Here is a 144179-nt window from a genome sequence, read left to right on the forward strand (position 1 = left end):
GTTAAAGAAGCAGTAGGAGCTTGAAAGCAGAAATAATGTTTTTGGTTCTAAATATCTCTTTAAGAAGTCAGAAAGCACAGCATTGCTCTGGAGTAGAGGACATATGGGGCTCCCTCTTGGTCACTATGCTGATAGGGGCAGTAGTGACAGTAAGCAGTTTGTTCCTAGTCTTTAGAGGCTGCCCATGTGCATTAGTGTTGCTGCATTTTTTAATGATATGACTATTTCATAATCTTGTGCGTGCACTTAAGATGTTGCTGTTTTGTCTTAACGATGCAGTTGTTCTCAGATAATTACTTCATTAAGTTTAAATTCATGGGATTTAAACCCTGTTTTTAAAAGTAAAAGAGCAGTATAGATTCCAACAGTCCAGAGCTGCTTTGATTTGAGCAAATCCCATCTGCTTGTCAAATCTCTGAGCATAAGCCTTGGCCCTCAACAGGTTTTCAGAACCCACAGGTGAGGGCACATTAGAACAGTCTTGGAAGGCTCTGAATTAATAGGAAAGTGGGGGGAAGCGTTTGTGACTCAAGCCCTTTATAGCCCGAGGACAGTTTAGTCTTTCACACCAGTAAAGCACTCCTGCTGTTCCAGCAAAGGATGTGAGAGAAAAGAGAATTGCCCCCAGCCAGATGACAGCTCACCTAGGTGCGAAAATCTCTGACCTTCGCTAAACCTAAGCAAACTCAGATAATGTGATTTTATTTCTCCTTGTGAGGTGCACACCGTGTGTGTGTGTGTGTGTGTGTGTGTGTGTGTGTGCATCTTTTCTCCAGAGCTTTCAGTCCCCTACTGCACTTTTCAGGATGGAAAAGCGACGGCTGCTGCCGTGCGGCTGGCTGAGGCCTAGGAGCCTCCTAGCTGTAGCTTTGTCCTAGTGTGTCCAACAAGTTTGTTTATCATGTGTTTTAAAGAGAGCAGAATGTAGAGGTTTCTCTGTGGAGGTTTACTGGCTGGGAAATCTGCTGAGGTTAAACACACACATTTACTCTATCTCCATTTGCACCAGGCACATGCAGGCCCACTCACACCTGAGCAGCTCGGGGATCCATTCCAGATGACAGCGCTGTGCATCAGGCAGGGCCTTGGTCATGGAATCATAGAATCATGGAATCATTAAGGTTGGAAAAGACCACTAAGATCACCACGTCCAACTGCCAGGCCATCCTCACCATGCCTGCTGATCGTGTCCCCTCAGTGCCCCATCCACACGGCTCTTGAACAACTCCAGGAACGGTGAACATACCACCTCCGTCAGCAGCCTGTTCCAAGGACTCTCCACTCTTTCTACAGAAGAGATTTTCCTAATATCGAACGCTCTAGGACATAAGAAAATGAGTCCTGAAGTGTCCAATACACTCTGAGTCCATATGTTTATAAGATCAGGTCCCAGACAGTTCACAGAGCATCCAGAACATCACATTAAATAGCAACAATGTCACTGGCCTATAAGGGACACTTCTACAAGATCATTCTTTTGACAGAATAAAATGGCACTCTTTCCATAAAAGCTTGAAAATAATCTTTCCCAGAGAAAAAGCGAAAAGTTTCCATACAAAAATGAAGGAATCAGGTTTGGTTTTGCCTTGAATTACCAATATTCTTGTGTGTTAGAATGTGTACTGTTGGAGTTGATATCTGAACTGCCCAGAGGTCTGAAAATGAACTCTTGGTACCTTAACAATACTGGCAGTTCATTAAACTCTGCAGATACTGTTCCACAACACACCAAAACCAAGCTCCTACTATCTGCAGAGCACTAGTCCCAATGCTTCAAAGCACTCCAGTCGCTTAGCTGTATGTACCTGTGGAAAATACATGGAAATGAAGGCAGAGCAAGGCTGCAGCAGTTTAAATTTGCAACAGGTGTAAATGACAAGTGGAAGCTGCTGACATTCAGGGCCTTTGTGCTTCAGCAGAAGTATTTCCAGTTGGAAATTACTGTCACAGGAAACAATCCAAATAGTGTATTCCCTATGGAAGTCATTGAGACCGTCTTTTTTCATTTTGCTTTTTTTTTTTCATAGCTATAACGTTCCCTGAGTTTCTATAGCTGCTGTTTGCGTAATACTGAAACAGCTCCCAAATGTTAATTTATCCTTACCCTTTGTGAGGCACAAACATAGAATTATCCCAGGCTATGGTTGGACACAAAAAGATGCAATGATTTGCCCACAGTTGGCCAGGCTCTCAGGACAGAGCATCCAATACCCTTTCAGCTTTCATGCAGTTGAGGGTAGCTGAGTGTCTCTGGATCATCCCATGGTTAATTCTTACGACTCTTCCGTATCATGCCGTTCTCCACTGTTGTGTATACCCTACACCTTGTGTCACACATGCTTTCACAGCAATAATTTGAGTAGTAAAACAGGTAAAATGTCTTCATGATGTGTTGGCTCTGTTTCCTTAGAAGGATGTGAATATCACAGTTCAGAGAGCTTTGCTTTCCAAATTCCTCTAGGCTTAATGTATAAGAAAGAGGAAAGGATTCACAGAATTCAGGTCCATACCCAGATTCAAATCCTGTACCTTGCATTCTGAAAGAAAAAGGGAAATGAAGAAGGAATCTGTGGTTTCTCTTCAACCTTTATGGAATTTATTTTGCACTGGCACAGCAGTCACCTGAACTTGGCTGTGTGTCTGTATCTCTAAAGGGGTGTATGTCCCGCATTGGAAAATCAACTTACATGTTTATTAACCCCACTAAATATATGTAAATGACCCTGAAAAATATTGCTCATAATTTGATTTTTTATTTCATTAATATGAAGGGATAAGAAGTGGACTGGAAGGGGCACAGAGAAGTACATTGTTAGAAGAAAAGTTCGCCATCTTTGCATGCTACCAAGACATGGTAAAAAAAAATGCAAGCCCGTATTCCAGCTCCTTCTTCGCACACACCCCTTTTAATTATGATGATTTTGGGAGACAGCTACCCAGCAACCTGCAGAAGGGAATTGCCTGAGAGAGCTTTCTCACATTCACGTCTGGCTGCCCCTCTGTGCAAGCAGGGCAGTGGTCCGGGAGAGGCTGGAATGTGGTGTGGTGCTGGGGCCTGAGCCCAAAGGGCTGGGGTCGCTGGGAGACCTTCGCATCCCGGCCTCTGCTGCCTGCATAGCATGCATACCCACACACACCAGCAAGTCATATGCACTCCTTTTATTTTTTTCTGTTTGCAGCTGGTCTATTTGATCTCTGTGTGCCTGGACTGTTTGCTGTTGTGAGCGTCTTGCTGTGATCAAAACCTTATTATCTTGGGTGATGTTGTAGCGTTATATATTGGAAAAGGGCAGTGGAGTATAACAGCAAGCAGCTGCTATGCTGGGCAGATAACAAAGGCACCAATAACCTCTTTTCTGTGTACTTGCACTGGTTCAGCTGGACTATTGGGTGTCACTTTGCTTGTAATGGGCATGGGCTTTTTCCACAGCTACTCCCTCTGCTGCTATTGAACTTGAATGGTGGTACATCTGCACGTATCCCTGTATAAAGCAGAGATCAGAGAGGACTGCATCCGTCTGTGTGGCTCCTGTATGCCTTCAGTAGCCTAGATGTTGCAGTTTATGCTTCCAGCTTGTGACTGTGCTGCTCAAATTCACCCACTGCTGTGGGTTTGGGCACCAAAGACCTTCAACCGAAGAATCAAGTCACAGACATTTGACTTTCTATGAATTACAGTCAGTGTCTTAGTAGTTTTTTTTTCCTCAGCTTCCATGCTTGATTCATTTGCTTTATTACTTTTGGGCTGTAAGACTGCTGTTTCTGCACTGCCATTTCTGAGGAGTGGGCTGGTGGCATGGTGACAGAAACCCCATGGGAGACCCAGCTCTGTTCTTAGCTGACTGATCTGACATGGTCACTGCAGGCCGACTCCTTGTCCTGCTGGTCCTTGCCACTGACTGACGTTGTAATAGCTCTTGGGTGAAGAAATGTCTGAACAATCCATTATACCCTCTGCTTCTCACCCTGTTTCTGCAGGCTGCAGCTTTGCTCCATGATTTTCTTTAACCATGCATTCCTCAAAGCCCAAAATCCCAGTCTTACCATGCCATCTTTCCAACAGTTTTTTTTTTTTTTTTTTGCTCTCTTAGCTTTTGCACTGATAGCAACTCTTTTTGCCACACACACAGTTGTTGTCCATTACCCTCTCCCTTGTTTCTCTTTCTCTGTTCTACTCCCTTCTCCATCCTCAGGACCAGATGATGGGATTACAGAAATGAGTCTCCTTTGTGGAAGTTTCATTCATGGTAAAAGATAACTAAATAACACACAAACTTTAACCACAGGGCTGAAGTTTGTCTCTTACCTGGTTGATCTTCCTCAGTTGCCTTTATAGTGCCACTGCTTACTTGAATGTGTCACATATAAATGGCGTGAAAATTAACTTTGAGGTGTGATGGCATGAGAGCCAGCTAAGGGAGGAATTTGTAACAGCCTAAGTGGGATTTCTCTCCTACATTGTGATTAGTGTCAGCTCCTGAAACTGGAGGTGCTGCTTTTCTGTGGAGCAGAAGGACGAGTGGAGAGCATGGAAGACCTGAGGACTCTTCAGAGATACTGAGATTCTCAGATTGAGAATATCAAAGGGTGAATTCAATGTTTTATTAACAGAGAGGGAGTATGTGATTGGAGTTTTTATTTTTGAAGAGCAGGACTCAGTGCGATGGGACAATGTAAATGTCCTAGAAAGCCATCAGCCAAGCAGGTCTTGAGAGCAATAATGTCCTGGGGTCTTGCCATAGACTCGCAGCCAGCTGATTCTAGCTTCATGAACATTGAGCCTAAGTTTAGTGGGAAAGTCCAAGAATGAAGGTGGGGAAAGATGTTCAGAAGTCTCTTTGCTATCAATGTCTGCCTTTTGTAGATAACGTGGATCCCAGCCAGGCTCATTCTCATTCTAAAACTCCTATGCTTATACTTTCATATTCATTGCTGACATTTCTGCATGTGCTATTTTGTTCTTCCTTGTCCTGTGTCCTTTCTACCTATTGAAATTGTAAACATTTTCAAACTAAAAATACACATTTTTCTCCTTCTGTCAGATTATGGCACGCATACTCTTGCTGATCCGTTACATGGCACTCTGCCAAACAAAACTGGTAAAAGGAAACGTAACAGAAAATGAGTTTTGAGAAGCAGGGTAAGTGTTTGTTAAGCTTATTTTTATTGTTATTATTGTGGGAAATAGTAGCTTAAGTTAACTTTTTGTGTGAGAATGTTTTAGCTGACTTTGAGTGTAGCATAACTGGCTTACACAAATCTGTTCAACATGTGGCCTCTCTTGTATGAATCATTTTCTACCGGTGGCTGATGTGAAGAAAACTGGCTGTTGTAAGCAAATGACGTGTATTGCTGAATTTTAAAACTTCCCAGCAAAGCACCGCTTAAAATCTGTCAGAACATATATGGACGTAGCTGTACAATCCATAACCTCTATGAGCATGTAGGACAGTAACTTTTCCAGTTGACCTTTAGCATCACAACCATGAAACAAGAGGATGTCTCTTTTCCTTATTTACTCCTGGACTTTTCACTGTGCTCATCACTGCAAGATCTGAGTCCTCTCTGGGGTTGGTGGCCATATCCTCAAAATACCTCTGTGAGCTTGGTGTTACTGCCCTCTTTTCCATCCCATTGCTCTCTGTGGCACCAGATCAGATGCCTTCACCTACATCTAGGGGTGGCAGAGGGGAAATCGATCACAGAGGTTGTGTAAGATCTGTGTGGTCTGTCTGGGCTGTTGAACTGCTGTGGTAGAGGTTCTGAAAGGCTGGTCTAAGCAAGTGGCTTTCCTGACATGGCACACTGTTGAGAACCCATGACATTAACTTGAAGCTTGAGGACAGTACAGCTCGCAGCTGGGCTCCTTTGGTTTGGTTGAGCTCCACGCTGTGCTCCCTTATGGGCCATGTGGGGGGCAGGGCTGAAGCATGGATGTGAAACCCCCATAAATACTCCTCCTTCCTAATGGCCACCACTGGTACTGGCAATGGCTAAAATTTTGTTTTGCGCATTGACAGGCAGAAGGCCCTGAAAACAGTCGAGAGAAAACAGTTTAACTGACAGCTTACTCAGAGTATCCAGTTAAGCACTACCTAACTCCCAGAGAACCCAGGCTGGAGGCACAGGACAACTAGAAACAACTAGTTTCTAACTAGACAACTAGAAACAACTAGTAAACAAACAGTTTTGTTTACTGGGTCAGAGTTTGAAAGGCAAATGGCAAACCACATTATACATAGGTAATGGCCCTACAACATGATGACCAATCAGCCTGCAGGTTACCCACCAAATTCTGTGTTGCCTGAAGATAGTGACAGCAATAGTAATAATGTAATATGTAACTTCTTTCTCCTCAAGGCATTTGGAAAGAAAATTGGCTAAGAAGACAGATATACAGCTAAGAAACATGAAACTTGTAGAGTATATTACCTGCCAACAAATGTGTCAGTCACCTGTCATCAGATACATCTAGAAGATTTGTTTTAGATTTTGACACGATTGTTATTCACTCTCTTTATGCTGCTTAATAACAGGCCTTATAAATTACAATGGGAGCCATTCTTACTCTAAGTTTGGATCATACAAGACATAACTAAGTGTTGGTGCACAATCCTTCCCCAGAAAAATCCATCTGGCACCAAGAAACCTGTGGAGATGGCATAGTACGTTGCATGAATGTTGACTTAATCATTTAATTCCTCTTTGTCCTTCAAGGCTCAGAGCAACTTTATCCTAGTAGTTCATTTTAATTTTACCTGTCTCCTGGCTGTCTTCTCACTTCATTTCATCTTTCTCACAAAAGCTACAGTAACATCAGCATTACAGGAACTAACAGATACCCATTAAAAAACAAAACCAAGCAAAAAAAACCCCACCAACCAACCACCAACAATAAAAAACCCCACAAGCAAATGAAAAAGAGAGAGACTGCTTAGCTTCTTTTGAATGGTTCCTAGTGGGATAGAACTGCTCTAAGAGCATGTGTCTCACAGAGTCAACTTTTGTTCCTGCAGGTGAAAGAGGGAATGGGGCTGGACTCGAAGTCATGTTTGGTGAAACTGCACTATCTCCATAGCTCTCATCAATGAATTTATGATTTTTATGATACGAGCTTATGAAGTTTTTGATATGAGCTTATGATTTTTCTTCTATTTTAAAATATGCTTATGTTTGGAAAAAGAGGTTGTAAGCTGCTTATGCGCTTAGTGGGAACAGATCCCCAGGCAGTTAGCTTAGAAACTTGCCCTGTTTAGTATGTATTTTTTTTTAAGATGTAGAATGAGTAACTTGCAGACTTTGGTATTAATAGTTTCACTACACTAACCTTTGACTGAGACACTGGAACAGGTTGCCCAGCGAGGCTGTGGATGCCCCCTCCATGGAAGCATTCAAGGCCAGGCTGGATACAGCTGTGAGCAACCTGGTCTAGAGAGAGGTGTCTTTGCCTAAGCAGTGGGCTTGGAACTAGATGATCTTAAAGGTCCCTTCCTACCCAAACCATTCTATGATTCCCTCAGTGGAAGAACTGGAAGAAGCTTAGAGCCAAGTCAAGTCTCCTTTCCAAATACATACATCCTGTGAACATTGAGTGTGGTCATCTAAAACCTGTTAGCTGTTACATGCAAGCAGAACAGGTCCCACAGTTCTTACATTTTGACTTTGTTGTGATCCAGTTGGAATACTGAGTGAGTTACTGCATGAAAAACACTGAACTAAAATTTAGTCTCAGTCATTTCCATATAATTTCCTGAGATGCTGGGAGAAAAAATAAAAGAAACTAAGCCCACAGAAAGTCTGATCCCTACTAGAGATTTTGTGATTGTGTTCAGTGCGCACCCTGTCAGAATGATTATGTTGATCCAAATCTCCATGTACATTACTATTGGTCTTAATGGGAATGAAGGATGTGCATATGAGTTGCTGGAATCAGAACAGTAGGATGAGAATGATACATAACGAAAACTCCCTGCCCAGGGAATTCAGACAGTGCCGTGCAGTCACTGCTATGCTATTTGCCACATGCTATATACAGTCACAAAATATTCCACTCAGTCAGAGACACGTCCAGAAAAAGCCCTGCGAACCCCAAAGTCTTACAGTCTTATAATAACCACTGAAGCACACCCTCCACCACAAAAGGAATACAGCAGAGCTCCTGTTGACCCACATGGGACAGCCTGCATGCAGTTAATTCAGTATGTAAAGAACCAGGAAAAATCAGGATGGCCCATTTCGGGCTCCTTGTGTACATCCACAACATTTCAGCCTTGCTGTGGAACTGTGAAGTGCTGGGAAGTAGGAATAGTGTACGTTTCTGGCTACATTAACAGCAGTTCCTAGTGCTCAAATGACATACAGATCAATCTAGAGTTTACAGAATATTCATTTGCTTCCATGAGATAAAAAATAAATGTGGGTAAAAGTATTTGTTTGAAAAAAAAATCCTATCATTTAAAACAGTCCTTTCAAAGTAATTCTGCGTTCTTCTCCCCTCTTCTTTCTCTTTTTGACTTGCAAATTTATGTTTCATGTGGTTGTTGGACCAGCATACAGGGAAACTACTGATCACTTGAGGTTCAAATGCAGAAACTCAGAAAAATAAAAAGCACTGGAGCTTATGTGATTGTTTGTTGCATTGGAAAACAAAGGAACGTAATAATGATGAAATACTTCTTACTGTAAAATGTAATTCCTATTGCCTACAACACTGTAGGCAACAGCAATAATACTTATCAGTCTAATTATTATTTTTCTGACGGAAATTTGTGTAAGACTTCAGTTACAATCAAACCACAAGGAGGACAAACAGCAAACACAATAGATTGCTGACTGACTCGCTCAGGCAGCTGCTAGTTATTGGTAGTTTTTCAAGATGTAATTTCAAATTACTGCAGTCAGGTCTTTTTCCTTTTGTCTTTTTGACCAACACTGATGAAGCAACAGCCTGGGTGAATGATATCTATTTATATGGTGGTTTTGAGAAGGGAAGAGGAAGGGAAGAGGAAGGGAAGAGGAAGGGAAGAGGAAGGGAAGAGGAAGGGAAGAGGAAGGGAAGAGGAAGGGAAGAGGAAGGGANAGGAAGGGAAGAGGAAGGGAAGAGGAAGGGAAGAGGAAGGGAAGAGGAAGGGAAGAGGAAGGGAAGAGGAAGGGAAGAGGAAGGGAAGAGGAAGGCTGTGTCTTCTTCCATCAAAGAGGGGCCACAGAAAGAGGAGAGCTGAAGCTGGTCAAGATGGCATAGGAACTGGAGCACTATGTCACAGCAGAGCCACCCTTGGAAGGATGAGATATGTCGTGTGGATTTTATCAGTCCGGGGGGCACAGAGAAGATAGGTGTTTACTGATGCTGACTCTATCCTATGTAAAGTAGGTAGATCAAAACCTGTCTCAGAAGCCTTTTTTAGTAGTTGAAGAGGTAAGCAGTATCACCTGTACTGAATGTGTTGCAATTGGCAGATATATTACACCTGCAGTCAGACTTCCTCTCATTCTTTTCATCTAAAATTTTACAGTTCTGCCTTGTGTTGACTGAGGAAGGGATTTATCCAGGGCTACTGCAAAGGCAAGGGAAAGTAGGGAGAAGAATCAAGCTGGTAAGTGTTTTTCTGTTAGATTTTTACATAGTTCAGGATGTTTCTCTTTTTTTCTCCTTCACTGAGGCAATTTGTTCAAGCTGCAGCAGGAGAATTATGGAGTGTAAAGAAAAGGAAACTAGCCCTAGGCTTCTGCTTCTAGTAGTTTTGATACAAATGCACTCATAATTCATCGACAAATGTTGTACAGTATTGTACTTTACTATTTAAAAGTAGCAAATTGGTGTTTTTTTTTTTTTTTTAACCAAGCCTGAAGGATGCCTTGCAAGCTATTCTTATGCTTTGTGGAGCCTCCAAGTCAATGTGAACACAGGTTGCAGAGTTAGCCCTCAAATACACAGGAACAGGATTTGATGATGGTGAAAATGTATTTTAGGGAACTTCTCCCTTTTGGAGCTGCAGTGGTTTGTACATAGTGTCCTGCCCTGGTAGTGTTCCTTTAGAGGGCATTTTGCACTCTTCTGTCACAGCGGGTGCTGAGATAGGGCAATGATAAGTTCCTGCAAAAGAGAAAAACTTCTAAAAGTTTTTGTGGTTCATAACACGGTCTGAGATCACATCAGGAAAGAACAGCCAGTCCAGGATGAAGTGGCTAAATAGGAGGTGCATGGAGGCCTGGAAAAGGGATTACCTCAAATTGACGATTTTGCTTTGTGTTATAGTGAGATGGCCTCCATTTGCTTTAGCTTTGGCCAAATCCATATGCATTTATGACAAAGCTACGCATAATTATATATTACTTAAGCTTCTGTGATGACTGCAGATAAAGGAAAGGCAGTTCCATTAGATGTAAGGTGGAATTTAAGCAATGCCTTTGCTCACGGGCTACCTCTATGCTGCTGGAGGACCTGCAATTCTTCAGCAGAAGGCTTGTAAGATACAGGCTAGACATGTTTAACTGCAATTTGGAATCACCAGATACTAGCCAAATATATCTAGCTGTTGTTATACTATAAATATAATTTTTGCTATTATTAGTAGCAGCAATAGTTACTATTAATGGTTATTATTAGTCATAATTTTTACTATGGTACCACTCAGGAATTCCCTTAGCAGACCGGAGTGCCATTGCAATATGCATTGTAACGCTGTTACTATGACAATTTTTCTCTGTTTGCCAGTGTGTTTTGGCTAAAGAGCCAGCTGTTGACGAGCCGTGCTGCAAGTTGCTGAGCAATAAATCCCAAACCAAATTCATGACCAGATTTCTGCTCTAAGTCTCAATCTTGTGACTTGCTGCATTGGCTGCTTTGTGACTCCACCTGACTTCAGCAAGTTGCGCTGTAAAAAACACCTCCCTGTCACTGAAGCAAGTGACTCTGAAGCTGAATTACTGAAAAGTTATCTTGCGTGCTCATTTGTTAGTAAAGGAGATGCTGATGGGGAGAATGACAAAGCTGAATGAGAGCAAGTGAAGATGAGAGGGATTGCTTTGCAATACAAGACAAAGATTTTAGAAGCGCTTTATGTTAACAGAAAGGCATTTAACTAAGCAGGAGGGAACAAACTTTGTGAAATGTCAGTGGTTTCTTACAGATAAGGAGATTTCTCTGATATCTTCAGTCCTGAGAGATCAGCTGTTGGCTTTTAGCTTGAAGATGAATGTATGACCACCTTGGAAGGATTCACAATGGTCATTTAACTGCTTTCATGTGAAATTGGTCATTGTGCACAGCAAATGAATGCCATTGCAGGGTCTTTTCCCAAATGGTGTTTGCTTTAAAATGCATTTTCATTGTCTCCTGTGTGGAGGTAAGTGTCATGCACTGAGCAAAAGGAGTTCATAGAGAGATGTTTGGAGGGAGACCTCAGGGATCTATCTGCCTCAGAACTGCAGAGGTGATGCAGCCCTGCTGTTACCAGTGCTGCAAGCCATTAGCACCTGAGGGCTGCTGGGTAAGCTACGGTCTGTGAGCTAATGGTCCCTTGCCATTACCTGCCGAGCTGAAATCCTTATCGCAAAAGCACTGTGGTTGTGATTCGCATCCCTCCAGTGTGTGGGTTTGGGAACTTTTCCATCTGCCACTACCAGCAATCTTCCTCTGCGATCTTTCTGGTACCTCTGTGTCACTAATATCCCTGCTACAGGTGTTATGTTTTCTGATGGTCCACTTAGCACATTCAGCAGTCTTCCATGTTCTCACAATTGTTTGATTATGTCTTTGAGGGTTAAGATCTGATCAGTGTACATACACTCTCTTCTGAAGCTAAACTGACTTTCCTTAAGCCTGCTATTCAGCTGTGCCTACTTTCTTGTTCACAAGCACTCAAGCAAATGTCTTCTCAAACACAGCAAACAGGCTAATGCCTCTTGAGTTTTATATTCCTTCCTGTCACCTCCTTTTCTTTCTCTTCAGCTGTCTGTAATCGCATCTAAATACCAGAGACAAGTCCTTCCGCAGCTTTGAAGAGCAGTGGGAATACCTGGAGCTGTCCCATGGGTGACACCTTTCCTGCCAGTTTCACCAGAAGAAGGTGATTTTAGAGGCTGTGCCCAAGCAGCAATGGCATCTGCATGGTCTCCATGCAGTCGTGATCCTTGTGCCTGTGCTGGGCACCCCAGTGGTTTATCTTTTAAGTTTCCTCACATAGTTTATCAAGTTTTTTTTTTTCCCCCAATGGTTTTCCACTTCTCCTATCTCATTTCTCACCTGAAGTCCTTTGTTTTCTTGTCTCCCTGTTCAGTCAGATAAACATGGGAGAGCTGAGCTGCTCTGGTAGGTTTCTGACTGTTGATGTGGAGGTGTGGGTTATATGTGGCTTTGACTATGGCATGGCAGTCTTTTTCCAATATGCCTGAGAGGATCTAGGTAGAACTACTGATGAATCAAAAACACATCTGGAACGTGGTACTGGGTCCTAATTTAATGCATACTCAGCCTTTATTCAGGTTCATCACAACACTGATCTGTTATTCCTCACGTTAAACTCTTTCCATGCTAAGGTGTTTTTGTCCTTGATCAGAGTTTATCTGACTAAACACTGATAAAGTTGTATCATGATACAGGTAGGAAAATATTGCAATTAAAAGATGAGCATTCAGAATTGTCTATTGTGACCAAATGGGAATAGGATCCTTTGTTTCTTTCTTTGGGTTGCTGAGTAGTTTCTCAGCTTTTCTCTGTCTCTGGCAAATGGCTCTCAGGCTCACATGCGTAGAGGCCAATCTCTAGAGTGGGGCTGAGATTAATTATGTCTTCTGGAAAACAATGTCTTGTCATATCTTGCCAAATATGCCAGTGATACAGGTACTATGGAAATACAATGAGGAAAATGCATATTGTTTTCTTCTATTACACATGTATGAAGTAGTACCTCTTGTGATAAAAGCAAACCACATTATAAATTAAAAAATCCAAAAGTTACACCAAATAAAAAGTGGTCACAACAGCATTCATGCCTCACCACTTCAAGTGAGCAAATCTGTACTTGTAAAAATAGTTCAACTGATCTTTTCACTAATAAGTGATTGATGTCATATTTAGTCAAAATATCTCATGATCATGAGGAAAATCTGTGATGCTTTATTTCTAGGAACTGGTATAATGACTGGGGCTTCCAGTTCAGATTCCAGGGAGGCATCTTTCTTCCATTGCATTTTTCTCTATTCCTTATGTGCCAACTCTTATAAAACAAGATACCACAGGATTTAATTCTAAAAATCTAATATTACTGCCTTGTGGTGAACTGAATACTACAGATTCCTGCTTGATAATACTGTCTCATGGGATTCCTGCATGGTAACAGAATCTCCTGGGATTCCTGCCTGGTAATCATATCTCACTGGACTTTGGTAGTATTTCTCCCATTGGATAACCCCAGCCCCACCAAATAAGCAGTCATAAACCTTACGCTCTCATTATTTTACATGACATTATTTGACTAATGTCAGATCCTGTACTGGTGGAATCTCTGTTTTTTCTTTTTTTATGCACACTCATTTTCACTGTTAGAATCGGGTCTCTAGGGGGGGAAAAAAAAATATTGAAGGAGTACTTTATTTTTTTTTTGACAATAATAACATTAAAAGCAGCAGTAATAGGCACATTTCATGGCTGCTTTATCCTCATAGTATTATTCAGTTCTTGCAAGACTTTCACTTTGTCTTTAATCATATGCAGACTAGAAAGTTTTTTGTTGTTCTCAAAGTAAGATATTACACCTGGTGTTCCTTGTGCAATGCTAGCTCTGTAGGGTTATAAATCAGAGCACTGATAGTGTAGCTAAAAATCCCTAACACTGTAGACCGGAAAAAAGAATGATGGGCCCAAGGAAGAGTTACCAGTAAGGTTGCATCCTGGGGTCTGGATGTACCACTAGACACCAGTGTAGGTCTCCATGGCAGAGCTCCGTGGCTGCAGCTCTGGCTTGGACAGAGAAAGAGACAGATGCCACTGGGGCTTGAACCATTAGAAGGGCACCCAAAGAATAAATGTTGGAGATGAAAAAGAGAGAAGGAAGAACTCCTTTCTATTAACACACTGTGTCTCCTGCCTAGTGTTAAGACAAATAAATGCACATACACTGTTTTTCCTTTTCACAGCTGTCTTTCTCTCCAAATATAACACCCACAACTCCAGATCTTATGGCTTTTTTTTTTTTTTTTTTTTTTGAGCCCAGGAGCTCTAAGTCTCAGATCTTGCTTCAACACTTATTTTTCTCTGCTTTTCGGCCAAGTCATTAAAGCTCACAGCTCTTGGAGATGTAATCCCTGGCTACTTTATGTTATTTTTGAGAGAATCTATGAAGTTTCTGATGTGCTTTCTGAAGGTGAAAAATGTGACTGAATGCTTGATACTGGGTCTGCCAAGAAAGAAACCCTAGAATTTCCAGGGAGTTCAGCTGCCTGAGTTATCACTGCAATTAGTAGGGAGATACACAAGAGAAAGGCATTCAGGAGCATCGCTGGCTTTGGCTCTGGGTGGCACTTTGGTACCTGCTGTGGTGAATGGCCATATATGCCAACAATTTCTATAGGGGTGATAAAAAGAAGCCAGGAATGTGCTATTGCCTTTTAGGGTACAGTTTGCTCCTTGGACAATGAGTTGAGAAAACTGTGTTCAGGATGTGCAAATATCTGCAGGCAGCCTGGACACCGAAAACAGCAAAAACAAAATGCTTCTTACCAGGGACTTCAGACAGCCTCCTAGGGGGGTGTTCATGACTTTCTTGTGAGTCACCACCTCAAAATACTGGAAGTGCTATTCATTCAGTGGGGCTCACACTGCAAGCTGGAAACAATCTAGGGAACTCTCGTCTTCAGGTTTTCAGGGCTGGCAGTGTGTGCTCCCTCACTGGGAATGAGGGGAGAGCCGAGAAAGAGCACGACTTGGAAATTGCTCTCGTGTGTGCTGTGGCTGGGGAGCAGCACTGCAGAGGGTGGAGATGTGGATCCCCTTTGTGGCTCTCATAGGAGCAGGAATGATTGTTCTGTGCATGGGGGATACTTATGGATAGGCAAAGTCACAAAGACTGGAATATAAAGAAAAGGTGCAGAGGCTGAGGGAGAGGCATGAAAATTCCTGCCATCAACTGCTCAGTCTTCTAATTGGAAGGGTCAGGAAGCAACTTTGGTGTATATTCCATTTATAGCCTGGAGAACCTGAGGCTCTCCTGCTATAAAAATAGGGGAGAATCCATAAAAGCAGCAGCATCTCATATATAGGACAAATCTTCTCTTACAAGATAGCAAGAAGCTATATGCCGTAATTAGAATTTCACTGAGTTATTTTCTGTGTGGTGCAGCTAACGACACAGAACATGGACTCCTGATTGAATACCAAGGCAGTAAATCAATGGAGGGTCTTTGCTACCGTTCATGAAATGCTCCAGCTGTGCTCTGGAGGATTATAATGTCAACAGAACTCTTGATTTGAATTGCAGCCTTGCCTTCACTCAGGGGCCATATATTAGTCTTGAAAAGCAGACAGTGTTTCATCGCTCAAAGAAAAGAGAATTGCTGAGCTGAAAATAAAATGATGATGTAGGGGAGGAACACTCTGACATGGTCAAAGGAGATGCATAGCAAATTTCAGCAAAATTCTCTAGAAAATCACACATTTATTTTTTTCCATTTTACTAGACTTTATTGTAAGTTCCCTAAGTTTAATTCTTCCTGGTACTTTCAGGCAGTGCTGAGCCACCTGATTAAGTGCTTAACTACTGTAAATCTGCATAGTTTCACCAAAGCCAGTATGGGAATGTCAATTGACCTCAGCCAAGATCTGGCCTTAACACAGGCTACAGATCAGTAAACATAGGAAGTAAGATATTGCTCTTTTTAGACACAGGTAAATTTGCCCAGAGGACAAATGTTTCTTCTTTAAAGCATGTACAAATAGTGAAAACCAGTCTGTAGTCCATTGGGCTCAATTCCTGAAGGTGTAGTTTTCCCTTAACAAAACACTTGAAGTTTCCCTGGAATCTTTTGTCATTTAGCAGGTGTTCTCTTGCAATCATTGTAATAAATCTTAGGAACCCATGTGCAACCAGGCAGGAAAAAAAAAAAAAAAGCTGAAGACTCTCCCGATGATGACCTTGAAGCTGTTGACGAGGTCATAGTGGCAGTGTCATACTGCAGTTTGCACATGTTCTTACTTTTTTACTCCTGTAGGAATCAGCTGCTGCCAAAGTACACACGATACAAACTAGAATCTTGATTATCCAAAGCTCAGTCATAATCTCTGTTTCCTATAATACAGTTCTATCTCTGGTATTTATTGCTTACATTGAAAAGTATCTCAGTTATTCAAAACCTTAGTTACTCAGATTCAGTAATTGGACCCATTAAATCAATTTGCAATTAATAAAGCTGGTCCAAAACTATTTCCCCTCTCATAATTATACAAGCTTTTACGTAGCTTTGGTTTTTGATTACTTTGGTACTCAAAAAGGGAAAAACAGCTTTACAATGAATACTTGTGTGGAAAGGAGGAAGAGATATCACAGAGCTACTGTAACTTTGTGGAGGGTTGTGTCTTTATAGGAACAAGAAAACTGGCCATTACTCCTTTCTGAAATGTAGAATTGAAAATCCTGCTTTTCCACAAGCACCAAGTTGGAGCAGCAGCTCAAGTGCAACAGGGTTGGAGAGTTGAGCCAAGTTCCTGAAATGTAATACCAGTTTCTATTGCACATACTCTTGCAAAGTCACGATTCCTGCTGAGGATGACATTAGCCCATTTCCTGGCTTTGCGTGTGGTTTATTTTGGTTTCCCACTGTCTTGCACAAAGCCTGCCCAGGGCTAGGCAGTCCCTGCTCCCTCTGCCGGCTGCAGGGCTGTGCCCAGCATTCGAGCCTTGGGCCACAGTCATGTCTTACTGCTTGGCATCTGGTGCTCCAACAGTCGTCTTGCCTCTCATCTCCTTGTTTTCTGGTGTGCTGTGAAGTTGTCTGCTAATGGGATCTCCAAATATATACACATCACCAAAGTAGAACATACAGTTTTACAACTCTTCAACACTTTGCTGGTTCTTCACCACAGTCTAACCAAATGAAAAAAGTATGATTTTGTTTCAGAATTAAGTGAATCTTCCAGTATTCAAATGCACTTTATAATTTTTTTATTCCACACCTGTTCTTTATTAATTCTATTATTTTACAAGGGTTAATTTTGTTTTATAAGAGTATTTTATAAAATAAATTTGGATTTTTTCCTTTTGCTAAAGACATGATAGGAAAATTATAAAGAATGTAACAAAAGAATTTTTTAACATTATATTTTTTTCTGTTGCATGGAGCGTTTGATCTGTGGCATGGGATAGAATAATGCCTTTGCAAAAACCATAAAGGTTTTCATGTGGAGCTACGATGGAAAAAAAAAAAAGGTTTTTTATTTATTTTTCTTGGTAGAGAAGACAACATTTGTTAGAGTTCAAAACAGGAATCAACATTAAGTTTTACAGTAACATAATCTTACCTTTTATTGAGATGTGGGCCAGGAGTCCATCCCAATCCTTTAGAAAAAGGCATTAAAAGAAAGTTAGATTGGGCTTTCTTTTTCCCAAGGAAGTATTTAACCTGTTATTAAACCTGATCACACTCCATCTCTTTTTTGTCTTGCCCTCACATATTTCTGCATAGTCACAAACCCCAAAGACTACAAAATGAAACCTAGGCCCCAAGTTCATACCCTCCAGCAGCTGAAGCCTTAGATTTGCCCATAGATCAGGTTTCAGAAGCATATGAATAGTGAGTTTGTTGCAGATCCTTGGAGATGCACAATAAGCAGCCATGAGCCTTTATGGAGAACTAAGAGGAAAGGAGTTGACTCTGGCCAGAAACTCACTGTTGAGTTAAGTTGTCCAAGAAAGATATAGAATCACCCTGGCAGCTTGACATTAGGAAACAGCGTTGATTTTGTTGTTGTTTTGTTTTAAAAAGGAAAAACTCAGTTCTGAAGAGACTTGGTTCCCGTCTGGGAAGATCTGAGAGCAGCTCAAATTCCTACTTCTATTTCTGAAATGCATTTGCAGTAAAGCCCTGGAGATGTAACGTGCTCATCATTCAGAACTAGGGAAATAAATGGTTAATCTGATCCAGAGGGTTTTCTTTCTGTGTGCGTGACTGAAAATGGCCAACAGATCCTCTGAGCAGACAGACTATGGGACACAAATAAACTCAGTTTCTGCTGCCGTAGTTTTAGACCCATGTTGCTATGAAAAAATGTCTAAGGATTTATGGATAATTTTCAGTTGGCTGTGGTCTGAACAACACATGCCTGTGAGACTCCATAGTCTGAGCAGTGTAAACCAAGCATACGCTATCATACCGTAACTGTGCTATGTAATGTATATCACCTAACTTCTAGCTCCATTATCTCAGGGATTGCCAGAAGCCTTCTTTCAGACTGCATAATTTCTGGCTGCATAAAGTAACAGTTGTGTGACTTTTCCTAGTAGGGATGCAAAAGGAAGGTGGAGCCTTGTTCTACTGTCTGTTTTTTCCAGGGAGTTCTATTTAATAGGGTATCTGAAAATTTTGAATTCTGGTACTACTTTATGAGTAAGCCCACTTATTTCCTCCAGAAATCTACCCAAGGAATAATTTCGGAAGATAAATATTAATTTAAATCAAATTAGGTTTGTTTTAATTTAAGTAGCTAAACCTTGTGTCAGACGCTTGGCTGAAACATACCTTCCTGTTCTGTTATTTTACTTCTACATTTTCGGGAAGGTGTTAGCTCTCCGTACTGGTTCTCTGAGCAGTGCATGGTCACAGCCACACCAGGCTTCTGGCCACTCTTAACACTAGTGAGCACTGTAGGTGTAACCTTCTGATGTCAGTCCCCTGTTGGAAAGCTGGGCGATTCTCTTTTCTCCCTGCTGGCTGTTTCTTTGAAAAGGGTCTCAGTCAATGGCTTACTTCTTACTTTTTTTTCATTAGCGTCGGGACATCTCTGAATTCTACTCACAGATAAATGATTGTCTTGAAATCCGAATGGTTCAGACTGCAATAAAGATGTTACAGCCTTTAGGATTGTTACTGTAGGGAAGCACAGGATTTTCTTTACTATGTTAAGTGAAGACTTTGAGCTTGTTTTTGTGGTCAGAAAAGGGATGCACCCTGGATTTCAGAAAGTCTTCTGCTATGCAATGGTGGCATCCTAACTATTGCAGAACAAAAACAGGATAGAGTTCTCTTTAACTGTCTAAATTTGGAGGTGGCCTGCAAATGCTCACGAAGGAGGACAGCTACCATCAACTGTGCTTTAATTTTAGATCTGCTTGTTCATCTTCCCAAATCCTTCAAACCTTCCGAAAGGAAACAGGAGACATTTGAACTTGAGCACCACTGCAAACTTCAAAGGCACTATTTATCATAGCTTTAAAAAAAAAGAAATTAGTTCAATACGTTTTCTCCCTATGTACAAAACATTTCATCAGTAAAAATACAAGAAAGAAGAACATAAGTCTTCTTTAACAGGTGAGGAAGCAGATATGTTGAACTAAAGAACCCGCTACCTTGTTCAAGCTATTCAGTTCTGCTGTGCTCTTTAGTTCTCACAGGGGTACGAGTTTCCCAGTTTTCCCTAGGGACTTAGCATGGGTATTCTCTCACTTTTTCCCTTTCTTTTATGTATTCTTGCTGCTGAAATAAACCTTCCCAGCATTAAGGTTATGGGCAGTGCTCTCATCTAAGGAACAGTGCGTCCAAAAACCAAGGCATCTTTTACTTACAAAGAAATAGTAATGTTATTCATGTGGGCCCCAATTTGTTCATCACATGCGTTTACAGAAGACTCAAAACACTCCAAAATCCCTCAGTTGGGAAAAAAAAAAGTCTGCAGCAAAAGCTAAGGATCAATGTTTATTTTTTTTAAATGGCATTACTGGAACACAGGAAAAGTAATCATTCAATCCCTTGTACAGCTGTGGTGATAAGTTCTGGTCTGGAAGACCAGAAGCAACTAGGGGGTGACTGAGGTCATCTTACATCAATTTCTTAATTTCTAGAGGATGCAGTAGTATCTGTCAGGATTCAACAGATGACACAAAATGGTGTCCCTACAGAGGCACTAGGGGCTGCTGAGACTCTTGGTGCCTGCAGCCACATTAGTCCCTGTATCCTGAAGTCAGGAAAACAAAGCGTAGAGGTAGACTCCATTTCATCTCAGACCACCACACTGATTCAAATCACTGGAACAAAACTTGAATCTCAAACTCAAACATCAGACTCTTGTCTGTGGGATCCAAAGGGTTTATATGTCCCTCATTTGGAAATGGTGTTGGATGTAGCTTATGTCAAGTAAGTGCTAAATAGAGTAACTGATATCACAAAGAATATTCTAACATGATAGATTTGTATTGGGAGGAGTTTATGCGTTTCATCCCTCCGTAAGTTTTGTTTTACTTGTGTGTTTCTTGGCTGGAGCATTTCACCAGTAAAAATACTGTGTCGTGACCAGTAGAAAGTAATTCTATGTGTAATAAATATAACTGGGTTGCATTTCAAAAGGAGAAGAGCTAGTGGTAAAGTCTGTTTTTTGCACAGATTATTTGTTTGATAAATAGATCACAGCAACTCTTTTCAAAATCGGTTTGGTAGAGTGGCACACTGAATTCCTTGCAAATATTTAGCTTTTAGAAAACAGTTCTGCATGCAAACTGAGTAAATAGTTGTCCTACTTGAAAGTCTTTTTACAAGGCCGTCAGTACATACTGGTGAATAAAATTAAAGCAGTAATTCCATTTAAATTCCAGGAGTGTAAAAATGCATAGAATATTCTTTTTTCTGGGAACTCAGATGTAACTTACTTGCTGTATGTATATTACATTCAGTAGTTTCATGATTGCTAAACTTAGAAACGTTTGGCTGAATTTGTTTCAATATGTTTTCATAGAGGTACACTGTAAACAACTCTTTTCCAGTACTCTGAGTTTTTGAGGCCAGAGAAAGTATTTCTCACTTTTAATGCAATTGATGATATATTTTTCACAGGAAAACAACAAATAAATATCTAATACATGCACATCCAGATATGAAGAATCTTCTGGATTATATAAAAGAAAAATTATCCCTAAGATTCAAAGTCTTCATTGTCATCATTAACAGCTTTATTTTCTGAGGTCATCATCTGAGAGGGAGATTCTGGACTTCAGTGTTTAGCGGGGTGCACAGGGGAAAGGTTTTAGCTGGAACTCAAATAAGTTTTTTAATGCCACTAATTTGTGATGACTCATATTGCCCTGCCTGGCTGCAATTTTAAATATGTTCACTTGATTTCTTCTCCAAACTCACATTTAATGACGAAGCTGTGAATCAAGTGTTTGATGACTTATATCATTGGCATCTATAATAGTTTTGCCTTCTAGATTATTTTCAACCTGAACTGTTCTGGATGGGAATAAACATTCTGAAAGCTGAGGAAATAACCATATCCTTAATTCAGACAATTACAAGAAACAGTTCAGCCTTGCCAATGAATGGATTGGACTAATACCAGCCCTATTTCCAAACTAGGTCCATGCACCCACTCAAAGCAAAGGCATGTGTAGTCAAAAGGATTTCTTTGCTTCTTGTTGTGCAGAGGGTTGTACAACCGTGAAGAAAAGCAGAAAACAAAGAGGAAGCATCAGGAAGGGAAACAGGAAATCAAAGAGCTCACAAAAAGGAGTGAAGCAAAGAGCTGAACTAGAGAGTTCTTTGGGCGAGGTACTGGCATTAAAAACTCTGAACAAAAAACTCCACGACAGCTTGTGGTGACTGAGGAAAACAAAGTTTATATGTTCCTTGTAAATAAATAAAATTACCTTGAGAAACATCACTAGTCTCTTCTAAGAGTGCAGTGCCAGGAGTACAAGCATAGAGCAATTTCTGAGTAAAAATGGTGTGCTATTTGTGGTGAAGCGAATTGATGATGGTAGCAGGGTTTGTAGAAAAGAGTGCCAGACCTACAGCAAGTGGTGAAACAAAGAATTTCGGAATGACAAAGGAATGACCCTCAATTAGAGGGAAAATCCATGCTAAGAAAGTGGAGAGAAAGGTGTGAATGAGCTAGGAAATACATAGTTATTCAACATGGGATAGTAATTTATGTTTTGTAAAGAACTGCTGCTTTTTATGAACAGACAGCCACAAAAATACTAATATAATCACCAAAGACCAGAACATTTTGTATGAGGTTTTGAGCAATTTGAGAGCTGTGATGGGCTAGAGAAAGGATTAAATGAGCAAAAAAAAAAAAAAAAATGCTTTAGATATAGATTGAAAGCCATGGATCAGAATGTATGTCATCAGAAGGGTGACTGCATTGGACAGGACGCTCGAACGCTTTTCTTCCCTACTTGTTACCTGAACAACTCCAGTGAGGAATCACCATATTATCCCAGCTCAAGCAGTGCCATTCACCTCAGCTGGTGAAACTCTGCATTCTGTCAACTTTCCTGCTGAACTTGAGGCATTTATTACAGCAGTGCACAGGAGAATGAAGCATGTGTATGGAAACTGTTAAGTTATCCCATCAGGTTCTGGTCCAAAGAAATAAAATGAGATACATCATACAACCGAGATAATTATTGTGAGTAGAATTTCACTTGTCTGCGTTGGGAACTGTGGAATTCAAGGTTGCTAAAAGAATATTAAGTAATGAATGTCTGTAATGAAAAGTATTTCAACAAGAGCAGTAATATTTCTCAGAAGATTTAAAAAAAAGTTACATCCCAAAGCCATCCCCTTTGAATTGCTACATGGAGATTGAGCAAAGAAAAATTCCAGGAATGTTTTACAAAAAAGCTTTAAATTGATGTGAAAATCATCGCTTACCACAGTAGTTAAAATACCATTGTGTCTCGCTAGTTAATTATTTTCATTTTTCCACCCTCTCCTTTTTTTCAGTGCCAGCATTTTAGACTTTGTTGGGTTGAAATCTGAAACTGGGATATAGATATAATTTGTGTGTTAAGCTAAACTTCATTGCAGTTCACTTTGGAAGGTGCTCAGAATAGTACTCCTACAACAAGTGTGCAGCGAAGACAGGAGTAAGGAAATTCCTATATCACTGACAGCAATTATTTCCTGTAGCTTTACAACAGGTAGTTTGAGCATCTATAAAAGAGAGGTAGAAGGGGGGGGGAGGGGTTGGGGAAAGGAAAATTTGGTAAAAACAGAGATAGAAAAGTAAGGGAAATGGTCAACACATCATATCCCCTTGATTAAAGCTGGGAGTGAAGACTTAATGCTGGTAGAAAAGGGACTTGGATCTGATATCAAGATGCTGTCTTTGCATCTTCGGACATAGTAGATTGTCTCTTTAGGCAGTCAGGTTTGTATAAAAATATACCTGATGAAGTCACTAACCATTAGTTTTACAGCATCAGTTTTTGCAAGGGAGAAAGCTGAGAACGGATCTTCTTGTACTTGCAGACTGGGGTGAAGCAGGTCTAAAGTGTCCAAACCCAAAAATGCCTTCCTTGTGCATTAGAAATCAGACATGAGGAAAAAAAGTTCTTTTGATCTTCCGACATGGGTTATCTTTCCCTCTGCCATTTGGTGTTGCTAACACTTTCCTGTACTTATGTTTTGTGCTTCAGAGCCATCAGGACTGCCTATGTCCCTATCTCTTTTCTGCCTAGTTGGGTTGCTCATACCTCACCAGTAACCTGAGGGGAAATACAGAGCTGACATAGGATAGCACAGCATGATCTGTGCTGCACTGCCAAAACACCCTTGGCATATAGGATGCAAAATCTAACTTCCTTCACTGATTGAACAAACTCTCAAAGGACATCATGAATCCTGCTATAGTTTGGAGCTTCTGTGGTTCACAGGGGAGTAAACAAAGCAGAAGATCTGAATTCTTTTGTGCCTTTTTCATCCTCTTTTTGTTTCTTTGCACAGATTTTCTACCGGTTCCTGATGTAGAGGACATCGTGATGCTTGATGACTCCTGTGCAGATCCCATGACCATTTTCAGTTATTTTGTAAGGGTAAGAAAATTTGGGAATGTTGTTCTCCATTGCCTGTACTTTTTTTAAGGCATGATCTGTTCTGTGTGCAACATATTACATTATTTAACGTACATTATTTTAGCATCTTTCTACATGCTTTAGATAGGCATATTTTTAGATATAAAAGAGCTTTGACTTTCTTATTCAGACACAGTATCTTTCATTGTTGGTATATAACAAAAAAGGTACAAAGGTGAAAGTAGAACGGAATATAGATTTTGATATCAAGACACCTTTTGGTTTTAATCTTTAGGAATGTAGACAGTGTTGAACCTATGCTTACTAGGCTTCATAAATTCATCTTAGAGATTCATTTTAAAACTCTCTCTCACAAAATTCTCCCCTAAGTCATGGAAGATTCCACTAAATGGTTTTAAAAGATCTTACAGTTACTCAGTAAAAAGCCCTCAAGAAGACCTCCACGGTAATATGTCTTCATATGGGATTTGCAGCCCTCTGTTTCCATTTAATGTCATTTTTAGCTTTCAGATCTTTTGTCCAATTCAGATAGAATGCTTATTTCAGCTTGTTTCTCTATCTCCCAGCTGTGCTGTGTCAGGGGCCAGATCTAGGATGTGAAGAGCACAAGGGCAGATTTCACCGTGATTATCATTATTTGTGTTTGTCAAGCGCATCTAAATCTTTCCATTGTTCTATCATCTCTGGGATGTGAAGAGAAAATCTTAAAGCTTAACTCTTTGCTCAAAATTAACTTTTTGTTGTGGAATCTCCTCAGCACTGTTGAAGTTATTAATCCCTCCTTAATCCCTATCTAGACTTGCAATTTTCCATTTAGGACAACTTCATGAAAATAGCAGTCATTTAAAATGAATGGAAAAATAGAACATAGCAGCTATAGTGACTGTTTTTGTTTGTTTGTTTGTTTGTTTTCCCTAAATCGTTAAAACATATTTAACCTTGAACTAGAACTTATTGTAGAAATCTTAGCTAAATAAAAGTACTTGGTAAAGTCTGTCATCCCCAGTGCTGAATTATTATGTATTGTGTGTTTAGTCAATACCACAAACGCAGCTCTTGCGCCATACTTGAGTACTATTTTAGGAGAGAAATTATCAAATGGTAAACAGATATATGTTGCTAAAGGCAGTGCAAATGCCACTTAACCAAAATTCATTTGAATGATGAGATCAAATGTCTTTTTTTTTTAATTAAATAAATTCAAAAATAGCCTCCTAATTTGTAGGTCTGTTGATATGTTTGAAGTAGACTACAACTTCAAGTTTCCTGAATGCTCATGGAAAAAGTATAATGGATACTGATTGATCACATAATAAAAATAAATATATGTTAGTTACAAAATAGACCAGTTTTTTGATCCCTATATTCCATAAAAAAAGTAGTGTAGGCTTTTATGAGCAGCTGCTAAAAGAGTTGTGAAAGTGCTATACTTTCTTAATAGACACAGAATTGGTATGTGTGCAGTGTTCGTATGATCTGGGAGGACAGGTCACTCAGCACTCTATGGCAAGTTAGAATGAAAATACTAGTAGTTAAAATTACTTTTTTTTAAGAGAAGAAAAATGTGAAAGCTGTTGACATAATTATTACATCAAACTAAATTACACTGTAATGTGCCTCGTCTCATCTCACGTTTCCCTTACCATGGATAATAATTCTAAAATAGCTAAAAGTAAGCGATGCATGTTCAGTTATTTTACACACTGTATAAAAATGCCCATGTTAACACCTGCCATACAATCACCACTGTTAATTTCCTTTAGTAGTATTTTGAAGACTTGCTCACTTCCAGTTCCCACACAAGCTCTCCCTGCTCCCTCAGCGTCCTCTCCGTCTTCGCTGGTTCTTGCTGGGAGGCTTCAGGAGGCTCTCTCGGTATCTCACATTTGTGTGGAACAGTCGGACCATTTCATGGTCTTTGCTATCCAATACTCTGGGCAGAAAGAGGGAGGATTTCTGTGTCCTGCGAGTTTTAAAGCCCCTCCTGGGTCGTCCTTTCCCATTGACTGAGACATACCAGAGTCTCTCTGCACTGGCTTTGCGCTTGGTGCTGGTTCCGCTAGGTACAGTCCGGTACAGACGGGATGCATAGGTGTTGTAGCCCAGTTCATGGATCCTCTCCACGAACTCGCACTCTGTGTTATAGTTCTCCTGGAAAGCAAACACAATGATAATTAGGAAAGACTATTCAGGTTATAGCTCTCTTACCTCTACTGGATTGGACTGAAGTCATAGGCAAGACTGATCGGTTATAGGCAAAGGGTGGGGACACATGCGATATGAAATAGCCTGTAGTTTAATGTAAAGTGTGACTCTTAAATTGGTAAATTAGTAGCTAGATATACCCGCAGTCTGTTAATGCAATTTATTGCAATACTTTGAGCTGTAAACAACATGTTTATGAAAGTTCTTCATTTCAGCATCACAAAATGGAAGTCCCTTGCCCACCTGTGTTCCTCTGAAATGCTAGGCTGCTTCATTATCACAAACTGAGGAGGAGCACATGTCCATCCTGACTGCTCACATTTCACAGGATCTGTCAAAACTTTCCAACTTTCCTCTTATTCTCAGCTGAGAGAAAACAGTGTGAGAGCCCAGCACAAGGAATGCCTTCCCCCTCTGTGGGAGCAGTAGGAGCAGTGCAGATAAAGGACCTCCCACACTGTACATCTTCATTTTGATGACATTCGTCATACAGAACCGCCTCTGCTGCATCTGTGTGATGAAGACCTCAGTGTCTTAACACGTGTAAGGCACAGAGGAGTTGCTGCCATGGTCTCTGTGGAAGTTTTCCTTTAGAAACGACCCTCTGGAGGACAAGCAGAGGGCACAGATGGCTGGGCTGGACCAGAAAAGCCATAGGCTCCATTAGCAGTATGTCTTTAATGCTGTTCACTCCCCAGAAATTCTGATAGGCATTTAACATGACTTTAAAAGGCTCCACATGTCTCAGTTTCACAGCTGTAAAACGGAAGTGCCTTTCCTTGTGAGGACAAGGTTTTCATATGCTGTGGTGCTGGAGCCCATGCAATTGCCATATGTAGGTGGATTCCTGTTGCTATCTGCCTCAGATCTGTCTGTAGAGGGTTTATCACAGAGGATAAACCTTGAGGATTATCACAATCTGCTAAGGACATAAAGGAGTCCTGCAGATTCAACAAGCTCAATTTATTGACATGGGGAAATTTGTGAACCAAGGGATAACTGAGTTATTCCAGTTCCTTTCTGTAGAGGCTCCCTGTCTCATTATCCCCAAACAAGTCAGTATTATTTCAAACAGGGGGCTTGTGCAGGCTCCTGACATAATAACACACATTAAATAGTGGGTCAGCTTTTCTAGGCAAGCAAACCCAAGACGTTTCTCCTGAGCTTAGCCTTCCCCCTTTGCTTCTGCTGTGAAAAAAACCTCAAATGGAAGAACAGTTTCCTAAACTGTCCCCCCAGCTTTGAAACACAGGTCTGAAACAGTCTGTCTCAAACATGAGCTGGAAAAACAAATTATCTTTTTGGGTTGTACAGGAACTTTTCACAGCTGATATTCTTTAGAATACGATGGCTGAACAAACTCCAGGATGGTGTGGTTTTTCACAGGCTGCAGAGAGAAGTCCTAGAAAAAAGACCTCCCTGGCTTTTCTCCACTTTATGAGAGGGTCTGTTTGCTTAGAATTTGTTCAGTTTGATTTTAATTCAGTTTAATTAACCTGGAGGAAAAGAAGAGATAAAGATGAAAAAGAACTTGAGAATTCATCCTTTCCTTTCATTTCTTTGGGGCTGATTCTGGCTGATGGAGGAGATCCATTGAAAAATATGCCCATTTTTAATGAGAATATTAGCTGGAGGCATAGCAGTGGTCAGACTTAGCTCTGTCACAGCAGAAACAATATGCCCCAATTCTACTTCTGATGCACTTTCCTTTGCCAAAATTGTTTGTTGCCTGGTTCTCTGTACCAGCAAAGAACCATCATGTTTACAGAGCCCCTTTAATTAATGGGCATCACATGGGGCACATTACAGAAGCTGGGTTATAATTGCTATCAGGATGACACTCTTGGAAAGGCAGAGTAAAAGACATTAAAACAGGGAAGTGACTGAGTTGACTGTGTTAAGTAGGTTGCATTCGCAAGGAAAAGTCGCATGTGTCTTGAGGATGTATTATGCTGTTCAAATCAACAGAATTACATACAGTGACTATTTGGAGGAAGGAAATTTCACAGAGCTGTGTTTGACCCTCTTCAAATCTGCTTTCCTACCTCGGGGTTCCTGGAGAAACTGCATGGTACGTATGTTACACAGTAGCAGATCACAAGATTGCTGGGGGTGTAATCAAAGATGCTGGAAGAAATTCAAGTAGATAGATAATGTGCATAGTATACACAGTAGCTAGCACACCTTCGTGTGTCCCCGAGTGTAAAGAAGTCTGAGCAGAAGTATTTTATTCACTGAGTGGAAATACTGGCTGGGCTGAAAAGGCAAGACTCCTGTTAATGGCAGCAGAGCTCAGATATTGCTTCAGAGGTCAGGACAAATGTCAAAGGAGTGCGATAAGGTGTTTATTTTCACTTTTATCTTCTTACAACTTCCAACACTCCCTTTCCTTGCTATTGCTCTGCTTTTTAGCTTGTTGATTCTTTCACTGCCCAGCTGCGCTGTGTGGAGGAACTCCCATCAGTAGGTTGGTTTCCTGTAGCAGAGATGCTCAATTGCTTCTGGATAAACTTCATCTGACATTTATATTCCCTGCCAGCAGCCAAGGCCCATGGTGAATACAAATATGACAGCATTCTGGATAGAGAAGCACATCCTGCACTGCAAGGCTGGCTCCAGGGGTTTTTATCAGTGTACATGATTGCCCAGAAATTTGGCCACATTAAATGCATTTGTTGAATACACTCTTCTGCCTTTGGCTGGAAAGGTAGTAAGAAAGTAAGGAGGCAGCTTCTTTCCACTTCTTAACAGTATACTGATTGATTACTGGTAATGATTCCAGAGAGAAATCTGCTATTACATTAAATCTTATCTCTATAAACATCAATTTGTAAGAAATCAGTGTTCCCCATTGGACTTGTTCTCCCCATAGGACATGACAGGCATATGCCAAAGCCTTAACCGAAACTTACTGATGCATAAAGCCTGCCCCTTTTGTTCATGGCCAGGTATCTGCCAGAGAACAAGCCCTTGATAGCGACGATCCCGACATCAACAGCAGTTATTTCAAGGATACCTAGAAACGGAAACAAATGAGACTTGTTGTTGCTCCCCATCACATGCAGTTTGCTGAGATACATTTGAATGGCTGCTTTTCTGCGGAGTATGATTTCACAGCCATCACTAGCCCACCTCAGAACCATACTGCACTATGCAAAACAAGACTCTTATCTGAAGCAATGTAAAACAACAAGGATGTGGGGATTGTTTGAGACAAGCTTGACAATAAACCCTCAGATGTCTGATTGAGATTGAACTCTTTCAAAAATGAAAAAGATCTGACACTGAACTAGAGGTTCACTTAATCCTATATGTATATAGAAAAGTTTAAATCCTCTTTAATGCTTAGGAACACAAGAGCCCTTGACTTATTGAAACCTGTCACAAAGCTTTCCATTTCAGGACAAAGCCCTTGCTGGGGTCTCCGGAGGGTAAAACAGCATTTTAGAGCCACATATATAATCATGAAAGGAACTTGTCCTTTAGGAGGTCGATGTAGCCCTCCAGATAAGGACAATATGTGTGCCTGTGCCAAGTTAAAAGGGAGGAAATGTTTCAGGCTGTCAAAGATGGGGTCTCAAATGCTGGATGGATATCACACGCGAGGGTGGCACACAACCTGCCAAAATGTCTACGCCCAACCAAATGTGCCGCGACACTGAAGGGGGCACAAATGGCTCAGGGGATGCTGTACTGACTGCTCAGAATTCTCTGGCTCCAACTGCTCTCAGTTTGCCTGCTGTGGTCCAGCAGGTCGGTGCTGGCTCTGAGGGTTTGGAGGTGAGAGACGACCCCGGCACTCAGACCCATCACTGCCTGTTGCCAGTGACAGAGCAGAGCCAGGGCCCCGTCCCATCTGCAGAGCTGTGTCTTTGCCCGACAACTATGGTGGTTTCAGTACAGCTGTTTCGAATCAGCCACCGGTTCGCCACTGAAGGATGTCTCCTCCGGGCTTTGATAGCGAGGGGGTTTTCCTCTAGGAAATCGTGGTTTTCCTTTATGGACTTCAGACAGATCCCCGAGGTCCCCCTATCTCTGTGTGCCATCACCAGCCGGGATTTACGCTTCCTGGGGCGGTGGGGCCGGGCTGTGCTCACGGGCGGCTGCGGGGGCTCCCGGAGGCAGCGGTGGGCCCCCTCTTCTCCCTCGCCCAAGCCCCCGCTCCGACATATCCCGTTTCATCTCAGTCGTCGCCGGCACTTAACGGAGGGGACGGATGTGCTTCGGCCCGGGGAGGCAAACCGGGTTGGGGGGTGGGCTGAGGGCTGCACGCAGCCCGATGGGGCGAGGGCAGCTCCGCGGGTCCGAGCCCTCCGAGGGCAGGAGGGTACCGCGGGGCCCCCGGTGAGGCGGCGGCGCCGGGCAGGGGAGGAGCAGCGGGAGAGCCCCGTCCCGTCCCGCTCCGTCCCCGGCATCTCCCGCATCCTCGCAGCGCAGGACGCAATTGGTCCGAGTGAGGAACCCCCTCCCCGCGCGGCCCAGCCCGGGGCGAGCGGGCTGGGGAAAGGTGCGCCCGGTACTCACTGAAGACGCTGTTTTTCTCCAAGGTGCCGTTGATCTTGCCGCCGGGGTGGATCTGCAGGTGGTACTTGGTGGCACAGTAGAGCTTCCTGCGGCGGGGCGCTCCCCCGAGGTGCTCGTAGACGCCGCCGCGCCCCCCCGCATCCCGCGGGGCCCTCGGGGAGGCTGCGGCGCCCGGGGCGCGCGGCTCGGGCAGCAGGGCGAGCAGCAGGAGCCAGATCACGAGCATCGTGGCATGGTGACCGCCGCGCTCAGCCCGCGGGGGAGTGGAGGCTCGAGGCGAGCGGCACCGGGGCTCCCATTAACGGCGTCCGGCTAGCGGCGCGGCGGGGCGGCACGGCGCGCACCGCGTCCAGAGGCGAAGCATCGGCAAGTTTTTATCATCGGCCCCGATCTGGCCCTTTTATCTGTCTCAGATTTACTTAAATCAATAGACATCGGCGAAGGCCGCCGAAGAGTCCCAGCTGTTTGCGTGAGATGGAGCTGCCGCGCTCAGCCTTCTCCTTGGGTTTCCAGCTAGACAGACGGCACGAGAGGCAGGAGGAGGCGGGGGGGGAGAGAGCCCCGCTGAATTTCGGCAGGAGGCTGCGGGGAAATAGCTGACCGGCGGAGCATAGAAATAAAAGCGGCTCCCCGCAACAATAGCCCGATCTGCGACCAATTGATACGAAGCAGAGGAGGCAAAAGGTATCGCTCTCGTGTGAACTCCCAGAGTGCAGCGTGGATAAAATTACACAGCATCCCCGCTGCCCCCACGCACACCTCCCCCCCCCCCGGCGCGGGGGCTGCCCGCGGCCGCCTCCCTACGCTCCGCGTAAAAGCCGCGCAGCCTCCGCCGCCCTCCCGCGCAGCCCCGCGGCCACCGGTGCCCTCAGCGAACACCTCGGTTAGGCGGCTTACAGAAACACAGGAGCATGAGAAAGCCGAGGGGAGAGCGTCTCGGTGGCTTTCACTGGGGGGTCTGCCCCCACCTCGATTTGGTGTTGAAAGCAAACAGCTATCTCTAAATCCACCAACTCCCAGTTACGAATAAGACGTAGGTAGGTCTTTCAAGATGCAGTCGGTTCTAAATTAACTTCGACAAAGTGGGGCCCAGCCGGAAAGCAAATGTTGTTACATCGGTGCTCAATGCATTTGCAAGAGGCTGGGGCTAATCCTTTTTCCTAACTCCGGTGCCTCATTAGCTGTAGCAGCTCCGCACTCGCTACCGCGCAGCTTCACACCGCTGCCCACGCCTAGGAATAAATGGAGGGGAAGGCAAGAGGTCCAACAGCTCGCTGCGTTGCGGCGGCCCTGCGTGCCGCTCAAAGGCGGCTCGTTAATTAGATTTGCATCTGAAATGGGCAGTGGGAGTTTTGGGGAAGTGTTTGGGCGATAATTAGTATTAATGTGCTCGGAGGGCACGCAAATACACCTTTGAAGTGAAGCACGACAGAATTCAACCGTCTGACCTTCACCGATGTAATTTTTTCCCGGTGTCGGTGCACAAGAAGAGGTCTATAAAATATTTTAAAGGACATTCCTACGCAGAGCAAGAGGGTTTTCTTACACGTTAATAAAAGGAACCTTTTACTAGCGGGAAAATAAGCTAAGGGATGCGACCTTCCTCCCTCCTTTAAGCTACGCTCAATATTTAGTGGTTCTCCAAGGCTAAAAGGCTTCTCATTATACGGCCGTCCGAAAGAAAAGGAAACACATAAAAACCCACAAGCGCCCCTCTCCGCCATTGCCACCCCTTCCTCCCTTTTTTCCCCACTCGTTCAGCCCCCGCTTCACGGGGAGAGTCGGATCTGGGGACGAGAAATGTTTGTACAATTAATTCTTTATTGCTGTTTTCTTTTCCCGCAGTACCCCTTCCCGGCACTACACGCGGTTCCAGTATATTTAGGAAAAGTAAATAAGAAATGAAAATGAAATGAAAATAAAGCGCTGTGGCCACTTGAAAAAAAGAACGCAGCCACTCCAGCCCCCTTTCCCGCAGCCTGTGGGGGGGGATGGCTGCACCGGGCCGGGTCCCTCCGCCCCCCTACACCCCTCGGGGACCCGCGGTCCCTGCTGGGCCGTAGGACAGAGGAGGACCCCCCGGGGCTCAAGGAAGTGCGCTCAACGGCACTGCGCGTATCGACTCTCGGTGGTGACAGCGTATCTCCAACAACCTGAAAGTGCGCAGATGGCATTGTGTCATTTTGGATTTGCAGAGCATTTTTCATCAGCGCTCTGAAAAAACAAGCCTGCAAAATCCTCCTCCCACCGCAGTAATAAACCCAAAAGAGCAGTGGGTGGAAGGGTAACGCGTTAATGACTTCTGCTCAAATTGCTTCCATCTTGATCACATTTTCATAATTAGCACCATCATCTACAAATCTTTCCGCCCTGGGCTTCCCAAGTGGTGTGCGCTCTGCTTCTTAGGGAGGGGAGCGCTCACAGGTCTGTCATTAATGGGTCCCTTTCAAATGAAATGAATACGACCTCCACCAAAATATCAAAGGGCTGCAGCTACCTCGTCTCGGCACAGCGCTGAATAGCCAGCAACCTGACGTCGTTCTGCTCTAGGCAGACATCTATACAATAAAACATAAGCCTACCCTTGTATATTTTAAGTTGTCTGGTGACCATTTCGGAAAACAAAAAGAGTCCCTTTGATGTGGTCTGATTCTAGCGGAGGGTGGGATGTCAGATGTGGTCTACCGATTCTTTCTGGAAATATTTTTAATGATGCCCCAAAGCTCCTTGTAGCCCCAAAGTAATAATCGGAGAGCAGTTCGGGTCTGTTACTTAGTGTGGAGGGGAGAATAGGGTCCAGCCCGTATGTGACTACATTAGAGTTACAGGCTGAAACGATCTATTAATTCATTTGAAACTTGTAATTTTAAATGGAACAAACTAGGTATCTGATTCAGTAAGCTTGATCTTGCTAATGGGATATTTCTATGCCTTCTTACAGGTAAGCCACAGAGGCAGCATTTCCCCTAGCAAGTCCGTGGGTAAAAGTGTGCGTATTTGACACAGATGTTTTTATTCTTATCGTGTGCTCTGATTCTAAAGCACACAAAGCACCGGTGTTCCTAGCTGGCTGCCCTCGCAGAGGGGTAGGTGTGTCCAAGAGCTGTGTGACAAAGCAATGCGTATTGCTCTTCAGGTGTCACAGAAAAGTAAACACTGAAAACAAATGAATGCACTTGAAAGTCTCTCTTAAAAAAAAAAGAAAGAAAGAAAGAAAAACAATATTTACTTATTTATTTAGCCCAGATTCAGCTTGGAAGCAGCTGATGTGATTCCCCACTCCTGAGCAGCTGCCCCGTGCGCAGCAGTAATTTACAGCAGCCGCTACTCTAACGAGGAGGAAGTTGCAATTTGTAGAGCAATAAATACCGAGGCGGTGGGAGGAGCCCCAGGCAGAAAAATCGCCCTCCTTCTCCAATTAAAACTCCATCTTGGCTCCACTGCGGACCGTGAGAAGGTCTCAAAGAAAACACGGTGGCCCCGGTGAGGATAAGGTGTTTGTTTGTGGCTGAGCCGTGTCATCTTCTGAACGCGGCTTTTCTGCTCGCTGCAGTTTGCTCGCACCTGCTGCTGGCATTGGGCAGAGGTTCTGAAATTCAATTAATTTCACTCAACTCTATCTTCTTTGCTTTGTGGTCTCCTCGTGGGGTTATTCTGCACCCTGTGAACAATATAATCTTGTTTAAATGACTTTCCAGACCACACAGATCACATTACCCGCTTCTGTGCATGGTAGGCAATATTGTTTATTGGATTGCATGTTCTGAACTCCTGAAAAGCAGGAGAGAGCAGAGGAGGAAGGCTCTGGGCAGGGACTTCATGGTTTCTAAAGTTTAGGATGCTTTCTTGGGCATAGATAGTAAGATTTAGGTAGTTTCCAATTAAAACTAATACAAAGAGCCCTCTAAAAGAGATGCTACATGTGTAACAGGCATGCCGTCAGTTTTCTCTTTATCCATTCGTATGGGATGTTTTTTTTTTTTTTTTCATTTTCATAGTTATTGTGCTTTTATGAACATTCAGTCTGAGGTCTTCAGATTTAGGATAATGCTGTTCATTTTATACTGATGATGTGAGTTGTTGCTATACTGCACTCCAGGCAATAAATTCATTTATAACACTTAAAACTCTGTATTTAAGTTAAAAATGTGTGGTTTACTGCTCCAGTTGAGCTCTGCTAACCCATGTGTAATATGTATACATCTTAAAATACTTGTTATTGTTATTACTATTATTTATGGTCTACAGTTTATTGAGATCAATATACAAATACTCGCTTTCCTTACTCTAGCAAATTTTTGTTACAGTCAGCAAGAGTTTCTTTGGCTGAGGACTGAGGGATTAAGCCTTCACTCAAAGTCCATGAATTCACTAAGAGCCTTTTCTTTAACACATGTGGATTTGGATCAGGCCCAATCTTCTTACTAGAAAAATTATTTTGCCCTGTTCTCACATCATCCCTTAATGGTTTATTGAATGAAAATATTCAAAACGATGAATATGGACATATTAAATAACAATTTAATTCTCTTTCTTTGCTCTGTTGCTCATGCCTTTTCAATACGGGAAAGAAAGGTAATAGTACAAAAAATGTAACACTTATTTCAGTAGTGCCGTGGTACAGTTTAGACAACTGTCATGTGGCTTGTAAAGATTTGTGACAGGCTCAAACAGTACTACAATAGGGATATTCAGACCATACGGAACTGTAAACTGTAGCCACGAAAATAACTAAAAGAAAGGATGTGGGGCTGCCTGGAAGAGGAGAGAGGGAGTGTAAAAACAATAGAAGTGTAATTTGTTAATAACTCAAGGACCAGATCTGTACATTTCCTTCACACCTTTGGTACCTCATTCAACACTTAACAGGCCAAGTTCTTGGATGAACTTTGTTCCTTTTTTTGGTAACTCAGCATGTGTTTCTGAAAGCAGCTTCAAAGCGTTTCTTTAGATTTACAGAGGAGTGTGGTGTAACTGAGAGAAGTATCTGGCCCATATCCATGATGTAATTGTGCTTTGTGCCTGAAGGGCCTGCTATTCAGATAAATCCCTTACTACTTTTAGAATCTATCCCCCTGTTACTTTCACAATCAGAGGCTTGTTATGATCTTGCTCAACCCTGAAGATCTTTGGGAATTGGGTTACCTGAAGATAAAAGATCCCTCTTTCTCCAAGCTGTGGTTGGATCAACACTTGCAAAGTCAGATGACAGGCGCAGAGGTCAGACCCAGGTCTGTTCATGGAGCTGCACAAGCACTGGAGATAAAAACTGAAAGAGGCTGCCTTAGAGAAAATGCCACATACGTTGACATATGTCCCTGAAAGAGAAAATCTAGTGCCAGGAATTAATTATGACTAAGAACTAAAGATTAGTAAACATTGCTTTCAAACTTTCCTAGTTTTAGAGCAGGGGTTTCATCATGGGGCTGGGTTTTCCCAGGAAATCCCATCCATGGTCACAGGTTGTCTAAAGTTGTTCATGATGTAGAGCATCTTGAGGATGTTCCACCTAGATCAAGGGATCAGGAAGAGCACCAAGCAGACAGAAGTACAGGTGAGCGAAGGTTATGCAGGTTATGTATTTAACAACATAGCAAAGAGAACAAGAAAGCACCAATTAAAATTAGTAAGTTAGATGAATTTTAGAGGAATAACTTATTTTCCCTCAAGGGAAGAGCCATAACTAACTCCTGAGAGTCCCAGGCACAGGTGCAAATAGCTGAGTGTCTCTCTAGAGCCGACATCGGTGCTGCCCCTCTGATCACAGGGTGTCAGGCGCTGATGGCACCACCTTTGTCCCACCTCTGCTAGGTCGGTAGGAAGCATGTGGGACACAGAGGACACCCAGCATTATCATGAGGAGCCTCAGGCCACTTGGGCTGAGATCAGCATTATTTTGCTGCCTTCATGTCTCTGCTGTGGTCCTGGTAGGTCTATGGTCAGGGAATATGTGGGACCAGGCCTTAGGGCCTAGTGGAGCCAGCAGCAAAGAGGCCTCCGGTCACGGCTGTGTGAATCACACAACTGAAGCGGTTGGAAGGGACCTCAAGAGGTCATTGAGAGCAGGCCACCTCCCCAGGTCTCTCAGCCAGGATCTGGAACTTGCTAGAGGAAATTATCTGCTGAGAAAAACATACATGTCTGTTCTTTATATTTGTTTCCAATTTTGTGGAAGTCCTACTGCCTAAATCCAGCAGTGCAAACAAGGAGGAATTCATATCTTTTCACTTCTGTGTCCCTCTCTCTTCCTTGGGGAAATCTACATTTTTTGTCTAGGTGCTTTAACATAAATATAACAAGGTAGAGCTTGCAGTATTTCCTGGGCAGCAGCAGGACAGCTCCCACACTGAGCTCTCTTTTTCCATAGCATTCAGCACTGCTCCCTGAGGTGCTTGGTGTGTGGCCATCAAACCCCGCTCTCTGGCTTATCCTGCAGCTCCAGCAGCCAGGTCTGCTCCAGCTCCCCTCCAGCCGCTGCTGTTCTGAGGCAGAGGGCTCAGATCTAGAACCAGTCTTGAATAATTTCAATTTTTGTAGGAACCCTGAAGGGAAATTCAGTTATCGATGGAGGAAAACAGCAGTTTTCTCCTTCTTCAGAGAAACTGATTATTAATTTAACTTTCTCAATTAGATTATTAATTAAATGATTAATACCATGTTCTAGACATCCTATATCTAAGACAGCACATCTAAGAATGTATTAGGTAGATCAAGACTATTTGGCTCTCCTGTTTCAACCCAGTTTGACAAATGGGTGAGGCTGTCAGAGCTGATGGGCCTGAAGGTATATTCTTCACCTGTAACATAAAAAGGGAAGATTAATAATTCAGTAGTATGTTACCTTAGTGCACTTTCTAATCTGAGACAGGCTTCTGCTACTTCTTGTGTCCTCAGTAAAATCTTGTAGAAGGGATGACCCAAATTATCACGGTATTAACCAAGAGAAATAAAAGATATTCCTCAAGAGTTTTAGAAGGAAGCTGTAGATGTAATGCAGGTTGTACAGAGAGGAATGGTCCAAGGACTGCCAGTCGCACAGCTGGTGTTGCAAATCCACAGGGAAAGACCTACATCCACTCCTCACTACTTGCAGTTTCTGGTATAAATTAGGGATTATTAACTCCCATGGAATATTTTCCCATTGAGAAGGGCTTGCTTTGGGAACAAATGGATGTACCATGATCAGTAAAAGATGTTAGGACAACTTTTGTTTCCTATTCTTTGCATGGCACAACTGCAGCACTTCCAAATACCATAACTTAGCTGTAGATAACAGTCACCAACTACAGTTAATACTAGATGTAAGGTCTTGCACGGAAATGGTCGTGTAAGCATCAGGTTTGTGAAATCTTGGTATCACCAGTATCCACAGCCAAGTTCCACATGTGTGAGAAGACACAAATGCGTTTGTAATGGGCATTTCTCTCAGTACTATTTTGGCAGTATATTTGTCACGTATTTTATACATCTGTAACACTGACCACTACTTCTCACCTCACTTCACTGCTTTCTTTCAGATAAGATATTCTTCTCACTGAGAAGTGCTATATGGTCTCCTCTAGATGAGATGTCTGACTAGGAAGGACAGGTAAGTCTCTTTTTCATTATGAATATGCCCAGCTCAGGTGACTTATATCTCATAGATATGGCAACTTAGGTGACTTGACTGAGGTTTTTCTTTTTCAGGCAGGTGTGTATGAACCAGAATTTTTCCTCTGGCTCATTTTCTTGTGCTGATGTATCTTGCAGAAATGGTTCTGTAATGAATCTCATGGAAGCAGAATGCAAGTAGTTGTAGAGTTGTGGTTTTTTGTTTTTTTTTTTTTTTTGCTTTTATCTAAGTTTTGAGTTTTCTAACATAGAATTAAATGAATGACCTGAATAAATATATTTTTTTCTTTAGAAAGAAAGACACCCACCACTGAACAGACACACAGATGCACACATGCACGCACACATACCTGCATCCCCTGGTCAAATGCAATGCCTGAACTTGCAAGCCCTTTGTCATGAAGGTAATCTTTATTCACGTGAGCAAACCCCCAGAACTATTCATGCAATAGAGAATTACTCACATGAGTAAAACTTTGCAGGATCAGGTCCTGGATCTAACAACAGCATTTTAATTACAGACAATCCCCAAGCAATGTGTACAAAAGAGTTTTTTGCTGGACAATAACAAAGGTTATTAGCCTGTTCTTTTTTCCCCTTCTTGCTCTTTGGTTTAAAAGGAGGCACCAATAATCCAAACCAAATAAAACTGACCTTTGAACCTTTTCTGCTGTACTTTTTCTCATGCCATGATTTCTTTAGTGTGTTAGTGATCTGAAGGCTCGTTCTGGGCTACAGCCACTTTCCCAGACAGGACTGCCTTTCGTCCCCTGACAAATCACTGCTGAGCCCCTTTTGTCCTGCACCACTTTGATCTCACCTGCCTGTCAGGAAAAAAAGAACTCCCGTACAGTCAGAATGCATTGCAAACAAATTGGCAACCATTTCATTCCCATACACCATTTCAACAAAGATCAAGATAGAGATAGAGAATTTTTAACCCTTTCCTTGATCCGTAGAACTGAGAAGGAATGCTCAATTCTGGTAGAATGATAAGGTAATTTCTTAAGGAATTGGAGGGTACAAAAAACCCCAAACAAACAAACAAAAAAAAAACAACAAACAGAGAAACAACAAACCTCTGTGGATCCTAATTGCATGGCATATTAGCTGTCAAATACAAAGGAGTTATGGCACAGTGGGTAGTGCTATGTTCAAATACAAGCTTTGTAGGAGATCAATTCCTTTTAATTGGACAGCTGCTTATGCATAAACTAAAGAAACATAATAGGTATTCTCCAATGTGAATGAAATTAATCCTATTGTAAATAACCACTGGAGTAATTAATGGGCTATCTGAAGCTCTTCCAGTACACAAACTTAGATTTAGCCATAGGTGAGTTTTTTTCCTAGTTTAATCTCTGGAACATACAGATCTATAATATATACACATACGTATCTCTTTGTCTCTCTATGTATACACACCTAGGTTGCTCTGAAAGTAATGCTTCCTATGTATTTGCATGGAAACTATGACAGATACAAAAAGTACAACAACACTATTTGATAGATTAAATCCTCAGATATAAAACGCTATTTCTCAGTGTAGTCTCCCCCACTAGCTATGCATTTTCACCAATAATGAACAAGAGCCTGCATGCCGTGCTCATAAAGAACTGCACCAGTGGAATCGACCCACTGTCACCACTGCTGAAAAACACCATCCACTGACTCACTGTGTTCATACCCACTGTGTGGTGTCCATAAATGTTCAGCAAGTGTTGATGAATGTCAGTGGGTGCCAACTTTTCTGCCTGGAGGAAATCAATGGCACACCTTTGCTCCATATACACTTCCATGTCAGATGCCATTTTGCCAGACTGTCCATCTGCTGCCATCCGCCACACAGCAACAAGATGTAACTGAGTACTGGTGGGAAGGTTCAACCTCTACTGTCATATCGCCAGCATCCACCTCCGATGTTGTGGGTCAAAGTAATATAATAGGAGGCATTACTTTTAGAGTAAGCCTTGTACATTCAAACCTACTGTCAAACGTATTAATGAAACAAAGGCTTACTGCGCTAAAGAAATATATTAAGTACATTTTAAAACTAAAATCTTCTGTCTTCCTGCCGCACTTACCTCATACAAATAATGGTTTCACCTCTCTTCAGTTCTTACCTCCAAATTTCAAATAACTTCAGAAAACATTTTCTGACGCTGATGTTCTTGGGAGGAGTTGTAAGGAAAAGTCCCATATTCATGGCTGCAGTTCTGAAACCACTGTCAAAAACTGGGAGCTAGTCTGAAGGACAGGAGCCTTCTTCACTCCCAGAAAGGAGCAGGTGCTCCTTTTCAATAGGATATCTGCCCACTTGCTTTTGTAGGTCTACTTCATGATTCTCCTGGTTTTCTTTCTATTTTTTTTGTATTTTTTGGAGATGCTCAGTATCTCCTGGCCCAAGACAAGACTTTAAAAGAGTGAAGAGAATCTTTAAGGCTTCTTCCCTAGTTGTGTAAAGCATAATTTTGTTCTAACAGCTGTTCATCAATTAATCCCAAATCACATATTTTATAACAAAATAGTGTCTGTAATGAAAATCAGTAAGTTTGGAGTAGGGTTATTTGTCAGAGAATTTTATGAGGTTCTTTGTCCTGATGTATGAATGGAGCAGGTGATCTAAGGACCTGCGGGATTAGATCTAATAAAAGAGGTGATGATGTTATATGTGGTGATGCCAGTAGTGCTAACCTAAATGCAAGTGCTTGTTAGCTCCAAGTTACCTTTGCATATTCATTGCTTTGACCAATGTTCTTCTCCTTGTAATTCTACATACTACAAGGGCTACCCCAAAAGCAGTGCCTCTTATGATATTATGTTGACCCTCAATATGGGAGGCAGATGTTGGTGGCACATCAGCAGAGGTTGAACCTTCAAGCCTATATTCTGTTCCATTTTGTTGCCATGCAACTGATGGCAGCAGAGGAGGAGTCTGACAAAATGGTGTCAGATGTGGACATGGGTCATCTCCGCTGGTGCAGATTTTTATGAGTGTAGCATGCAGGCTCTTGTTCATTACTGGTGAAAATGCATAGATCATGGTGGTGACTATGTTGAAAAAGAGTGTTTTGCTGCGTGTTTGCTGTATCAAATAGTATTATTGTGCTCTTTGTATCTGTTGTAGTTCCCATGCAAATAAATAGGAAGCATTACTTTCAGAGCGACCTACATACTTTCAAGCTAGTTCTTTTTTTTTTTTTTTTTTTTTTTGCCTGTTCCCATCAGCTATTTAGGGTGTATTCACTGTTTCTTTTTCTTTTTCTTTTTTTTTATCCTGATTATTTATAATTAGCATTTTCTACCCCCATGTAATTGTGCTCTAAACTCTTTCACATTGGGTTAATTCAGTGACTTTAAAATCTATTAATTGACATCTAGAGGGAAAAAAGTAAACATGTCTTTAAAGATGGCATGAATGGTTGAATCAAGATTAGGTCTGCACTCTTTTACTCCCTGAGTTTAAGGCAAGATTGCAGTCTTCAAAAATCAATTGTCTTCAAAGCTCCAAAAAGAAATGGAATGAGCAGGGGTCAGACTCAAGAGCATCCCTTGTGTGTGGAGTTAACATTACCTAAGTACTTTAAACGATCACTAATTAGTGCTTTCAATGGGCACTCTGAAGACCATAGGATTGAAATATCTTATTTGGGAATAAACAATTGCGTAAAGCAGACTAGATCAACTCTCTTAACAGGGGCTGCAAAGCAACTCTTCCATTACAGCCTGTAACCAGAGAGAGGTCCTCAAGGACCTGCTAAACCATTCACAATTGCCCTCTTCCATTATTCCCAGGTTAGGACGGTCACAGGACTCTTGACTATACAGGCAAGCGTGCTTCCCTCTGAATTTCAGTTTTTAATACAGCTCTGATTGTCTTCAATGAGAAACAACAAAAAAGCCCGTATCCTCACTGGCTGTGTTAGACGTAGTTTAGAAATATTCTTGAAGTCAGTAAAAAGAATAAATCATAAATATTTCATAGTTGAATTGGATTCAGTGGAGTTAAGAGCTTACTGTCTACACCTGCATTTGAGCAAAACAGGATTATCTAATAGATCAGCAAATTATTGCTAAATACTGTCTCCTCCTTGAGTTTCAAATCAACTGCTATAAGTATTTTCTAGGAGTAACAGGTATAAGAAAAAAAATCCTAATAAGAACAAGAAAAATACTATTTGATGTATATAGTCAATCATTTTTTAGGAGTGTAATTACAAATACTGAGTATTCTTTATAAGAAACTTGCAAATCAAATATGTTTTTTCATTAAAAATGTGAATAATGGATTTACACAAATTGAGAGATCTACTGTAGAAAAAAAATGGAAACTTGCAGTAAGAAAGCCACTTGTGAAAGTAATGCTATATTATTTTTTCTTTTTTAATTTACTCATTTGTGTAAACTAGAGCGAGTATACATTACAGGGAGTCAATAGAGATTCCAAGACAGAAGGATGAAGCTTCAACTTAGATTTTTACCCAGCACCTGCCATATTGCACAAGTGAAGTTTTCCTTCCTGGAAAATGGGCAGCTATCACCTACACATTTATAAATTTTCACCTTCCTGCAGTGCGACTAAAACCATCTGTGATCATCAAGTGAGCAAAAATGATATATGGAGTAGGATAGCAAGAAAGACTGATAAAATCCTCTTTATCCGCAAGAAGACGTAATTTCTAGTTTTAAAAAGAGTAGTTTTATGTAAGACAAAATGTTTCTGATTTCATAGAGGTTTAATGCTTTGTCTGAAAAAAAAAATAATTTTTGGAAGTTTTTTTTTTTTTTTCAAAAAGAAATAGCGGTTTTCTTTCTTTTGCCCCCAAATACAGAAACTCCAGTTTTTGTTTGTCAATAAAGATGTCCTGGGAAAACGGATGAGCAAGACTGCAAGGCATAATGTTCAGCTGTGGTTCCTGATAGCTGTTATTTCTTCTCTAGAGTCTGTGTCAGCAATTCATTTACAATTTATAGCTTATTTGTGTGAAGAAGCTGTTGTTAAAACTCAAAGATAAATTAAAAAAAACTTCATAACTGATTTCTTTTATCAGGATTTTGTTTCAGGCTATAAATCTTAAACTACAGCTGTAGTAATACTGACTTATGGTGTTTCAAGCTTTAAAGATGCTGATAATCTCCCTTGTAGGTAGCAAATGAGACTCATAAACATCTAATTATACTTCAGGAAAAGAATCCTATAGAAATATCAACCCTAAGGTTCACACAGTGTGCAATAGTAAACTATGAATTTCTCAGATCTGATGACATTATGCTGTCTTGGTATTTTCAAAGAAAAGGTAATTTAGAAAAATAGTAGGCAAATTTACACCCGATTCTAGTCATCACCACTGTCAAACAGAAGAGTCAGTTGCTCCTTGAGGTGCTACCTGAGAAATCCATTGCTAGCTTTTATCTGTCTCCAGAGCTAACTGATGGGCAGACGGAAATGAAGTTGCCTTACTTCGGAGGCTTTGCTTGCAGTTACTTTTCAGGACATTGTGTTCTATCAGGCCACTTTCACGGATGAATAGTAGTAGGGCTGTTTGTCAACCCCAGCGTGACCAGGTGCTCACACACAGGGCTCAGACTTTGCAGGGCTCACCTTCCCAGTTACTGCTGGAAGCCTTCTATTACGTCCCATTCTGTAGCCTGGCCACAAGAAAAAAAGCAGTCTCAAAAGTTAAAGCAGGGGTCATCTCTAATTGAATCACGCCAGTGCATAGGTCAGCGTGGAAGGATTTTTAATGTGAGAGATCATGAAATAGCAAGCTTTAAGCAATTGTTGAAACACATGTAATTTCAAAAGCCAAGCACACAAAGGGAGATGCAAGATGGCCACTTTGTGGAAAGCCAAGGCGCAGTTCAAGGCTGATGAGTATTGTCCTCTCATTTCAGCAGTGATCCCATCCACGTCTTACTTTGTCAAAATGCATCTTCTGTTTTTATGGTTTGGTTACTACAGTTTAAGGCACAGTTACAAAACTCTAAAGTTCAGTGGAGAGTTAAGTGGATCAAATTATTTAGATGAATAATTGCATCCTGGATCAAGCTTTCTGTATTCATCTATGGGTATTTGTAACTAAATCTATCTAGACTGAGTGCATTGGGATGTCATCTTGGAAATGAGTTTGTCTATTGTTTGTTTGTTGGAAGGCACAATGCCACACGTTTTTTCTTCCTAGGAATTAGATTCTGCAAATCTAATTTAAACAGAAATGTTTACCTTCCATTATTGAATTAATAGCTGCTGATTTTAGAAATGTGATGTAGAAACTCCTCTGCAATGCAATCCAATTCTGGAATAGGGGACCAGAAATTAAAAATTATTCATCAGAAATGGAGAGTAATGGAATTATTTTCATTGCCCATTTGAGAAAGTAGGAATGGAGTAAAGTCAAGTCTGTATTTGTTTTATCTGTGCAAGGGTCAGGACAGTTAGGATTGTAACAATTTAAGGTATGATCCTGTAAGAAAATAGCCCTTTCCCTAAACATCCATTCCCATCAGTCCCAGTGTGATCAAAATGCTTGAAGATTCTCAGTGTCTCTGTGTGTTGTGGTTATTGCTAGAGTCCAAAGATGGCATGACGAAAAATATTCTACCGCTCTGCTGTGGTCTGTCACACAGCAACAAAATGGAACAGAGTGTTGGTGAGTAGGTTCAACCTCTGCCCTCTGACCGCTCTTCATCCCAGGCAGATGAGACTTGTGCAGGATGACACTGTGAGACAAGAGGCCCTCCTGGTGCAGACCAGGGCAGGGCTACAGGATTTGCGTCCTCACTACTGCCAGCCCTCTCCCTAACTGCAACATGGGCAGGGGAAGGTTTTGCATCTGTAACTCTCAGGATCTCCTTGCTTTTTTTCCAGTGGGGTCCAGGAGAATACCAGCTGGGTTATGGATGGGGAACCAAGAAGCTAATTGACTTGTCTATTTTATCATAAAAGAAACATATGGCAGAAGATAGATCAGATTTGGGGTCTCTCATGACCCCAAACGATAATGTAAAAGCCAGATCACTCTCTGCTTTTTTAGACTCCCATATGTTGCACAGCTAAATTCTCCTAAACAGATTTTTAATCTGCTTCATATATCACACTTAATCATTTCAAGTGTGGAAGCAGGGTCATTGCTTGCAGCTCCTGCGAGGAATTATTTAATAAATTATTCTCATCACTCATTTGTTTTTGCCCTGCTGTTGCAGGAAAAAATTGGGACTGTATTCTGGTTTTCTGCATTTTCTAATGTGTTAGCAGGAGCACAAATGAAGAAACAGATAATCCAGAATCTCCCTACTATAGACTTTTAACAGAAGGATTTTTAAAATGGAAGTGGATGTCACTGTGCAGCTAGTAGTTGCATTGCTTAAATGTGCTCTTTAGGGTTTAAATTCATCTGGAAACCCTCTCAGAGAAATTAAATAGTACTCATGGGAAAGGATCCTTCTTTCAGCAAGTTTTCTTGGGACTTTCAGGGGCATTAACAGGCCTAGTACACTGCATTACCTTTCCAGTCACTTCTTTTCCCTTTGTTGTGATACCTACTTAAAATATCAAAGCTGTGAGAAGTTCAATGAGATATTGAAAACTGAGTAACACAGGTTTTATATGACAATCTCAAATCCCTCCGTCTTTTTTTTTTTTTTTTTTTTAAGAATTCTTGCCAGTATCACTAGATGAAAAAGAAATAAAAAGTCTATGGGTGGGACATGAAGAACTGACAAGGTACAGCCAGATCAAAAAGAAGCCAGAACAGAAAAAAGGTATTTTGAATCCTGTGGCCTAGATATAAACTGTCCTAACTCAGCATTATTTAGAACTCAAGGATAAATTCCTAGCCATTCCAGCCTGAAGAAGAGGGATAGGGAGAAGCAGTATTCCTCTGGTGCTAGGTTAGGAATCAGTTGACAGAATAAACATTCCTTTCCTGGAGGTAAAAAGATAGAAAAAATAGCAGTTGATGTTTCAGATTACCCACTAACATTTGCAGGTTTTCAGTGTGCACAACTATTGGTCTAATAAGGCTAAAGAAAGAAACAGGAAAAGTAAGAGCAGGTGAATTCTGTAGCTCTGAAAGTGCACCAAGACAATCTGCTAACTATTGCTGGACAGACATAAAACCTATCAGCTAAAGGTGATAGGCCAATCATGTGTCATTTAATGTGGAGGTGGTTCTACATTTTCAGAATTAACTTTCCATCAGATATTTTCCCTTCTAACTATGTTGATGATCAGTGTGGTTAGGTATGAGAAGCAACTGATAAGGCTGCAAGAACTTCAAAGCACAGAGGCAGCTAGTAAAACAGAACCGGTAATAATGTTTGGAAGAACACTTTATGAGGCTATGATGATATCCAGCAAATATTCCATTCTATGCATAGGTTTATGACCCAACCAGTCAATTAGCTCTCACAGTCCGGGGCCAACAAGTTCCTTTTTGAGGTTTACAACATGTCATGAGTTCATATCATACCTTGACATCCTGTTCAAGGATGTCTCACCCTGAATCAGACTTTATCCTGAGGTTTTCAGAATCCAACATGACAGAATCCTACAAAATCCAGAGATCCTGCCAAGAATGCAGGATAAAATGCATAAAATTCCCCCAAATCAAAATGGAATTGCATAAACATATAACAAACCTGCATGACTTGTGGTATATAAATATTAACTACTCATGACTTCAGGCTTTAGACTATATCAAGTAAAAAATGAATAGATTTCCACCTGGAATACGTATTCGGTAGAATTGCAGAAATGTATTTCCTTACAATGTATTTAAAAAAAAAAAAAAAGCAAAGAAAAACAAAAGAAAGAGGAAGTCTGCTCTCAAAGGCAAGCTTAGATCCAATCTATATAGTCCCATCAAATGAAAACACAGAAATGAAGATTTGGTAGTCCAAATCCAAGCATCCTTGGTCTAACTTCTAGAATTGACTTAAAGTGACTGGTGGCTGTGAAGAGAGGTCTGAACCTGCTGGTATTATGTCTGAAGATACAGGTCTAAGCCTTTGCAAATACCTTTTGCTTTACTGAAACATTCTGTATTCTGACTGATGTCAATTTGAAATTGAAGGCAAATCTTTTCTTTTTCATCAATAATCTGCTACATTTTTTTTTTAATATAAATAGTTTTATCATATGAGACATCCACTGAGATTCTTTAATAACGAAACCAAATATTTTAATCAGACACTTTAAGGTAGACTTGATAACCTAATCCTCAACTGCTCCATAATCTTTTCTTGTTTTGTAAGTTGCCTTTAAGAAAGTAGCCTAGACATGTCTTTGATGTGGGTTTGTCCTTTATTTATTACAGCTTCTGAAAACCTTTGATAAATTAAGCTCACCAATAGAAAACCAACATGTAATTCATATTTTGATGCCTGCTACTGAAGGAACTGCAAGTCATTGCTGCTGCTGGGTGGATTAGAGGTTCAGGATAAAATACATAGAAGGCATCCTCATTTAAGTGGTTTCATATACCCAGATGAGGAAGACTTTGTGTGGTTGAGAGGCAAACCATTTCTTCCATAACTTCATATATTACATAGGGCTGCTTCCTTCACTTCTGCATCTGTGTGTATGTGATCCACTATGACTCAGCTTTCAGAAACAGTGGTTCCTGTGACATATTTTATATAAATGAAAATAGCTGAAAATAGGCATTTATATAAATAAATACAGGTGTGTGCATACATGTATGCACATACATACTCCACTCGCATTCAGTGGGACTGTTGCTGGACATCTTCCTGCAGTACTTCAAGATGAGCCATTGTATACTATTCATTCTCTGTGAACTGGTACATTTCAGATTAATATGGTATTTAGCTCCACAAAAACCAAATCTAATTCATGTGATGTATAACACACAGGCAGATTTTAATGTGTGGAACCAGATGTACTTGCCTGAATCAGAAGCAGGTGATTCTTCAGCACCCAACAGGCTGTATTTGTCTGAGTTACATCAGCACTGGAGTTGTATCAGCACTGCCCTGGCAAATTGTCACTGTGAAAAACAGTAGCTATATGCACACAGCAAGTGCGCTCTGCCAAATCATCTCTGCATTTAATAGCCCCACATTCTGGATTAGCTTGGCTCAAACGTGACATTGATGACTGCAGACCATACCTTTGCTTGCAGTATATTTGAGACTGAAATGATTGGAAGAATCAAGGCTTTCAGCATCCTGTACGATTGAATCTTTAGGCACTCTTGAAACTGAAATTGAGTTTCAGTTGAAAACACAAATGCGCTGCTGTGCTGTTGTTGCCATCAGTTTATGTAAAGTGATATGCCAAAAAGTCTCTTAATAGTTTGGGTTTGTTTTTAACTGTAGTATAATGGCTTAAAATTATGGTTTAAATGCTTAGGATTTTGTTCCAGAATGAGCAGCATTCAAAAAATGTTTAACACTAAAAATGGACATAAACAACATTATAATTAGGCAAAGTCTATTTGGGGAATGTCAGAAAGAATGTCAAGAGTTTGTTGGGCCAGTGCCCAATATCATCATTTGGTATAGTGACTCTATTCATCCCATTTAAATCCAAGATCACAACACTTCTTAATTGTAGGGCGAAAGACTGGAGGCCCTTTCTCACTCTTTTCTCCCAACAGTTTGTAATGATCTTCACTTTTAGGATGCGCTCTATCTTTACCTTTGAGTTCTGCTTTCACCTCTTTACTCACACAGAGAAAATCTGCAGGCTTTTCCAAAAATTGCAGACACAAACATGAGTGTGTAAGTCCAGGCCTAAAGATGCTGTCATGTCAGTTTACTTTATGGAAAGAAAGAGTAGAACAGAGAAGAAAAAAGAGGAGAGAATAAAAATGACAATAAAGAGGAAAAGACACTACTTTCCTTGCTTAGAAAAAGTGCTGGCTGTATCAGACAGTGTATTTAAGGTGATTCTCATTTGTATTGTAATAAATGGCAACTAAATCAATTAGAACATTTTTTGTCTTCCCCTGTGATGGATGACTTTGGACACTGTATTGTAGAATTCATACTTAGGACTTCAGATCATCTGACCTTTTAATCCAGAGTCTCTTGCCTTTAAGAGGAAATCTTTCCTACTGTGAAGGTGGCCAAATGTTGGTCCAGATTACCTGGAAACGTCTTGAAGTATCTACTCTTGGAGATACTCAGAACTTTACCATATCTTAGCAGGGGTTGGGCTGCACGACCTCTGAAATGGTCTTCCGATCCAAATTCTTCTATGAATCTGTACTGCTGATGTATAAGAAGATGAATAGAAGGACATAGTATTTCTCCTTCAAATGGCTGTGAAACATGGGAAAAACCCAATGTGTTCTCTGTAAATCCTTGCTTAAATCTTCGCCATAAGTATAAGTATTATATTAGAAATTAGATTGCACATTGCTTGGTTCGCTTTTTGAATTGTAAGGATATTGCCTATCAGCCTAGATTTTAGAAGTTAATGCCTCCAAATTCTTATTATTCTTCTTCTTTACCTTATTCTTTTTTCTGTGTTTTAGTTATTCAGATTCAGGGTTATCTTTTTTTTGATCATGGATAGAAATTTAATGGCATGGTGAGTTGAATAGTCAATCACTGGTATACATTTTTTTTTCTTTTTCACATAAAATAAGGAAACAATAAAAGTTTACAGTACGAATTTCTCAAGAACTAGTCCAGCTGATAGGCAAATATGTTGGACAACTCCCAGCTACCATGATGACATTTATGTGTCTACTAATTAACATACCGAAGTCCAAGAGAACAGGAAGATGATAGCATATATAAATAGATTAGATTGTTCAGAGATATTAGGTCTGGCTAAGTGTTTGTGGGTTTTTTTTTTTTTTTAACCAAAGAAGAGGATACTTCAGTATGATCACAAATTTAAAAGACTAGTAAATGGCAACTAACTTATTGACTAAAGATGCTGCTGGAAGAAAAAAAATTCCCCAAAAACATTTGGGAACATACTCATTTATTTATTTTTCTTATATTTTCCCTATAGAAAAGAGAAAAAACAGAACGTTTAGATCAAAGGCTAAATTTTGCCATCATTTATGATGATATAAAACCAAAGTTAATTCATCCAGTTCTAACTTCAGCCACAGGTTGCATCCATGACAAGCTTAGTGCAAAATAAATTAGCTAATACAGTCTTGTGCTGTGCAAGGATTCTTGTCCTCCAAGTTTACATGGTTCAGTGAAGATTTCTACTTCAGAGTAGAAATTCTCTTTATTAGTACTGGAGAGAAATTAGCAGTTTCTGATGAAATCTAATTCTGAAGTTAGTAATTTGAGGTGTAAGAGGAATGCCTATTTTCCTCAAGCCCATTAAAAAAAAAAAGTATTCATATGCACAAGTTTATATTGTAGACATCTGAAGCGAGGTGAAATGAACCTTGCCTTCTGCCTGTCAATCAATGCTCTCCCACAGAGCAGTTCTGGAAATAAGAGGGCGATCCTTCACGTCTTCAGGGCACTTTGGCTGGGTCTGTACTTCTGGATATGAACCCCTGTTCTTGGCTGCAAGCCTTGGCTGTGTCCTTGTTCCCTAAAAGGGTAAGATCTAGACTTGACATGAGCTGACCTGTTCTTCCTAGTCCCAACCTGCTTTCACGGAAAGGAACCCTAAAAAAGCAGGGAGCATGCAGCGTATGGTATGCTCTGAACAAGGAGAGGGCCAAGGCCTCATGGCATAGGGTCATAGAATCATTAAGATTGGAAAGACCTCTAAAATCATCTAGTCCAGCCATCCACCTACCACCAATATTGCCCACTAAACCATGTCCCTAAGTACTACATCTATCCTTTCCTTAAACACCTCCCGGTACGGTGACTCCATGATTTCCCTAGGCAGCCTGTTCCAATGCCTCACCACTCTTTCTGAGAAAAAACTCTTTCTAATATCTGGTCTGAACGTCCCCTAGTGCAACTTGAGTCCTACTGCTCATTACCAGGGAGCAGAGGCTGACCCCCACCTTGCCACAACCTCCTTTCAGATCAGTGTAGAGTACTATAAGGTCTCCCCTGAGCCTCCTCTTCTCCAGATTGAACAATCCCAGTTCCCTCAGCCACTCCACATCAGACTTGTGCTCCAGACCCCTCACCAGCTTTGTTGCCCTTCTCTGGACACACTCCAGGGCCTCAACATCTTTCTTGTAGTGAGGGGCCCAGAACTGAACACAGCACTTGAGGTGCAGCCCCACCAGAGTGGAGTACGGGAGGATGACCTCCTCCCTGCTCCTGCTGGCTGCACTATTTCTGATACAAGCCAGGATGCCATTGGCCTTCTTGGCAACGTGGGCACACTACTGCCTTGTGTTCAGCTGAGTGTTGACCACCACCCCCAGATCCTTTTCCTCCACACAGCTTTCTGGCTCCTCTGCTCTAGGTCTGCAGCATCGCGTGAGGTTGTTGTGATCAAAGTGCAGGACCCGACACTCAGTCTTGTTGAGTGCATGTGCCATTAGGTGCTACCTCCATCTAGAGAGAACACTTTATGAGGCAGCTGTTGGACTGTCAACATGTACACCAAGCCTCTCGGAACCAGGATCTCCATTCTGGTGACTCTTTATGCTCTTGAAAACCAAGCCTGCTACTTCACATGATCCTTTCTGGTATATCAGCTCAATCAATACATCTACTGACACAGATGGAGTATCTCAGTCTTGCATCAAAATAAGCCAAGGGGAATTTGGCCCTAGGCAGCTCCACTATAGGGCTCTCAGAGGGACTGCTATTTGAAGTAACAGTATGAGTTGTGAATTTCCTGGTCTGCAGACACAGACAAATGAAATGGAACAACATTCTCTGAGCAAGGAGCCCTTTGTGAAAGGGAATTGGAGAAGTGGAAAGTCTGTGCTCAATTACATTAATGAGATAAATCATTTATGCATCTTGAATAGAGTTTGTTGCATGATTTAAGAACACCATCGCTGTATACAGTGCTGTCATTCCTTGTTAGTCGTTATTTCCTCATTATTGATTCTATTTTTTTTTGCCTCTCAACTGTCCACATTCATAAAGAGAAGTACATGGTTTTTTTGTATTCTGTTGCTATGTAATGTGATATAAAACAAGTTTGGAGTGTCTCTCTGAATGCATGCCACCAAAACTAGGCCAGAAATCCCTTCCGCTGCAGCTGTTAATCATTAAATCATGGACCTGTTCAAGAAGCCCTATATCCTTATGCTAATCTGCATGAGAACCTGTGTGAAGGTATTTATATGACAACTAAGAAATCCCTTGCAATATAGGATATGTGCATCCTCTTTGTACTTTTGGATAGAAAAGTCTTTTGGTTTTAATAGAACCACTATAAAATTATGAATGGGATTTACACATGTTTATATTTGAATGTACTAAGAGGGAGAGAGTTGATGTTATTTTAGTAGAGCTGGCCAGAAAACTGTAGAAATTAGAATTCTAGAAGAATTGAGGGGGGAAACAAAATTTCACAGTCTAAGGTTTCTAAAAACAAAGCAAAAATATGTCATGTTATGTTGAATTTTTTAGAACAAATGGAGGAAAGATAATTTTGGACATCACATTTTCAGTTTTAGGCAGTGTAATTTTAGGCACACTATTTATATGATTGAAATTTATACTTTAGTCAATATGTTTTTCCTGAGGTATTAACTACAGTGATGAGCAAAAACACTAATTTAAAAGACAGAAAAAAAAAAAGACAAAATGCCAAAATCGGCAATGATACCAGGCTCTGTGTTAATTTGTTAAGATTTTAGGATGTTTTCACCAGGCCTCATTTCCCAAGTACAGAATTCAAGTTTTCAAGATTTGGGTGCTTATTCAAACACAAATTTATTGAAATAATTATGAAATCAGGATTGTTTTATATTTCCTCTTAATAGAGAAGTCACAAATACTCAGTATTTTTCTTAAAGAATGATTTTTTTATCAGTATTCTTCTTATTATAAAACTCCATGTGTTAAAAACCCCTTAAACCAATTAAAAAATACTGAAGGTAAATAATAAATTCTATAGTATTTTATGGATATGTTCGCAAAACAAAATGAATCTTCTGCTTGGCAGTAAGGAATATGATCTCTATTGTTTCTTGAAATTTTGAAAGAATGAAACACTTAAGAGAAGTAAATAAATACTATATCCTTAAAAACACAATTTGCACTTGGTAAGTAGTTGGACAAATAGTTGGACATAGTTATCATCCTGGTTTTTTACATCCAGGTGTTTTGGACTCCTTATGGCCCATTGCTGGAGCCAGGAGCAGGGCAGAAAGCTGGGCTGTAGTGGCAGGCATGGGAGCTGTAGCTTTGCTAAGCACAAGAGTGCTGTGCTGCAGGGATGAAGGCGTCTGATGCTGGTGTCTGTGTGAGACCATCATAGCAGCAGGAGTGTTCATCTCTCCTGTGCAGGGCACTGCCACACAGGTCAGATGGACACATGCAAAGAGCACACTTAGGGCCTCTGTTTTGATTAGGATTCTCTCTTTTTTTTTTCCCAACTTGGTGGAGGTGTGATTTTTGGCAGACACATCAGTAATGCTAGTCTACTTCACATGAGTGTTGCAAGACACTCTTTAGATGTGGCACCGAGGGACATGGTTTAGTGGGCATGGTGGTAATGGATTGATAGCTGGACTAGATGATCTCAGAGGTCTTTTCCAACACTTGTAATGCTATGAAGACTCAGTTAACTAATGTATGCTGCCTTGGAGATGATCAGGAGTTTCTCTGCGACTGAATTTCAAACTCTGTCATCATCTGTAGGATTTTTGCCTCTGGCTTCAGCAGGGAGAACATTTGGTTGTACAACAAAAAACGGAGAATGGGTTTTTGTGAGACTCCAAGCGTATAGTAAAAGTAGGACAACCTCAAGTGCCTTCTAACATGTAACAATATCGATCTGCTATCACTGACCTCCCACTGCTGCAAGCAGAATGATTAAGCAAAGGCTATTTATTTCCCTATAGATCAAACAGAAGCAACAAAAGACATCGTCCCAAAAGGTGGTTTGCTGCAGAAGTCAGCGCTCTTGTTTCCCTATCTGATCAGCAGATTCCTTCAGCTTGCATTGCTAAGCTCTGCCACAGCTCAGTCAGACTCAGCTCTGTCATCTGTCTTGTTGGACAAGATGCCTGACTCTTCCCAGGCTGCCTGAGAGAATAAGTGTTGCTCTGGCATAGCTAAAATACAATAGATGGGAGCTGGAATATAAAGTGGGGAATTCCTCACATACCTTCCCATTTTCATGGACTAATGGCAGCAAAGAAGGGGGGTGTGGGGGGGAAAAGAGTACTCTGGCATTCAGCCAGAAATTTCATTCGTTTTTCTTTTAATTGCCTTAAGTCACTCCACATTGTGCGAGGGTCCCCCCTCCCCAACCTCGCTTTTCTCTGTGTCCTCTCACTCCCTCCCTGCCCTGGCAGCCGCCCCCAGCCCTGTGCACTGTGATGAGGATGGGCCCTGCCTCTCATGCAGCCTCCTTGGAGAGTAGCACCTGGGCACTGGCACCAAGTGCTCGGCTTGCCCACAGTCAGCCTTAGCGCAGGGTGCAGGACTGCATCACTACCATGGGCGAACTGTTATAGGCTGTGGAAATCAGTGTGATAGCAACATTATGCATCAGCTGGGGGTCTTTTCCTCGTTCTCAGCCTATACGCATCTGAGATGTTATCTCTAAGGCTTTAATGAAATTCCAAATCCCCACTGCAGTTTGCTTACTTACATCCCCACTGTACAGTCATTGGGGTAGAACAGCCCCCTCTCTCAGCCCTGCACTGTCAGGCAGTGCTGTTGGGTTGTGTTACACGGAGTTGTTTTATTCCACTTATGTGCAGCATGTTATTGGGAATACAGTGGGTCTTGCAGTGTCTCTGTCCTGAAGAAGCTTATTTAAAAACAGAGGCAGAAGGTGGGAGAACAAGTGCTTTTTTCCTTCAAAGAACACAGAGAGTGTTTTTTTAATTATGCTGAAGAGCAAAGCTCTCAGAGACTTTTGATATGTTTGAATAAACTTTTATTTAGTGAAAATGCATTTTAAAGAGCTTTAATACAATCTTTATCTTCAAATCTTTATATGAAGTGTTGGATTTGTTTTTGTAACAGTCATTTCAGTAAAGTGGATTAGAATTCATCTGCTGTTGGTTAGGGATCAGGTTCCTGAATATCTTACAGATTGAGATCTCTTTCCCGAACAGTAGTCAATATAAAATGTATACTACTAAACAGACAATGTTGAAAGCAGGTATGGTATTAATTTACTACGGAAGAATTCTAGTCTAATGGAATATTCCGTAGAATTCAGAAAGAAATTAATCTACTAGATTTTGCATTTTATGGTGATGTTCTGGGTCATAGGACTTAGCCTTTAGTCTAACATCTGCATTCAATCTGTATTTACCCCCAATTCTCAGCTGACAGTGAGATGTTTTAGGGAAATGGTTCAGTGGACATGGTGGTGATTTGTTGACTGTTGGACTACATGATCTTAGTGGTCTTTTCCAATCTTAATTATCCTATGACTACATGATTTTATGATAACACGGTGATCTCCCCTGTTGGAAAGGTAACAGTATAAGGTAATAAGAGAAAATAAAGGAAATCTGATGGATGGAGAGAAAAGAGTAAGACTCAAGTCTTCTTTGGAAATAAAAATATAGAAACTAAGAAAATGGAATTAATGGAATTCATACTCTTTGGAAAACTTAAATACTTGCAAATCTAGATTTGGGAAAGCCTTTTTTTCTTAGATTATTGCTCAGGTTCTTTCTGTGTCTAATGTCTCAGCCCAGTGCTAAATGAGACGAACTTGGAAGCTCATGTGAACACCAGCACAGTGCATAGGAGCACTCTTGGCTCCAAGCAGGAGCTAAACTCCAGTTGCTATAACTGCATTACCCAGTTGGAGAGCAGAGCACAGCCACTATCCTCTACCATCCTCTTTGCCTTCAAGCTAGCAACAAGAAAGTAGAGGGGCATACTTCTCAGGTGTCTCCAAATAGTGGGCAGCCATCCTGCCTGCAACAGGAGCCAGTGAGAGTGATGGCCAACAGCAAGACTTGACATCAAAAGACTTTGGTTGCTATTTATGTTTGGCTTTCGGTACGATCTCTAGCTCATTTCTGAAGCACAAAGATGGCCTGTTGATTCATAACTTAATGTTATCTGTAGAAACACTTTCTTAAATCAGGACTATATCAAGATGAGTAAGTATAAAAAGCTGGGAAGCAGCAATAAGGGAAAGATGTGGCTGTCTAACCCTGGTGAAGAGGAGTAGAGATGGGTAAGACAGAGGCAGTCTCTTGTTTTGGAGCTGTGATTTCAGAGCTGTGATTTCAAAGCTGTGTCACAAGACAGGGTGCATCATGGATCCACAGAGCTCACAACTGCATGTGGCAGATGAGGATGGCACTGCTGCACTGAACAGTAATTTGTGTCCAACCAAATTTCCACTGAGCTGCAGCCAGGAAGACACAGCAATAGTCGATTTTGTTCTGTGTGCTCTTGCTAGGCTAGTGAGGGGAAAGCTTGCTTGGCTTCCCAGCATGCTGCAAACTCACCTTCCTGTAACAGAACTGACAGCACCTGCAAAAGCAGGGCTAACATAGGAAGGAAAAATGGAACAATTCAAAGTATGGTATGCTTAGCTTTTATACAAAGAAGAGCTGTAAAAAGCATAACAGAGAGAGAATGGAAACACAACAAGTAGCTAAAGAGGGAGAAATTATGCAAATTTCAAAAGCACTGTAGTGATGTAGTGTTCAGTGGGCTCATAGGGTTGGTATTTATGCACTGATTACATCTCTAATTTACAAAGAACTTCGTTCAGAGATCTACAAGTGCCTAACGCACTTTAGTGTCAAAGTCACTGCATTTGCCAGTAGAGCAAGCCAATTCTGGAATGCCATTAAAAGCAAAAGCTGTCTAATGTTCTACTTTTTAAACACAAATATCAAAGAGAGAGAAAAAAGGGTGAATTGGAGAGATGGGGAGGAGGGAGGGAAGAGTCAATTGCTTTTGCAGAAACTGCAGTTTCTTTCAAAAAACCTGTCATTGACATCTTTCCCTAGAAAACATTTTGTCATGCACATCAGTGTATGTCTTTAAGGAGATCAATCTAGAGGAGTCAAACCAACAATCATCACGTGACAGATTTTCAGATGGTGTTCTCATCAATCACACTGATAATGAGGTGGCAAATTGCTGTCTTATAGCGAAACTAGAAAGACAACTACCCCAGTAGGTGTCAATGAATATGTCAAAGGATTGTCCCTAGGGGAGTCTGAGAAGGTTCTCAGAAACCTTTTTGTGAAGCTTGAATGCAGAATACTTTATTGATCACTAAAGAATTTGCACTGACATACTATTTCCCCATGACATTTGAACCACCAATTTCCTAGCTCATGGTGAGTACCTATTTGGTGAACACTTTTGGGAGTTTTCTTTCATCTTTAGATATACTGAGAAATCTTGTTTTAATATTATCTTAGCCTTTCATCTCCTAAAGAATATCAAAAGAAGATTTTACAAGTTATATATAGGCAAAATGTCTGAAAATGTTTAATGACTGTGATCCAACAGTGATAATTCAGAATTTATTTATTTAGATTTAGATTATATTCTGATCTATTTTCACATGTTGAATAGCATTTTATACTCGCTGTCTTTTTAGTGGGGTAGTCCTGTTTATGGAGCAATCTGCTATTAATCTGAAGAGCCCGGTTATCAGTATACTGACCTTTGAAGATAAAATGGTCCTTTTGTTCTCCATTTCCTAATTTTCTTAACATCTGAATTGGAGCCCAGTACACTCCTGCAGCCAGAGATCATATAGCAGTGAACTGACATTCTGTCCAGGTTATTTCCCCGAGAGTTTTGGAGACAGATAGGCTGCTTTTCACCGGGTCTGGAGTACTGCAAGCTTTGTTTTCCCAATATTCAAGAAACAATAGTAAATATTTTTTTTCTCTCGTTTTTTTCCTCACACTTAGTACTGTGAAAACAGTGTGGGCCATCCTTTTCAGTTCTTTGGCAAATAATATTGCAAAAGGTGTAACAGGAAAAATGTTATGCTTACTGCGTTGATTGCTCTCAGCTTAATTGTGAACCCAATTTCACAAGATTTCACTTAATATTTACGTGGAACAATGTGTCTAAACTGCTTTTGAAATCATTTAAACAGTGGTTAAATTTAACATTCCTCAGTTTTGGTATTAAAAATGAATATGAACAGAAAAAATTTGTTCCAATTTGTCTTGAAAGGCACTTGGATAAAAATATTGAGTTAAAATCTGTTACAAAAAAAATCCATCCAATTAATAATATTGCACAAAAAGATTTTATGTGAGAAAAATCCATGTTTCAAAAACAAGCATCTTAATACAAATATTTCAGTCAGATATTGACTTTATGTGATGACTAATACAACTGCTTCCAGTCTTGGGATTACTATTGTGATTCATAATTGGAATAAGAGTATTCTAATATCCATTGATTTGCGTGATTGAGGTCAAATGTATAGGGGACACAGCCTTGCTGGTGTATACAAATGTAAGTGCATACTTGATAAATCTCAGTGGAGATGGTAATTAAACACTGTTATTTAGTATACTTTTCCCTCACAATTACATTAAAACTTTTGACATAAAACCACACATATTTTTCATGTGCAGCCATACCCCGTGCATACTGGGAGTTGTTCCATCTTTGAGGATACTTAAGTATCAAAGCCACCAGACATATTTAGTTTTACTTTCAGATTTTGTCATATCAAACTAAGAACATGCAAAGCACACTGAATGATAATTAACTAACTGCAAACAATAACCATGCAACGGCAAAGAAGACCCACACCCAACACGTTCTCTGTGTACCACCTATGCTCACTTGCTGATGAGTTTTTCTCAGATAAAATGTGGCATCAGCCTACCTTCACATCATCTTCTGCCAGAAGATGGTTATGAAAGTCTGAGAAAAGCAGTCCATAAGATTTGCAGAATGTCAAAAGCTAGAGACTGGAACAATGTCTAGGATCGTTCCTGCTTCTGACCTTTGACATTCCATGAAAAAATATATTGAAGCACATCTCTACATCAGCATTATGAGTAATACATTTCAAAGCATTTATCAGCCTTATCTAATTCCAGTTAAAGTTAATGGAAAAAATTCCCACTGAACAATACTAATAGTAAATGTAATCTTGTTGGATTGCCAAGGGGCCAGCTGTGAAAGGACTGCTATTGTGCTAAACACGAGCAGTAGCAAGCTCAAGTCCCTAAGAACTTATGATCTAAATGGACAAGACTACCCCATGGGGAGAGAACAAAATAGCCCAGGAACTGAATGACATCCTATTATACCATGCGTAATTGAGTCATATCAGTGTTTAGTATCTTGGATTCATCTCCCAATTAATCCAATTGGCATTAGAGACTTGAACTAGAGAAAATACAATTGCCCCTTAATCTTTTGGTTTGGATTTCCATTGTCTTTGGGTCTCAGTTCATATTCCTTCAGTTTATTACCTGGGCATTTAAAAAATGAGTAATGTGGGACAGCAAGTGAGGTAGCAAGTGTAATTTTTGAAGGGAAGGGAATATCAGAGCCCATGTGAGCATCACAAGAATGCCCGTAGAGCGTACCTTAGCATATGGAGTAGCCCTCCACATATTTATTATGCCTCTTGGACATCTGCTGTGATAAGTGCTGCTGAGAAAGGCCTGCCCTGGGATTTAGGATTTTTGTTTTTTCACAGGTGCCAAACCAGAGCAGCAGAAGCAGACAGTGTGAAACTCAGTGATGCTACTGCCATCTCCAGCTGTCTTCCTCTCATGCTCCCCCACATGCAGCTAGCTTGGATAGTGGTGAGTGTTAGCAATAGATGCTTGTAGACCATTTAGACTCAGGAGGACTCACCATGTTTTTCCTTCTTTCGCTAATTTAAGTACTGGATCTTTCTTTGGCTATATATGTATACCATATGTGCTTCTGTACTGAACAGTGTCAGCACCCTGGAAAAGACTGGGTCACTTAGCAACAAAATCTGGATCCTTTTGCCTTGACCAATGAGAGAGACATTTCCAAGTGACATTTGAAAGAAATGTTTGCAGACTGGTCAAAGGAGATGATCTGCTTTATCACTGTAAAAACTGTGATGAAAAATGCAATTAGGTGAAGCATGAGACTTCTTCGACCATTGTTTTCCTTAAAGACATCGAGAGGGGGAAGAGGAAGGCAAGGAGGCATTAAGGAGGCTGCTATTCTGAGCCTGCATTAAAGCCCCTACAAATTCTCAGTTGTGTTGTCCCAGTATGAAGATTTGTAAGAATTCTGATGTACTATATGCAGTGAAAACCCGCAGCTGCTATTCACATCCTGAAATTAGTCTCTACCCAAAAGACTCTCTTGGAGGATTATGTGATCCTTTCTTGCCACCCACTCACTCTGTCATTTCCTAAACTCTGATGTTTTTTACAGCATCTCTGGCAGTTAAAAGAACATATGTACATGTATATCCCCAGAGCAGACTGCAAACATGTTTTTAGAAGTACACAAGAAGACATCTATTTCATAGGTCAAACCAAAGGAATCTGGCTTTTATTGTTAAAGGACTCAAGGGAACACATGTACTGCTGTCAGCTTCTCTCCACACCCACTCCGTGAGATGACTACAGAATCATTTTAATCAGGAATGGAGACTACATAATTCAAGCAACAGGGTCAAAAGTCTTATGTCTACAGGGAAAGTGCATTGGTTTAACTTCAGTCAGATTTTAAATCATGGCTTTAAAGCTTGGCTAAATAATTAGGTAAGAAGATTAATTTAATTTAATTTAAAACTAAGCTAATTTAAGACAAACTAATAGCTGCTCTTTTTACGCTAAAATGAATATATTCCCACAAGAGTTTGCACTGATTTATCTAAATCAATTAAATTCATATCCTAGGTCAAACCACTGCAACATTCCCATGCAACTAAGGCCTTAAAAAGGATTTTAAAGATAAATATCTCAGTTAAATACTTAAGCTGCAGCCTGAACCCTATTGAAGTCATTGAGACAGGAGAGCATGCTGCCAGTAAGATACACTCTGAAGTGTCTTTGTGAATCAGTAGCTTCATTCTGCTGTAAGGAACAAGCCTCCATTTCAGTGAGAGTCATCTTGGATCATGGTGAGTTAATATTTTTACTTCTTCCATATTGGCAGATGGAGATTAATAATAAGTTGCTCTTGCATGAATGGGTCAAAGTTATTTGTACCACTGCAGCAACAGCCTAGCTTAAGACAGACTAAAACCACAGAGATATCTACATAAATATTCAGATAACTGTCATGAGCTGTGTGGTCATGGCTGCTCCACTATCCCCAAGTATTCTAACTAGTACAATGCTGTGAGATGTTATCATGTTTTCCAGCAGGATAGATGGGTAATGGGTTGTAAGCATGGGCCCAGTTGACATAGTGGGTTTCCCCAGATCTTTCTGAGCCCCAAAGCTGAGTTCCAATGTCTTTAATATTTATGTGTTGTTCTTATTTATGTTTATTTGCTCCTTATACAATCTCATTTGGGAAGAGCTGTTCTCTTTCACCTTCAATCCTATGCTTGTGCTACATCCTTATCTTTCTACATGCTCCTATGAATTGTACTTAAGTGCAAGACTTTGTCTGCTTTCAGCAATCCAGTTTGGAATTTGCATCTCTTTCCTGTGAAAGCAGGTCAACTATTGCTAGGTGCTTCGGAATTTCTTTGACAAATGAGAGGGACTCTGCTCTCCCACAAAGAACTGACAAAGCATTTTCATGTGCTGCAGGCCTCTTACTCATGCATTCAGTAGCATTTGTATTCACAGCAGTAGGAAATGATGGATGCTTTAAAGATGGTTCATCTTTCATACAGACCACATAGTTTGTGTGTCATGATCAGGCCTTGGCAGTACAAAGATGAAAACTCTTTGAGGATCAGAGCACTGTTTTGTTCCCGCCTCATTTCTTCTAAGGAACAGCATGCCAAAGAGCATCTGGGATTGTCAAAAGGCAGATGGGTCCATAGTGCCTTCACACCTGACACTCTTTATACTGACTTGCAGAGTGAAGCCACTGCATGAAAGGGACAAATATATTCCTTCACTGATTGGATGCTTGTCCCTCTGATACAAACTCCTGGCAGATAGCCCCACCTGACTCCCATGTAGGGGTGCTGGGTGTGGTGTGTGGAAAAGTCAAATGTACAAGTGATGTTAAACCATGCTTGGATAGTTGGTTCAAATTATAGCTGCTCTTTGGGTTTTACTGGTGAGAGTGAAGCTGTGAAGATTTAACCCTCCTATCCTTCAGCCCATTGTCCACTTTCGCAAACTGTTCTCAGCCCTGACCTCCACACTGAGATGAAGGCTGTGTCCATTTGTGATTTCTGATAGGACCACTTACACCTTCCCTGGAGTTTTTCCTGCCATGAGAGCTACCTGAATGATTTCTGTCTACCATAGTTCAGTAACAATAATTGCATAAGCAGTCATTCCCAGGGAGTAAAATACAAAAGAAAGGAAAGGCAAGAAATCAAGATGTCCTCTGATCAGAGTTAGTAGGACATATCTATAGCATATGGACACAAGTCAGCATATGTCTGGGATGTAAGCACCTGGCAGAATAAGGTATGTGGAGTGAAATGAAGAAGAGAAGGGCACTGACCAAGGCTTTGAATGGAGAAGTGGACTCAAATCAACCTACCCCATGCATGGCTAAGAGGCAGATAGTTGGATGCAGAATGTGCTTACCTCCTCTTCTCATCTATCAGCTACCTCCAAACTCACAACATTTTACCCAGCTTTATCGAAGATTTCCTTTTGGGCCCAAGGATACAACCTGACATTTTTGTTCTGCTGCTCTGAAATCTCTTCCCTTCTGTGCTTTTTCTACGCAAAAGCATTTGAAGCACTTCACTGGTTCCCCAGGTTAATACTTGATGGGTAGCATACATCTCCTAATGTCTGTCAGGCATGTAAGAAAATGCCAGCTGTTCCTGTGTGTTTAGCCACTATATGTTTGCCCTGTGCCTTGCTGGGTCTGTTGCTGCTTTCCTGGACTGAGGTACATGTCATCTGGATTACTCTTTACTGTGCAAAAACCAAGCATGTGATGCAGCACATTTCTGTAAATATTTATTTGAATGTGGATACAAAAGTAAATCAACTGTGTTCCAGTTCCTTTGGATTGCTCTGAGTGTTCATTGGCAGAAATATTTACAGTTTTTAAGTAAATAATGAAAATTGCCTCAAGCTGTGGTATCTGAATTGATAAATGTGAGTTCTTGCACAAAAAAGATGATCATAAGCCATCTAGGTGGTGTACAGAAAGTTCCTAGCAACTCAGCTTAAATTATGGCTCTCAGCTATTAGCAGTTATGGCTTGTAGTCAATTTACTGGCTGCCCATCAAATCATACAGGCAACAAAACTGATCCACAAAAGCAAGATGGAACTTGGTGAAAAAATAATGATGTGCAATTTAATCATCCAGCTCCAGATAATACAAATAATCCATTACTTTTCTTGAGTATATTTTGTACTCAAGTAAAAGGTTTGTAGGAAAGCTCATCATTAATGAAATAAAACATTTTGTGACTCAGTCAGAGGAGTGGAGCTATGACATACAGTCTGTAACATGTATGTTTACGTCATTTCTTGGAAGTGGAAAAACAAGTTAATTTTGTATAATGAAAATGCCAACTGGAAGACCAACTACCAGTGAAGTTGATAAGCTTATTCACTCTGTCTTTCTGGAAAAATAATTAAAAAAAAAAGCATATTGAATCTGATTCTGATCTCCTTTGCACTCAGTTTAAGTGAGAACATAATTAGGCCCACTCATTCTGCCTTTAAAAAATGATTTCTTTCATTAGGACTAAATGCTGATAACAGCATGCTGGATGAGTTAGGGATTTTTTATAGTGTGGGTGAAAAGTTAAATATGTGTAGCAACAGCATATGTCTGCACAACTAGACCTAACCCCTTTCTTTAGAGAGCAAACTGAATGCAGAAGACAACACATTTACAAAGGAATGTTTCAGTGTAAAAAGTAATTTCATCAGTTAATATGACTGAAAAATAAGTTCAAAAGAAAGTAGAACCATTCTGATTAAATCCCAGACAAATCATCACATCTCTAATTTCCTGCAAAGGAAACTGCACTGCTAGTGAAAGAGTCTCCAGTTTCATGTATAGATGCCTCAATAAACTAAAGAATAAAATAAACAGATAGCTGTTAAAAATCTAAACATAGACCGAAATATCTGTTTTTATTAATTCTTTGTCAAATATTTTTGCTTGTATCTATAACACTACATATTTGCTCATCTACAAAGAAAGGCAGGATAAGAATCAAGAAGTAAGTAAATTCCTCTAACTAAAAATCTCATGGGTTTCACTTAAATATTCAAAATAGTGCAAGAGAACCAACGGGTTCTGACATCAGTTTACACTGTGCATCTTAGAGAGCTATCTCCAAGACTTAATTCCCTCACTTACAAACTGTCTACTTGTAACTGGGAAGTTATGATGTGAATGAAGGCAGTTACTGTATTTCATATGCAGCTTTTCCAGCACGGATTATACTGACTGTGGAGGAATCAAACTCTTCTATCTTGCATAAAATTATTGATGGAGAGTATGTGAGTTCTTAAGCATGTTAAGTAAGAAATCTCACTTTATCTTTCCGTGTTTGGCTCTGATGGGAAGAAAACAAGGTCTTACGTATGGTGCTAACACTTTCCCCCTTCACGTTGCTAATATTTCATAAAGAGTTTTAAAAGCAAATAAGAATTAAAAAATGCTACAGGATCAAAGCAAACAGATTGCATTAGAAACCTAGATAGAAATGTAGATAGTCTAGAGACAATATGGGGAAATTTAGGTTTATAATTTCAAGGATTTTTCTCATGGGAAAAGTAACACTTTGCTTTAATAAAAGAAAATAAGTAGCTAGAAGCACAACCCGTTTGCTGTTTGATGTAACAATGTTATCTGCTCCTTGGGCTTTTTTTGTTTCTGTTCAAGGCATAAAATAATTATTGGAGAGGGCTGTTTCATCTCCTTGGAGTACAAAAGTCCTCTTGCTAATTGCCACATCAAATGACTAGAGAACCCCAATGGAAACCTTCAAATGACTGTGAAAAAATTCAGGCCGTCACTAAATGCTGGGCACTTTTTTGTGTGTGTGATTTCCCATTGCAGATTAGGTTACTTGGGTGTGGGCTTATCACACAGGAAAGGCCTGGCTGCAGATTAGTTCTGCACCATTGCAGGTCTGTTATGCCAGTTTCATCCTTGACCAAATCGATGGCTAGCACCTTTATTGTATTTTTGTGATACGAAAGAACACTGGACTGTCCAGGCAACAAAAGAAGCAGCAGAAGGCCTACTGTGTTTCTAAAGTGTTACTTCTCTACTTTTTGTCATGCACCAGTGACATGAGTGCCAGGTCCCAGACTTAAACCTCACACAGAGTCAGAAAAAAGCTGTCAGTCTCGGCTTGTTCAAAGACAACTCCTTTGTGAAGATCAGACTAAAGTGGTATGGTCCATATACTCCCTAAAGCATGCCAAGGAGTCAGAAAGTCATAATCTGCCTTTGTACTTATTGCCATTCACATTTTCCTCCATAGCTGGTGCCCAATTACCAGTGCTGTAATTTTTCTCTATTGTTAGAAAGCCATAAGAGTTAGCTACCACTTATCCAATCGGGGTCATGACCCGATGTATTTAGGCTTTGCAAATATAAGTAACAGTTCCCTTATCAGTGTCACCAGGACTCTTTAACACTTAGCAAGCAGAAAGATAAATATACTTGGCAGATACAATTTGATCCATTGCTAAGCCTTCCATTTTACCAATGACCCATGGTGCTCTGCCATTGAAGGGTATGTTAACTATTATAACCTTATACCCTTCAGTGTTGGCTCAGAAACTGACCAACTTATGCTCACAGGAAAGACTCCTATGACAGCCTGTAAACCTGATCTGTAACACTAGGGTTTGCTTTGGGAAGCCAGTGGTGATTCTGAGCTTGCTTACACAAGTCATTATCTAGACATTTTCCTCATGATTTACAAAAGAGCAAGAACTGGGCTCTGTCTCAGGCCTACTTGCTTCTGGGAAGAGGAAGCCAAAATGCAATTGAGTTCTGTATTGCAATCAGAAGCATCTCTTCTTACCTATTGCGTTTCTTTGATTACTGGCAAAATTATATTTTGCTACAATGCCACTTTACAACTCAGATCTATCTTGAAAAGTTCTGACAGCGTTCCTCTCCTCTTTCAGGTGCCTTCTTATAGATCTCTGCCAGCTACAAAGCCTCCAAGGGAGAGCACAGTGCTATAAAGGCCTGGCTGTAGGAGAGTGCTGCAGGAAGCTGGAGAGGGCAGATTCTCATCTATACATTCAATTACAAAGGTAATATGTGTGCTTATATGTACCCATACACAACACCTAAAATTGAAAGTATGTGGGTATCATTTCTTCTTTTTGTGATCATCTAATTTATCTGTAGCCTCTAAATGATATTCATTCTTAGTGGTAAAATATTTTCAAGAGATGGTATCTGTTTCCATAGTTCCAGTGACAAGGGGGTCTTTAATGCTGCTAATAGCTCTGAAAAAAAAAATAATAATTGAGTTTCTTCTGCATTTATATTTCCTAATAATAAGGTCCAAAATAAACTTAAAGAATTGCAGTAATTCAAGATGTTGAGAGAGCATAATGTTCCAAAACGTATATGTCCCTTGTAATGTCCAAACCACCGTACAGCAGTTCTGAATCTGAAATTTATGATATACAGTTTAAAACAGAGCAAAGTGAGCAATGTCACTTGAGACACTCTAGAGTTTCACCCAAACTCTAGCAGTTTAACAGCATAGTACTGTTACAGAGTGGCAGAAGAGCTTGAACCAAAACCAGCAAATGCTGTAAAATTTGTATTACTTTATTTGTTTACCTTAAGCCCTTTTAAATTTAAGTCTATCTATCCTTCTGGCAGGTACTGAAATAAGTGTTTTTAGCAGAATTATATTTAGAAGGAACTTTTTAGAAGAATGGCTGAAGATGCAGCATCAGATCTCAAGAAGCACCTTTTGTAATGAAACTATCAAGGTAGACTGGAGCTTTTGGCTATCATGAAAATGGATCTTGATTGACTAGAGGTCTGAATCTTTGAGTCATTAAGTTATTGCCTCTTCAACAGCTTCTCGAGAAACATATTCCTCATTTATCACAATGAAAGTACTGAATGCTATTTTGAAATCTAAACAAAAAGCAACTGAAAAGCAGTTCATACTAAAACAAGTAGGCATTGACTTGTCACACTCCCTAGATTGCTGTGCATATCTCTTATTCATTCTCACTGTACAGTTTCTTTGACCCTAACATTCAGATCTTACTAATGTCACCATACATTTCCTGGATGACAAACTGGAAAAATGAGAAAGGTACTGTTCTGTCAATTCCTGGTCTTATGAGACATTTGGCAATGAGGCAGTGTTTTGGCCCTTAAGCAATAAGAACTCTGTCACTACATGAGAGCTGACTAGTTCAGAGGCCACCATTAAGAATCTCTTTCCAGTTAGAGCAATACACACTAGAAGAAACAACACTGAAGATTTTATAGCAGCATGAGGAGAAAAGAGCTTTGCAGAAAGAAGGAGCAGAAAATGAATTTTGTATGCTAACACTTATCTCCACATTGTTTTATACCACTGACTGCTAATACAATGAAATTCAGTAGAATCCCATTGTCAACCACATGTGATTAGACAAAAGGCAACACCAACAAATAACAGAGCACTAACTGTGGAGACTTTACACCTTCAGATATCTTTTCTTTTTTTTAATTACAAGGAACTTACAGTCTGTTTTTAGTTATTTTTATTGTGTCAGCAATTTTTATGAGCATGGAAAACATCTTCTCGCAAAACATTCTCCTTCAATGAATGCTTATATGCTTTAGTTCTCTAAGGTACTGCTGCTTAGCTGGTAAAAGAAAGAAGACAACATCTTTTGGCAAAATTTGAAGCAACCTAGGTCTTACAGAGGAACCTTAACAAATCTGAAAGGATAGCCAGGACTCCTCATCCTTGTAAAATGATATAGCCAGAATTAATGGCTGAATAGCAGTAGCAATTCACTCATTTATGCAGCTGGGTCATGACTGAGTCAGCATTTTACTCAAGATTAAAGCGCACAATCAACCTTTCCACTTGAACATATATCTGTGCACATAAAGAATTGTTTGGTCTTCTGTCCCATGTCGGGAACTCAGAGGTGAATTTATGCACTTTAACATGACAAGCTTCCCCATCCCCTCTCCCACATAAAAGTTAAAAGCTTTACATGAATGAAAAGTACTTGGTCAGTTTTATACTCTGAATAACAAGGAATTATTGTGTTGCAACCAGTGCTTTCAGGTTTATGAATCCAATATTTTACTACTAATAATGCAGCATCAGCACTATTAATACTAAAGTTAAAGGCCAGAGAGGTCTTGTTTCTTTTTAGTTGTTGAGAATTTCCTAGAAAAAATGAAGAGAGAGGAAAAAATTTTACTTTGTGTTTGCACAGCAACGTCAGTTCATGCTGATGAGACTTTCATCATCATTAAGCATCATTTCATCTCCCTTACCAGTTTTAAAGGGACTTGTTAAAAATCCTGTATATTCCTGGAGAAAGACACTACAGTAACAAGGTGCCCTTCCTCCTTGGAAAAACTTCATTGAGTCGCGTGGTTAGCACTCCTAGTTAAAATCAGCAGGTAGAAGAGCACGCCCACTGATTACATGGCTTCTCTAAGTCCACATGGTTTCTCCCTCCTGCTACTTTTTTCCTCTTTCTTTTTTTAATCTCCAAGGATAGCAAAGTCTGTGCCTTGATAATACAGTACAGGCTCTGCAAGCGTGGCTTTACTGTAGCAAGCTGAACTTCTAGGTCCAGACTCTGCAAGTCTTAGCCCCAAATTATAATAATATTATTGTTCAACTAAATCTCTAGTCCAATTTTCTTAGAGTTCATATCCTTCGGAAGTGGTTTACGGAAGTTTTCTTTTTAAGTGGCAGCTACATGGGACTTAAAGCAGATGATATATTTTAGGCTATCACTCTTATCTGGAGTTGAGATGCTCAGGAGAATTAGGAATTCTTTTTTGCTTTTTAATGATGTGTTAGGGCATGGAGTTTCCTGAACATTTAGCAAAGGGATGTCAGGGTGAAACAGCTGCACATATTAAACTAGCAGTGAAATCCAACTCCTTTTCATCTCCTCAGTTATACAGCTTTTTGTGAAATTATTCCACTGGGCAATGTGTGAATAACCGTTAACTAATATATGATCAATTCAATTTTAAGGTGGTACAAATGGGACTGCCCACGTAGTGCTGACATAGGTGATGGAGCCAGAACTGAGAAAACAAAGTGTTATAAATTGATTCAAGTTAAATGACCCGATTCTTAGCTAATTATTTTATAGTTCATTGACATTCAGAAAATGTGAGAACTGCAAACCTTGTAGCAACCAGGTGCCATGAGATAGCTGTAAATAGAAAGTCTTTGATGCAACAAATGGTGTGTAGGGGCAGCTCCATACAGGCATTTTAACACAAAGGCTCACTTCCAGAGTTATTGCCAAAATAAAAAATAAATCAAGCCATAATAGCTATTTTGATCCTGCCTGGAAAACCCTTAGGTGAAAGAATCTGGTGCACTGACCTTACCTTTCCTCATCAGTTCCTCATTCCTACTCTAGTTACAGTGTAAAAGACATTTACAGAAAGTATAAAGAGAAGTCACCTAATTATTAATGTCAGTGTAAAAGAAAAGCACTTGTGGAAATAGACATTGGATTCAAATATCACTTTGTAATTTATAATAGAGATTAGAAATCTTCAAAAGTATTGTAGAAGCACAAATACAGCTAAAATAACACAACATGTTTACAAATACCCTTCACTCTCCTCTGGAAGCAGGCAGGGTGACATAATTGATAGTACACTTAAGTAGGGTGGAAATGGAGTACTGATGGAAATGGCCAATTTTAATCAAGTTTTTAATCAACAAGTAAGATACATTGATTTAGAAGACTGGCTCTAATTTTGATTGATATTTGTTTTTCATTGTTTTCCCATTAAAAAAAGATTGTTTCTTCTACAAGTGACAAAGCTCACTTCTCCTTTTGGCTTACCGGAAAGTTTTTCTGTGTCTCTTCATATTTATTTCAGAGTTTGCTTTGCCTCGTATGTATCACTCAAGCATTACTCAGATCTTTCAGGCTGCACTTAGATGAGAATTTGGAACTAAACTAAATATACAAAACAATATTTTACCAAAAATAAGCTAAATACAGAAAAAGCAAGACATGGTTTTACCAAGATAGGACACTGGTAGATTTCTTAGATAAAGGAGTATGATTTGTATGTATTAAACTAAATTAATTGGCTTTTTGATCGCTACAGATTAGGATTTGAGAATTGCTATATATTATCTCTTCTAGTCTAACTTATTTCATGGATTAGAAGTGGGAGACCAACTTCTTTGCCTTCAAATCCTGAGGAGTTTCAGAAGTTAGAGTCAACTTTTCACTGTACCAAACTAAGTGAACAGACATAAATGAAAAACTTCAATAGCGCAACAAGCTCTGCTCAAAGAAGCTCACCCAGCAAAGAATTCAGTGCTTTGGCTTTTGTTAAAAGGTAAGCAGAATTAATTCACTGTTGCCAGAGAAGATGACAAATTATCATGATGCTGATCACTTTTAGAGGATCTGACAACAGAGATTTAAAACAAACAAACAAAATCTCAGGGTCCGTGCACACACAGTTCTTGTTTTTATCCAAGTACATGACAGCCCCAAGAATGTTATATCCTTCCCTTTCCTTCCTCTCACAAGCTGGAACAGTTTGAGATGGTTTTGTGATGTAGTTTAGGATATCCCTGAGATCAAGCATCTAGTACAAAAAAATCACAGATTATAGGCAGTTAAAAAACCTTCAAACATTAGTTTATTGATTCATAGTGGTTTCAAAATGTCAATCAGTTGGGGTTTTTCTAGGATCAGTGGGGCTCTGTAACCAGGGCTGTTCTTGCTCTGTTAAGCACAGATGATCTCCCAGAAATATTAGATTTTTATTTCTTATTTCTCCTTTTTCCCCCCCTCCTATACTGTTTTCCAAGATGGAAAATATTGAAGTATGAGAAGGAAGGGAAAATTGCTTGCAAAGACCAAAAATGTGTGAAAAACTGAAATCACAAAACCCTCTAGAACAGTGAAAGAAAGTTAGAAAGCATAGAAAGAAACTTCTCTGCTCCTTGTTTCAGCTTCTTCATTTGTTTTGTGGAAAATCTACTCAAAATGAACAGTGTTTCAAAATGAAGCATATTTGTCTTGTAATTTTATTTGTTCAACTAATTAATTTAAAAATATTTTTATTTAAGTTGGTAAATTATATTTCCCAAGCAATAAAATAAGATCAGCTGCAGTGGAAATGTGTTGGCTGATTGCACTCCTAACTTTGCCCACGGATGCATATTTCCAAGGCTTTTCTGTTCAGATGCTTTGTTTAACTGAACCTTCTAGGCTCTTAGATGGTATCAACACAGAGGGTCAATTCAAATCATATTTAATTTCAGTTTCAAAATATTCATCATACTAGAAAGCACTCCTTGTAATTGTTCAGTTTAATATCACCACGCATCTGACAGCATAATTTCTGTCAATAGGGAAAATCACTCTTTTTAAGATTTCCACCTTTCCAGTGCTGCTGCAGAATTTTACTTTCAACTTCCTGTCTGACGAATTAACCTTACTTCACTTACAAGTCCTATTAATGAGAAATATATGCATTTATTCTTAATTTCTGTGCAGCATCTTTTTGACCTTCATTATATTTTGCGGAGGGAAAAAAGAAAAGATGTAATACTGTTTCTAGACTTATTTATTAAGAAATAATCTTTATTATTTTTTGCTTCCTTTTAAAGAAATAATACCCTCAGTAGCAATAAGCAGGTTTCTGTCAATCATAGATAAATGTTACTTGCTACTCCTACGCCTGTTGGCCACAAAATCTAAGGATAGCATTTGAAGCAGAAAAATAAGCCCTAAAAGTGAATAAATTAGTGTTTAATACAGATTTGGTAACATTCATGCAAAAGGAATATTCATTCTCAAAGTTCATGAGTCACTAGAAAATAGGTTTCAAACTGTTATACTGACATAATAGTTTGAAACTATATAATAGAGTGAAGTTTAAGCAGGGTTTAAGAAAAGACAGCGAAGACTGGGAATTCAGTCCTGCTCCTGGTCCCTTCAGTGATGTACAGGTTTCAGCAAATTTATTTTGTCAGTCTGTTGGTAAGTAGTTGGCATAGGAGTCCAGCTATCAGTCACTAGAGCTTCTTTAGTTTAGACATAAATTGCGTAGGTGAAGGTTTAGGGTTGTTTATAAAGAATCCACACAATCTTTTTTTAATCTGTTACTGACAGATGGAAATACCACAGCATTTTTTCAGGGCAAATTCAATGCCTGTTGCTTGAGACAGCTTAGAGTATGAAGTGCTAGCTAACTGGTCAAAATGCAAGAAAACAGCATTTTTTCATTAAATCCTTCAGTTCTGATATGAGAAGAAAGGTAGGTGGTAGCCTACAGTGCCATCCTTGAGTGTCAAGGTGTTGACCTGGGTCTCTTCTCCCTTAACAGGTGCCTCATGTAACTCTTCAAAACATACAATGCTTCTGTACCTTAACTTCAAAGTTTTTTTTCTAAAATTTCACATCTTTGTCTGTTGTCAGCCTCATTATTGTAGTTTTCAGGGAAGTTATTCAGAGCAAGAGGCTCTATTACGTGTCTACATGTGGGGAGATGACCTTGGCCAGTGGCTGGCCGCCCACTCAGCCGCTCTCTCACTGCCCTTCCTTATGGGGGCTCGCAGGGGGGAAATATGTTGAAAAAGCTTGTGGGTAGAGACAAAGTCAGGGAAACTGCTTACTAGTTACTGTCAAACTGTTACTTACCAGTTTGTTAAACCAAACTTCACTTGGAGAAAATTAATTTTTCACCAATTGAAAGAGCTTTGGCTTTTTTGAGAAACAAAATCAAAAAGACAGGTCTTCCCCCCACACCCTTTCCCACTTCACTCCTGAGTCCTCTTTCAAGGAATGGGAGCTGTGATGGGTCCACCACACTTCCTCTCTGCTTCTCCTTCCTCCTCACACTGTTCCCTTACTCTACCATGGGCCTCTTCAATGGGCTGCAGGCCCTTGCTCTGCCATGGAGCACTCACCACCTTCCTCTTTCTCTGACCTTGGCCTTTACCCTATTGCTTTTTCCCTTTTTTCCCCTCCTCTCCTTGCCTAGTGCTTTTGCCCTTTCTTTCATACATTTTCCCTGAGATGCCACCAAAAACTCATCTGAGCTCCTAGAGCTAAACAATGTCTGCTAGGATGGCCACTGGTCCATCATTGGTCCACAAAGAGTACCACATGATCCCTTTTTGTATGTTTCTGGTCCTAATGCAAGGGAGTAGGTTGATACCACTATTTCTAACCTCAGATATTCAGCAAATATTTTTTTTCCCCAAATACTTTTCAAGGGCAAATATAGATACCTTTTTGTTTGCATTCTGACTTCCAAGCCTTGAATCTTTCTCCAAACACAGAGTCCAGAAACTCATTTTTCAAAAGTCCTAAGAGTTGAGTTTCTTACGAGTGTCTGGTCCACTCCAAGGAGAGAAATCTCAATTTATGAAAAGTAGTATTACAACTGTCATGCTGGCTGATGTCCTCTACTTTTACAACAGAACAATAGAAAATCAATTACGCTGACAACCCCCCTTGTGGGGTGAAACTATGTAGGCTTTCTCAACAGACAACAGATGTTTCTTGAAGGCTGATTTCTGAAGCCTAATTCCTTAGGTAAGGAAATTAGGCATCTTTTCACAAATATTATATCTTCATTTCTGCAGCTACATATTGCAATCCTTCTGCATTTCCAGGAGTGGTAGGCTTTATCACAGAGACAGCTGCTCTATGTTGGACTAGAACCACTACTTTTTTGCTTATGGACTACCAAGCAGTGTGCAGATGGTGACACTTGCCAAAAATCTCAGCAAACTGACATTGCATTAGGTGAAAAATATTTGTTCCGTTCCTTTCCCCACCATACCACCCTTCTCTGACTCATATTTGTACGTCTAGAAAAAGATACAATATTTGGTATTAAAACTTACATTGGTAAAGGGTTGTAGCAACACAAGTTTTTAGAGAAGTATTCTGCCAGGTCAGGCAAGGATTTATTTTCTGAATGCCTAATACATATTTAAAAGCTGATAATAGCACATGATAGCTCCAAAAACATTATATAACTTCTTAAGTGTCTATTAAAAAAGTAGAGCCTTTGCCATTAAAAAAAAAAATAGAAGCCTGTGAGATTCCCACCATCTGGATGGAGTCTTTTTTCTTCCCAGATGAATTAGTTGTCAAGGGAGGAATTATTTTAGGCATCAAGTAACCCCTGATTGTGAGTGACAGACTAACACAAGAGCAGATGCAAGGTTACTGCTGCCTATCCATTATGTGGAAAGGAGACCCATGCATGTCCTACTTACTGTGCATACTGACTTGGGTTATTAAAAGAGTAACTAGAGGTGGGTTAGACCCAGAAGATAGCTCATACCACTCACAACAGATGTTCTTTCACAAGAGAGAAAACAAACACTGGATACTTTCTGGGGATACTGTAGAAGGAGGGATCTTCACTACTTTCAGCAAGTCACTAGTTCAGATTCTCAACACAAACCCAACTTTTTTCACTCAAACAACAGTTATTTGGTAAGCTTTCTTAGAGCCTGAATTCTGCAGAAATCATGCTTTGGGATAACAAACTTACTTGCAAATCTCCCATGCATAACAACGTCATGATTAATTCATGTAAATAGAATAACTGGTAACATTTTGAATGCATACTAAGATAGAAATCATTTTTTATCACCACCTATTTCAGCTAATGAAAGTCTCTTAATTTACATAAACATGGATATCTGTAAATCCCCCTGTCCTTGTAGGCACTACAAGTCTTTTATGGGAACATTTGGGAGCATCTACCCAATAACATTATATATATATATAACATTATATTTACAGATTTATTTAATACAAGCTATTTCCAGATTTACAATGAAAATTCACTGTTATAGTAGAACTGTATGAAATGCTGTCTAGAATTTTTCTGCCACTTACCTTATTTCTCTATGAATTGAAAACTCAAATCCTGTCCATCCAAATCTTTACCATGATTTTAGGAGAATGTTTGGATTGGTCTCACATCTGAAACAATTCTTTGATTTAGTGGACCCAAGTTAGCTAAATCTGAAAATTCAAAAGTGATCTGGCTGTCTGTGAAGCATCTTACAATCTGAAAGGAAAATAATGTCTGCAAGCAGTAAACACTGCAAGCCACTACCCTACATTTTTCAGATCTAATATAAAGAGAGCAGGGGGTCCAAACAAACAGATATATGAAATAAATGTGTGCTAAATACTATTGATATCTGATCATTTTCTCTTTAGAGAGCATGATGAAACACAAGAGGACTGTGGACAGTGCTAGCTAAGAATAAAGAAATAAAAAACAGTGCCATCTTGTGGTAAGTAAAATACTATGATGAGGGAAAATCGATTTTTAACACATAGTCAAAAGTGTTAGAATAAGGCTTTTTAGAACTGGAGTTGGTGTCTTTTTCCTCCCGTCTTGGCTTCTTTGATGAGCCTATTAGTTCTGCTGTTAGATGTGGAATACCAATAACAAAAAATCATAAACCCATGACATAAGGAAAAACAGAAACATCTAGTTCTGCCAGCAAGGCACAATTAGTAGCCACAGCATGCTGACTTTAAGTAAAAGTATTTGCATCTAACTCCTGATTGTATTATCCTATTTTATATCCATCAGTATTCTATATGTATGAACTACTGAAGGAGAACTTGATCAGTGCTTATGCTCAGTATCTCACTGCTGAAATGCCATGAAGCTGAAACTGCAGCTCAGGATTGCTGTGCAGCTCAAAGTATCACTCTTGGGAAAATCATTTTGAAGAAACAAGGTGTATTTTCTGTAAACATACTCTCTGAAATTATGCAGTCTACCCAGGAAGGTATGAACTGATGGGAATGATACCAGCAGTACCAGAAAGCAGCAGTGCCTTGCTCTAATTACTGATACCACAGTATTACTGGAAATAAACCTGAAGCCTTATCAGGCACAGTGACTTTAGCAAAATATTTCTAAGGCCTGAGTAAGACTGTTGAAATCAGCAGGATCTTTTGTCTTTGACCTAAATGGAACAAAACCTAGCGTATGCATACTTCTAACATTATCCAATATTTTCTGGTTTATTCCGTGGGATTTTTTCTTAAATCATGTGATCTGCTTACCAGTTCAGTTGGTGGCAATAACATAATAAAAGCTTGATAAGTATTTTAGGAGCCATGAACTGTCTGGTACAGTATCTTCCAGTGAGTAATACATACTCAGAAGTTACTCCATTAATTTGTTCTACTTGATTACTTTAGAGATAAGAAAAGAATTCTACAGTTTTTGTTATTAAAAATTCCTTTTGAGTACCCATACAGAAAACCTTGGATTTCTTGAGATTTATCAACAGTATTTATTGGGGGAAAAAAGAGTTGAAAAGAAAGATAAGTTCTGTGGAATTTTCCAAAGTCCTAATTAAGATTTTTTTTTTTAATTATCCTTGAGGTTGACATAATTAATTCCTGGTCCTTAGCCAAAGGTATTAGAATTAAAAGATTTGCATGTCTTTATCTGAAGCATGTTATTCATCCTAAGCAATAAACATAACTCTTTGCCATAAATGTTAGGCCTACAGTATTCTGAATGTTGCCAAGAGGAAAGAGGAAAACCTTTTACACAAAGAAAAAAAAAATACAGGTAAGTTCTGCCCAAACAGTGAGTAACCTTATTTCAATTCAGATTCATGTCTTGAATATGTAGACTTTGGTTTTATCATATGACTGAAGTAAATACCTCTTCCTTTTGTAACAGCACATGTTTTTAAATAGTGGTCTATCATTTTTATTTGACTAATTCTCACTCCACTACTCCTGAAGGGCTTCAAGAGCTCATATATTCATCATCTGTCAAAATAATCTCCATGGTATCTTTGATTCAGACAAACAAAGTGTCCAAAATGAGAATTTCTTCCTGAAAAATGAAGATCAAATCATTTATCATCTTTCATTGTTATTTTACATACAGAAACGAATATATACTTCTATCTAATTTTATAACTGTAGATGGTGGGAAAATAAAAGAGCAGTTCAGTGTCACAGAATGTACAGCACTCATATGTTTTCCTGCAGTGAGCTTTCTAAAGTGTAATTTTTAATACTTACTGTAGTGCATTAAAAGCAACAGGTTGCACTTACCTCTAAATCATTGAGCTCTAATGGTTCAACACATGGTCTGCGAAAGTCCTACTGAGACTCACAAGCAACAATGTAGTGTATATGAAGAAAGAGGTGATGACTTTATCGCATTAGGTGTGTTGAAATCTATTAGCATCTAAAACAGCACCTCATCACTTTTGGTAGGAGTGCTCAGATTATCACAGTAACCGTTCAAGCCAGGAAAAGAAGTCTATAAGTCCCCCTATTATCTCTTTATACATACTGTCTCATCTGATTGACAAACACCTATCTACTTGCTGGAGGAAGTTCAGGGGCTATACTCCTAATCAGTGCCAGAGCAATCCCAATGTATTCCCATGCGACCTCAGAGCGTACAACACGAGTAATGCAAAGGAAGTGAAGAATATGTTGAGCTATGATAGCACTCAGTAGCTATCCATCTTTAGTCAGCAGCATTTTCCCAAGCACCTTAAAGTGTTTCTGGGAGGTAAAAAGCAAATAGTCTGGTTACCTTTTTTGTTAGAAACAGGTGGTGTTTTCCAAAGGCCATACATACAAAACCATACTTTTCTCCTAAATATTTCCCAATGGCTGAAGTAAGGAGAAGCCATGAGTCTAGCTGATGGGAATAAAATCATACACTAAAACACAGGGCTTAGCTGAAAGAGCATCAGGCTGCTGCTTTTTTTAAATATCAGAAATGAATCATTATTTTGTTATTTTCTACCTTTGTGCTGAAAATATTCCCCAGGCCTAAATCGCAAGAGAAGAATATATTCTGGACTCTGACAGGTATTTATTCACTGACACTAAAAAATAACTGATCATAACATCACCGGAGGAACTGATGTTAGATTGTGACCAAAGCAAGTGCGTATATGGATATGTTAACCATGTACATTGGCCAATGAACCGACTAAGAGCATTTTTAGTCACATTTTGGTCATAATTGTCCAGTAGGTGGTGTTATGAGTCACAGGAACTCGAAGTTTCTCAGGAAAACCGAAGTGACTTGAATGCTAGAAGAAGCTCAGGGCTTTGGGGAATAAGGAGGAGAAATAGTTTGTTGAACTCTACAGTGCAGAACTATGTGATTAACAATTAAAATTTGCTTATACATGCGCAAGATGCCCAGTTAATAATATGGGTGGAGTGAACTACATGTTGACAAAAGCTTGTCATCTGCTAATTTCTATTTGCTTTTAAAACGGATTATTGGCCACAAATCCATATAAAAGGCATGAACTGGACCTTTGCCATCTCCAGACTACTTAGTATTACTTTGTTTCTAAAAGTGGAAAACAATCCTGAATTAAATGCCAAAAATTAAGGTTATTCAAATCTAAGCATGCATTCTGTAAGTCTCTTGTAAGAAACGCTAGGATCTGCAAATATGATGCAAAACCAGTAGACACTGTTGGATTTTTACCTTTTTGATGTATGAGGATCTAGGAAGAAAGAGATGCATGGGAAGAAAGGGAACAAATGGGCTTCAATCACAAGTGAAAACAGGCTTAGGTTTCTCTAACCTCCTTTGGGAAGCCAACACTCCATAGGGCGCCATCCTGCTGGATAGAGTTGCCTGATCACATCACTCTTTGGCCCCAATCCCATTTTATAGCTGTAACAGCCATTCGTCAGGTCACTGGCTGCCTCCCTCAAGGTTTGCATTTCACTGTTATATTAAATATGTGCAAAGAGTCTGAGATCAGTTGCAAAGGCTGTTGGAAGAACCATTCTCACTGTAGCACAGTAACAGTTTCAGACAGAAAGAAATTTAAGTGAATAAAAAACCTGGATTATATAAATATTTTTCATTTCTTCTTTTTTTCTTCTTTTATTTTTTTCTGAGTGCTGCCCTAACATCTGTAATTTTCTCTGTGAGCTCTCTATTTTTTGCTGACATGGTTCTATACTGCTAAAAAGACCTTAGCAATTGCCAGGCTAGGGAGATTGCATTTGCATTGTTGCTTTTTCTGGAATGTAGATGTAGAAAAGTAGAGCCTTAGAGCCTTGAAACCTGTCTCTTCCTTTGCCTATTTTACATTAACAAGGCACTGTGTTAAAATACATGGGAGAGTGTACACCAAAACCCAAATTACTCACACTCTGGTTAAGATTCTGAATCATTATTTGACATCAGAAGATGCAAGTTCTCACTCTGTGAATTTTGAATTCTTCCCTGAATTGTGCTGCAGTTTCACCTTTTGGTCTCGATAGCTAGGGTACCTTAAATGGAAGTCAGAGATGTATGTGTTCAGGAGTGCTCAAACCCACAAAAGCTAAAGCTAGGCTTCATGCATCCAGGATATGTGTCCTAATCCCATGTTTATGATGATGTGTGTCTTTTTCTTCTTTTCAGAAGGCAGGGAAAAGTTCTGTTTTTTTCCAAAAGAACCCTCACAGCCAATTATTTAGAATTCCTTAACTGTTCTGGAACACAGCAAACATCCCAAAGGGATTTGTAGCTGCTACTAACAAGCTCAGTTCATCAATACAGGCTCTTTAGATAGCACGTACTGACTTCTGCAAACAAATCCTAACATGAAGAACGTGGGCTGTTCTTCAGGTCCAACAGTTAGATAAACTGGAAATATTAAACCAATCACATTTAAACACTGACTATTTTTGAGCACAAGGCAACAGCCTAAAGAGCACTAACCATCTAGTGACGTGTGGCAGAAGTTGCACGTCTGGAAAGAACCTTGTGTCCAAGGTTGGAAAACTACTATAGGAAAAGTGAACAAAAGAGATGACCTTTTGTGTAGGTAAGGAGTTCAGAGTTACATGATTGTTATTTGTTAATTGCTGTAGCTGGTACATGAATTACCCAGTATGCTCTCTTAGGCATGCCTCTTTTCCTTGTTAAAGAGTAGCAGTCATATTGCTAGTCACCTGCACACTGAAACAGAAATTACAACAGATAAGTCAGTAATAGAAAGAAAGTAAATTTGTTATAAACAAAATCATTGAAAAAAAAACAACTATTCATCAATTATAAACTTCAGGTTGTAGGATTTATCTTGCATTTGCCTTTCACCACCTGTCACTGATTCGATAGCTTATCATAATTATCTTGTTTATTACTGATAACCCAGGTGAGTAATATGTCAGAGGGCGAATTCTGGGAGTACAATACAGAGAGATTGTGTGAGCAACCATTTATTGGGATCAATGAGTGAAGGGATATAATACTTACAAGGGAATGCTGCAGCACTGTTGAAAATAGTCATGAAGAGAAGGACAGCAGAGATGATTAAATTTGTTTTAAAATTAATTATTGATCATTTGTAAATATGCATCCATGGATTTAGATAAACTTGCCATGCCTCTTAGCCCCTTCACATGCATATTTGTGTGCCCATGCACAGGCATGGTATATGTGCTTTGTGTTTTCTAAAATCAGTATCAAGCTCAGTGCAATAGAATTTCCATTTCTGCAGATTTACCTGAAATGTAGCAATTAATAGCTAGGAAAAAAAAAAATCCAAACTCTATAAAGTTAGCAGTTAAGTCAGTCCAAGTAGTGAGGCTTCCAAAGAAAGCTAGTATGTTTTGGTCTTGCAGGTATTTCTTTGAGGAACACCAACTACCATGAACACATCTCTACAGCTGGAAGAAGAGATGTTAAGTTTCAACTTGGAGAAAACCTGTTAAAAACTGCTGATGAACACAGCATTGTGTGTGAGAGTATGTGTGTGCCGGCATGTGAAAACCAGCACAGAATTTCCTTTTCATCCTTGTGTACGACTCAACTAGCCTGAGTCTTTATTAAGCAAATCACGAGTCCTACGCTAAATCACAAATGTCTCATGTCTTGAATTAGCTGATTACAGTCTGACCTAAGTAACATCTGTTTCAGTAATGCTGACTTTTGTTTAAGAAAAGTAAATCACCCTTTATGTGTGTTGCCTAGTATGTGATATTTTTTATGATCAAACATTATTTCTTTTCTTCTTTTGTAAGTTCTTATATAATTCTGTAGAATTAGTCAGAGGCAGCTGTCTGATTACAGATGTGTAGAGCTTATATTATAGGACTTTAAACTGTAAGTGATGTCTGATGGAAACTAGTCACTTCGTTCCATGAAGGCATCTTTGAAAATTCTAGTTTTTGTCTGCAAAAACATGATTTCCAATATTTTTCAAAGATACATAGTTAACACATACAACTTTTCTTTAAAAAAAAAAGAAGTGAAAAAACATGATCTGACATACTTGCCACAGGATATTTCTGAAGAAGTTTTGAAAAGAAAAAACAAGCTGGCATTTGAGACATAACATTCATTCCTAGCTCAGATTGCTGTTCATTCTGGGTGTGTGGATAGTGGAGGAATACCTGTTTTTATTGTCTATCAGCCAGACTTTCAGGCTGAGAAGTTCTCAGGGATTTTTGAACCAATTCAGGGTGGATATGCATGAAAGTGTATTTAGAGGAGCTGATGTCTTGGCGCAACACCCATGTCAAGCACCAGTATGGCACAATCTGTGGAACAGACTCAAAAATGTTAGCATTTTCTTACTGCAATTGTTTCTTTCTCTTTTGCTCTAGGCACCTTTCTTTGCAGTCTAAACAAAACTGCCAGGGATTAGGTTGAATCAACTAGCTGCTAATATTTTAATCCTTTTGCAGCTCATTGACCATAGCTGAACTAAGCGCTGGTCAAGTGCCATTTCACTAGTTCAGTGGAATTCAGACTTTGGCACTCTGAAAAAGGCAACAGATGTGCTTTAATGATTATCTAATAACTTGTATTTTTTTCAGTTTGCTGTGCTAATGAAATCTAATCTCATTGACCCAACAGAGAAAACCATAACATAAGAACATTAATGGCAAGACAAAGGACCTGAACAATACCACACTTTGGCCAGAGTACAGAAAAAGCCCTACAAAATGTACTGGGTGCAACAGGCAGGTTGATTTCCTTTCCATGAGCAATACCTGGCTTAGATGAGAAATGGTATTGCACATATGTCATTAGATTGCTAGACAAGGTGACAAAATGTTTTCTTCAGCCTTACGTGGCTAAATGACTTAAATGTTTTGTTCTAGATTGCATTAAGCAATAACCTGAGCATCAAATCTAAGCAGGTATATCTGGGCTTAAAGATTGGAAGTCCTACCTGAATCAAAAAAATCTTTGTGAATATTTATCTTCAGGGCTTGTGTTCTGTATGTGTACTTCTGTGGAAAGTCATTTTACTAGCAATTCCTCCTTCCCAGCTGTATTTCTTCTGCCTTATCCAGAGTGAAATAGATCTAGTTACCCCTTTCTGGAAACCGCTCTATTGTACACTTTGTGATATGCTATTTATATCACTGGTGACATTAATGGCAAATGGGACCCATTAGTAAGCATCACAAGTGAGTTGTCAGATGTTGAGGCCATGACTTCTCCCTATCTCTCCAGATGACAGCGAGTAAATATTTTGAGGTAGGGGATTTAGATAGGAGTCTTTGATCTTCCTGTGTGCACTGCAGAAGCTTCTGGACTCAGAGACGGGCAGACATCAGTCATGCTAACAGACAGCTGTCACAAGAAGCAATGCCTCCTATAATTGGCAGTACAATTCTACTTCAAGTGCTGAAACTTGGCTAAGAAGATGAAAATTTTCTTTCTGTCTTTTGCCGAGCTTCAAGGGAACAGGAAAAGGGAGTTAAACTTAGTGGCATCATCCCCAAGCAATTTTATTGACTGCCTGGCTGTCAAAGGGGACTGACTGAAAGTTCAGAGATGACCTGATTGACCGGATGTAGGTTGTTGTTTTAGTTTTAGCTTCTGTGAATCCTGTGTGCTTTTGGAGTCACCAGAGATAAGAGAAGGAAAAATACACAGGAGGGAAATGACCTACCTTGTTGGACATAACAATCACTCCAGCAGGAAGTTTTGCTGATGTGAAGTCAGAGACTTTTAACCTCATTCAGCAAGGCTTTTGGCCTATGGAATTTAATGGAAATTCTGTGTTGCTAACCAAAGAGATATGAAACCTCTGTAATAACTACGGCAAATGAAGATACATTTTCCTCTTTCTGTATTTCCAAGAGAACAATCAAGCTTGCTAGGTACTTCGTAGTAAGTCAGTGAGATTCAGTGACCAATCTCTGAGTTCCGGGAAAGTCTCTGACCCAAAGGCCTGTGAGCACATCCACACTATTAGAAATCCACAACAGTTCTGCTGGCCAAGGATGAATCGAGCAATGGGATTCAGCTCCCACTTAGGTCTGGGAATGCCTCATTTGGGACTTGGCATTATTACTGGCCCACAGTGGGTGTGAACTTTGGCAAATAATTTCGCCTCTGAAAGTATACATTCCTCAAGCTGTGAAATTGAAGTGTTGCTTTGCTTTGTAAAGTCCCTTGCTGAACCTTATTCAGGTAAGCATGTGTGCTGTCCAGAATTTTCTATCAAAATAGATATAAATGAGCATAGCCAGCTTTTAAAACTAGCTCCATACTTCCTGTGTGAACAGATATTAGCAGCACTCTAGTTCAGCTTCTGTGATCAGCAGGGCGGTGGGTAGGCAGCTCTAGTCACTAGAGCAGGCACAAGGCTTTTTATATTTCTCTGTGGAGAAAATGTATTTATTTATTATGCTAAAACCATCATGGTCTTGCTCTAAGTTTGGACCTTGAATGTATCACAGGCTCTTGGAGTGTTGGGTTTAACAGACTCTCTTCATGTTTTCCTGTCAACTTGTATTTTTTCTGTCAAACTCTGATTTCCCATCTCTGTGGCTTTGAAGCTTATCCCTGATAAAAGACAGCACTTATGTCAAAATACACTAATGTCATTTTGACACAGAAGTGCACAGCCTGGAAGCCATTTCGCTTGGCAGAATTATCTCCTTTGGCAGCCTCACCACAGCTGAGCTGAGCTGCTGGGCACTCATGTGTGTTTGTCCCACTCTTTTTGTCAGAGGTAAACCCTTGGGACTTTCATCAGCTCACATGAGATAAACAGTAATGCAAATAATGCTGAAAAAAACTTGCTAGTCTGAGACTGTTTTCTGGGAAACAGTTTCTTGTTTGTTTTGGGTGTTTAATTCAGTGCACTAGGATAATCGAGGGAAATGAGTAACAATGCGAGACACAGTGTTTGCTCCTTCTCCTCCTGCTGCTTACTCTACTACTCTACTCCTGCTACTTACTCTAGATTGTAGTCATATATTAATACCAGCTTTTTACTTTTAAGGGAAGAATGACTTTGTGACTTAGGTGTTGGATTTTGTGTCTGAGTTCTTTCTTCTACATCTGACCAAAGAAGACAAAAATCTTCTTACTGTCACATATGTCAGATGTAGCTCACAGGCACTACAATTCAATGTGAGTGCAAATCAAACAACGTTTTTGCATGGTCCTTGCCTATCTCTTCTTACTCAGTTTTTTTGGAAACATCACTTCCAAGAAGTAGTTTGGCTTTTGTATGCACCTATGAATTGACAGCATCTCCACTTCAGCTGTTCTCAAAGCAAGCTTGTGCTTACACCCTATACTTAGGGCAGTTTGATCATTGCCTGCTGTACCTACATTTCACACAGATTTCCTGAGTGATCATAGCTAAGTAATGCACAGTATGTGCTTTTGAAAAATTCCTTTATTTGCCTATGATTTTGTTTTAATCTCTGCTAAATTAAAAAAAAAAAAAAAAAGGGAAATGTTCTTTCCCTCTAGCACTGTCTACATTTACTTTTTAGACCATAGGTCTCTGGACATGATGCCCCTCAGTGAAACTGGAAGTTCAATACCTGGCACTGCCCTGATCTCCCTAGGTAAGGCCGGCCAGCTATTTTCATCTTATTTTTCTCATGTAGTGCTAAAACTTATATTTCTCATTATCTTACGTCAGACTTGTGTTATTGAGTGCTGTGGAAAAACAAAGCACACACAGGAGTAATTAAGATAACTGACATTTCACTTGAAAATACATGTGCTGCGTAGTACTTATTCTCTACAAAATCAGATCTTAAGAGTTTCAAGCTGATACCTACAGTCAGTGAGTATTATTGGTATTGACCTCCCTGTCACAGCTCTAAGGTGTAAAATGTTAATATAACATGATAAGCTCGTAAAGATGTTGTGACTATATACATATTCATGTTTGTGTTGCACACAGCTGTTGTAATGATAAACACCATAAAAATGCATGAGGATTATGCATCAGACTTTGAATAATGATGCAGTTAAGTAAGGCCTCAGTGAAAACTGCAAGGAAAACACTGTCCTACAGAGTTGGTTTTAAAGTCAACGATCTTTTTGCACATTGAATGAAGTAGATGTAGGGGAAATTGTTATGCATGACAAATTTTTAATAGGAGAGGATGAATATTTTTAATTTTTCAGATCTCGAGTTAGTCTCAGAATTGTGGAGAGTTCTCTGATGCTCCAAGCACAAATATCTACTGAAGTGCTAGATGTTGTGTGTTTTAACCTGCTTAATATCATACAAATGAATTGTTCATTAAAAAAAAATTGCTTTCTGCTAGGATTAGACCTAGGTTTAAAGTTGAATTCAATTCCTTTTTTGAATTCAGTGTGAATTGCAGACTCAAGATGAAGCACCTTTTTGTGTCTGCATCAAGATATGAGGAATGCAAAAAAGGGCAAAGCAACTGAAGTAAATTTTGATCTGTTAAAGTAAATAGAAAAGCTGCTGTAATTTCACTAGAGTCAGAATTCCCTAGCACTTGTTAAAAACAATGCAACGTGTAACAAAGTGGCATGTTTTAATATTTGTGCTAAACAATGACAACCAACGTATCAGGTCTTCTTTATGAGAATACAGCGTGGCTGAGAAGGCCATTAAAATGAAATCAAGGCTTAAAATTATCACTGAATAGCTTCCCACTGAAAGGTGAAAGTACTACAACAATTAAGACAAAATTAGTAATAATCAGTAATGTTACAAAGCGTCATATTACTCAGAATTTATTAATTCAGAGTAATTAAGAGAACAAATCTGTCAACGCCTCATGCATTTGTGGTGGAGTTCTTTATAAGAAGTCTCTTTTCTTTTTGAGTTAAATCTGTATGTTTTGTTCAGTGATTCCTGGCACTGTGCATCATTACAAATCTCTCTGAAATGAGGAAGGAAGATCCTTGTCTCGATGAGAGCTGAAAGCAAATAGCTGAAACAAGAAAACAGTTGCAACATCTCAATACAGCATTGTTATTGTGGCAATTTATTTGAAAACATCACTTAGAGAACCACAAAGGCCTCATCATATTCCAAAACTGCCTTGTACCTGGCTGTCTGCCTTGCCTTCATCTGCATCAAATAATGGGCAATGTTTTACTACAAAACCTTTAGAGCAATGGATCAACACATCTGTAACAGAAAACAGAAATAAAAGATTTCCCACATATTACGAGAAGTTTTTGCACAGTAGAAATTGGCTAAGAAGTCTTTTTCTGGCTTTAACTGCTAACATGATTTTGGAAAATAGGACTGCATGCTGAATGGTAGATACATACTTATACCTACCACAGGTAAATTAAAGAGAAATAGAGTTTATAATTGTATTAACATATTGGCAAATAACAAAGTTAACAAAGTTTTCTTTCTCTTGAAGACTTTATACTACAGCCCAATCATATACGTGTGCCAGTATCCTTTACAACTCTACTGCAAAGTTGACTGTTAAAGAGTATCAAAGTATTGGGGTTATTGCAATGCGATGATTTAAAACAAGGGAGAGAGAATGGAGCTTTTAAATCTTCTTCAGGTTATATCTAGTAAATTTGATTGCAAATAGAAGGAACAAGGAAGAAAGTTTTAACCAGACTTCTGGGACTGAGAACGCATTTCTTAAAAAAAAAAAGAATACATGAACTCTTTATTTTCTTCAAAAGGGTCAAAGAAAATAAATACTTTGAATTCTTCACAACAACCTTTTTCTATTGGATTAACTTCAAGTAATCCTTCATCTTCTAAATTGCATTGGCACAAAAATCTTATGTTTTTATTTTCAGAGGCACATTGCAAAAGTCTATCATGCATCCTTGAGCAAAGATCTTGAAAGATCTCATATACACAGAGTGAGAGTGTCAAAACCAACTTCCACGAGTTATGTAGGGTTTTTGCTCTACAAGCGTGGTCACTCCTCAGAATTTTCCAGTGTTACTTTCTCCATGATTCTCACTGAGCCTGGCTGTATTAGTCCAGCAACAAGTTTACTCATCGGAGCAAACTAATCACATAACCCACTGCTTTCTTTGCAAAAATGAACTCTGAATGTACATCACTATCGAATCTTTGTTGTGTATGAAGCAGGCTGTGTAAACAAAATCCCAGTGATTATATTTCACCTCCCCAACTTTTTAAAATAAAGAAGAGCATAAACTTGAGCAGTCAATTAAGAGTGAAACAACAGGGTGAGGAGAGCTATCTTCCTTCTTCAGTTAGAATGTTTGGTTTAGTTCAGACTCAGCAGACTGAAAGACAAGAAAGGTGTTTCTGCCTAGGGGGAGTCCGACATAAGAAGCGAGATGATATAGCCATATGCTTCAGCAGCAGCACAAAGCCTCATGGTTGAGTGGGATCTTGCAGGGGAACTTGTATAAAATGCACCCAACTCGTTAAAGCCGAGTGCAGGGAGGTCTGTTTCTTGTGTTGTGCTGGTTGTTACAACAGCTGGCTAAATTCAACTGCAATTGTAGTGGACAGCAGCAGTTGGGGGCCTAGCTTGTTGTCTGGCCATGAGGGACCCCTACTATAACCTGTCATCACTCATCTAATGAGCCTGAAACAAGAGCAAAGACTCCTTGGCCATGCTTGCTATCTTTAGAAGAGGTGGCATGAACCCACAACTGCTGTGTGTGGCAAGACCAGTTGTAGCTGAGCATTGGGTACTGATGACAGAGGGTCGGGATCAATTCGCACACTTAATCCCAGGCTCAAGTGGGCAGGCGCTGTGGGTTCCCAGAGTATAGGCGCATGTGCACTTTTTCTGATTTAAGCTTTAAAAGCACTTGGAACTCTCTGAAGCCCTGGTATCCAAACCAGATTAAAGCATCCAGCAGCTTGATTTTTAGAAGTCTGCCCTTTGTGTGACCATTTTTCTTATTTTATTTATCAATTGTTCACTTTTATGCTGAGATAAAACCTAAGACTAAACAAAGAATGTTTATAAATGCCATGGGTTGACCTCAGCTATGTATGATCAACTGAGAATAAACATTGCAGTATCAAGAAGTGCATAATGATTTAAGAATACCAAGTCCTCAGCAATAAAATCTACTAAACAACATCCATATCTGTATCTCCACTCATAGCCTTCTGACATATCAGCTAGATTTTTCTTGCGAGATTTTACATCGCACAGAAATTGCGGTTTGGTTGTTTTGATCAATGTCTGGCTTTGCTGTTTGTCTGTGTGCCATGGTGCCTGTGTGATAAGCCAGGTTTCAGGGTTACCTGAGTTTTTTTGCAAACAGGCTCCTGACTATAAGAGCTTGTTGCAGAAACAGGGAACTAAGGGATTTTAAGGAATGTTTTGAGGAAGAAGGACATAATAATTCTAAATCAAAGGAATTATGATAGCCTTAAAATTTCCTTGTTCAGAGTTATTCCTAGTTCATCTGATAAGAAATCCGAGCCCTGGTTATTGGAGACTCACAAAATGGGGAAAAAAAAAATCTTTGGAAACCCTTTTATGTTCCTAAGATTTCAGCAGTGAGAGTTCTGCATACTCTTTAGGTGGCTTATGTCTAGAGCTGGTTTCCATGCCAACTAATGAGCCCTCTTCATTAATTGTGGACAGCTGGCTGCAAACTCCAATTAGAGCCCCAGCTTTGCAACCATGTGTGCCTATGAATGACTTAAAATGCAGAAATGTGCTATTTGCATGCTTACAACATGTACAAGATTGGAGGATTGGTCTCCCTTCTGGACATGGCAGCTCCTTCAGGGGCTGTGCGAGCTCTGATGAGAACTGCCACTGCTGTGAAGCCCATCCTAACTGGGTAACGTTGTGGGATGACCTCAGGCTTGCGGAGGTGGACAGGGGGGGAAAGCATTTTCCTTGTCAGAAGGCAATGTTGTTGGCTTCACGTGTGCTGAGTTGTCTTGCGCATTTTGAACAAATCAAAACACGCAACACTACAAGTGGCAGGGGGGAAATAACTGTATTATTCATATCTAAGTGTATTTAGCTTTAGGCTCTCAATGAACCTCAGCATGAATTATTACCCGCTGAACCAAGCCTTAGGCTAGTTTAATTTTAGGAACATCTTATTAAAAGGGAAGGAAATGAGAAAGAAAATTGAGTCAGTATTTGTGGAGTACCATCTGTGTGAGTATCTGGAGATCATTACAGGCTTCAGATCTTACAATTAGCTATCCCAAATACAGCACCCCTAAGTGCCTAGGAATAATCTTTAACTCAGAAGATGTTAATTTGGATTGATTCACCAGAACCAGGATCTAAGATCTGCAAGGGCTTGTTTGGTATGTTTAAGGTAAAAGAGACTAGCATTTGAAATTGATTTGTGCATATATTTTTGGACTAGAAAAAGTATGCTTGGCTACATAGAGTTCATCAGGATGAAGTTTTAGAATGAAGATCCTGCAGGCACATCCTGGATCTTCATGAACCAAAGGTGTTTTGACAAAGTTGACTGCTTAGCTAGGGATTTACTAATACTTCTCAACTCACACTCTTTTGCTGTGTGCCACGAGCCATGTGCTTCTGTCTGATAATCGAAAGAGTTAGAGGGATTGGAGTAGAGTAAATATCTTCCCTTAAATACTTGATACCAGTGAATGAAAGGTGGATCAAATACCCTGGTTTGTGGTGCCAGAAAACCACAGCATTTTGATATGTTGTTTGGTGTTCTGACAAGGGGATAGATTTTTCTCAGTGTTGTGACTGGCTTGAAAAATTGGTGATTCTTACTTCTTCCAGAAAGTTTGTCACTGTTTGAGTGCCTGATTTCATTTTAGACCTATCTCATTCCCTTTTGGGAAGAAATATGACGATAGTGGCATGGAAGCGCTGCTGCAGTACCTAACATTTTCTTTGATTTATTTATATAGTAGGGACAAGATCTCTTAACCCAGGTATTAAACTAATGAATTTTTAAGGAAATGAATTTTTAAAGTTTTTCAGTGATTACAAGAAAGCTACTGGATACTTCTCTTTTGAAATGTAAGCCATTAAGTAAATGCTTAACACTATATTGTTTTGAATATAGTAGCATGTTTGTGTATAACTGGGGAAAACTGCTCCAGAAGGAGACAGCTAAGAGTGCTGTCTTGCAATCCTTGCATGTGTGACTATCATTTACAAGCGATGATGAAGTCATCCTACAGTGTGGGCACGTTAGCAAGGCACTCAGTTCCTACCCCCTGCTACACTTCCCCTGCCCATGGGCTGGCTGCTCCTGTTCCCAAAATGAAAAGTAGGCCTATCACAGACAAAGTGCGACCTCGGCTCTGCTCACTGTGATCATCTTTGTACGTTATGCTCAGAGGACAATCCTGACCCTCATGTAATTATTTTCTCCAACTTTTACCTTTTTGCTTTTTTTTTTTAATTGTTGTTATCATTTATGTACTAGATGTGGTATAACACACTGGCAGAGTTAAATCCTACATTTTCTGAATGCATCACGCTAATCATTTCACTGTGCTGTCACTGCTTGGCTTTGAATTACCAACAAACCCTGATTTCCCAGTGCTGTTTTGTAGCTTATGTACATCTCAATGGGAAGCGTAATGCACCATGTCTTAGAATCATAGAATGGCTTGGGTTGGAAGGGACCTCGAGGATCATCAAGTTCCAAAGTCTTGTCTTTCCTCATGATGTGCCAGGCAACAAAAGATAAGACGATCCAATAAAGGGAATCTGGGATGCTGCTGCTTGCTGGACTTCTGTGTGCCAAATCTTTGTTTATTTACTCAGACACATGTGAGCACAGAAGGTGCAGATTCCCAAGTAAGTTTTCCAGGATTTATGTAGTAAATTTTATGTCCTTGGTCTTTACTTGGACCAAAGAAATACATTCAGTCATGCCCACTTGCAACTTAGGCATCAGTGGTAGACATGTCCATTTAAAACACTGCAGGCAAAGGAAGAAGTTGACCTGAAGATGGCCATGTGTATACTGGCTTGGGCTAGAGATGACTGCAGACCACTGAGATGGAGAAATTATCAGGAGGATATATAGCAAAAAAAAAATTATCTCGAAAAGCAAATGTTCACAAGGGCTGACCTTAACTTCACATTACAAAGCTACGTTCCACTGAAACATGTCGAGGCTGCCATCTGGTGACAGTAGGAGGAATCTGAATACCCAGAATAATGGAATTGCTGATAACTGAGTTTGCAGTGACAAGGCAGGCGGTGACTTTTGTCTAGGTGATAATGTTTAGATATCCATTTTCTGTGTGCAGAAAACAAGGCAAGTTGGGGAGAAGGGTTTTAACTGAAGAGTGAACAGAAACACATACTGCAGTCGTTGGAAACATTGTCACCAAAATAGCCGATTTTTTTAACAAGTTAGAAAGCATTAAGTTAATTTATTATTTTAACATATCTTTTACCATGCTTTTATGAATAACTTTCAGAGAAAGGTAATTTCATCTCATAAAAATGCCTTTCTTTAAAAACTGAATTTTTATGTAGCATAAACCAAAAATTTATCTCAGAAATGAAGAAATTATTTATTTAAGTATTTTTCATCTGTTGTGTTGAACCAACACTTCAACATAATTTTTTTCTATTTAAAAAAAAAATAAAATGACACAGAAATGATCTCTCACTTCAAAATATTAACTTGGAATGAAAATGTTTCTTGTTAGAAAATTAGCATTTGGCATTTTTAACATTTCATTTTGAAAAAAAAATTCTGCAAAAAATCATCTGAACAAAAAACTTGTATTTATTAAAATTAGTGGAGCTCGTTAGTTACAGGAAGCTGATTTCCCTTCTGGATATTCATTTCTCCCAAATAATCTTCTTTACCCCCCCCCAGTATGGATGCAGCTCAGGATTTGATTTCATAATAAGTAATTGAGGATGGACAGGTGCAAAAAATCCACTAGAATTTTTGGGAGATTGAAGCGGGATGGGATTGTAGAACTTAAACATGACCCATGTTATGAATGGTTTTCTGTTTGTGTTGCCATCGGTCTCGATTTGAAATCTTGCATGCATCTGTATAAACACACTGCTACTTGCACTCAATCACCGTTACAGGTTAGCAAAATTGTTTTTTATGAATACACAAAGGATATTTTGCAGGTACACTTGACACAGTTTTTCAGCTGCAGAAATACATTTCTGCAGCTCATTGTGTCATCTACTGCAACATGTACACACGCCTTTTCACATTCTAATTGTAGAGGGGTGTGCAATGGCGCTTTTAGAAGAGAAAATAAGTGGGATACGACCACAAGCTGTCAGTGTGTGCCTTACTTGTAATTGTGACTGTTACAACCAGCTACATAGTAGGTCTTCAGGCAGCACCTGGTCATGATTTGACCAAATACAGAATATTTGTGTTTGAGGTTTAGAATCTACTCAGAATGATGCACCCCACAAAACCATGTTCTGATACTTGCAATTGAATGTGCATGAAAATAATCTTGTTTCTCATTGTCTGAAAGATTTTGCAATTTCATCATTAGGTTTAGGTCTGTCTGCACTAGAATGACTGAGATTTGAAAATGAAGTAAGTTTGCAGTGGAGTCTGATATCATGGGTTGATTAAAAGTCAGCAGTGATTAGAGTTGATGTTTTGGAACAGTTTCAGCTGAGTGCATTTCCATCAAAGTATGTTTTCTTAACTGGAGTCAAACATTTCATATCAGAATTTAAAAAAATGCTAGTAAAATTTCCCAGGGAATCTTTGGTCAGAAAAAGTGGGGGGAAAAAAAAAAAGAGAGAGAAAATGCTTAAACATAATGTAGTTCATTCCAGTACAGAAGAAAAAGAAGTTTTTAGTCTCAAAATGTCCACAAGGTTGCCTTTGCCCACTTGTACCTCAAAGGTGAAAAGGGATCAGCTAGGTGATATTCTGACAGGGTTTGAAGGTGAAGGTAAAGAGCCCCCCCTTTTTTTTTTTTTTTTTTTTTTTTTTTTTTTTTGTCTGATATAGTGGAGAGATGGAATTCTTCCAAGATAAGAGGGTCATGATCAAAATGATGGGCCTGGAAAAATCTTGAAAAAGCTCAGGGTGTCATGAAAAGGGAAAGATGTCAGGATAAAAGAGAAAATTGTTGAGGCAACTGCAGAGTAAAGTTACATATGCTGAATTATACCTAAAGGAACACTCTGTAAATTTAAAATACTCATCACCAACTAGCACAGCGAAATGTATGGTACAACATAAACAAAACCCTCTTTCTATTCAAACCTGTTTCGTATGACTGTATTAAGTATTGATGCCAAACTCTTTTGTTTTTCAAGGGAAAGAATTACAATAGGGACAAACAGGTAAAAGAATAAGAACAAAGTGTTTCGAGTATTCTTGCATCTTTTTTCTCTCATCACACTATATTTACTTTGAGCTGTCAGGGTTCGTCAAAATACTCTTGGAGCCTGTATACAGCCTAGAGGTCTGCTTATGCAAATGGCAGTAGTGAAGACAAAGATTACGTACTATTCCTCCCGTGCCTTGAGTTGCATAAGAGCAGTGAGTTTTTCCCAACTATGTGTCATCTTCCAGCTCAGAAGTAATGAGAAGCTAACCCTGATCTTATGGAGGCAGAGGTCTGCTTCCTTATCAGATAACTTTAGGCCTAGATTCTCCAAATATTTATTCCTCTATCTCATCCAGATTGTTCTGAAGAAAAATGTCTGCTCGTGACAAGTTGGCAAGACAAAGAGCATGATGTTGTTTGGGTACTAGAGTACTGTTGCTCCCCAAATATGACTTGTGAGATTTCTTCTTTTGAAATTATCAGTGTCTTAGGCTGCTCCAGGAAATACTAAAGGAGAATTTTGCTCTTAGCAAAGACAAATTATGTGATTGGAAATACCAGCATTTTCCAGTGAACACTCTGAGAAAAATGACTGGAATACTGTTCCGATATTATCATCCTACCAAGACATGTTCAGTTTATTTAGCTTATTTCATGTTCTGACTATTTAAGGATCTCAGTATTAAACTGAAAAGCTTCAGTTAGCTAGTCTCATTTTCCTGCTTGAGATTATCTTCAAATCTACAATATCTCCATCCATGGAGTTGTTCAAGGCTGTGTTGGATGGGGCCCTGTGCAGATTGCTCTAGAGGGTGGTCATCCTGCCCAAGCCAGGGAGGTTGGAACAGGGTGATCTTTGAGGTCACTTCCAACCTAAGCCATTCTGTGATTGAATAAATGCTCACATTTATTCTAGGATCCCTAAGACAGTCAGAGTCTCTAATAGGTAAATTCCTTATACCTCAGATATTTCTGTGACATCAGTGAAGACGGATAATAGAATCATTGAATCATAGGTTGGACCTCCTACCGCTGAGTATAACCTCGTATGGATGAGGTTATACTCAGCAGTGGAAGACAAAAAGAACTAAAGGCCTGGAATTTAAAACCAATGAAGAAAGATATATCATATTGAGTCTTTTTTTCGTCTTAGTAGCTTTGTAAGACTTAAAACTATGATGAAATTAATTACTTTTCTATATTTGCATCTAATGCCAAATTTTTCCCAAGCTTTTACCTGCAATCTGCTCTGTAGATGTCTGAAAGTTTCCAAATTCTATTTGTTTAGTTATTTTGTGCCATTTTTCCTTCAGAATAAAATTTTGTTTGTTGTGATTCAGGGATCTGGGACAGGAAAGGTGTATAGCTTGAGACAGACCATTTATTTTACGTTTTTCTATTTCTCATGTGAATTGCTGGAAAGATTTCCCCCTTTCACGGTCTTTAATAACAAGTGCTTACTTCAATAGTTAAATGCAGTAAAAGATGGAACAAAAAGGGTTATGGCAAGGACATGATTGAAGAATGTATTTGTCAAATAACAATTACAATGTTATGGAAAACCTAATCACAGTTCACGTTCCTTGTCTAATGTTTTATGGCCTAGGATGGTACCAGAGAAAGGGATATATGTGAAAATTTCCTCACAGGAGTAAGGAAAAATGGGTAAAAATTGAAATGAAAAAAAAAAAGGAACAATTGTATTTCTGACGTTGAAGGGAATCTTTAAAACATAACTCTCAGCTAGTAGGAGAAAAGTTGACATGCTAAGTAAGAAGCTCTGGTGTCACTTCAGAGACAAAGATTTTGAGCTAGACTGAATGAGGAGGAAGAGTAATGATATGAAGGGAGTTGCATGAGCAAGTCTGTATGCAGACACATGACTGCCAGCAGATAAAGAGTGACAGGATGTCATCTGCCAAGAGCGGAGTTTGCCAGAATATGTTTAATCATTACTGAGCTTTTGCTAGGTAGGTGTTTAAAACAAAAGAAAATAGAAATACAGCAGAAACAAAATTCTTGTGAAGTTTTCACAGTATTTTCAATTTATACTTTTATTAATTTTCCCACTAAGTGTATTATAAAACTAATAAAATTTTCTTTTGTAAGTACAGTGGTGAAAAGGGCTGACAAATATTTTTACTGTTGCTTTGACTGCTAGAATTTTATTACTTTAAAAAAAAGAAATAAAAAGTCCACTTCAAATCCAAAAATTACAGAAGAATATCAGAACTTGAAATGACTGAAATTTCAAAATATGTATAGATGATTCAACGCAGTTCAGACAGATTTCAGAGTTAAGAACTTGCTCCGGAAATTTCATCTACCAAGGACCTGGCTTGCTTTCTGGAAGTAACTTTTTGGCTTCTTAGATTGGGAACTGAAGGTGAACAGGTTCTAGATGCAACTCTCAGATAAAGGTTTCTGGTTTCTGAACTTCATACAAGTCATCAGTATGGGGCTATTAGATTCTATGACAAGTTCTAAGTGAAAAATTATTCTACAACAGTTCTCTGCAGTGACAAAAAATACAGTGCTATTGTTCTTGAAGACTGAGAAAAGGAAATAGGGTAGATATTGAAATGGAGGAAGTTTTTTAGGAGTTTTAGGAAGTTTGGTTTTTTTTTTGGGGGGGGGAGGGGAAGGAGGTTGGTGACACACTGGAACAGGTTGCCCGAGGAGGCTGTGGATGCCCCATTGCTGGAGGCATTCAAGGCCAGGCTGGATGTGGCTGTAGGCAGCCTGGTCTAGTGGTTGGCAACCCTGCACTCAGCAGGTGGGTTGAAACTAGATAACCATTATGTCATTACCGGCATTTTTCAAATGTGCTAACTAACTTGGAAGCATTTCTATTAACTAATCATATTGTGTTGCATGAATATAGAGAGGTAAAAGATGGATCAAGAGCTGATTTTAGGCTCACAATGACACTTGCATCAGGAAGGAGAGAGGGTGCATTTAATAAGGAGGGAGACTAGCCAGGAGAGGGCAGAATCATAAAAGCTAAGGGAGGAGATAGCTGACAGACGAAGAGCATGGTCAGTAGTGCAAACCACGGGAAAATGGGGAAGGGATTTAGGTCTTTAGCTTTGTGCAGGATGATATTTGCAAAGTACTGGAACAGAAAGTGAACAAGGCAGCGCCGTGGAGAGGAGCAGGGAGGAAGCTCCAGTTGCAACTGGAGCTTGCACATTCACTTAGCTGACACATGATGCAGATTAATGGGACTCTGTCGACCTACTTTCTTAATCTCTGTGAATGTAAGACTTCATCATAGCAGCTTTTGTTGAAACAGGATGCAATTTAAGGCAAGAATGTTCCCTCAAAAGTAAATAAACATGAAACGGATGGGATGTTATTTCTATTAACACTGATTGCAGCCTTTTCTGATTGTTGAATTTTCTGAACGCCAGATTCTTGGCAGGGCTGTTACTGCTCTTTCCCTATTTTTTCTGCGTTTTTCTTTTCTTTCTGTCTTGGTATTTACTGTGCATTATTCAGGAGAAATAAACTTCAAACCTTGCATATCTTCAGTATCTTGAAGGTAATTTGAAAGAAGCACAAAGCCTATTACACGAATATTGCTGTTCTCTTTTATTCAGTTGAATTATTTTATCATAAATACAGCTGAAATGGTGCCCATTTTGTTGTTATGACCTTAGCTTGACATACTACTAACCTTTTATTTTACTAATGTCCTATCTGACATAACAACTGAAAGTACGAGTAGCCCTCATGTTTCTTCAAAATCACCAGTGAACTTATTTCCAAACCGTAAGTGAGATTTAATGTTTGAAAACAGGAAGAATGTATATGAAAGAGCATACAGAATTTCCGGGTTTTAGGGTGGAAGACCTACTCCCTTTGTCTACTTGGTCAAAGGATGAGACTGTCTATTCATGAAGGCAACATTTCCTCAACTGCTGCTGCTATTCTGTCCTCCCTCATACTATGGCTGCTGAAGGGAAATGACTTCTCCCCATGTAGTAACTTAGGTGAGGTATTAGTACCTTTTGTCCTCCCTTGATACTGCTGAAGAGTGTTTTGAATAACTTAATTAAGTATGACCAAGGCAAGTCAAAGCCAAGTGGAAAATACGACTCTGTGAATGAGTGCAAAAGCAAACAGAGCACAAGAATCTTTTCTCAGTTTTAGCAGTGTGGAGAATGTTATTTATGCATAGTATAACATCTCATGTATTAGGTATGGAAGTCTGTTCTCCTCTGCTCACATATCTCAGCAAATGGCAGCACAAATTAATGTAATAGTTTGAAAAGATATCAAATATTTAAACAAGGGAGATTAACATAACTGAAATTCTACAAAGACAATGAATCTATTTGTTTATGTAAATGGACCCCAAACTCAGTATACTGAGTTATAAGTTCATTTTAATAGCCAGTAGATGGGGCTTGACACCTCTTGGCAAGATTCACTCACTTTACTACAGCATGCGAATACTAATTTGAATCAGAAAAGTAATTTTTTCTTCTTTTTGTTTTGGTTCAAATTGTTATTGTGGATAAGATTTGCAATGGAAAAAAAAAAAGACAAAACATTCCTTAGCTGTTGAATGGTAAATTCAGATTCTATGGCATTGTAGAAAGGCAGCGGGGAAGCTTATTAATACTTCATAACAAGCTTATTGCTTGTAAGTTGTTCTGAGCTATGTATATCTTGGCATAACTTTCATAGAGAGAGTAATCAAACACATGTGAAACTGAATGCAATAATATTTGGTGTGAGGCTAAAGAAGGCCAGTAAATCGAGCATGAATGTTTCTATCTTGTTAATATAGAAAATGCAGTTCTTAGTCTCTAGATTTTAAATAAATTCTAATCAAAAGAGGGAGGGTTGCCCGTCTCAATTTTCCATCCTCAGGAAGTCTTTACAAAATTTGTATCTGCAAATTAATAATACTCTCCACTAGTAGGGTACTATGCAGACTATTACCTTGGTTTTACAAGCATGGTAAACTGTTTTCAGTATTTCGTGTAGGTTTGTTATATATTTTATATATATATATATATAATATATATATATATATATATATATATAATATATATATATTTTAACAACAGCTAGTACCTAACAAATATTTAGCAGAAGGGGCTTTAGAGTGTACTGCAGGAAAAAAAGTGGCTAGTGGAAAAATAATCATACACTAGAGAAAAATTCATAACAGTAAACATCTAGAAACTATAAATAATTAAAAAATTGGCTCCCTCCAGGTCCTGATTTTGAACATTTCTGGATGAGACCAACATGCCCATTTTCAGTTATCAGACCACAGATAATCATCTTGAATAACATGGGGAGGGGACTAATGCCAGAGCAAAAATCTTCAATAAAACATGCATAAGAAATTATGAGAACTGAAGGATATTGTGGGAAGCTGAGAGCTAGAATGGAAGCTGTATTTCATCTTTAACTAGAGCAAATGCCATTGCAATTACAGTAATAGCAACAGAAACAAAGCTGAACTAGGAAGATGACAGATGATCGGCGGTAGGAGGGGGTGTCCACATTCAGTATGAGTCACAGTGAGTTTGCAGATAAAATAAAGTAAAATAGTTTGGCCAGGACAGTGTGAACAGACACTAAGAGAGATAAAGGCAAGTGATTCTTTGAAGGTGGTCTGATCTTTAAATATGCTGCAGATTAAAGGGGTTGTGAGAGGATTGAGGCCTTGCTGAGTAGGGGCTGGATAGTTATTCCCAACCTTTTCTCAGCATGAGGAAATAAAGAAGTCATGTTCCTACAGATAATGCAGCAGTGCTGCCCTTGCCCTTCTGCCAAGGCTATGCAGTCTTGACTAGTGTCAGTCATCTGCAGAGATAATGCACAGGAACAATTCTGACCTCAAACAATCTGATTGCAGGAGGACAAGTTTGTTGAACTGGGAATATTGATGTTTTTTTTTTTTTAAAGTAAAATTCTTTAAATAGGAAGAAAACAATGTGAAGAAATCCCACTTCCTATTAAATTTCATTCAAATGATCTTACATAGGGTACTCAGCAACTGGCAATAGTAATGGTAACAGTTCTCTTCTGTTTCATTTGAAAGAAACTCTGCTCTTTCTCATGCTTCATTCTTCCCAACTGGAAAATTTATTTTGAGCTAAGCTATATCATTTACCACTTTCAGAACTCTTCAAAGAGTTATTTCCTGCCTTGGTGAGCAGGTAAGAAATAATGCTAGTGGTACAGACAAATATTTAGAATTACGTTTTTTTCTGAATAAATCAATGAGAAATGAAACGGAATATCTGCTTATCTAGATAGCTTCAGTGATGGTGGATCATGGCCTTGCTCAGAAACGAAATTATCCCACAGTTGGTTTTCTCATGCTTCCATGTTTCATTCTTCTCTGTATTTGCTATTGCTTACCTATTCTATGCTGTTACGTAGCCTTTAATTTGGTGGTGGTAGATTATATGTTCTCTGGCAAGGGAGTTGTTGCTTCTTGGCAGTTAGCGCAACTTCACACTCTGAAGTAATAGTAAATACTGGATACTTTTTTGATACAGAGGAATGTTACAACATAGTCCATTATCAGTTGATTAGAGGAGCAGAAATAAACCTTGAGCATGAAGCAGTAGTTCCCTACTCAAATAACACAAACCTATTTATAGATACAGAATAGGCAGAAAGTAAATGAGGAACCAAAACATTAAGGAAATAATTTTCTCAGTCACTACCAGGCAATGACAGAATTATCTTACTAGTATTTAGCTTTTGATACTACAGAACAGAAAGTGTGTGAAGGGCTCTGGAACAGCTGCATCAGCTTCCCCGTGCTCCAGGCAAGAGCTCTCAGTGGCAGAGAGAAGTGACCATGGAAAGGCTGAGTGGTCTGAGGTGGACAAATGTCTGAACAGAATGTGCACTGTCTGCGTTTCCAGGGAAGTGTCTGAAATTAATGACATCCTTCATGATATTTTTAGACACTCTCTAACCCCTTACTCTTGAGGACTGAATGATGAGTATAGTAGAAATGATCCTGATGGGAGAGCGCCAGCAATCAAAGCTGGCAGAAGCTATATTTGGAAGCATTGAAATGTTGATGGATGGTGCAAGATTTTAAAAGATTTGAAATTTTTTGGATGAATGTATTGGAAGAATGACACACTGAAGGGATAGCAAATGATTTTATTTTCTGCCTCCATTCAAGTGACACAATTGCATAAAACATTATCTTTGAAGCAGAAAAAAGACACACTTCTACCGTATTTGCAGAGTTGCAGAATAGGAACAATCAAAAATTTATGGATTTTTACCAAAAATAAAGTTGGACAGAGAATACTTTGCTCAAAAAATTACATTTAGGCCTCAGACCGACTGGTATTTGTAATACACTGCCATCAGATTCTTTATCAGAAAGAGAGGTCAAGAAATATATAAAAGGTTTTGGTACTGTATAACTCTGAGCCAGTCTTCTAGCAATATTAAAGAAGGATTAAAAAGCAGAAAAACATTACATTTGAATATAGTCACAGACAAGGTCACATTACATGAACTTCTATTTTCCATGAAATACAGCACATATGTAGTACTGCATATTGCTGTAGCCTTGCAAAGGCTGCTGGTACGTCCCAACAGGTTGTAAATGCTGCCTATAACTATAAAATCTTTAATAATAAAGATGAAGCTGGCTTACTGTGCTCTAACTCTGCAAGTTTGATGCTGTTTTGCACTCCAACTGTTGAGCACTGAAAAGGGGAGGAAGAATTCAACCGTTCCCCATTGTCTCCCTGTCTGGCTAGTGGTAAGCTGTCCATCTTAAACAAAGGTCTTCGGAGACTGTCACTCCAAGGCTACAACAGTATGCAATCCTGCATTAATTTGGTGAACTCCTCACTTCAGCCAGGCTAAGGTCAGTGTAGAAGAGAAAAATGAGGCATTCACTTGCAGGTGAGAAGTCATTTCCAAGCTAATTTGAAAAGTATCACAAGCTGTGAGCTCTGCAGATTGTAGAGGTGGTAAACTCAGATCTTATCATGGTTGTGATGAGCAAATACATGCTGTGGAAAAAAGACTTAATAAAAGGGGAAGAGAGAGAAAGGTAAATGTGGATGCTTTTCTTTTTCTGCTTTATTCATTTATTTTTAAGGAGGGTACTTGTATGAAGTGATTCCATAGGAATATTTTGTGTCTACTGCACAAGAAAACAAGTATCTCCAAGCAACCCATTTCTCTTTTATATTTTATTTTGCTTCTCTTTTTCTTCTTTTTTTCATAGATAATGGTGTCTTCTGGTATCCCTACAACTCTTACTCCTGCTTTCTTGCCTGGACTCCATATCAGGGCCCATTTTTCAATTTTTTTTTTCCATGTTATTGTTCTAAGGGAATCACCACAGCTTCCAATACTGGGCACCTCAAGCCATGCCTGAGTGTGCAGACTGTACTCGTGTGCAGGTATGAGGAGTGACCTCCCTCTGACCTCTTTTTCTGTTATTCTCTTATCCCTTCTACAGCCACTCAATTTTCAGCAGATGAAGCTGGAAAAAAATGGAAATATCCTATAAGACACCAAATTTCATACTTGCCTTTTTGTTATACCCTTGTGGATTGGAAGCTCAGGCCTGCACTTTCATCAGTCTGCTCCTTTTCCATATTAAAGCTTATAACTGTATCAAGACTTAGTAAATTTCCCTTCTTTCTCCTCTAGCTTCTTGGTGAAGTCTGCCCTATGGAGCTGTCTTTTCCCAGATCTTTCTTGTTTACTTTCTGAGCCATCCCCACTACTACTATAAGTCATCATAATTTCTTGCTGTTCTCAATTTCTTATTCAGATTCCTTCTTGGATTTCCAAGCCCTTACAAATCAATTTAAAATCTCTTTCTTTTCCTCAAAGGACTAATACATCTACTATTTCATGTGTTCTGGCTCTCATTTCTCCTCAGAGCTTTTTTTTTGTTTTGTTTGTTTGTTTGTTTGCTCCATTCTGTACTTCCCATCAAACCTATTCCCATTCTGTTCTTGCTTTTGTCAATATGCCTTTCTTCAGTTTCTCTCTTTGCTCGCTTAAAAAACCTCTTAAAGCACACTTCTTCCAGTAGAGCTTTCAATGACAATCCCACCCAAATGCTAATCTCCACCAGAGCCATTGTGAGACTGTTTCTGTAGCTAGTTACTGAATCTTTAGGAAGCCCAGTCTGTGGCCTGAAAAGCAAGTTGCACTCAAGGACTGATATACTGACCCTCCTGCTCTGTGTAGCACCAACACGAGTTCTTATTTACTTGTTCTGAAAAAAAAACAAATAAATAAAAAAAACCCCACTATTAGTACTTTGAATGTACTATGTAGTGCTCTTGCTGAATGCACAGCCTGCTTCTTGGGCAAGCATCGTGAGAGTACCCACAGGCACTATTTGCAGCTGTGAAAGTAGAGGCTGTTAGCAGTAATTTGTTCGCAGTGGGATGATGAACTTCTTGATCTATTGTACTGATCTGTTCTCAAGCAGCCTGAGAAGTACCTGTTGCTCCTGCTTTAGTTCACAGTTAGTTGCATCCCTTTCCGCTCCAAAGTTGTTTTTGCCAAAGAAACTGGTAAGCCTGCAAGTAAGTAGAATATCACTGTTCACACTACTCTGTTTCTTATTGCTTCCAAAACTAGTGAATGATTTTTGGGGTTAGCAATTTGTTTTTGCAAGAATGGAAGTCAAGAAGTGACATTTTAGTTGTTAAGACTGTCATGACAATGACTATAGGAATGACTAAGAAGTGTCTTCTTGACTTCTATTTAGATAATCATAGCAATGATAAGGCCGTAAGGAAAGCCAGTTAAAGTCCATGGGAAGAATTTAATGGACTGTGCATCAGGCACTAAGCATGGTAGCCCCCATAGCTGCTTTGTGTTATGGTCTGCAGAATAGACTTCAAGAAGATTTAGTGAATTCAACTTAGCTTTCTTCCTGGTATCTAAATTTTTTGATATGTTTAAAATACACCGGCTATTTTATTCAATGTAACGGGATGTATTTGTAAATTTAATCTGAAAAGGAATAAATCCTGGATAATCTTCAAACCCAGAGATTGTCTAAATAAGGAAAGGATTGAAAAGAAAGGAAAACACCAGGAAGGTAATGAATTGAGAGCTTCCTGGAGACAAGAAGCAGGTATAGCCAAATGCTGCAGTCGAGGATTATTTAAAATTCCTTTGACCAGTGTACTTCTTTGTGAAATGGATCAAATACTGTTTCTATTAGATGACAGGAGTTCATTTCCTTTCCTTAGATAAACACTTTAAGGTGCCAGACTCCTCTGTGAGATGATAAATGACTTCCTAGACGTCATCATAAAGGAAGTTGTTCCTTATAACTGTTCTAAATCTGTTACATATCAAATTTCCTGTGCATGGCCACCACTCTGCAATGCTTTCCAAACTGTATTTCACAGATTCTCAGTGTGTCTTATAACATCAAGACACTCATTTTCCAGCTCCGTCTTTGGCACTGTTTGCAAAACACAGGAGGTCATGGGTCAGATTTTTAAGTTAGTATAACACATCCTGCCTACCTTGAATTACAAAAAATACACAATTTGGATGAGTGATTTATGAATTTGTAATTACAGATGGGACTGTTCTATTTCAGTTCAGCCTGATGAAGATGAGAACAGCTGAAATCTGCTTATTTCAGTGATAGGAAATTCAAGAGGAGGGTTATTGCCCTCCTTGTTTTGGAAAATTTTAATTGTCATATTGGAAATAACAATACAATCTGAGATTGTGCCTGTACTCATGTACTTTTAGATCACCTCATAGGCCAGCAAATATCATGTCAAGCCTTTTGGGTTTTCACCAATTTTCTATGCAAATAAATTGTTAAAACAAAGTTTGTTCTCTTTTCTCAAATGTCAAGTACCATAAAGTGTTCAGTATCAAGCATTTGCTGCAGCCTGATTAGTCTGCCATTAAATTTATGCCTTCATTGTTGTATGAAAATGCTGCAGTCATAGAAAAATAGAGAAATTTTTTTGCAGGATCACTGACTTCCTTATCAAGTGACAATAAGCAGAATGTAAAATACCTGATGTCAGTCTCTGTGATTTTTCATCACTCGATCTTCTTTATCTTAAGATTTGAGGCATATGCCTCCATTTGTTTGTTTGTTTTCAATGAATTCCTAGTCTCGATGTAGATGAGAGACATTTGCTTTGTGTGAGCCCCAGTCTGCTTTTTTCTGTCACTAAAGCTGTATGCCTGCTGATGTTCCCTAGTGTTCCTTGGGCCTAATTGCATGTACATTTCAGGAGTCTTAAATCTCCACCACTAAAATAGTCCTTTAAGAGTATATAGGTGATGTGTTTCTATGTGACCCCTTTCTTTTATCTAGGAAAATAGTCCAGTTTTCTGCCCTTCATCTGATTCTGTAGGACCATCGTTAGAAACCATACATCTATCTTTGGATCTTTTTTTTGGATTTATGTGTTCACCTGCAAATAATTCAAAGCACTAAGAGATAAGCATGTGGTAAGTAGAGGCACAGAAGCTGTCCCATCAAAGTTAGAAACTGTAATTTCTCAATTTGCATAAATGTTGGGAGAACGTTTCAGAGGACCATAACTGGGATAAAAAGAAATGTTTGTGGGAGGGATAAAGGAAAAGTTAAACACGTGTCCTTGACATGTGTGTTTGTGTTATTATTTCTGTTTTCACTTCAAAGCTGTTTGAGGTATGGCCATTCTATTGCTTTGTCTTTCAGTGATAAACTGGAAGATATTCAAAAATAATAGTTGTTCTGGGCTGGTGTTTGTAAGCAACATTTTCAATCACTAGATAAATTAAAGCCCAAGCTGGTACAGCCAGGAAAAAAAAGAGATCAAAGTAATATGTGGATTATTATCAGAAAAAAATCTAGCAGTGAGATGTTCCTCCCTAAGCAATTACAAAGTCATTGTTAAAAAAGAGGTGTGAAAATCACCACTCTTAAAACAGTACAAAGCACTACTTTTTGCACTGTAGTGCACTGTAGTACACTGTATCTTGATGTAAGATGCACAGTTTGGATATATGCAGGCCTTCAATTTATTTATGTTCAGATTCTGCAGCATTTTGAAGCATACTCAGAAGCTGTTCCTCAAATTCTACATTTATTGGCCTTGTTTCCAAAAGCAATGAGTAGGGAAGTAAAAAGGAAAGCCATTTTTAATCTACTCATATTGTACCTGGCAGCACTAGCAGCCTCATCTTTCTTTTCTTTTACTTCTTTTCACATAAGGCCACACTCCAAAATTTCCAAAGCTAACTACTATATGATCTTATTTAGAAAAAGAAATGCAGACATTTGCCAGTAGTATTATTCTGAAGCTAGGCACTGTGCAAGGATTTGGATAGCTGAAATCTTGATCTGAGCAGAGGTTGTACACCATAGCCACTCCTTGTTTGATACACAAGGGAGAACCTTGCCCAGCAATCATAGAATCCTTAGAGTTGTAAGGCACCGTTAAAGGTCACCTAGTCCAACTCCTCTGCAGTGTCTGTGGGGAGGCAAAAGCTTCTGCTTTGTCTTCAGCTCAATATAGATGAAACCAGCTCCAGCACTTTCACAGATATTCCATCTCAAGAAGATGATGAAAGGGCTGGAGCACCTCTCTTATGACGATAGGCTGGAGGAACAGGGCTTGTTCAGCTGGGAACAGAGAAGGCTGTGGGGAGACCTCATTGCTGCCTTCCAGTATACGAAAGGAGTTTATAATCATGAAGGAAATCAACTTTTTACAAGGGTAGATAGTGACAGGATGAGAGGGAATGATTTTAAACTAAAGGAGGGAGATTTGTATTAGATGTCGGGAAAGCTTTTTACTGAGAGAGTGGTGAGGTTGCCTGAAGAGGTTGTGGATACCCTGTCCATTGAGGTGTTCAAGGTCAGGTTGGATGGGGCCCTGGGCATCCTGGTCTAGTACTCGATTTAGTGATTGGCAACTTTGCTTGCGGCAGGGAGGATGGAACCTGATGATCCGTGAGGTCCTTTCCAACCCAAGCCATTCTATGATCCTAAGATGTAGTTATCTTCTTCACTGCCTCTGTTCTTGATACCATGTACATCTTCAAGAACTATTTGTTATTCTTATTTTTCACATTACTCACAAAGCCTAAAAATGTTGAGGTGTCTGAAAGATGGGACACAATGACTGATACTGACCTATTTCCTCTATTTTTATAGTAAATGGTTTATATTTGAGTATGCTCTTGTAGTTTATACTTGGGCTATATGCACCTTGAGTCAGGGACCAGCTTTCTGGACTGTGTGGTATAACAGGTTAGTGACTGAAGGTCTGTGGTAATGAAATCTTACATGAGAGTGTAAATAATAGCAGTGGTCACCTCTCTGAGAGATTGTTTCTTAAGGGAAGTATGCGTGCTATTCTACTTCAAATGTAGTGGTAGAAGAAAAAAAATACAAAAATAAAAAAAATCACAAACCAATGAATTGCTTTTCAAGAGGATGATAAAAAGGTTTGTTCTGCTGCTTTTTTCTTTTGAGTAGAAGAGCGGCTTCCTACTTCTCTGGGTCCCGATAGGGGAAAGTATGAGATGAGTGCCCAGCATCAAATGATAATTTGCCCCAGGATCCAAGTTATTCATTTTTCTTTGCATGCTTGTAACTTCTAGTAGCCCCCATCAAAGATTCCTCTAATCAGGAATTATATCCCAGGGCTATAATACAGAAAATGCAAAAAAAATCTTACATTTTCTCCAAGAATCTACCGAAGAAATCTCTTCCCTAATGTGACCTCACTTATCAGACTGGATGTATTCCAGCACAGGGGAGACCTTTGAATATAAAATGTATATAAATAGAAGCACACAAATCCAGTAGCGATACAGATCTTAAAAAACATCAGGACATTGTCTTTACAAGAACCATGCAAGAGCAGGACAGTTTGTTGTGGTTGCCCTGCCTAATATGGGAAGCCGTGAGCAGCAGTAGCTCTTGCTAGGAGGCAGCACGACTTTCTGGAGCCTTGGTTTGTGTGATAGAGCACTGCGTGCACTGACACCCATGGTGCTAAAAGTCTGCCTCTAAATGCATCCCATCTGATAGAACATATTTGAAAATATAGGTAATTTTCAGTGTAGGAGTTATGGCCTTTTATGATAATAAAAACTCTTCTGCCTGAAAGGTATCTACGTATCTCTCAATGCCTTGAGTGGGACTAAATATAAGCATCTGCTGACATGTTGTCTGCCATGAGAAATCCAGCTGGGCGTGTACCTTGAGTTCTTTTGTTTCCCCAAAAGAAAATCTCCCTAGGCCTCAAGGAGTATATTTATGCAGTGCAAAATAGGACGTAAAAATATAACACTTAGCACTAAGAATAAACTCCACATTTTTAGGTGACTTTATTAACTGGTGAATCTCCTGTAACGTAAAATGTGTTACAGGCTCTACATTTGAAAAAATGATGTAGACAGTAGGCCAATGCTAGCTCTAACTGTACCTTGGTATGTTTGGGAAAACTAGGAAATGACTGAAAGAACAGCCAAGAAATGCTGAGAAATCACTACCACAATTGATTTAATGATCTGATAAGGCATATATAAAACTGCTTGCAACTAGAAGACACCTCTCATGATTTTGACCCACTGCCAAAAGGAATAAAAGATACAACAACTAAGGAAATACAGAAGCAATGAAGAATGTAATTTATCTTTCTAATGATCACTTTCCTGAAATAAAACAACCTGTGATATAAAGATGTACAAACTTCAAAGCAAGAAGAAACTCATACATTCATTCCAATATTACTGCATGGAAAAAAGGGAATGGAAATGATATTTCCATATATGTTAGGGTTATAAATCACATAATTTTAAATAGTTTGATTAAAATCCTATAATGAAAAATAAAAATCATTACAAAATTTGAGTAACAGAGACTAAACACTGAGAACATGAGCAGAAATTGATTTCACCATGGCAGAGATGAATAACCCCTTGAATTCTGGCACTAATTCTTCTACTTCAGCTCTACCAGTTTCAATATTTACAATGTGTTTATATATATATGTGTGTATATATATATAGTTTTTTCTGGATAGGATTGTTCTGTTCTGATTTTGTGGTGAGCGCCCTTTTGATAGAATATTCCTTGTATTCTTCTTGTATTCTTGTCTCTTTAGCTTATTGCCCTGGGAACATAAAAGATATGAAGAAATGATTACATTATTACAAATGATACTCCTGGAAATAATTTTTTGAAATTTATGTTGTGCCTGAACAGCCACACCTAATATATTTTTATGCATCTTCATTTGCTTCTTTTCATACCATGTAGTACAATCTCACAAGTTTTTTTTTTTTTTTTTTTTTTAAGTTTTCACTCCATATCATGCATTGTTGCAACATGGTTTGGGGTGTAATGCTGCTGTTGTAAATACACAGGTGAACAGCTGCTGTCCTTTTCACAAACTGGCGCAAATCTGGACTTCTGCTTTTTGTTTGCAAACTAAGGCTCTACTGCTACAGTTACACAATGTCCACATCCCCTATTGAACTATAACATGATATCAGGCTATCTGGGTGGTAGGCTGGCTGTCATCAGGCTTGCTGGTCTTATTTTCCAGGTCATCTTTCCATAAGCGTGGGATTTAGTGTGGGTTTTGATAAATCAAATTATCTTTTGCTGCAAAGATGGTTCAAAATATTTTTTGAAGTCTCTGAGCTATGCTCATTGTAAGGACTGGATGAAGGGCGAGGAGAGCATGTCAGGTGTATTTCTTGTGCCTAATAAGGATCAGAACTGTGTCCAGGATCAGACTGAGTGCTGATCAAAAGCAGCTGGGCTATCGGGCCATACTGTGTGGTCAGTGTGACAGACACTTGCTAGGGAACTGGGCCCAGACTGTGGCATCTCCAGGCTAAAAGGATTTTAAGAGCTCAGGGCCTATGTGCTGCATGCAGTCCATACGCAGGAACACAGTGTATGCTCATGGGAGGGAGCTTCAAAGGGCTATTCATGTGTCATATGGGGAAAAATTTGTGTATCTCTGTGCATACTTATCAGTACTTTTTAAAAAAGTTCAAGTGTGCTTTTCCGAAACATTCATCAGTTGATTCACTCAAGTCCTCATCTAAAATTTCCATATTAAATGTAATTCTAGCGATTGCCTCAAACACTGCACACTGAAAGGATATTAAATAGCAATAATGGGAAAAAGAAGATTGTCCACTCTTCTTCCTCTTCCAAAGTTCTCTATTGATTTACTGCTTTCTGTAGTCCTCAATGTAAATAATGTCACAGCAAATAAGTGTTTAGCATCTGTGGAGTTTATTCTATTGGTCCATTTAAGATCTTAAGTCTGAGTTATAATGAATATAAATTAGTAGCCAGTGAGTGTTGTTTAATTATCTAGAAGCCTTGTCATTGACAAAGTGACCTGTGCTGACTTTCTTGACAGAAAAAATTGAAGTTGTTATGCTAAACTCTGGACAACTTGGTGTAAATATTTACCCACCCAATAAAGAGGTGCTAAAAGTAATTCAGCCTCAGGATGTTAACTCCTGGAGATCACACAAGTTCCCATAGGAAGCCAAGCTCATGTTACAGAGGGAAACCTCAGATCTCACTACAGCAAATGAACAGTTGCTGTAACAAGGTGATGATAAAGAGAAGTTTGGATTTGATTATAAGCATGCCTGAGGAAAATTATATACATACGGAGAAGGATCCACCTCCCATATGGTGCCTGTCACTGTGCTGTCTGACAGGGTGAGGGTTTTTTTCAGTTCTGAGAGTGAGGGTCAATGCAAAGACATAGATCTTGGTGCCTACAGTCATCGAGTGCCATCTGAGATGTTCCAAACCATCCTGCCTGGCTTTCACTTGGAGCTCCAGGGGAGTCCTGTATACCTTCCATCATGTGGGTATCTTCTCTGGTGTGGGTCAATGGGACAAGACACTAGTGAACCACAGAATAAAGCCCATATCTTCATTAAGTCAGAATGACAAGTGTCTGCTCAAGGCCTCCAGTTTTGGTCACAGTTTTTGTCAAGACTGAAGTAGCAGGTATCTGGTGATTTCTGTATTAGCGGTTCCTTTCCATGTTCCTTCTGTGAGAAACACACTGCCACAGTATTTGATGAGACGAGTGATTTGTGGTATCTGCTTTTTTCTTCCAAGACGTAAAGAGGGTTAGGTGCTTAGGCCAGTGTAAGACTCTGTGGCTGTACATTGATGCCAAAGAGCTCAAACCACTCTCCTCTGGATCTCCATCTGTAGTGATGACAAAGTAATCAAGCTGTCTCCCAAATGCAATAGCCACTGTTTGGACAGCACACACTTGGACAGGAAAGGCTAACTTCACGGCCTGTGGACTCTAGGACGTTTAGTTTTAAGCTCTCCTTCCACTTAGTTCTGACCCAAGAGTGTGAAGGCTTTGCCCTTCAAAGCTGCATCGGGCTGGTTTCTGGGCTCTGCAATGCAGCACACAGCAGCTGAGCATTCACAGGCCCCAAGGGCTGCCTCAGGACTAGGCTCTTTGAACTTACACACCAGGCACTTGACTCATAGGCCTCCATCTGCGATGTCTCAAGCAACTCCGTTCCCTTTGAGACAGAAGCACTGCAAAGTCAGGGTCATCTGTGTCCCTCAGGAAAGGAGACAGCAGCAACATTTGGTTTCCATCTTCTTCTTGGCCCCTCTGGCCAGAAAATTCTGCAGAGATGTAGCTATTTATGTGTGGCCTTTCCAAATTTTTCCCACATAGTGTAAATGATTGCTGCTTGCTTCATGTTGCATCCCCCCCTGCTGCCTCCCAGGGCAGGCCACACGCTGCTGGCTCGTGATCCTGAACATCGTATGAAAAATAAGAGGACCACAGAGCTTGCTGGTGCTTTAATTTCAGAAGAGGTGTGGTAGGAAAATCAGTACATCTCATGTGATGTATCCTTCTAGAGTATTTTGGAAAGCCTCAGTGTCCAATGAGGGTTGAGTTGCCCATACTGACTGGGGCATCTTTATGAAGATAAAGACTGCAGAGCCCCATCTGTTCAGGATGCTGGTGACAATCAGAATAGCCTATTGGCAGGATGGAATGGCATCAAAGGCTTTCATCTCCATAGCTGTCACCAGAAAGATTAAGAAGACAGTGGAGAGACAAGCATCCATGTCATTAGTCAGTGAGCAGAGACTGCTGGTGGTGTCAACTGTTTTGTAGATAACTAAAAGAGAGTGATGATTGTCTCTGCTGCTCTGGATAGGCAGGCCTGCTATTCTTCGTGCCACCTTTGGTGCTCCCGAACAGGATAGTGGAGCCAGGATAATTCAGGCTAGAAGGGACCCTAAGTGTTCTCCAGTCCAAGCTTCTGCTCAAAACAGGGTCAGGCTATGAGATTGAACCTAGTTTCTCAAGGCTTTGACTGGGTTGTTAAAACTTTTCTGGGTAATGCTAGTCTTCCCATCTACCCAATATCATCCAAGCCAGACAGATTAAATCCAGTGTGCGTGTACTGAATCATAGGCATTGGAAAGGACCTCTGGAGGTCAAGTCCAAACTACTGCTAAAGCAAGTTCCTTAAAGTAGGTTACATAAGGAAGCATCCTGGTGGGTTTTAAATATCTCTAGAAAAAGAGACTCCACAACCTCTCTAGGCAGCCTGGAGCTGGAATGTCCTCTGTAACACTCAAAGTAAAGAAGTTTATCCTTGAGTTCAGATGGAACTTCCTATGTTCCAGTCTGTGCCTATTGCCCCTTGTTCTGTTCCTGAGTGCCATTAAAAATAGCCCAGCCCCATCCACTTGACTCCCATCCTTTAGGTATTTATAAGCATTGATAAGATCCCTTCTCAGTCTTCTCTTCTCTAGGCTGAACAGCCCCAGGTCTCTCAGCCATTCCATGTGAGGGAGATGCTGCAGCCCCCAGACATCTTTGTAGCCCTCCACTGGACTCCTTCTGGAAGTTCGCTGTCTTTCTTGAACTGAGAAGCCCAGAATTGGACACAGTGCTTCAGATGTGGCCTCATCAGGGCAGAGTAGAAGGGGAGGATCCCCTGTGACCTACTGGTCACACTCTTTTTAATGCACCCCAGGATACCATGGGCCTTCTTGGCCACAAGGGCACACTGCTGGCTTATGGTCAACTTTTTGTCTGCCAGGACACTCAGGTCCTTCTCTGCAGAGCTCCTTTCCGGGAGGTCACTCACACCTTCCTTTAGAAGCACAAACTTGTCCTTAAAGGATTTTTTTTTTCTGCTAAAGAAACAAGAGAACAGAATTTTACTTTGCCTCCAATGAATTGCAGTTTTTCTCTGTAAATTTTTCGTCCCCTGCAAACCAAGCACCAGCTTTGTTAAGATTATAAGAGTACATTATCTCTTCTCTTTAAAAAAAAAGTAATATGTATATATATATACTGTTGACAGAATTGAGGTGAATCTGCTGGGCTTAGCATTGCCAACTTCTTTCAAGAGATGAAGATTCTAGTGTCTAATTTCATCTTTCCAAACAGGAACATTTGCAGAGAATTATAGCAAGCCCTTTTCTTGGATTTTTGTTCAAAGCCGTTACAAATCTGAAAAAGAAATGGTCTGACAATGAGTGTGTATACACATATTTGGAATACCAGAAACTGTTTTGCATATATTTAAAAACACTTGGGTAGGAAGATTACTGTCTCTGTATGTCCCAGCACAGCTGCCTTCTGATCATAAAAAGCATAAGTGTCTGTTTGAATTTCAGATAAATACAACAAAAAATAATAGAAAAGGAGCAGGGATGGATTTTTAACCTTTGTTGGGAATATATACTAATGCTTTTCTCAATTTATTTTTCACTTGTCCTAATGCAGAAGTATAAGAATGAAGAGTGTACTCATTGGTAATTTGCTTCCAGGGGTTAATTTTGATCCTTCATTCTTCATGACATAAAAATGTACTTTTACAAGACATCGAAATCATAAATTGACATCACCAGAGACAAGTTCATTTATATCCCCATAGAATCTGGCTCCACATGTCTCAGATTAGAACTTCCATTCTGTGACTCTCTCTCCCTCTTTTGTCTTGCTGCTATCTCCCTTGCTGTCTCTTGTCGGTTGAAGAGAAAGCAATGGCTCCGACCACACACAGTGTGTACTTAGCAGCTGGAAAACTTAGGTGCCAAGAACCAAAATGCTTTTCTTCAGAAGTGGCATCTCCCACGACTGGTCCTTTGGTTGGCATTAGGAACCATGTCAGATGGCAGCCAGGAAATTCCTTTTAAAATGCAGAAGGATAACATCCTTGTAACATTTCCCTCAGTCTGAATGTTTCCACTGGGGAATTTGCTACTCTGTTGTATGTATGAAAAGAGGATCTTATCGGGGTGTTTTGGGGGGATGTTCTGTGTTCAAGGCCCTAATGGCTCAGATTGAGCATTCTCAGCACTTTATGGGAAAACAGCCATGGCCCACCTTGGCTTTTATGGAAGAAGAGGAATGTGAATCAAAAATTAAATTCACATAACTTTGTGGGTGGCCTTCTCTGCTATGTGGAATATCTTCGTGTATGCCACGACTTTGAGAAAAGAGCCTTTTACTTATATAGCAACAAACTGTCTTAAGTCAGAGTGTTTATGTTCCTAAGTACTATATCATGTTTCCTGATGATGTTAATGAAACAAATTAGACAAAACTCTGCACAGATTCCTGTATTCACAGTGAACTTTCCAAATTCTAACAGATCCAGGTTGTAGTGGTAGTTAAGCGTGCTGAGCTTTATTTTCCATTTGCTAAAAACTGTAAGCCAGCATACTTGCTCTTGATTTCTGTATCTCAAGGAAAGAAGGATTAGGTTATAACACTCTCCACAACTACATCCAACTTCTTTTAGTTGTTCAAAAGTTACAGTTTTCAAAGTGACTTAATGGATTGGTCAACTGACATGTGTTTACGGTTAAGAAAATGATGGATACTCTGGATACAGGATACTTTGAACACACATTTTCCTGACTTGAGTCATTAAGCAAATGAATGCTTTAATTCATTCAATGAGAAAGCTATAAAAACATCACTATATAAGCATTTGCTGTGCTGGATACTTAATGTGGTGCTCTCCGAAGGGATATCATCAGATCTTAGAAATACTCTATTTATAGTTGGTGAAATATGTGAGAACATTTATAGTAAACGAGGCTGACTTCTTCATTTACGTTTTTCTGATCCATTTTGAAACACAAGAAAAGTGATGAAATACCCATATCTACACCTTAATAAAAGTGATCTCATGAAATACATGTGGATATTGAATTTCAATCTGGTTTTGCATACCTAATTAATACGCCCTTAAAAAACAACTTCAAACTGGTTACATATTCACTTTCTGTGGCAAGACATTATGGGAGATATTGAGCATAAATATGAGCAAATGTTACTCAGGAGATACCTAAGCATTTACCTAACCATGCTCCTACAGAAAATAGTTTCTTCAGGAAGAGACCTCAGGAAGTTCCTCACCCATGCAGTCTCGTGGGCTCCGGTGGAACAGGTCATAGGAGTAACTACCTCAGAAGATAAAGGTGGTTCAGAAACCAGCCTTTTGCTATCTCACTTCTTTAATTGTCCATTTCAGAGCTTTGCATTCATGTCAGTTTTCTACAGTTAGTCTTAATTTATGTACTGACTCAAATTTGAAATTTGCTATCTAATAAATTGTACACATAGACTATGAATAATAAGTGATGCTATTCTTAAAAAAATCCTTAAATAAATCAGGCTTGGGATAATTGGAATTTGAATGTTTAGATGTTAAAGACTTTTTTTCATTTTCTGACTGTCATCTTGATGTCTTATGACAGCTTTTTGCTGATGTTATATTTTTGAATATATTGATGACATAATTTACTTGATAGAAATTGAACTTTGCCACATTGCTAGTCCTATTCTAACCTCTCTAAGCAACTTCTAACAGATACTTACAGTACTACTGAAAATATATTGAATGTATTGACCAACATATAATGGCAGGAACTATCACATCTCTTAAAAATATTCCTCCAGATTCACACTGCTTCTAACAAAAAGAAACAATTGGATTCTAAACTGCATATTTTTAAGGGTTTACTCTTAGTATCCATTTTTAGAAATACAGAACAATTCCTTCAGCTTTTTTAATAGCTGAGACTTAACGTGCCATAAAAACATACTGTAAATATTTCTGTTGCTGTAATGGTGTCTCAGTTACCACAAAGAGTTGCTAGGATATTATCTGTGTCAGGAAGTTTGTTGTGCCTTCAAGAAGGAAAACCAGCAGTCATTTTGATACATTATGCAAATAATATCCTGCTTTCTCAGTAGATTTCTTTGGAGATTGCTCCCAGCTCTGAGCAATGTTCATTTAGATTGATGTATTTTGATGTTAGCATCCATGCAACTAACACTTTCCCTCTTTTCTTAAATGTTTACAGTAATAAATAAATGTGTACTTGTTGAATTTAGTGCTAGAGATCATAGTGCAAACATACATATACAAAGCATTTTCCAATTCCGAAACAGGGGGGAACATTTTAAATGCTATAAAGAAACTGTGGTTGCTATCAAAATAGTATTTGGAAAGGACACTTTTAAACTAAGGTCTCTGTTTAGCAGCATTGGTTATCAAGCATGTTAAATTTGATGGATATGAACATACACTATAAAGTGATGAAGTTAATAACTATAAAAGATAAAGATGGTTGTGAATCTTTTTCCGATCCCTATGAATATGATACTGCTTGGTGTCAGCCAGAAGCAATGGCTGTAAGTAGCACAAGAACATTTAGTGCAGTGTTTCTGACCCGGTCTGATGAGGAAATGTCAATATGATGGGAAAGTCTCATGAGACCTGCAGTGTGAATTCCAGGGAAAAGTTATTCAGACAAGTATGAAGTGAATAATGCTAGATCTATTTAAGTTACTCATTACTGATGTGTTTTATGTTGGTAATTTGCGTGTAGATTCAAAAAATGAAAAGGATGAAGGAAATATTTTTTCTGAAATAATCAAAATAGAAACTGTGTGTAAATCTTTTTTTATCCAGTACTGCATTTAAGTTTGAGAAATATTACAACAGACTCCTTCTATTTATTCATTATACAGAGAGAATTATGAATAGGAATTAGACATCTTTGGAGGGTTTTAGTAGCTTACATTTTCTTGGAATTATTGAGTAGTAAGCTAGGAAAAAAAATCACAACTCTATGTCCCAAATATATATCATAAATGCTGTTCAATTTAATAATGGTGTAGAAAATGATTCCCATCTGTTGGTATCACATGACTAATACTGACTTGTCAATTAGAATTAGCTGTTTTAAAACTATAGCACAGGAGATGCTTCAGCAATGAAAACAGTGCAGAGTAACTAGGTAGTTTTGCCTGATCTTGAGGATCAACCAACCAACCAACCATCCTCTCCTTAGCTGTAATAAAATCAGTAGTATGTTCTGAGGAAAATAAGGCAAGTCCTGTGGGCATTCTGGAATTTGGTCAGATTTGAATGAAATCTGTGCCCAGCTAGCCTGCAGACACAGCATCAAGTTATGTACAAACCTACCTTCTCTCTTTAACACGCATGCATTGCTGTGCCATAAGGGAATGCCAGTAAGGAGCTCCATTTGCTGGAGCCACCTAGGAGGTGGTGCTAAAATGAGGTGGGTATGGCCATCCTGAAGGAAGAAAGATTATTTCATCTAAGAAAAACTACTTTAAGAGTATTTAAGCTGGGAACTTTTGAGTACCTAGAAGTGCCAATGCAGGAACATTTAGAAATGTATGTGCTGCACAAGTTCAAAAAGATGGCCTTTGATTCAATGTACTAGCTGAGCCCACAGAAAGCTTTGAAAGGAAACAGTTTACTGGTGTTTATTTTATCTTTTAGATAAACATTTGCCTTCAATTTGCATCTTTCTGTGATACTACATGCCACAGGAGCAGTTCTGCATGATTTTTGATATACTTACCAGTAATCATGACTGAATGCAATTTGGATTGTGATAGTGTCAAGAGACAGCTTGAATTACAGAGTAAGGTTTCCAGAAATGTCGATATCTTATGGCAAATATCTTATGCTAAAAAGAACCTTAAGTGGACAAGGTATGCTGTAAATATTCTTTATCAGTACTGAATATATTTTATTAAGAATGAATAACATGCTGCCTGTATGCTTAGTGCTCATACCAGTAGATTTTATTATAAAAAAATTATTTAGGAATAATTTAATTTAAAAAGTATAGGAGAAAAGATAACCTGTGATGTGCCCAAAGGTATACAAACATTTTTATCTACCCACATTATCCAAAATAGTAGTGGGGTGAGTGGAAGGGTGGGATAAAATATACATGTTACTGTCCTTAAGCAGAAAGGAGATATCACAGATAGTGAAATCAAGTATAAAAAGTATGTCTGTATAATAATTCAAATGGAGAAGCATTTAACATTTGTGAGGGAGTTTGGATAATGCACATGACAACAGTGTACTTTGCTATTGTAGCTTAGTTCACACACTGTAACATTTAATTTAGCTTAGGATATAAAAGGACTATCATTTTCTAAGCCTAATAGTCTCTAATAAAACTATTACATTTGAAAAGTATGAGAATAATGCATTTTGAATGATTAAAGTGAAACAATAATAACATCACATTGAACAGTATTTCCAGGGAGTCTAAATATTTCATTATTGTTAATTCCCACATAATCTCTCATTTATTTTAAATAAATGGCAAATTTTCCATTGCGTAAGAAAACAGAGAAATAACTAAATATTCTTCAGCTCTCCTCATTTCTAATTCAGAAAAATTCCCTCTCTTCTCATAAATACACAAATGGTAATAACTTCTACTCATGTTGCCTAATGAAATTTCCTTGTCCAGCAGTCAGCAGATGATATAGATGCATATTGTTACCAATATATAGATGCATATTGTTACCAATATATAGATAGGGAAAACTGAGACATGGGGTATACCTTGCTTCACAAATAATCATGTCTTGCCCAGAAAGTGAACCCAGATTCTGCTGATTCTCATTTCTGCTGATTCCTATTTCTGCTGTTCTATGCTTCTTGGCCAGCTACCTGATTAGTAGTACGATGTCAGCTTGAACGCTCGGCTTTCAGAAAGTCTTTCCAAGGATTATTGGCTTAAAACACTTCCAAACATATCAGCAAAGGGAACCCTTTGGATTATTTGACAGACTGGATGAAACTTTTCCAGTAGCAAGCTTAGCCATGTGTATGGTTTTTATCAATTCAGTATCTTTAATAGAGATTTTTTTTGCATTTTTATCCACATCTCCTCATCAAATCATCACATGAAGTTTAGAGAATGGTAATATAAAAGTGATTTTTAGGAGATTTCATAATTGTCAATGATTGACCCAATATCTGTGTTTCACTTCATAATATTGAAGATAAACCTTTTCTCACTAGATCAGCTACGATGCAGCCAAGAATCAGATCCTTCTCCCTGTTGGTCATGCTCTGTCTTTTATTTGAAGGTAAAATACCTCATTGTATTCAGTGAACTAAGATTAGCATCATGGCAGGTGTATCTCTGCTGTTTACCACGTATCTATTGTCAAAAACCATCATATACCAGTCTTCTGTATCCAACATCCCCCTTCTAACAAAATGCCTTATATCTTCATTTTGGTTTAAAATGTATGAAGTCTTCATTCTGCTGAAGCAGAGAACTAACTTCCCTATTACTTTACAAGACTGAAATAGGTGTCCAGATTTTTGGTGACACCGGTTTACATTATAATGAAATGAGGCTCATCTGTCTGCTGAGCAGTATAAAGACTTGATAACAACTTTTCTCTTAAAGTGAAGATAAGCTGATCTTTTCTGAAAATGACTTTGTCTGGTGAAAGTGGGCGTATTCTTTGCCACACTACAATTTTGTCTTTATTCTAGTAGAAAGTTTATTCCATTTTAATAGCAAAGCTTCTTAAAAAAATAAAATAAAAATTCCTTAGTTTCCTTTAGAACCTGAAGACAGCTGCAATTCACAGTAGCAAGGCAGAAGATATGATGTTAGGCTGAGATTAAGGATGGCTATCTGAAAATACAAATTTCTTTTTCTTTCTTTCTCTACTGTCACTACCTATCAAGAGTGAAAATGATAATGCTGAGCTATTTATATGTGAAATAAGTAAAACTAATGTCTCCAAGTGCCAGCCTGCAGGTACCTAGTATTGTCTTGCAAGGTTTTGAAAGAATAGTTACTGAGCAGTTCTAGGTAGTAACTGAGATGCCCCCAGAAAGAAAAGGAATGCAGCTTGTCCTTGTACATTTATTCCTGCTGTGACTCAGCTGAAATCTGTAGACTCTCACCTAAGGAGTCTGTAGCCTCTGTTTATGCCTTCCGATGTTTATACATCCCTCCTCTGAAGAGTCCAAATCCACTTGGAGAGCAAAGAGTGTTAGCAAATACTTTGTTTGTTTTGGTATGGTGTCTGCAGCATAGTAAGAAGGACTGTGGCTCATCATCAGATTAAAAAATTTCCAAAACACAGTTATGTTCAGTCTTTTTAAATTATGTAGATACACATTCTCATTTCCTTAGGGAAATGCTCTTAAAAGGAGACTTTGCAGTGGGAAGAGAAGGGTAATTTCTAAAGCAGAATAAATACAGAGAAGTGGGAACAATAACTGCCACCTAAACTTCAACTTAATGTTCTTATACAGCAGTTTGTTACTAGATTTGTTAAACCCCAAGTTGTGAATATGAGCAATAGGATTAACTGGTGTAAATACTTCTTATTTACAGGATTATTTCTGAAAAGACACCATGCTAGCATCTCATTCTGGCGACGCTGGTATGTGTGTAATAATGATGCTTCTAACTTTAAGATTGAAAGAGAACTAAGCAGAGGAATCTGTACTTAGGCAACAGTTCTGCCAAAACTAATGCATTTTAACTTCATAAGATTTAGGCTTAGGGAATTATCCACCTAAAATAAAGGAGACTTCTAGCTGTATTTGGTTTAAAGTACAAATCCCAGCTGTGTGAAGTTCTTATAGCAAAATATGAAAATAGATTGAGTTCATCTAGTTCTAGAGTTTATCACTATCAAAAGATGCAAACTTACCAAAAAGTTTAGAAGAGTTACTGAAATTCACAAATCTGAATTCAGTTTAGAATTCTAAAGCTGATTTGTCTGCCAGGCTTGGAAGGTACAATCTGGGCAGACCAGGAATAGAAAAAGATACAGACACAGAGAGATACTGAAGGTCATATATTACGTGATTAACAGAAACTGGGTCCTCTGAGTACTACACTCTTTCCTTTTTCCTGCAAATTTTGCTGTACTCTTAAGATCCCTTTGAGACTCAAGATGTGGAAACTCCCATGAACTAGCACTCTGAGACAAGAATAAGAATCTCGATTAATCTGTGAACAAAAAAGGCCAGGTTTCTTATCCTCATTCTAAATAATGATCACATTTTAGAACTATTTCATATAAATTCGATTGCTTTAATTCTGGCCTAGTTAAGCTGTAATGCAAGATTTTCATATACTGTTTCCTGCAACCTAGATGTGGCCAAAGTATGACACATCTGAAGTTGACAGAACTCATGAAAATGAGCAAGCAATGTTTTAATCCCCCTGGTTAAAAGTCTTACCTTAACCTGTAGTTTGTGTTGACAAGGGATATTCCTAGACTCTGAAGAGTAACTCCTACATGGCCGTTCTGTGTCCAACATACAGTAACATCCTGACCTAGGGTGTTGCAGACGGTTTTCCTTGGAGTGCCACTGTGATGGTAAAATTGACCTATGCGGTCAGCAAAGATTCTTCATACATCACCCCAGTTCATGAAATTACCAAAGAGCTGGTGGCCATCCTAAATGTCATGATCTTCCAAACAAAGTGCAGGAAACACTACCTTGGATGTCAATCTTGCTCTAATTTGCATATATAGCTCTGTATGCTTCTATATGAATGTCTCTGTATGTGTGCATACTATACAGTCTACTCTGTTGTACATTGTTATCCCACTGGGAGGAAGATAAGGGAACAAGCATATGGCAGATGTTAATCAAGTTGCTTAATTGCTGCAGAAAGGTATTCAGCTAAAGCAGTAATGAATGGGGTATAATAGCCTATGGAAAAGATACATTTCTGTATGTTAGACCAGTCCATTGTGTGCTGAATGACACTCTTGCCACTGATTAACACTCCCAAGCAGAAGGAAAATGAGAAAGAAGAGACCTCAGAAGGAAATGTCAGGGTAGTAATTTTCTCATAGGACTCTTCTTGGCAGCCGGAGACAGTGACTGTAATAACATATTAGTTTTGAAGGGGGATTCCTCCAGAACGGAAATGTCCTTAGAAGGACCATTGCACTAACTATATTCAAGCCTGTGGGAAACTGTTACCCTATGACGAGTTCTTCTAAACTAGATAGGATTTATATTTATTCTTAAATCGTTTTATTTTTGGCAACTCCCCCACTGCGACTTGACATCCCAGAAACAAGACCCTTCAGATTCTCAGAAGCCAGAAGCACTGCTGACAAAACTCATTCAGAGTTCTTTCTTAGCTCTTCTCATTTGATAACTTTCCATTCTACCATTACCTTCCCTACTAGTTCTGAAACAGTTCTTACATACATAAAAAAAATTAAAAACATAATGTTGGAGAAATGTAATCCAAAGCAAGGGAAAGAGCTATCTGCTTAATCTGATTAGATTTCTATTTTGAGGTTTGAGTTTTGCACACTGAGACAGGTGCTGTGTAAATGTATCTTGGAAAACAGCCCCAGATTGTGGATGTAGTTGAGAGTATGATGTGAGTTTTGGGAGTGCCTGAGTTTTGTCTAAAAGATTTTATTCACTCCCCTGAATTTCAGCTGTAGTTTTCCTCAGCAGTGTGACTATAACTGCCCACAGGGAGTGGGTTGCTATGGGTAGTTTCCTTCCTCCGCAGGTCTTACAGTCTCAGTCTGAGATCTAGGAATGAGACTGCATTAATTACTAATTGCCCACCCTCACAAGAAAAAACAAATTTGCCAGTCTACCTTTGTTGATATTTCTTGATTTCATTAACCCCTGGAACCCTATTAATGTGAAGCATACTCATGTAATGGACCACTCTGCTGATTATGTGCAGGCACAAACAGATGCTAGCTCAATATTTCAGTTTTACTGGATGTTCAGATTTGGCAAAAATAATGAATGGTAAAATCTGCTGCTATTAGATGAAGAGTGATTCCAAGCACACAGTGAGAAACTGACACTTTTCCAGACATTCAAACTGAAGCTGAATTTAATACTGTGTTCAGTTCTTGCCGTGTTACTCTTCCAGTTTTCACACAAGGGTAAAAATTTGGTGCCTCCCAGTGTTAGGTTTCCCATTGGATTCATGTGCTGCATATGCTGACACCTCTTAGAAAAGCTGACAAACGAACAATAACTCAGGAGCCTCTTTTTCATTTAACTGATGAAGAGAAATTCTATCCCATTGGAGGGACATGCTAGGTTAGGTACCTTTTCATACCTTCTTCAAGAGCTAAGTAGGAACCAAAGTGCTCCTTTGCCAGCCATCAGCTGACCAAAGGGAAGCTCTCCATGGAGGTACTCCATAAACAATGTGCTCTGATGCCTGTCCCATTGTGCAAGCCAGAGGTTGTAAGAGCCTTAGACAAGCAATTTGGATAAAATTGTGTGATAGGCACCCATCCCAGAAGAATATGCTTCCACACTGCAGGTTGGTGTCTGAATTCAAATATTCCTGCTGTCCACCACATCAAGTTATTATTACAAACCTGAAAATCTATCTGAAATAAACCTGGCTTTAATCATAGGGTTTAGCTCAGAATTTACTATTCAAATTGATATCAGTAGTCAGGTAATCTGGAGGTTTATTTGTCAGAGACTTGCTTGCTCACAGTCATGCTACAAGAACAACTAAAGCAAGTTAACGCTGAACTCCCTTCGGTTTTGGAATTGAACTTGGCAAAACAATGATGAATTGGAAATTTGCAGAGCTAAGGTTGTTGCTTTTTTCTTAACAGTCTTGAATTACTTGCCTGAAAATAATACAGAAATTTACAAAGACAGATAACATCTAGCATTAACAACACATCGGCAAATGTGATTGTGTATCCAAATACTTACACAGAGGTTTCTGGGGGAGATACTGAGTGTTTTACTTGATCCAAGTGCCAGAGTGACTATAGTCTAGATGGTCTTTGGCATGATCCCAAATCTTCTGTGAGGGAGAAATGCAAAGGAGTAAAGCTCAGATGCCAGTGCCCTTGTGCAGGGATCTTAAGGTGGTTGTGTACTTTCATGGTGTATTTGTACAGGTAGAGTCCCATTTTGAAACAAGATACCTTATTGTGCTATAAAACCCAGAGAGTTTCATAGTAGTGGATTGTTTTTATTGCCCCTTATACTTTCTTTGCTGTGTAAGAATCTTGGGTGAGCAAGAGCTTATTGGTGCTTTTTTCCCTCAAGCTTCCACAATTGTTTTTCATTCCATTTAAAACAGTTACGATACATTCATATAGAAATATTCATATACTTTGTAATTGAGCGCCCCTAGAAACCAAACGTGACACCCAGCACGGCAAGCACTGACATGTGAGATCAGCTTCTTCCTCTTGAATAAATACCATTAAACTGCTGGGAAAGTATGTGGTGATTCCTGTCTGAACAGTGTGGAGCAGGACAAAACTTCTAAATGCTTAGGCACAGATTGCAACAGGTAACTAACCTGGGTGCAAATAGTGTCAGCATTCTTACGCAGAATAGCCTTCCAGTCACTGAATGTTGCCTAATATAAGATAAATAGAAATCTTGGTTGCAAAGCTTAAAAACCTCAGGAGGGAATGCTTGTTGGATATAATAATGTCTAACTAATTTCTACCTTTTCAGCTGTAAAATTCACCTCATTTAAAAAAAAGATCAAACAGAAGCTTATGAAATACTGGTATTTAACAGTTTTTCTGTTCATTTTCGGATGACTTTGGAGACACAGTTTGTTATAACATCACTTCCATCAAACATTGGAAGCTCGACTTTTTGCAAAAAAAATTCACACAAGCATACTGCTCCTAATCCAAACAGAGGGGTTATGAACTGAACCTTCAAACAGAAAGTTTCAATATTTGGCTTCTCAGCTCAGTAGCATCAATGTGGTATGCCAACTATCATGCACTGTAATTAATAATTGTTGTAAAAAAGGTCTTTAAGGCAGAATACCAGCTGCATATAGCTTGTCTGCTTTTTTAACCAAATAAGGCAATAGGGCATTTCACTGTTTATAATAGCAACATGAAATACGATGTTTCAAACTGTTAAAGAAAACACATTTAAACTTTTCCTGCCCATTTCCAAGTTTCTTTAACTTCTTAAAAAAAAACTGGCTGTGATTCTCTGGCAGATTTATAGAAACCTCAGTTTTTCACTTTTCAAAACACTTTAACAAAGCTTCTGAGATGAACAACACATCACCCAAGTTCTGGCATTTATGCAAAGATTGTACAGACAGTTCAGAAAGAGTAAACATACAAAAATCAATTCCAGAAACTGACAGAAAGCGGAACTAATTAAAGAGGCCCAGGCAAAAGAGATCATTTTCAAAGACAAACAAGTCAATATTTATCACATAAATAAAGTTGGTGCTGTAGTGAATCCGGTGATATTTATAAATATACATCTGGCACAATAGCATTTTGTTGATTATAAAATTACTGCTAATAAAATGTGTAAATTTTTGAGCCCTACAGTAGATGACTCTCAAACTACTGCTGTAGACTTCTATCAAAACTTAAGCATTGTGTCCTCCGACATCCTCCCAAAGTTCATTAATGACCAAACATTTTTACTATTCCCACTTACCACTGTAACTTTATTGATTTAACAGGAATTAATTTTGTTACATCAGTGAAAGGAGACAGATTCAGGCCATGGAGTCCTAATTAAACATGTTATTTCCTATGTTTTTCTTATTCTGCAAGTTCTCTAACAGTATAGCAGAGCTACCTCGGGTTCTCCTGGTTTTGATGCCAGTGCTATCTGGTGCTGATTATCCCTTAATTTTGCTGGAAGTGTTCTTGGCATCAGACTCATGCCAAACCCTCAGGATTTTATTCCTTGCTACTAGTTCATATTATGTCTGTACAGAAAACTTGTCTGCGGTTTTTTGCTTTCCCCAAACAAGGGAAATGATATGCTCATGGGGTGAAAAGATGTTGTCTTCAATCCTGGCAAAAATCAGAGGTAATATAATGTTTAAATCTTTGCATCACTGAGTATGATGTTTGTATAGTTCTGCCTGTACAGGTTCAGCTGAGTGTGTGATAATAGCAATGCTATGAATCCTCAGAATGATGAAACTACCCCTGGCACCTCCTTTTTTTCACAACCAGGTTTGTTTAAGGCAAGGAGTGCAAGTTTATTACTATTTTGTTTTGTTTCTAGCATGATGTGCCACCAAAACAGAGGCACTTGAAGAGAAGGCAAATATTGCCTCTGTTGTGGCGATGGACTTACACATCTTGGTGCCAAATAGAAATATATGGGAGTGGAGGGGGGTGACTGTACACATGTGTGCCACTTGCATGAGCTTTGTGCATCTCTGTATTCAGTTTTATTATTTTCTTTTGTTCCCTGGTATATTTTAGAATACAGTTTATCTGAGTTTTGCACATACCAACTGCCTTGAAGAAACACTAATTCCTTTTAAACTACCTCTGTAGAACTTGTGAATAAAATTCAGCTCTGCAGGTCAAGGTTCCTTTTGCCATCAATACAAATTCAATATGCAAGTTGGGAGATCTGCAGCAAATCTGTACAGAACATGGTTGGCAAAGTGAAGGTACCTTAGTTTGACAGTATTATCTTTATCACATCAGCAGCTTATTTCCATTTGTTCAGTTGTCTTGGGTGGAAATACAAACATAACTGAAAGAAAACCGTTTTGCTGTCATCATTTATATTTATTTCTACTTGGTTAGTAATAGAGTTTTCCATCTGAGGAAAGCCCCATGCTATGGAAAGAACACTTTATTTCATTCAGGTTGATTACAATGTTACGTGCCATAGCTGACATAGCAAATAAAACAAAGTTTAGAAAGTTTGCATCTGTCTGAACTGAAATTTTATCAAACCTGACATCCAAGATGTTAGAAACTTCAGTATTCACAGTAGGGCATTTTGTAACTTATCCATGACAGAATGCTGTTCAGGCTCTACTGCCATGCTTAGCAGCGTGGCTAGGACAGGTAGTGCTGCTTCTCCTTCCAGACCATGCGTCCTGTTTGATGTGAAATGGTTTGAGGAACTCATTCAAATGAGAGTGAAAAAAAACTTCTTTCTTTTTCATCCAGCTCATTTGCCTGAGTTGTTTCTCAAATGCCTGTAGAACCATAGCACAGGAGAAGTGAGTCAGCAGTGTACAGTCAGGAGGAGGGCTGGCCTAAGCTGGTATTGCCATTGAAAATTATCCACGTGGAACCATAATCATGATACAATTTCCTTATCATATATGGACTAACTTGCTTCCCTGAAACAATGTGTTCAGATTCCCAAAGGGTTGCTTCATGTATCTGAGGAATATGTATGAAGTACCATGCGTGGATGAGAAACAGATGTTTCATGTGAATGTTAAAAATTCCAGGACACTTTTTGCTCTGGTGTCCTTGGCTAGCTTCCCTGGTGTTGTCACATGTATTGTATATTGTTTGGATACACTGCAGAGATGGATGCTTCGATAATGTTTAATGTGAGGTATCTATCGGCAGGATCTGAGAAGTCTAGGATACACATATGTAAAATATCTGTAGATAAAAGAGGGAAAACACAAAGGAAAAGAAAGAAAAAAGAATCAAATGTATTTATCTACTGGAAGAAGAGGTAAATATGAAAACAACTAAAAATGATGACTCAGAACATGAGGATGTCCATGAATATCGATTACTGAAGCCCTGAATGAAAGCACCAGATGATGATCAGTTGGTGTTGTGGTGAGTGAGCTGACTGCCAAATATCCCAGCAGCATAACACAGAAACAGTTCTGCTTGAAGAGATCTTGTGCAGTTCAGCACAAGAAAAAGTTGAGTTTTTGCAAGTTCAGGAGTTAACACTGCTTCTAGCAGTCACAAAAAAAGCAACCCTATTATAAACACATTTGGAGACAGGTAGCATAATGGAAGCAAAACCATGGATGTTTTCAGAATTGAGTTTTAAAACGGGAGAAAAATATGGCTAAGGCAACAGTTGGATGCTCCTAAACTGACCTGCTCTTCTCATTCTCTCTATCCCGCCAACAGGCTCAGATTAAGCGACTGATGAAAAAGCCCCTCTCGCTCACCTACAAAGTCTATTGAACCTGAATCTTCCCAGATTTAAGGAGCTGCTGAGAGCAGCTGGAAACCACTGTTGCTGAAGTTAGAAAAGCAAGGCTTCAGTCTCAAGTTTGCTGGAGTGATGGTCTTATTTGCCTAGTAACTGGGCCTGTTGTCAGTAATGTCCGAAGTAAACATTTATACATGAGAATTGAAGCACAAGTTAGCTGAGTCAGATGCACAAGAAATGGTGTGAAGAGAACTCCCATCTCTTGACTCCCTCTTCTGCGTTTTATCCACAAAAACACCTTTAAGTCAGAGGATACTTCCGAGTTTATGACGAATTTAAAGAATACATTACATCTTCTTTTCTGAAGATCTACGTTTACAAAGCTAAAAGAGCTTTCTCAGTCTGGAATAACTAATTAGCAGTTCTACCTACAGGAAGCAGGTGAGAAATAAGAAAAAATAATTTTGTGTCTACAAAGTGGAGGTTATCTGGGCAAAGAAACCTAACATCTCTGATTACACTGCATCAAGGTTATACGTGCATGCAGTTAATGCAGAGGGAATTCTGGTGTAGTCTCATGTCCAGCAGTGCCCTGGTTTGGGGGTAGATAATTTGAAAGTGCAGGTTGTTCTATCTGCAGATCTCCTGAGTTGCAATCCACTAATAAAGCCTTCCAAAATGTGGCAGGCAGCTGAACACAAGAGTGAACAGGTAGTTTGCAAGCTATCTGAACAGCATGAATGGGGAAAACAATTCTATGCAGGTACAAATATGGTAAATTATCAGGAAAATCTTAACAGTTAGAACCATTTTCTCAGGCAGAATAACAGAAGTTGAAGATTTTCATGATTGGATCATCATCATTTGAATTGTATGATAGTCCTAGGTATGGTATGACTACACTACTAACCCGTTTTAACTCTATGAAGGATTGTGCAGGGCTCAGCTGTGATTTAAAATGAATGAAAACAGGTTATCTCTTGCAAAAACATATTTCCCCCTTGTGACTGTTACCTGCTGAATTGAGAGTCCTGTCTGAATGAGCTGCTAGTTAAGGGAGCCTGCTCTGAGACCTCAAGTTCACCTAGAAAGAAGAAATTTCTTTGATAACTAGTTCTGCTTCTGTTTGGGCTGGGAAGACGGAAAGGCTAGTTGGTTGATTACCTTGAGAATGAGAAGAACATACAGATTCATTCCAGGAAGAATGAGTGTGCACCTAAAGCAGGAAATACCTAGGGAGGAAACCCTCAACGTCTGAAGTCGGGGCAGAGATCAACGAAAAAGAAAGAAAGGTGCTCTGTCAGAACCATTCACTGAACTCTCATTCATTGCACTGAAACGTCATGTTCCTTTGAATTTAGCTATCTTTTATGGGCAACAGTTGAAAAATGAGTAGCAACAGATCTTTCACATATGTAACCTTACGACCTCACATGGGACCTTTCAGTGGGGCTGGAAAGCAGGGCAGAAATTCAGCAATTAGAAATGTGAGTGCTTGGTTCTTAGATTTCCCTTTTGTCATGTCACAGCTCTGCTCTCAGGATTTGCACTGCTTTGGGTCTCTTGTTCTCCCTCCACACTGGGGCAAATTTCCCTCGTTTGTATGTGCAGATGTGTGTATTTCAATAGATGAGATTATCCTGAAGCTGGTATTTCAAGACCTTTTTGGTCAGTCTTACTGAGCAAACACAAATCAGAAAAGAGACAAGAAATTTGAATAATACAAATACCACTAACATTTCTACACTCATATATATGTGTGTGTGTGTAAAGCTAATGGTCATTTGGCTCAATTTTGCATTTGGGGGGTTATGTGGTATTTTTTTTCTTCTTAGAAGCTTGATTGCCGCTTTATGAAACAAAGGAAACAGCATTCCACCTTCCACCTTCTAGCTAGGGAAAGAAACGAGGCAGCAGAATATGTACGTGCCAAGGATTTGCTTTTCAGATGACTTCAACTGAAGGAATGATAAAGCACTGCATTGCTGTCCACTGTTTTTGACATCTATGTCACTTAGAAAAACTATCAAGAGTTTTAACAGTCTCCTTCAATTTACTGTATCTGAGCAGTGTCTCTCCCGCTCCACTAGCTTGTTGGTGCCCCCTTGTGTTTAAAAGAACATGATAAATATCGATTGCATCTATGAGTCTGTAAGATAGAAGTTTCTTGGGGAAGAACTTAAATAGCTGTAACTGAGCAAGGTATGGGTATTGGAGCAGAGGGGAAAAAAAAGAAGAAAAGATTTTTTTTAGGGATTGGAAACAGGTTTTGAATTTTCATATTTTCAGAATTTTTTTCAGTTATTTCCAGATGTTCCCAACCCACTTATAAATTAAATATATTGATAACTTTATAGTAACTGTATTTTTAAATGTAGTTCAATGAACGTTCAGAAAAGAAATTGAGTTTTTTTCTCTTTATTCTATACAGGGATGTTGTTCTCATACATGCAATCAACGAATTAATTAATACTCTTTATTTTACAAAACAAACGTATGATTTGCTTTCAGGCACCAATATTTAAAAGTGTGTGCGTTCCTGGGTGTGCAGGTTATACACAGGGAAAAAAAAGGAGTTGAACAGAGTCAGCCCCCTTTCAGACCTTGTGCCATGCACATAGCTTCATAGCTGTCAATATCTTTATTTTCAATGTGTACCTTGGATTCTTCCCATAAGAACCTGACCCCCTGTTAAGACAAAAGAACTGAGTGTATGTTTCTTGGATTTAATTTATTATTGAGATAGTTGATAGAATAGGTTAAAAAAAAAGTTACATATTTTTGTGCAGCGGCACAGACTGTGAACAAAACCCACACAGCTGGGTTCGGAACAGCAGGCAGGCTGCCAAGTACATATTTTGCTGGGGTCCTGGTTAATGGCAGCAAATTGCATCCATCACATTTGTTGCAATTTAGGAACATTGGATGAGGCATGTCAGCAACTCAGGAGCTGAAAGAGAACTGTCAGACTGTGGTATCAAGCTGGTGTAAGAGCAATGACCAGACTCAGGATAGGTGGGTGATAACCATCCAAGCACAGCACAAGAATTCAGAATACTTGAGAGCTGTTGGAGGTCCTGTGTTTTGAAAGGGAATACCCAAAAGCTGATCCTGAGATGTTTCTGAGTTACCAGATTTTTTTTTTGTGAGTTTATCTACATAAGCAATGAACTTCAGCTGTGTTCAGCAAGGGGCTGCTGTGATTTGAGTAATCCCAAAGGGCAGCTTGTCTCCAAAAGAAAATTATGCTGTTAGGTACCTCTTGGGTTGCAGTCTTGACAAAAATAGTATTGATTCACTTATTGCAGATGCATGTCTGACAGTCTCAGGGAAGGTCTACAAAAACTCTCAAATGACAGATTAACTGTAAGTGCTACAATTAAAGAGATTTATTAAGATTAGTTGGAGATGGTGCCATTAAAGCTGTAGAAATGGCTCAGATGTTGCTCCTACTCTGTTGTCACATGTAGTAACAGCTGATGGGAGAAGTTGTACCTTGGCTTAGTCACAGGGAAGAAGATGCCACGAGATTACAAAGACTTTTTTCTACACCTTCCCGTCCATCCCCTCCACTCATCATCCAGCCTTGCTCACAGTTCCAGGCACTTGGGTCACTTTGTTTTGGCCACCCCTTCCTGCCTTGCTGGCTTCCCCAACGCAGCTCACAGTGGTGATGTTCACAGGGCATACACCTGGCCCAGCATCACTCTCTTGCTCTTAATGCACAGTGCGTTCAGTAGGCTGTTGGTGATGCACTTGGTGTACAGCAACAGCTGACGTGGCTTTGTTACTCTTCATTATCTAACTGGGTATAGACAAGCTAGCTATATTTACAGATATATTGCTGGAAAGTGTGCAGCATTGAGTCTGATCAGGAAACAATCACTGCCACATTATTTTATTTATATAGATTCAAACCACAATGTAAAAATGTCTATACTCTTTCTTGGATCCATTTGATACTCAAAAAAATGTACATGAGCATAAACCAGTTCTCCAGGATAAATCAAATTTAATGCCAACAACATAGACAACCATACCTACTTACTAAGGTGAGCACAATTTCTTTTAATTGTGTATGATACACTGTTTTGTTGTGATCTGCAAACCCTGCACAGGATAAATGGTCACATATGAAAAATACTCTTCTTCAGAACTTTTCTGTACTTATTTCTCTCTGTACCTGTCCAGCAGAAACACAGAGTTTGGAAAAGTGAACGCAACTCAAAGCAGCCATGATTGTGCACAATGCTATCCAAACACTAGCAACGCAGGTTCTCTGCTGTTATACCACAACCTGGTACTGTTATAACAGATCTTCACTCATCTATGCAAGTCTTAACCTGCTACTTGTTGTGAAGCACTGTTATAAAATAATAGTCTTAAATTAGCAGTCGCAGCCTAAAATGCACTTGTGATGGGAGCGGGTGCTCAGCAGAAACAGCAGCCTGTGCAGAGTGAGGGAGGCCCCAGCATCTCCACAGCTGCAGGTTGGAAACAACTGAGCAGAAAGGGCAGTGGGAAGGGGGAAAAGGGCTGCTGAATTCTTCCCCTGGCACCTGGGCTTGGTGTAGCATGGGCAGATGGAAGTACCCAGACCTCTGGGGGTGATCCCTGTTAATTTCAGGGAGTAAATGACCAATGGAGGGTGGTGAGAAGGGTCCTGAGGGGCAGCTGACTGCAAGGAGAGGCTGGAAGCAGCAGCAGATCCTACTGGAAGTGTTATCAGAATGGTGAGCTCTCATTAGTGTTAAAGAAATGTTAAAAACTTGTCTCTTGGTGGGCTGTCAGTCTATGCAGAGTGCTATTTCTGCTGCCTCACTGCCATGTAGATGTCTTGAACAACACATGGGCTGTGGTCTTCTCCTGTCCAAGTCACTTAGAGAGTGTTGGTTTGGATGACTATTAGTGTCCATTTGTATCTTCAAAGAAAAGGCCTTGCTGCTTCCACTATAAATGGTGCAACCATGGCAGGCTCATGGACATCACAGGGGACCACCCATACTAGATGTGTGTTGAGGGTGATGCAGGCTCCTGTAAATGTAGAATAGCATGTTGACTGTAAGCAATTTTCATTTTTTTTTTTAACTTTCTTGCTTAAAACCTGTAGCAGAAATGCAAAGTCACAGCTTGAACCAGTAATTGAGCACCTGGTGGGAAGGCAGGGCCAACCCAGGGGAGCTCAGGTGCATGCAATGCACCTGAGTGACTGGAAGGCCTGGAGCCAGGATCCACCCCTTCCCAGACCCTATTTAAGGATTGGCAGAGGAGGCAAAGGTATCTTGTTGGAGATCTCCGTGTACCTGAGGCCTTTTGAAGGTAAGCAGCTTCTTTTCTTTATTTCTGTGTCTACAGCTGTTGTGTTTGAGCAAATCCTCACTTGCTGCAATCTGGGACCTTGCTGCTCTGATGTTGTTGCAGTGCTTTCCATTGCGTTACAAGACCAAAGAAACTGAGGCATGTCACTGCATACCACTGTAGCTTGCACAGACACCTTGGGCTGACTTTTGTTTTGAACTGCACACCACAAAAAGGGAAAACAGAGATACATGATAATTAATCTTAATCTTCCTGTCCTGGTTATCTCAAGCTTCAGCTCAAAAAGGCAATCAATAACTGCTCCTAACCATTAGCCACGCAGATCAAAGAGGAAGGAATGTGCATTTTCATGTCCGTTGGAAATGGCTATGGATCGATGGACTTGTCTCTCATCTCAATCTCTTCTTCCTAGAGCACAAGTGCAAGGATAATTATGTGTACAGTACTGGATTCTTACAGCAGCTTGAAACTGATGATGAGGATCTCCAAAAATGAATCAGAGAAACTCTGATCAGCAGCAGCTTAAGTCTAGTTGAATCTGCCTTGTGATGGAGGGGGGCTGAACTCAAGGCAGAGGATTAATAGACAAGGAGTGGGCTCTGCTTTGCTTCCCCACCCTCTGGCCTGCACAGCTGGGCTAGTGCCATGGCTGCTGTAATTTCCTTCCATCAGCAGCAAGGGGAGAGCGGGAGACTGACCGTGACTCACATGGTCTGAGTCAAATCTTCTCTCTGGCTGTTTCTGAACACAGCTTAGAGCATCTTCTAATTTAATTTCAAAGCCCTGGCTAGGCTCTTGGGTGGTGTTACCTCCAACTGTAAATCGCAGAGGGAAGTGGTGGGAGGTTCCTCAGACTTCTGGAAAATGACACTTGGAAAATTCAGCAGCATTAATAGGAAAACCCTGCGTGTATCCATAGCGGCTAGTAATAACTAGAGAAAGGATCTCATGCAGAAATGAGAAAGGGAGTAGTCCTCACATAAGCAAATCAGGGTATTCTGTCTCAGAATACTTCTGCTCTTATGCAGAAGAACTTAATTATTCACTTGCCTTTTGCTGTCTAAAATTGTGTGGATCAGTTATCCTAAACATCCTCACTCAGGGGACGCATAGTGACCCCAAATGTGCGTCTACCGTTGGCACATGCAAACACCTATGAAGCAGTGGAGAACTTCAATTACAGATGTTTTTTGCATCAGTCATTACACTGCATTCATCTTTGACCATATACATGGCATACTAGACAACACTGTTTACAAACCTTATTTTTCTCACCCGATTTTGGCAAAAAGCTTAAAAAAAGAGCAGGGAGCATTGACAGAAGTAATACTTAAGCATGTACAGAAGTATTTGAAAGATGGGGACACTGATGAAATAATGTTTTTAGCAGTATTTGTTTCATTCCAACACAATCATGCTTGACTTGAATGAGACTGTAACAAGCACAATGCTTTCTTCTAGATACATGAGCTCTATGTAAAGACAAAATGCTACACAGCCAAGAGATTTGCCACGTGCCGTCAGACCCGAGGTACCTCCAGCCCAGGACCAGTGTATGTCAGTGGTAAGTAGCAAGGGAAGGAGATAAGAAGCAGAACATCCTTCCCCACAAATGCCTTTCCAGCAACCAGGGGCTTAAGAGCTTACACAGATAAAAATTATAGCCAGACTGCTTTGTACAGAAGACACTACTGAACCTATTTATCAATGGATGGTTCACATCCCTTTAGAAGAAAAAGTCTGTGTATGAAATATAACTATACTCTGTATGCATAGTTTGGCTGTATTTAATGTTAAAGAGTAATTTACATAATATTACTATGTATTCAGAAATATCACCTGCTGATTATCTTAGCATTGTCACCTGCCAGTTTCTCTGGGTATGTCTTAGTTGTTATGACTATTCGCTCTCTTCTGCCTTGCCTGTGATTTTTAGGGCTCTCGAGAATCCCATTCCCTACCTCCCCTACGACTCATCCATTCACTTTTACTTGGTGTGTGGGTGACGAGCAGGGGGTGGGACCAGCTGTGCTGAGCCATGGCCAGGTCTCATCCTTCCCCATGTGACTGTGCTGGCATGGCCCTGGGTGGCTGCTAGGACTATGGCCCTTATCTGAGTGCCTCTGCTGCAGGGACAGCCTCACTGTGTGCCTCCAGATCAAAACAGGGTCATGAAAATAAGTCTGGAGGTAACTGTGAGTGGCTGCAGGGCTGCCCCTGGGGCCAGCAGGGCTGTGTCACAAGCGAGCGTTCCTCCAGCATAAGCGCCTGGAGCCTGCGCTTGTCTTCAGATGACAGGAGGTGAGAGCTGCGTTATTGTTGTTACAAAGGTACATTCTGCAGGAGCAAACTATAAATATTTTCAGCAAACGCACTTACCGTAGGTGTGGGTGCCAAGTAGCACTGTCTCCTTCCTAATTGTTAGGAAAGCATTTTTGTTTTATTGCACAGACAAGTAGATTTCCCTTCCCTTTGCTGTTCTTCTTGCAAGTGTGCGTTGAGATGGCACAGAGGGTTTATCACACGCCAAGGAGGACAACTGCAGCAGAGCCACAGCCTCCTATCAGCCCTGCAGCCTATTTTAGCACGGTGGCTCTTGTAATGACAAATCATGTTTCCTCTGCTCTTGGGCACAGCCTGAGTGTCCCACGGCTCATTTGCCACCCCAGACACAGGAGCAGTCCTGCTGATGCCAGCCCAGCTCTGAGCCTGCCTACAGGGTGTAGGCATGTTCCGGGGGATGGCAGCCATGCAGCCTTTGCCTGTCTGTGTGATTTCCCATTCCCTTGTAGCTGTGTCCAGCCATGGGCTTCTCTGAAGCAGCCAAGGGATCTGCTCGGGCTCCTGCACAGAGCAGGGAGGAGAAATGCCTGGCCTCTTGGTGCTGCGGGGGCAGCCCATGGAGGTTTCCATTGCCATGAAAATTGGGCCAGGCCAGGGCTTTCTGAAATAACTACAGGCAATTGCTGTAGTTTGATTTTTCCGGTCACTTTTTTAAAAATAAATGATTGCTCTTTAACACTTAAGCACCTGGAATGAGGCAGGAGCATAATGTCTACTGCTTAATTTTTTTCCATGTGTTTAGCTGGAGTATAACTTCAATTTTTGATATGCTGCTTGTCAGACTAAAACTCCCTAAACCTTATTACGAAATGATGTCATGGCTCAGCTGGCCTTTAGTGGGGCTTTCAGTAGGGCGATGGAGAAGAGGAGGCTCAGGGGAGACTATATTGCTCTCTGCAAGGACCTGGAAGGAGGTTGTAGCAAGGTGGGGGTTGGCCTCTTATTCTAGGTAAGAACAGGAGGGAATGGCCTCAAGTTGCACGGGGGGATGTTCTGTTTGGTTATTGGCAAACATTTCTTCTCAGAAAGAGCAGTGATGCACTGGAACAGGCTGCCCAGGGAGGTGATGGAGTCACCGTCCCCGAGGGTGTTCAAGGAAAGGGCAGATGTGGTTCTGAGTGATGTGGTTTAGTGGGCATGAGTGATGAGTTGATAGTTGGACTAAATGATCTTAGAGGTCTTTCCAATCTTAGTGATTTTTATGATGGGTAGCAAAGGTCGCATTTTGGTGAGCACCCAGCTCTGTGCCCTGTGCCTGCCCAGCCAAGTGCCCGCCCATGTGCCCTCCCCAACCATGGGCAGCAGAGGAGCCTGTGGTCACGTTGAGACAGAGTACTGAGATCCGGCATTGTTTCCAGATTTCTTTGTGTTTTGCATTCATGAGACAAATATATTTGTTGGGCTTGTGCCTGCATTTGGTTCTGCTGCAAAACTCAGTCCAAAACGTATTAGTTTTAAGCAGAGGAGGAAAAGCTTGCTCTCAAGTGCCTTTGATCTCCAGTGAAGCAACCTGGTAAATGAGGCTTTGTACAGCACCATCTACTTCCCTGCTCTTTTGCTAATAATAAACTAATAAATTAAAATGTGCATTTTAAAAGTACATTAACTCCATGCTTTCTCAAAAAAAAAAAAAAAAAAAAAAGCCCTAAAATTAGGAAGAAGTAAAAAGATACAAAACCTAGCCCAAAAACATCCTGCCTTTGTTTTGGAGCCTCCAGGGACTGTAGTCCATGAAGAAGTCCGTATAGGTGAACTCCCATGTTTATCATGATGTGTTTTCTACCCACCGCATCAGATCTGTGCCGTTCCCTGGAAAGTTTAAAGCTGTGAAAACTTTAAAAACCTAGTTCTACAGAGCTCCCGGAGCCACAAAGCGGTATGCTTTAGGTAATACGGGAGAGCCGACAGTGGGACCGGACCGATACGAGAGCCGGCAGGTTGCAGCTCAGCGCGGCCGAGCATCCCTCGTCGGCTGCGCGCGGTGAAAGCCGGCACACGAGGGGCAGGGGCAAGCGCGCAGGCTGCCCTCGGGCGAACCCCCGCGGCCCCGCTCCGCTCTGGCCGGGCACCGCGGGCGCGCTGACCTTTGTCGGCCGCGCTGCCCCCGCCCGGCCGCTGCAGCTGCCGCCGTCCCTCCGGCGCCCAAGGTCAGGGCAGTGCCGCCGCCGCCGCGCAGGTAGGCGCGGAGCTCCGCGCCGGGCGGGGGGCGCGGGCGGGGAGGGAGGAAGGGAGGGGAGAAAGGAGGGAGGGAGCGCGGCGGCGTGACGCGGAGGGCCGGCTCCCCGCGGAGGGCCGCGCTCCCGGCGGGCCGGCGCCCGGCGCCCTTATTTAAAGTCGGTCGGGGGGCGGCGGGGCGCTGCGCGGTGCCGCTCGGCGGGTGAGCGAGCCCTCCCCGTGCACCAAGTGGGGGGGAGGAAGAAAAGGATAAAAGGGAGGGGGGGGGGGGAAAAAAAGGGGGGGAAAAAAAAGGAGGGAGGGACCCTGGCAAGTTGAGTTTGGTACCGCAGCCGGGCTGCGGGGATCGGCGGGCGATGGATAAGGATGAGATCCACCTGCGCAGGCTGCCGGCCGCCGCGCCCTGGGGACCACGTAAGTGTGCGGCGGGGAGAGGAGTGCGGGGCGCGCTGCGCTGCGGGAGCGGTGTCCGGGTGGTGCTGCCCCGCGGGGTGCCGAGCGGTGTTACAAATCCCGGAGTAATCTCTGCAAAGTAGTAGGGAAATAAAACAGCGTTCTTACCCCCCCCCCCCCCCCCCCCAGAAGCGTAGAGCAGCATAAAGTCTTCTTTATCTACATTAATGTAGTAATTAAAAGCTCATTTAGCCCCAGGAAGCCAGGCTAATTATGAAAAATTGCTGGAGTACGAAGTAGATGAGATAAACCCTTGAGTCGATGGCTGCTGTCAGTTCATGCTGTGCCGTGGCAGGCTAGCAGAAAGGTCTCACAAAATGAAATGGGTCTGCTCAGTCGGTCGGTAGTGTCCTCACAGCGCTGGCTTAATCATGTATCTCTGTATCATTAACTAATGTGTGCAGCAAAATAAATTATATATATTGGAAAGGGAAAATACATTCCTTGGCTGAGAAGTTACAGAATGTTTTGAGCCAAAGAGCCAAGCGCTTAAATGGTAGGGGGTGGGAATTTCCTTGGCTTCGCTCTGGAAATAAATCCCAGCTTGGTGGCTGCGGGTGTACACGCGCACCCACACGCGCGTTTGTAGAAAATATCGTGCGTGCACATATACACCGTGCACAGAAAATCCTCGCGTGCACGCATTGAGGCACAAATTTCACAGGCACTATTTACTGAACGCATTTTTCTACCGGTTTAGAGGCTATAAAACTAGGGCTGAGATGCTAACCAGGAACGTGCTGTAACCCCCTTGGTTATCCGGCAGAATTGTATACAAATGGAGTAAATTTAGCATGGCACCATTTATAAATTCCATACTTTACAATCAAAATTCCAAATCTTACTGTTTGCGGCTAAAAATAGCATGGGGAGCCCTTTTCTTTACTCCCTCTTTTTGGATTCCCACGAAAACCGTTATCCTGGAGTCTCCTCATTACATGGCCAAACATTCAACTGGAGCTCAGCCCAGTTCTGAAACGCTCCACGCTCCTCAAGCCATGGGCTGGTGGAGCACCCGGGAGGAGAAGGGAACTGGTTCTGAGTCTGTGACACGGCAAAGCTGGGCTGTGCAGCTCAGTGCTGGGGAATGGGATTGCTGAATTCTGCCTGCGCCGTGTTCTGAGTTGAATGGAGGAGGTGGAAGTTCTCCGTGCTGACTGCGTGTTGCGGAACGGAGGCTGAAGTGTTGTCAGGGATGGCAGTAAGAGGGCTAAGGGACAGGACTGGCACTGGGAAGCTCTTGCTTTGTGCAGGTGGCAATTTATCCTGAAGTAATGGCAGTGCTAGGGCGAGTCCTGGGAAGTCAAAGTGGCACTTTATCTGTGAGTAACTCAACATAGTGCTTTGCGGTGGCATTCTCTGTTTAATTACTGAATCACTCATCGGCAGCACAAACACGGTGCACCAGCTTTGTTAGTGAGTTCAAGGAGCAGCTTTGCTCCCAGAAGCACATGCATATTCCTGTTGGTATCCTACCCCAAAGAGTGTGTTTGTAAAGCTGTTTATGGGATGAAGCTCCTGTCCAGTCACATAATGGATCCATGCGCTGTAGTGCAATGCTAGCCCTATCCAGTCTTCGGGCATGTTCTGCACTTGTTGCTGGAGGGTCAGGTGGAGATTTGTCCTTGCACCAGGTCCTTACCCTTAGAAAGCCTTGCTGCAGGCAGCTGGGGTGAGACAGAGTGAGGAAAAGCTGGTATCAGTGGGAGGGTGGCAGGAGAGAGAGAAGTGAAGAGGAGATGTATTCCCATACGGCCAAAGTTACCTATGCCCAAAAGACTATTTTCTATTTCTCTAGGAATGAGCTGGCCGGTGACCTCATATGTTATCTTTGTCTCTGTTGGTAGCAGGAGAGGCAAGGGGTCCTCAGTCCCCATCCTGCCCACAGCCCCAGGCACTGAAAGTGATGACTCCCGGCTGGCTGCCTGCTCCTTCCTTACACCCTAGGCAGGGAGGACGTGCGAAGAAGGGGCGGAAGTGGCTGCAAAAGGCAGTGGTGTGCTGGCTGGGGAAGGGCCTGGAGCAGATCGTCTTGCCACTGCAAGGCATGGGGGCACCGGGACAAATGCTTTGGGTGCAGCTTGGCACAGTGGTGCCTTCACCCCCTGTATGTCAGCAGTTAAAAAACCCCCGAGAGAACAGCTGGATCCTTTGAAAACGGTGGGAGTTATGTGGTCAGACTGTTGTAGCAGAACGCGAGGTGTTTCCCCCTCTTTTCTCAGGGTTACTTCACTCATGCCCGAGCGGGATCCCCCAGCACAGCTCCATCGGCTCCTCTGCAGCACCCACCTCCCTGTGGTAGCACTGCAACGATTCCATTAACAGCAAAAATGATGAAGCATATTAAGCTAATAATTAATCAGAGATGACAAGGGACTAATAACCATATTGATTTAATTAGGACTTCTTTTCCAGCTCTGTAACTTGCACTCACGTACATCATTAATGTAATATTTTAATTTGTACTAATAACTTATTAATTTCTGCGGCTGAGCCGTGGGGATGTGGAGGGGATGGGGAGTGCGGAGGCAGAGCAGGCAGGCAGGAGAGCGGCCCTGGGAAGGGGCAGTATTTATTGGCATCCAGAAGGGAAAAATATCCCTTTTGGCTTTAATTACACCCTTTGGCTTCTGGCAATTTTGAGAAAAGGAAATGCTTGGGGACGTGCTGTGGTTGGAAAATACAGCTGGCTTTAAATTAGGATCACTTTGCGGACAGGGAAGAGCAGAGGGGACTGTGGCAGACAGGAGAGATTTCAGGGCATTACTGTGCAAAAGGCCGAGGAGCGCTGAGCTCGCTCATCTCCCCCTGCTTCATTTCACACGGTTGTCTGGTCACCGTATGGGTAAGCCCTCAGCTTGGTAAGTTCCACAAGCAGTTGTACCCATAACCAGTTTTCAGGAATGCCCTGTGGGAACCCATGGCACCATCATGTTCTGCGATGCTAAGCCACCCCTAAGCTGGCTGCTGGGCTGGTGTCACATAGCAGGTGATGTCAGCAGCGGTGTGCCGCTTATTTCTAGCGCTTTGAAGAGTGAGAAGACAGCGGTGCCTTCTTGTTGCCATGAGGTAATTTATGGCACGTGCAGACCTTTCAGAAGCCGCCGACCCGCTCCCAGACGCAGGAAGAGGAGCAGCCTCAGCTGCATTAGTCACAGCCCCTGCTCCAGGCCTGGCCCTGTGCACCCACGGGAAGAAGAGTTGTGTTTATTTGGCTTAGCCTTTAGTTTCCTACTCTCACCCTCTGAGAGTGGTGCTGCAGCCTGGCAGGAGGCCGGCCCCTCCCCGTGCTCCCTCGCCTTCCTCCAGCCACTGTCCTGGGATAGCTGGGCCGCATCCCCACTCCTCACGCACTTCATGTCCTGCTCTGCCATGCTGGCCCTCAGCCCCACTGCCGCCTCAGGTCCTGCTGCTTTCCCTCTTCTTCCAGTTCCCTTGTCTGAGCCTTCTCCTGGCAGTCTGTCCTTCCAGCCACTACGGAAGCTATTTCCAGACCTGACCTGATGGAAGGATGGAGATCCTGTGCCATCTCCTTGCAGTATCTTTGTCCATTGCCATATTTGCATACCTGATTTGTTCTTGGCAACTCTGAGTCAGTGCGAGAGCCTGCATGTGCATTCTTACTCTTCTGAGTGGAATATTAATAATATACATAATCACCAAAATTGACCTTTCTGACTGCGCTCCAAAAAATGCAACTTTTTTTTTTTTTTTGTAAACTGACATGAACCTACAACTTGTTATGCACAACTGTAAGTGCTCTGAGGGAGTTTTAAAATCTGAAATCCATTGCGGAAAGGTTAAGTAGTGTGCAGACGTTAACTGCTCCTTTTACATCTTATACATTACTTTTTTTTTTATATCCTGGCATCAGTGGTTACAAGTTCTGTGCTCCTGGTACTGCTGCCTTACCTCTCCCGCTGTTTGTATCCTGTGCACAGGGAGCATACACTACAAGGAGAAAGCACTTTGTTTTCTAAACATATTGCAAATATTTGTTGCCTCTTGTACTCCTTTACTGATATCAGCTGATGTCCCACTTGCAGAACAAACTTGGAATATGTGATAGGCATCAGTGTGTGATAAAGAAGGTTCTCCAAGGAAAACTGCCTATGGAGAGAGAAACGCATTTTACAGCACTCAGTAAAAAAGGGAAAAGACTGGCAACTGAAAGTGCAGATTGAGGATGCACTCTGAAAAAGTAAATAGAGAAATCATGCAGCTACTGTCTTCAGCAATATCATGAAGGCACAAGTAATGAATACTGAGTCTTCTGAAGTCACTTTAAAGCTTTTTTAACATGATACTTTGGCAGTCCTATTATTGTTCTTGAGAAGAGTAAGACCTCCGATGTGGAGGTTTTGGGGTGAAGCTTTGCTCTACGTGTTAGGTTTTTATTCCTTTGATGTAAGAAGAATGGCAGAAGTGGGTCTTGGGCTGTTATTTATGTCCACTCATTTGTACTATAGTGTCTTGGCTGGTGATGTACCGCAAGATATGTCAATGAGTGTGCTTTGCAATTCTTCCCGGATTTTGGCAGGCAGAGTTTCAAAATATGGCATGACTTTATGCTTCTGGTATGATTGCCCAGAAAAAAATCTATTGCGGACTGCAAAAGATGAAAGCTTTTATGCAAATACCATTAAATTCATCACAGTGTGTTGTGGCACTATTGTCTTAAAAAGGTTTTCTACTGATGTATGCATGTTATTTTGGCAATAGGAGGGGAAAAAAGGGTTGTGTGGGCGTACTGCATTTGCCACTCAGTTTTGGGGAATTGAGCATCCAGCTCAACAATACAGCACATATTTGGTTTTACTTGACGTTGGCATGGCCTGAGTCTCCGGAGGAGCTGACCTAGGCATCAAGGCCTTCTCGCCTGTATTTAGTTCTTGATGCTGCTAGTAGGTGGCATAGGTGTAGCAGTTTGGGATGTATCCAAAAGGAGGACTTGACTATGGAGCCACTGGAAGGATGGGAAGCCCAGGCCATGACCATGCAGCTGTAGCATGCTGGTGGAATGTCTGTTCCCCAGCTTTACGGGTGGAACTGCTGCAATATTGTCTGTATCCTGTGCTTCCGAGCACCGGGTCCGCCTGGCCCAAAGAAGGAATATGGCTCTGTGTGTAGTCTGAATGCTGGTATGTGGTCAGCAAACCTCCGCCAGATGCTCGTATCTTGCTGCATACTTTTGAATGTTCTTTTTTGATGAATGGCAAGAACAGGTTTCTAAAAATAAATTAATAGTTTTCCCTCTTTACTTCCTGCGACTTAATATACTTTATTTATCTATATAGCTACTAGTCATCGTCATTCTTCGGCTCACGGGAGTATAAACAGAGCTGAGCCCCAGCCACTGAATGAGGATGTGAAACTAGGCTTTGTCCTCGTTTCCAGCTGAGTGTGTGA

The 144179-nt window shown here is 40.1% G+C and overlaps 2 protein-coding genes and 3 long non-coding RNA genes across 10 annotated transcripts in view; 4 read left to right on the plus strand and 1 right to left on the minus strand.

Annotated features, from left to right (window-relative positions):
* On the plus strand, positions 4927 to 29572 carry LOC110402193. Of its 2 annotated transcripts, XR_002440966.1 has the most exons (5): positions 4927 to 5140; positions 9513 to 9593; positions 23932 to 24020; positions 28194 to 28296; positions 29174 to 29572. It is a non-coding gene; the product is annotated as an uncharacterized LOC110402193 (long non-coding RNA). The 2 variants fall into 2 exon arrangements; XR_002440967.1 differs by lacking the exons at positions 28194 to 28296; positions 29174 to 29572 and adding an exon at positions 24587 to 25115.
* On the minus strand, positions 25654 to 31507 carry FGF3 (fibroblast growth factor 3). Its single transcript, XM_021403983.1, has 3 exons — positions 30750 to 31507; positions 29138 to 29241; positions 25654 to 26171 (listed from the first exon to the last, which is right to left on the minus strand). Exons 1-3 carry the CDS (start codon positions 30973 to 30975, stop codon positions 25839 to 25841), a joined length of 663 nt encoding a protein of 220 aa, XP_021259658.1. The 5' UTR covers positions 30976 to 31507; the 3' UTR covers positions 25654 to 25838.
* On the plus strand, positions 33997 to 66766 carry LOC110401549. 2 transcript variants are annotated; one of them, XR_002440422.1, is made up of 5 exons: positions 33997 to 34232; positions 38267 to 38337; positions 60085 to 60193; positions 61277 to 61500; positions 66643 to 66766. It is a non-coding gene; the product is annotated as an uncharacterized LOC110401549 (long non-coding RNA). The 2 variants fall into 2 exon arrangements; XR_002440421.1 differs by lacking the exon at positions 33997 to 34232 and adding an exon at positions 36598 to 36676.
* LOC110401070 lies at positions 70896 to 77305 on the plus strand. The gene is made up of 3 exons (XR_002440234.1): positions 70896 to 71053; positions 75925 to 76001; positions 77236 to 77305. It is a non-coding gene; the product is annotated as an uncharacterized LOC110401070 (long non-coding RNA).
* ANO1 (anoctamin 1) overlaps positions 133712 to 144179 on the plus strand; it is an 80599-nt gene continuing 70131 nt past the window's right edge. For 2 of the 4 annotated variants that reach the window (XM_021402671.1, XM_021402673.1), the window contains exon 1: positions 138609 to 138731. In XM_021402671.1, the coding sequence (XP_021258346.1) occupies positions 138674 to 138731 (58 nt within the window). In that variant the 5' untranslated portion in view covers positions 138609 to 138673. Of the gene's footprint in view, positions 133800 to 135260; positions 135364 to 138299; positions 138319 to 138608; positions 138732 to 144179 lie in introns of those variants that run through there. The other 2 variants (XM_021402674.1, XM_021402675.1) reach the window with 2 other exon arrangements.

This window comes from Numida meleagris, chromosome 6, assembly GCF_002078875.1.
Source record: "Numida meleagris isolate 19003 breed g44 Domestic line chromosome 6, NumMel1.0, whole genome shotgun sequence".
Lineage (NCBI taxonomy): Eukaryota > Metazoa > Chordata > Aves > Galliformes > Numididae > Numida > Numida meleagris.

Coding starts and splice junctions, on each gene's coding strand:
- FGF3 (XM_021403983.1), bottom strand. CDS start 30,975: ATGCTCGTGATCTGGCTCCTGCTGCTCGCCCTGCTGCCCGAGCCGCGC. Junction 29,242..30,749: donor GGAGAAAAACAGCGTCTTCA/GTGAGTACCGGG, acceptor TTCCGTTTCTAG/GTATCCTTGAAATAACTGCT. Junction 26,172..29,137: donor GGGGCAGGCTTTATGCATCA/GTAAGTTTCGGT, acceptor TTTGCTTTCCAG/GAGAACTATAACACAGAGTG.